General features: G+C 42.9%; 2 protein-coding genes across 4 annotated transcripts; both read right to left on the bottom strand.

Moving 5' to 3' along the window:
- Window positions 1–11105: 11105 nt before the first annotated feature.
- Window positions 11106–72980, bottom strand: LOC132028306 (chondroitin sulfate proteoglycan 4-like). 3 transcript variants are annotated; one of them, XM_059417118.1, is made up of 10 exons: window positions 72629–72980; window positions 60835–60998; window positions 56926–60495; window positions 55056–55526; window positions 50543–50719; window positions 42423–42621; window positions 38888–39019; window positions 29687–29859; window positions 15901–16084; window positions 11106–15235 (listed from the first exon to the last, which is right to left on the bottom strand). In XM_059417118.1, the coding sequence occupies exons 1-10, from the start codon at window positions 72645–72647 to the stop codon at window positions 13188–13190; spliced, it is 7137 nt and encodes a 2378-aa protein (XP_059273101.1). In that variant the 5' UTR covers window positions 72648–72980; the 3' UTR covers window positions 11106–13187. The 3 variants fall into 3 exon arrangements, with proteins under 3 accessions (XP_059273101.1, XP_059273100.1, XP_059273102.1); XM_059417117.1 differs by lacking the exon at window positions 72629–72980 and adding an exon at window positions 71911–72007; XM_059417119.1 differs by lacking the exons at window positions 50543–50719; window positions 72629–72980 and adding an exon at window positions 71911–72007.
- A 59060-nt stretch (window positions 72981–132040) lies between these two features.
- On the bottom strand, window positions 132041–140879 carry ESM1 (endothelial cell specific molecule 1). The gene is made up of 3 exons (XM_059416512.1): window positions 140345–140879; window positions 136932–137084; window positions 132041–133520 (listed from the first exon to the last, which is right to left on the bottom strand). The coding sequence occupies exons 1-3, from the start codon at window positions 140643–140645 to the stop codon at window positions 133423–133425; spliced, it is 552 nt and encodes a 183-aa protein (XP_059272495.1). The 5' UTR covers window positions 140646–140879; the 3' UTR covers window positions 132041–133422.
- Between the last annotated feature and the right edge of the window lie 3300 nt (window positions 140880–144179).

The raw sequence follows: 144179 nt of genomic DNA on the forward strand, positions 1-144179 counted from the left end.
TTAGCAGCCACTGGAGGGAGGGGGTGAGGGCATAGGATGACATGAGAACCCCCTACCCGTGCGTCAGTGACAGTAGCTCTGTTTTATCTGTTTAACAAAATCTTCAGCAGAAACAGCAAAATGTCAGAGAACGGAGATGATGGCCACAGAGTATTGTGTGCTGAGCAGAAAAGCTGGTATGAAGACTGGAAAGGAATGGGAGCGCTGGTGCCATTTTATTAGAAGAACCCGCACTCCTGGAAAAGTAGAAGGAAAGTGCAACGGAAGCATTTTGCATCGCCTGCCCGCCACCTGCCTTCCTTTTAGAATCAACCAGTTCTTAGAGCGCTAGTGTGGAGGGGGCGCAATGGCTGCCACCCCGCCCCATCACCGACCACAGAGAATTGCGCTCAAGCAGATGCCTGGCCCAGGAGAAATGCATCCTTGGCTTGGCTGAGAACACGAGCTTCTTTCTCTGGAGAATTTGAGCCAGGTGACCTCCAGTTGTCATCTCATGATGTTATGCCATAGAGCAACGGTCATGTGGTGCAGGCACAAGGGAGAGGCTTAGGCCTTCTAGAGGCTTTGGCTGGTCGAAGCAGCCGCAGAGAGCATCTTTCTTGGTTTCTCCATGTGGTCCCTTGTCTCAGCTTTTAATAACTGTGCAAACTCTGTCAGGCTGGCACTTTTTCCTTCTGTTGGACTCTAAGTGATTTCCCGGAAATTTACTAACAAATACCCTATTCTTCTGCTTGATTAAGAAATGAATAAATAAATAGATGGAGAAAGGACAAATCTTCCTTACAGAAGAATTCCACATGACATATGAAGATATTTCTCCTTTAGTCAATGAAACTTAAATTCCCTCCTTTTAAGTGTGGGCTGGACCTGGTGACTCCCTTCTAACAAACAGAGTACAGAAAGGAAAAATAGAGCTTTATAGTGAAGAAGCCTTAAAGATACTACCATAATGGCTGATCAAGGGGAATAGCATGAGCGACAGTCATGTAAAGTTCATGTACCCCCTGATATTTACCCCTTAAAGGGAAAAGGCATTTACTTCTGTGGCATTTTTGCTTTAAAATTCATAACTCCTATTAAATAATAAAAAAAAAACAAATCAGATAAGTCCAACCTGAGCGATATTCTACAAAATGATGGACCAGTCTTCTTAGAAAACAAGGAAAGACTAGAAACCCCTCTCACAGATGAGAGGAGACAGAAGAGAGGTGACAACCAAAGGGAAAGTGGCTTCCTGATTTACATCCTGGAAGAGAAAAGAGACATTGGTGGGAAAGCTAGTGAAATCCAAATAAGGTATGTAGCTCAGATAGTAGCATCACACCAACGGTAGTTTCTTACTTTTGATAAATGTACCACGGTTGTATAAGATACTACCACTAAGAGAAGCTGGATGAGTGTATGTGAGGACTCTCTGTACTATCTCTATAACTTTTTTATAAATCTATAATTATTTCAGAAAAAAAAAAACTACTGAGAAGTTCAATGAATCTCCAGGAGCACCAGAGGACCAGTTGTGATGGATACAGATCCAAGAACTGTTGCCAAAACCACAGTGTTTGGCCCAAAGAACTGGACCAACAAAGACTACAGAGCCCATGCTGGGCTGACACTTCAGGCTTCACCACCACTACCACAAAACTGGAAGCTTATGTGTCATTGCTGCCTCTAGAAACTGGATGTCACTTCTGCTACCACCATCTGTCACCAGAATGGAATTGGGACAGCCCCTGCTTCCTCCCATTGCTGGCTATGCTTACACACTAGCTGCAAGGAGATTGGGACTTGAGTATTTGACATTTCAATTCTATCTCTGGAAAGGAGCTCTATTTCATAAAATAGGAGATTTCCCAGACATAAGTATGCTTACTTGATGGAAAGAAAGATAATGTCCATTATGGTGATTGAGGTCATCTAACTGGAGTGGTCAGACAAGGTCCGTTGGAGGAAGTAGAATGTAGATAGGGCAGTGCTGTAGTGAAACCAGATTTGAAATAAAACTAAACAACATTTGGCACTCAGCCCTGTGGCAGAGGTGAGATTCTAATAAACAGAAATGCGTCATTCTCACACAAAAGTTGTGTTGAACAAGCAGTACATAAAGTGTAAGAAGAAAACCACTTTATTTTTGTCTTCTGCTGAACCTTTCAATCAACTTTGTGGGTCCACGTCTACTACGTTTTCAGTCAGGGGTAGGAGATGTCCTCAAGAATTTTATAGTCACTCTTGAGTAATACACACAATTCTAGGGGTCATTTTAAGTCACAAATTATAATTTCAGATTAGCATTAAAATGTCAGCCTTATGTAATAGTCAAAATTTCAAATTTGCTTCTAAGTTGAGCCTTCTTCCCTTCCTCTGGTTTGGGCCTGAAGTCAAGGAAGGAAAGGGTTGCTCTTCCCTCACATCTGTTCTTCTGACTAATCATGTTTCAGTCTCCCTGGGGTTGAAGCCCAGTAATGGTAATAGGTCATGGGAGCAGAAAAGTTTCTACTTATCTGTAAAGTTAGATTTTATAGTCTCTGTTTTTGTGCAAATTTAAAGTGACTTTTCTCATGAGCTTTCACGTGGTTCTTCAGAGATTTTTGGAGATCTCTTATCTGCAACTCCTTGGCAGGGCAAATGCAAATCTTCTCTGGCTGGTCACTTCCTTTTCCCTTTATTTTCTAGAAATCTAGGAGTTCCTCAGCTTCTCTCTACTCAAATCTTATGTTTCTAGGCCACCCTCTTGCATAGGACCTAAGATAACCCCATGCCAGCTTGCTCTCTGGACCCACTGCTAGTCCCCAAGAAACACTCATGTATTTACCCATTGACCTGACAGACTCTGGAAGGCCTGACCTCTATCCTCTCATGGGCACGTCTCCATTGTACCACCATAAAAGCAACCGGTAGTCTCTCTCACATACTTTAGACAATTCTGTTCTCCTCAGATGCAGGGAACATATATTAAGCTCAATGTAGGTCTCTCGAAGCCCTTTTTCCTAAGCTTACGTTGGAAGTTCAGACACTTGGCACCCTTTTCCTGAGGGTAGAAGAAAGGTAAGACTAATGGCCAGGAAAAAAAAAAAAAAAAAGCTCTAAAATTCTTCTCTACCTGTTTCCAATTCCTAACTCTTTTCCACCCAAAATACAAAGGAGGAGTTTGAGTTATCTAGCCTCTTTCTTGTCATTTCTTTTGAAAATATTTCAGCGTGGTAAGCCTTTTGCTTTCAGCTGTGGCATCTCTTCACTTGGTGTTTTAGATGAATCTTCCCTTTTAACATCTTGTGATGCTTGGATATCCATCTTCAAAGCAAAACCAAAACCCAAAAAACTTGTATGATCCCTCTTGTATATTCCCACTTGCTAGAACAACCTGAATTTCAACAATCATCTGGGGGTGTGCTGGGTTAGGGACAGCAGCAGACACAGCCACCTATGGTAGAACAATATATGGTCAACTTCTCCAGTGTATTTCTGGTGGATTCTCTTATCGTAGAGGCCTACTCAAATGCCAGTTATCTTTTCAAATGTGATCTGTGCACTACACCAAAACAAAATTTTTCTGCTTTTTCTTCAGATTCAGATTTCCTTCAAATTCAGATTTTTTTCTTTTTCTTTTTTCTTTTTCTTCAGATTCAAACATTTTAAATGCCTAAATTCATTCTATTTCTATTCCACAGTAAAACCAACCTTTCTAGATAAAACTTGTTTGATTTCCATTCAATATAAATTCTTCTGTTTGAGCTCATGCCCCTGAAGTGAGAAGCTTATAGCAAGAGTACTAACAGAATGCAAAAATCTTCAAAAAATACTAGCAAACTGGGGTGCCTGGGTGGCTCAGTGGGTTAAAGCCTCTGCCTTCGGCTCGGGTCATGGACCCGGGGTCCTGGGATCGAGCCCTGCATCGGGATCTCTGCTTGGTGGGGAGCCTGCTTCCCTCTCTCTCTCTGCCTGCTGCCCTGCCTGCTTGTGATCTCTATCTGTCAAATAAATAAATAAAATCTTAAAAAAAAAAATACTAGCAAACTGAAGGCAGCAATATACAAAAAAGATTATACATCACAACCAAGTGGGATTGGTTAGTTAAATATCTTTTTAAAAAATCAATTAAGGTAATATATCCTGACAGTAGAATAAAGGACAAAACCACATGATCATCTCAATAGATTCAGGAAAAAAATGTGACAAAACTCAACATTCCTTCCTGATAAAAACACTCAACAAACGAGGAGTGGAAGGGAACTTCCTCAGCCTGATAATAAGTATCTACAAAAACCCTACAGTTAGCAATATATCTACCAACAAGAGAGAGAAACTTTCTCCCTAAGATCAAGAACAAGACAAGGAGGTCTACTCTCACCACTCCTATTCAACATTGTACTGGAGATCCTACAAAGGGTAATTAGGAAAGAAAATTAAATAAAAAGCACCTAGTTTAGAAAGGAAATAAAACTATCTTCACTTGCAAATGAAATAATCTTTATATAGAAAATCCTAAGGAATCCACTAAGAAACAATTAAAGTAAAAATACTACAACAGACTTTCGGGTTATAAAATCAATATCCAAAGATCAGTTGTATTTCAGTACACTAGCAATAAACAAAACAAAAATTAAATTAAGAATATAATTCAATTTACAATAGCATCACAAACAATAAAATATTTAGAAACAAATTTAACCAAAGAAGTGTAAGACTTGTACATTGAAAGCCACAAAACATAATTAGGGAAAAAATAAAAATTAAAAAAAAGACCTAAATAAATGGAAAGACGTCCCATATTAATGGATCAGAAGACTCAATCACTCAGCCATAAAAGAAGAATAAAATCTCATCATTTGCAGCTTCATGGATGGATCTAGAGGGTATAATGCTAAGTGGTTTCACCCATAAGTCGAATTTAAGAAAGAAGACAAATGAACAAAGGAAAAAAGAGACAAACCAAAAAATAGACTCTTCTTTTTTTTTTTTTTAAAGATTTTATTTATTTATTTGACTGACAGAGATCACAAGTAGGCAGAGAGGCAGGCAGAGAGAGAGGAGGAAGCAGGCTCCCCACTGAGCAGAGAGCCCTATGTGGGGCTCGATCCCAGGTCCCTGGGACCATGACCTGAGCCAAAGGCAGAGGCTTTAAACTACTGAGCCACCCAGGCACCCCCAAAAATAGACTCTTATATACAGAGACACACTGGTTGTTGACAGAGGGATGGTGGGTAGGGGGATGGGTAAAATAGGTGATGTGGATTAAAGAGTACACTTACCATGATGGGCACTGAGTAATGTATAGAATTGTTGAATCACTGTATGGTACACCTAAAACTAATGTAATACTGTATATTAACTCTACTGGAATTAAAACAAGTAAGTAAATAAATAACTTTTTAAAAAGATACAGTAGTCTCTAAATTTATCTACAGATTCAATGCAATCTCTATCAAAATCTTTCTTGCCTTCCTTGAAGAAACTAACAAGCTGATTCTAAAGTTCATATGGAAATTAAAGGAGCCCAGAACAGCCAAAGCTATCTTGAAAAAGAACAAAGTTGGAGAACTCACTTTCTAATTTCAAAAGTTACTGTGAAGTTACAGTAATCAAACAAAGTGGTAGTGGTATGAACATGTATATTTTATATGTTATATATATGTCATATAGGATATAGACATATATATCACATATATAACATTTAATATAGATGTTATCGATAATGGAATAGAACTGAGAGTATAGAAATAATCTCTCACGGTCAACTCATTTTTGACATGGGAGCAAAGATAATTAAATGGGAGAAAGAACAGACCTTTCAATAAGCAGTGTTGGGACTAATTATCCACATGCAAAGCTTGACCTCTACTTCATACCATAATCACCATATATTAAAATTAACTCAAAATGAATCAAAGACATAATTTTAAGACCTAAAAGTATAAAGTCTTAAAAAAAAAAGAGACCTACATTTTTATCAGTTTGGATTAGGAGATGGTTTCTTAGATACAAGACCAAAAATATAAGAACAAGAAAAAAATAGATAAATTTGACATCACAATTAAAATCCTCTGTGTTTTACAGGACATCATCAAAAAAATAAAATGACAACCCACAAAATTGGAGAAAATTTTTGAGTATCATATATCTGATAAGGATTACTATCCATGATATGTAAATAACTCTTAAAATTCAAGAGAATAAGAACAAATAATCCAACTTTTTTAAATGGACAAAGGATCTCAGTAGACTTTTTAAAAAAAAGATTTTATGTATTTATTTATTCATTTATCAGAGAAAGAGAGCATGCGCATGAACAAGGCAGGGGGCAGAGGCAGAGGAGAAGCAGATTCCCTGCTGAGCAGGGATCTCAATGCGGGACTTGATCCCAATCATGACCTGAGCCAAAGGTAGACACTTAACTGACTGAGCCATCCAGGCATTTCTTTAAAGTAGTTCTACAAATGGCCAAGTACATGATTGCATAGCTCCATGAAAATACTACAAACTATCGAATTGTATACCTTGAATGGATTATTTGGTATGTAAATAATATTTCAGTAAAGCTATTATTAAAACAAATGCTGAGACAGTCTTTACCTTGAGAAACCATGAGCAGTGCTGAAACGAAATGCAGAAGAATGTTTGTAAAATAATACAAAATGCAATAAATCCTGGTCTTGCTACAAGTTGCAGTGAATAAGTTATTGTTTCTCAAACCCAGCACAACCAGCAGAGACACTGCAATGAAAAGTTAGATTTTTAACTAGATGGTGGTTTGGTAAAGCTCTGACTGAATTTGGCTGATTTCAAAACAGAGCCTGGGGTTAGGGTCTGTGGCTACTACAAGACCTGCGGGCTCCCAGCGGCAGGCCGACAGCACTGTCCCACTGGCCTGGGCTGTGTGAGTTGAGGGGTCCCTCAGGGTGCAGGCCCTCAAGATGATAACCCAGAACTAACTGTTCCTAACGGTCCCGCGAGAACCGTGAGGCAGCGGACCCCCAGCCACAGGGTCCATGGTCCCAGGGCACACGACACAAGGAGAACTGTATCTTAGCCTTGTGTCCTAGCCTGGGTTTCCTTAACAGCAAAGGATCCTCTGTGAGCGGGAGCAGGAGTGAGGGCAGGGCTAATACTCGGGGCAGGAAGAGGGCCCAACACCCTTATGATTTGTCTTCCACCTGTGGGACATTCTGAGAAGCCCCACGGAATGCATCTTAGAAGAGTTCACTCCTGAGCTGATAAGAAGACATATTTAATCCCCAGCTCCTCTTCACCACTGGGTAAAGGCTGTCCTGTGGGGAGTTAACCTCCCACTTCTGGGTTGTGCCAGCCCAGGTTCCCACAGGTGTGCTGTGGAGACAGAGGGGCCTGGGAACACCGCGCCTTCACCCAGAGCCCTAAAGATGCCTGGAATTGGCAGAGCTGGAGGAAGAAGCCAAGCGGAGAGAATCTGAAGCGATGCTTGAGACTTGAGAGGTGTCTGATGCAATCATCCGCTAGGCTCTGTGAGGTCTCAGGATTAGCAGGGCCCAGTGAGGCGTGAAACCGTGGGCGCTTTGTTCAAAAATTACTGGAATTTCAAGATGGCTACAGGAGAGCATAAGCCAAGCTCAGAGCCCTCTTGAGCCCCGTGTGGCTTCACTGGTTGCCTATGCCCCTGAAGCTGGCCTTGTTCTGGACTCTTAAACAGCAACTTACCTCTCATCCCCACGCCTCCCCCGCACCCTGCCATGCGTGCGTGCGCACACACACACACACACACACACACACCCAGGGGATGGCCTGTGTGCATCTTCCTAAGGAACACCCCCGCTGAGGAACTGACTTTCCTCTTCCGTGTCTCTGTCTCTCCCTCAGCTCTGGCCACACAACTGTAAGCTCGGCCTCCATGGGGGTTGCTGACTCCGCTGGGGTGTGCTGAGGTTTTTCCAGGCCACAGTCAGATCTGGGCAAAGCAGAGAAGTTTTCATAAAGCTGCTTAGTAGTTTTCCATAAAGTTCTTTATTATAAGATTTTTGTCCTTACTTAAGAAATGAAATTATGGTGATGGCAAATAGCATTTTTTATTTCGGCAAGGTATGATATTATTTTCTTTAAGTGGCAGTCCTTGGCCAATGCTGGACTTCAGAAGAAAATTACTAGCCTGTGAATGCCTGAGAATAATGGGATGGGAGGTGGGAGAAGGGGTCCGGGTTTAAAATCAAAGACCTGGTGGAGGTAGGGATTTGATCGTGTTGGGACAGGAGGGGAACAAACCAGGGTTTTTCACCAACAGTTCAGCACCTCCCATCCCCCACAAGACAAGAGAACCGTCAAGACCCATGAGCTCCAGCCTGGACCTTAGGAATGTTCCTGGTGTGCTCTTTCTTTCATCCAGTTTCTGGCCAACGCTCTGTCCACTGAGGAAGGGGAAAGCACTGCCTGCCCAGTGGGACACGAGCGCTGGGGCAGCTCCTCATCTTAAGAACACATCCCCTATCTTCCACTTACCCACCAAAGTTCCACTATCGGTAACGTGCTGCTTTGGGTAGAATGCGAGCCCTCTGGTTTCTTTAAATGATTGAGTACATCGGTGCTTTAATTTTTATTTCCTAAAGATCTATTTATTTATTTGATACAGAGCATGAGCAGGAAGGGCAGAGGAAGAGGGATGAGCAGACTCCATGCTGAGCACAGAGCCCGATGCAAGGCTTGACTTATGACCGTGAGATCATGACCTGAGTGGAGACCAAGAGTCCAAGGCCTAACAGATCGTGCCACCCAGGTGCCCTGCATTACTTCTTTTAAAATGCACTGAAACTGTACATAAGAAAATGTTTCTGTGGCAGTTAGTATGGTGCCTGGTGTACTGAGAATGTTATACAAAGATGATTATGATCGATGATGATGATGACATTAACATCACTAAATCCTAGCAAAGCCCCAAAAGATAGGTGCTAATATTATCCCCAATTTTTGGCTGAGGAAACTAAAATTCAGAGAGGTTGAATAAGTTACTCAAAGTCACACTGCTTGGAAGTAGAGAGCCAGGATTAAAATAGATGCAAATAGTGTCTCTAGGCCTGCTGGGGCACTTTGAGGGACCGCTGGTGCAAGATTGGGCTGACGGGGACTTTACCGGTCCAGTGAACTCCCCCATTCTCACTGTACCACTGGATGGGCATACTAGCTTAAAAGCACTTCAAGTGAAAACACGAAGCCCTTTCTTAACCTCTATTTCTCTTTGTCCTTCTTTTTCCATACCTTCCTCTCTTGGCACTCCGTGTGTGACTCTGGAAGAACCTACTAGAGGAAACAAACCAGAAAGGTCCTCTCAGGACATCTTGCATCTGTAATATCTAGAAGCAGTATCTGATATTTAGTTTCATATACCCTAGGTGCCTAATAAATGTCCAATCATGAGAAGGCAGCCTCTCTCAGGTATCTGTCAAGCAGTCAGTGGTGTTACTGGAGCGCCCTAGCCAAAGGCTCCATCACTGAGCATGCCCCACAGAGAGCTCTATGCCTACTTTCAACCCTACATCTCTCCCTACACATGGCCATGCTCAAACTCATTACAATGCTTCTGAAAGATGTAGGAAGTATTAGCACAGTCCCACTGTCAAATTCAGGAAATGTCATCTGATATGTACCATCCACCCTCCAAATGTTTCTACTACAGTCCTGGAAATCTGAAAAACCAGTGAGTAAAGGTAGCACCTGTCCCACAGCATCTAATTAATGCAGGACTCCAAGGAAGAGCATGAAGGTGGTGGACCAGGGTCCCTGAAAGATTAGAATTGGTCAATGCCTCCAGATATGGAAAAATGTTAGATGTTGACTCCCAGCCCACCGCAAAGCATACCTTCTTTTAACAAAAATCAGCCATTCTTCTGATATTAACCTTTGACATTCATTTATTAAATCTCCAGTGATTTGTTAAGAGGCAGTGAATTAATTGTGACAAAGACTAGGCAGTTGTAGCTCTGTGTATGGGAGAAACCATTTAAAACTGATTTTCCATTCCCAACACTTTAATTTTCAACACTAAACAAGCATTTGCCAAAACTTTTTATTTCATTTTTTTATTTGAGCCAGCACCAAATGGTAGGCATTTTTTTTTAATTGAATCCATCTGTAAATCAGAAGAATATTCTAGATGCTCTGGAAGAAAACTTTCCAAGCTCTATTAATTACTGAGTCTTGACATCTGGACCTCTCGCTGATATTCTTGCTCTAGCAGGCACACTCACAAACAATGTGCAATATCATTTCAAAGCACCGGTGTCTGTTTCGTTCCAATATGGATACTAATTTTATTTGTTTGAAGTTGCAGAGTTATCAGGAAAAGAGGATGGGAAATCAGAATTTTTGGCCAGGTTGGTAAACCTAACTTCACAGATCTTTTGGTCGAATCAAGCAAGAGGCCAATGTGGTCATAGAGCCAACTCTATCTGGCTCTTCCTCAAAGAACAGGCATTCTCCTTGCCCAGCCAAGAGAGAACACAAAACCCACTAACTGGACGCAAAGCTGTCCCTCAGCTTTCATTTTCTGTGCGCGGGCTCATGCACACACTGCTGTTCTGTTCCTTCTGAGTGCCTGGCTGCCTAGAAAAGCTTGAGAATAATTCTGAGTTGCATCGTGATCACACCAACTTTGGGTTAAGGCTCTCGGTCCTCCTCCTTTCTAAAAGGATTAAATACAAAAACACTTGAAAGGGGTGACATATAATTCAGGAATGCAGAAAGGTAGGGGAGAATCACTTTAGGAAGAAGAGTGGAGAAGTTTTCTTTAGTACCAGCTGTCCATAGCATTTGATCCAGGGCTCTAAGACATGGGTAGTTATTTCTAGGCCTAAATACGGTATGCTTCCTTTTATTCTGTAGATTATGAAGTCCGTTTCCACAAAGATCAGTTAAAATTGGGTTGGGACAGAAAAGCAACCTAGAGAAGCAGAAGAGGGAAAGGATGAGAAAAATTCTCGTGCACATGGAACACATCAGAAGCGTTAGACATCTGGGGACACTTTGACCTCATCTTTACCTTTGTAAATATACTGCCTCACTTTTTTTATTTCCTCCTGATGTGTCCCACCTGTTAATACAAGGTAAAATCTGTTCCTTTGTCAAGGAATATAAAGAAATGAGGCTGCCTGCAAGTTTTTTTTGGTTTTTAATACAACCTCTTTTAAAAACATTTGCCAATTACAGTTTCAACCACATAATGGAATTTTCACTCTTTTATTCTGTTTTTAGGACATAGTTGCTGCTTAGAGTTGGTAATGAGTTTATTAATCTTTCACTGGGTAGACAAGAAGACCCTTCACTGTGGCATTAACCAGGGTTTCTCAACCTGGGGATTTGTCTAAGTTTTGGACCAGAAAATTCTTTGTTGGGGCTGTTCTGTGTAGTGTTGGATTTTGGCAGGACCCTTGTTTTATACCGAGTAGCACCTGTTGTGAGAACGAAAAATGTCTCCAGACTTGCCAACTGCCCCCCTTCCGGGGCAATGCTTCCTTCCACCCTAGAAACACTAGCCACTGGCTTTAAGACAATCATTAAAATATGAAAAGGAGATATTAAAGTAGACACCCCTCTGAAAGGTCAAAGTTCTTATTTCCCAAGTGTTTCATATTTGAGGAGTATTTTAGTAGATCTTATCCACTGCTTAGCCTCCCCTGATTACATGGTGGACTCATCCACTGAAATCTGATGTGGAAGAATCTTCTCCCGCCCCTGGAGAGATGAGTCATGAGAATTCCATTTCCTTTTGCCCATTTCTCAGTTCTGGTCTGAGACATAAAAGGGGGAAAATGTTTGAGAAGTCCTCCTTTTGTAAGATTAAAAATAATAGTAATTATAAATAAGTTCCTCTCTAAAAAAAAAAAAAAAGGTCTTTTTGCCATATCTGTTTTTTTTTCCCCACTAGAATGTCTGTCTTTGAATGTGAATGTACTGCTTGGAACATGAGCAGCCCCTCACAATCACGAGGAACTAAGGGGAAAAAAAAAAAAAAAGAAGAAGAAAGAAAGAAAAAAAATTAAATGCCAACAGCTTGAGGAAGGTAAAGCAGAAAGAACAAAAGAACTTCAGTCCTTGATGATATCTTTGAACCACTGAACCAGCCTTGGAATGTCCACTGTAGGCTGCTTGTTAGTTGAAATAATTCAACACTTTTTTTGCTTAGCCAAAGCAATAGCTGGCAAACTATAATTTGTGGAACTAAGAATAGTTTTTACATTTTTAAAAGGTTGTTAAGAAACAAAGGTTGTTAAAAATAAACAGCGATATGGGGCCCACAAAGTCTAAAATGTTGACGACGGGGCCCTGCACAGATAAAGTTTGCCAATCCCCAATCCAAGCCACTCATAGCTAATGTCTTGTGATTTGTGACCCAAAGCATTCTTAACTAAAACAAGTACTCATATCTTCATTTTACAATTATAGAAACTGAAGCCTGAATCTGCCAATCGTAGGCTCAACCAGACAAGTCAAATACAAATTTGCTATTACTTCGATTCATTGTAAAGTTAAGCCAAATTGAGGCATCACAAAATATTTAACAGACTTTTCTATTTCTTGGGGCTTCAAATCATATTTGTACCACAGGTTTGGTTTTACAAATTAGAATAGATAAAGCCTCTTGATAGAATACAGTATGCTCAGTGAATACCTTCAAAGGGGCGTCAGACTATTCTACTATCTGGAGCACCAAGGCATTTCCTGTCCTAGGAAGTCAAACCTCGAGACCCCAAGGAGGAAAAGACATCACAGAAATACACTAGGAATGAACTCGCTGATTTGATAAATCACCTCTTCTGCTTGCTGAAACAGTTCCTGAATTTCCTTGCTGACTCACTTAGAATGAATCCTTAGTGAAAAATATCCAAAGGCTTCCTCCATTAACTTTAGCACCCAAGTTAATACTGCTGATCCCAGTTGGACCAGCATGTTTGGTAGCACCTTGATAAAGGATTTGAATATTGGCAAAATCTTATACTCAGGGTCAGGTCCCCAAGAAGGCAGACAAAGCTCATTGTGGAGAGCACATCAGAGGAGTGTTGTATGAGTTACAATAAACATTTGCTCCCATCTCACCACGGGGGGCCATAACTGAGCACTGAGTGACTGGCAGGGCTGGGTTTTCCTCAGGTGGTCCATCTAACATTTCTTTGGCCTTGTATCCCAGTCCCTATCCTAGTACAGTAGGTGGTCAGTCAGGAACAAAAGCCCTCAGTCTACACCCAATACTGGTTGTGCTTCAGGGTTGGGTTGGTTTGTCGGCAGAGCTTGACCATATCGGGATCCAGATTCATCCATGTCTCCCAAGGAGCACATTTCTCCACTGGCTCAGTGGCTGGAGAAACCATTTGCTCACTTTGTGGGTCCCTGAAAAGACTGACCGGGGGATTGCTGGAGCTTTTTAGAAGGGGTGTCACTGTGACAGTGGGAACGGTTCTGCTCCTTTCTGGCCTAGGACTTGGGGTTGTAGGTTCCAGATTAGTGTGGGGCTTGATAAGAGGTTTTGTCTTTTCTACCTTCTGGCCCAGCAGCCAGACACACAAGGCCACTGCAGTTACTATCAGCAGGAAGACCACCACAGCCAAGGGTACAATGACCATCAAAGGATAACTGCTCTCCCTGGGCTGGGTGGGTGTTCCAGGACTGGTGTTGGTAGTGTCCAGTGGCCAAATGACCCTGGTTGGAGAGGCCTTGCCATCCAGAGTAGGCTCTTCACCACGGTGTTGTCCCCAGGGATTTGTTTCCTGCTGCCTGGTCTGGGCCAGCTTCCCCAGAGTTTCTGTCTTTGCCGTGGGTCCTGGGGAAACCATAGGCTTTCCCAGAGAGAGATCTGAAGTCACAAGGTTATGGGCAGTGACTAATAAAGAAACATCAGGGGTAAAGGTTTGCAAACATAAGGGGTCAGGTGACACTATGCTGAAGGCGAGATGACCTATTGCTGGCTGTATGTGGTCTGCCCTGAGCAAGAAGGTGAAGGAGTCATTCAGCATATCGATGTCTGTTAGGTTGGCATGTGCATGAAGCATCAACAACCCTTGGTCAATGTCCCTCTGAGAGAACAGAGTAGCATTTTCCATTGCTGTGTCTCGGCCCACTCTTCGTACAAGTCTCCCATGGACAGGGGGTTTGGTCACTTCAAATCTGGGATCACTGTTAGTCCTATTAGCAAGCTCAGTGGCATCAAGGTCCTTTCTTCTCAGCGGATAAACCACCCTGTTGGCGATTGTCAGGTTTGACCTAATCCGCAGTAAAGGCTGCACTTTGATGTTCAGCATTTGTCCCGTCAGGTTGCTTTCTGGTGTAAATAGTGAGAAATACAGCTGGTCCTCTGAGGCCGTGAGATCTGTCATATGGTAACAGAGTCTTCCTGAATGCAGGTCTTCCTGCTCAAAGCTGATGACCACCTGGTTTTCAATGAGCAGATGCCCATGTTGGAGGGGACTTGTCATCTTGTAAGTGATTTGAGGGCTTTTCCCATTGGTCATTGCTGATAAGTGAGTATTGGTGATGGGGACAGTTGTCTGGCCTTGTGGGAGAAGTAGGTCTGTGAGGTTCACAAGGGTGATGGAAATGGGGATGACATCCAGGTGGAAGAGCTTATAAAGTGGGCGGTGTTGGCCATCAGTTACACTAAAGTAAAACACACCCGAAGATGGGCTTCCATCTTGTATAAACCATACCTGAGAGTTATCAATGTCAGCTTGCGTGAAATGGTGAACAGGTATGTCTGGATGGTGAGCCATTGCTAAAATGCCATTATTAGGATTGCGGATGATCATATATCTGATCTCCTCTGGAGGACTGTCTAGATCTTCCACTCTTAGGTTTTCAGGTCCCACAACCAAACTATTCCCCTGCAGAACCTTCAACCGAAGCCCTTTTGTCTTTAATTCTGGTGCCTGGTCATTAACAGGGGAGATAGTGATGTTAAACATCTCTTCAAGGAAGTTGGCCTCTGGTTTGGTGGTAGACTTGCTCTTTTGTTTTGGCCAAACAGCAAAGGTAAAATTATCAACCAGAGATTCAGAGTCATCGTGAAGGTATAGGATTCCAAATTTATTAACTATATACTGAGAGAAGTTGGGTTTTCCTTTGGTAATATTCCTCTCTCCAACCATAATGGTTCCATGGTGAGGAAGAGATGTAACCTGGAACCAGATTTCATAATAAGATCTCTGAGATTTGGGCAGTTTCAACAAGAGGTTGGAAGCATCTAAATTAGATTGATCAATGAGAACTTTGTCTCCCTCCTTGACAGCAGCTCCTGTGAAAATACAAATATAAAGAACAAAGTGGCATTTCACTAGAACTTTCAGATGACACCTGTAAAATCTCTTTCTCTCTCAAATTTCCCAATCCTAGTGGATTATTCTAAACCCCTGTGTTGCTCAAGAACATGAATTAGCACTGTTACTCAAGGTAACAATGCATATAACAAATTGCATTTTAAGTATACATATCCTAACTATTAGGTCAGTATTTCAGGCAAGAGAATTCTAAAATCTTGAGATCCACTTTTAAAATGTTAATTTTCTCACTTATCTACCACTGGACCTTCTCTTGCCGTAGAAACAGGTGCAGCTTTCAATACCCCTTTCCTTTCAGGAACTTGCCCTATTGTTATTTTCATTTTCTATAAATGGTTTCCAATAGTAGGCATGGTAAAGTCCCCATTTGGAGTTACAAATAAAATCCTTTAGAGCTACTTTTCCATCTTCCCCCTAACTACAACTATTAAAGCTTGTGAGAGTAAAAAAAGCCTCAGAGGAAGAGCACACATAAAGAAATCCATTTTTATAACTGTATACATTTTATTTCAAAGGTTGATATCATGCCATTTCCAATTCATAAGGAGAATATTTATTTCTAAATTGTCCCTACTTTAATAATTACAGATAAGCCACGGACCACATCTTTTAGTGGCCTTACCTGTATTTGCAAGCAGACGACTCTGCCGACCAGGCTCAGTAATTTCATATGAAATAGTAATACGAAACTCCTCAGGACCTAGAGCTGCTGGTGGGGAGGACATTGTGAATGTGAAAGAGTCTTCTGCAGTCCAGCCGGTGTTCTCATGGTCCACATGCTGGTATAATATCAGCCGTTCACTGACCTGTGCAGACAGGAAGAAGAATCAGCCCCTGCCTTCCTGGATAATATGAGGACTAACACATATCCCAACTGAAGGAGATACAAGTTTTCTTCAGGGTTTATTCTCATGCTCAAATTAGGCACATATCTATGCAAACACAAGAACACTAACAATACGGTAACCTATTTGTCGGTGTGAAACTCAGTGTTCAGTTGCAAAAATAGTTTATCAGAGAAAGAAAACACATTGCTTTTGAGATATCTAAGGGTATGGTTTGTATATTATAGAAAGCATATAATGAACCTTCATTTGCCACTCTGATAATTTTAAAAACTATCAACTCAGAACCAATCCTATTTTATGTAATACTCCTACCCACATTGTGCTCAGTAGCTTATTTTGAAGCCAACCCCAAACACTGTTTTATCTGTAAATGTTGTAGTAAATATTGACAAAGATGGCTCTTTTAAAAACATAATCACAATACCATCATCACATCTAAATATTATCAACAGTTACTTAATATTATCAAATATTCAACTAGTGTTCAAATATATCTGATGATCTAGTACATGGTTTTTTGTTTGTTTATTTTACACAGTTGGTTCATTTGAGTCAGGATCCTTAGTAAGTCCCCACAACACATTTGTTTGATGCTTTTCATAGGAGTCTCTTAGTCTATAGGTTTACCTTCTCTAATTTTTTTTTCTTATAATTAATTTGTTAAAGAGTTTGGGTCATTTGTCTTACACAGTTTCCTATATTCTAGATTTTGCTGGTTACATCCCAATGGTATTGTTTAACATGTTCTTCTGTCACCTATATTTCCAACACGCTAGTAGTTAAATCTAGAAATGTAGTAAGAATAAGACTTAAGTTTTTGTTAAGACTGTTTTACAGGGTGTACTTTATATTTCTTCTGCATCTCATTACAAGACTGCTTTTTGGACATGTTAGTATTAATAGTTGAATTCAAGTGTTGCCAGGTTGATTTATCTATCTTAAAGTTCCCCACCAGCCTTATCACCTGATAGTTTTATAAAGTCATTGATATGAATGCTTAAGTCCCTTATTTTTGCAGTGGCAAGGCACTGATATTTTTAATCATTCCTTCTTCATTCTTTTCTGGAATTCTTCTATAAAGAAGAACTTTCCCTCATCAGCTATTTGGCTACACTGAGGTACAGCATATGCAGGAAAGACAGGATAAATACTCGATTTTTTCCCTTTATACCAATTTTTAGAAAAATGAGTCCTGTGGCTCCAATATGCAAACATACCCATTGGTTTTTGTTTTGTTTGTTTTGGGATTATTATAAACACATGAGTTTTAATATATGATATATTTCATTCCATTGCAGTTCTTACTCTCCTTGATGTTCAGAGTTTCCCACCTCACTTAGGGTATTTTTCAAGATTTAATCTAAGCCCCTGATGCCTAATGCCTATCAATGTCTTGTCTAGCTCAACTGATGGAGAGGGCCCCACCCAGTGTTTTATTGTCCAGATCTCTTGTGGGTAGTCTTCCCCTAACAACAGTGACTGCAAGTTCTAAATCTCAAACCACAGAAGGGAAGGCTTGAGATAAAATGTGTCACCCTTTCCTTCCTATAGGTCACTAAAATGTCTCACCCTTTCCTTCCTATAGGTCACATCTTTTTCTGACCTGCCTTCTATTATAGTATCTGAACTTATAGGTAGGTTGTTTTCAAGGTGTTTATGTCCACGTCAGAAGGGTCTAGGATAAGTTATCATAAAATTCACAGAGCAGTTGAGTTTATTTCATCAGTCAGTATTTGGAAATACTGTATTAATTAACAGAAGCTTGGTTGTGTATTGTTCTGGCTCAACACTGGTGCAATGGATGCACCTGGAATCAGAGTTCTAGAAAGGCTTTTGGCCTAGTGAGTTTCCACAGAATATGAGCTTCCTGTTTCCAGAGTGTCCAAAAACTGTTAATGAGTTTTTTTTCCTTTCCTATTCAAGAGCAAGGCAAGAAAATGCTGTCATTTGGGGATTTTAAGGGGGGAGAAGAAAGTATTGTTTCTCAACATTTCCTCATCAAGAAGCAAGGTCACTCATGAAGAATTGGTTTCCCCAAAGGTAATTTCTGGTAGTGACCACTGACTTGATCCCTTAGAAGTTTCTGGGGGAAAAATATCAGTTTTATTTAGCAGTTCTACTATTTCTATTCTTAGCTAGAGAGTTATGATAAAATATTCATCCTAAATGTATTGCTCTTCCTAAAAACAAGTGACAGTGCCATGGGTTTCGGACTGGAGAGTGGTTCCTAAAGTTTCCCATTCTGCTTGAAAGAGGCATACTATTATAAGACAAGAGACATCTAGCTTCTTAATATTAAAAGTAACATAGTTTACTGACCAGGAGGAAAAAATTTTCTTGGAAGCAATCTTGTCCTTTGCTTCTTTGGTTTAAGTAAAAATTAACTTCCCCCCAAAATACATAAGTTATTGGAATAATCTAAGGGTCTTGTGATGTCTACAGGATGAAGAATGATAGTCCCAGGGAAAGAATGGTTCTCAAGATGAGAGCAGTTGAGATGAAGGTCAAAAATCTGAGAGAAATTAATTGGAGAGGAGCCCTAACCATAGCTGTGTACTTTGGAAGACTCCTGAAGGAGAGGTCTGCTACCAGTTCTTTTTCCAAAAAGTCATTCCAAAAGTGAGAAATTGTGAATAATGTATTGACTCATTCTATGCTGGAGAGTGAGAGAATCAAATTAGATTCATCCTGAGTGTCTGAGCTTCAAGACTGGACAGCAGGTAATTGAAAGTGCCAGAAGTAAAAGGGAATGAGTGTGGCTATCGAATGTCAACTTGGCAGTCATGCCCTGAAGGAGCTTTGGGGTGAGTAGAGTCTTTAATAGATGACAGAGAGCTTTAAGAATCAGATTCCAGGGGCGCCTTGGTGGCTCAGTCAGTTGAGCATCTGATTCTTGATCTCAGCTCAGGTCTTATTCTCGGGGTTGTGAATTCCAGCCCTGCATTGGGCTCTACCCTGGGCAAGGAGCCTACTTAAAAATAAATAAATAAGAACCAGGTTCTAAGGTGTGGGTGTACGCATGTGTGTGTGTGGTGGCAAGGGCTGGAAAAGGGAGAAGAAGACCAACACTTATAGGGAAAAGTGTAAGGTAAACCTCAAGAGAAGGATCTCAGACAGGATTAGGAATTTTGAATAAAAAGTGGCCTTAGGGTCAACTTCCAACAGCTCTGCATATTTCTGCTGTATTAAATATAGATAGATAAGCCACTTAGCTGAATACCTAGGCTCTGAGATTAAGGAGACAGGAGAGAAGTTTTTATTTCCCACGGATTTAGATTAGCCCAGATATTTTCTCTTTTACAGATGGAGTCTTTCTGGAATGTCATTAGAAATTAAATTTTGTAGAATTCACAACTAGTAAATGCAGAAGGAAAAACAGAATGAGCAAAACCACCATTTGGCAATCACTACAGTAATAAATATTTCACAGGTAAGAATCCAAAAATGATTACTTATACTAGTGAGCTAAGTTGTGCTGAGAAACAGGGTATTTCAATAGTTCCAAAGTAGTTCCTCACAAAATACTTAATTACAGAAAGGGAAATAGTGAGTTCGCCAAGGAGAAACCAGAAGGAGAGGACCTAAGTGGGGGACATCACCAGCGACAGGGCGGAGTGAGCACCGGTGCTTCCTGACGGGAGGCTGGAGAAGAACTTGGCCTCTCTCATGCCATTCCCACCAAAGCGCACAACCTGAATCAGACTGTGAGGAAATGTCCAATGAAACCAAAGTGAGGAACACTCTACAAATAAGTGGCCTGTTCTCCTCAAAAAATGGCCACATCACAGAAGTCAGCATGACTGCAGAATGTTTTCAGATTAAAGCAGACTGAGGACACCTGCGAACTAAATGCTTTGTTTTACACTGTGGATTTTTTCCTTTAGGATATTCTTGGACATTCTTTTTTTTCTAGAGGATATGCTTTGAAACAACTTGTGAAATTTGAATAAGATCTATAGATTATATAATAGCCCTGTATCAATGTTAACTTCATGATTTTGAAATTATACTGTGGTTATATGAGAAAGGCCTAGTTTCAAAGAAATATGAGCTGAGGTATTTAGATTAATCATGCCTGCGACTGACTTTTAAAATGTCAAAAGTGTGTGTGCATGCGTGTGTGCGAGAGAGAGAGAAGAGATATGATAAAGCAGATAGTTAAAAGCTAACATTTGGGCAATAAGGATGAATAGTATACTTTATACTCTTTTGCAATTGTTCTGTAAGTCTGAAATTATCTCAAAATAAAAAAGTTAAAAAAATAATTCTAAAAATGAAATCCCATAGTGTTTTACTATATCAACTTTAGAAAGGGACCAATGGTTTCTTTTCTCTGATGACCAAGTATGTGCAGAATGACCTGAGTAGTCCTTCCATTTGAAATGACAGTATGATAACATCTCCTTGGGTCTCTGAGATCTGTCTTCTGGATTTCACATCCTTGGTTACTACAGAACCACAGAAAAAAGTATTTGTCAGAGGCCAGAGGGATAGATTTGGCTCCAAAAAGGCCAGGGGCCCTACTGACTTTTCTGTGCTGGGTTAAAGTTTACAGCTGAGAGGCTGCTGAGAAGCTCAGAGAGGGTGGGAATTAGGGAACTCCTCTCCATCCCCCCAATCATTGTCCTAGTTGGGAGCAGAGCTGAGATCAGGAGCCAGATCTCCACACTTGAAGATAAGAACCCTTTCTCCTAGAGCACTGTATTGGACACCGCTTGGCTCCAACTGCCTGAATGATTACTCTTCTTCCTCCAAGGAGGAAGAGGACACACATTAATATAAAAATGGAAGCAGAGGAGTGTAGCAGAATTGGAACCACGGGTTGATCAGACCTACATTCAACTTTCAGCTCTGTGACATTTATGCAGGACATTTAATTTCTCAGAGCCTACATTTCTGCATTAAAATATGGAATAACATTTCGCTTGTATATATACACTTAACCTAGTTGATCTTTTGCCATATTGACATTCGAACCCACATGCCCTGAGCCTTTCAAAGTCTTTCAGAAAAATATCTAAGTCCTCATTAGCCAATTCTTTACTAGGACATCAGAGGATTCTGGTTAAGGTGGAAGGTTATACATATTTTTTTTAAAAATAAAGAACCATGGCATGAAAATATGAAGCAATGAGAAATTTCTAAAACATGCCTAATAAAAAAAAACTTTTCTTCATAAAGCAAAGAAATAGTTGGGCTGGAATTTTGGCACATACTGCAGAAACTTACTTCCAGTTTCTTTGTAAATAAGTATTAGCTCATCATCCTATGCTTGACATTTCAATAAATATTTGTTTAATGAATAAGCTACTTAAGAAGTGCTTTACAAAATTTAATTATAAAGTATGTTTATGCAATGAAACAGTAGAAACAAGGCGATCCAAGACATTTCTAACCCATTTATTTAACAAAAACACAAATAGTACCTTTTACTGAGCCCTGCATATGTGCCAGACACTCTGCAAGGCATATTATGTAACTCATTTTATTTAATTTTGTTTTAGGGGCCTTATTATATCCACTGGACAGATTAAAAAAAAAACCTGAGGGTGAGAAAATTTAAATAATTCACTCACAGCCAACAAGTGGGAGAGCCCAGTTTTTAATCTAGTCCCACAGGACTCTAAAAGTCACGTTTTTTTCCCACTGTACTGCTCCTTCACCATTGAAAGCTCAATGAGATTCTAGGCAACTAAGAAATTCTCAAGATATTTGCTCCAATTTTAAGGAGTTTAATAATATAAAAAGTCAGTTGGTAGGGATGGTTAGAGCAGACAGATGCCATTTTGTGGTCTGGCCTGGCTAGGACGTAATCACTATTGGCCAGAACTTGTAAGGATTCAAAGAAAGAGCTCATTTTATATACTGCATTCACTATAAAAGGAAAGCTAAAGAAAACCTGTGTTTTATATTTTCTTTTGTATTATTACCATTGTATATCAGGTACAAACTTTCTTGTAGGACTTTAGAGGAAAGAAGGTGGACTCAGGGGAAAGGAGTTTCTACTTGGATCAGGGCTGAGGGCAATTCCTTTCTGGTCCTGAGGTGATTAGCAGACAACTATTTTCTTCAGGCTAATCTCTTTAAAGATGAAGGCATTTTTATAGTTCCTCATTGTTTGACCACATGATTTTACACAAACCTCAGTGTTCTTCAGATTTTTTTGTGTGGGTGGCCATGATATCGTGTGTGTGTGTGTGTTGGCAAGATATAATTCTTAAGCATTCAAATATTACAAAGGGTCATTATGAGTGTCTTGGATGAACTTGGGGTGAAATGGGAGCTTTGATACAACATCCTTGGTGGAGTCAACCATGACATAGAATCTGACCATTTTTTCCCTCGAATTGTGTGTACATTCTGTAGATCCACAAAAGTACACATGGACAGGACTGAGTGTTAAGAGAATAAAATTGTCAGACCAAAGATGGCCAAAGATGGGCTAGAATGTTCTGGAGCATCTCTTCATTCTGAGGGTCTTTATAAATCCAGTTTCCTATGGTCCTGATAAGAACACAGAACATTAGTCTTTTATACTGCTCTCTCCCATGGTGGGCCTTAAAAGTCAATCTCAGGTTTGAAATTCCCACTGAAGAAGAGAGTAACCAAATTATCTTGGTGTCAGCTGGGAAAGGGGACCGGGAGAAAGGAAGATATGCAGCACGTTCACTTGGTTCTGCACAACACAATGCCTTTGTTAAAGGTCCCAGTCTCTAGACAGGATAACTGTTGTCCAGAAGAAGCAAGGGAAAACAGAACTGGCCAAAAGTCTCTATCGTGGGCAGATTTTCATTGAGAAAGGGGGCTGTAGAAAGCCAAACACTTCAGAAAGGTAAGGTCTCTAAGGTTCCATGTAGGTTAACCAGAAAGTCCTATAAGCTAACACTTGGAAAACCACAAGGTCCCATGCTCCTGAAGGATTAGCTCAGGCAAATGACTCCTCTTTATGTGCCCTTGCTTACTTCTATCAGGGCTGGCACCATCATGTGAGCAGAGAGCAGTCAGGTCTGGAGAGCTCAAGGTTTCCAGAAGAGGTCAGAAGTCTGGAACAGCCCAGCGAGTGGCAGCTTGGAGGGTGCCCAGGTACCATGCTAGAGAAAGTGGAACTGGTTAAGTCCTAGAAGTGATTCTCCTTAACGGGAATGGATAGAAGACCTAAGTTCCTAAGTGGTGCTATCTGGAAGTCTCCAGCTAGAAATAAGCAACTGAAAACCAGGTCCAAATAATTACACTTGATCCTCTCTGACAGAGCCAATCTCCACATAAAAATGCTAGATCAGAAAGCTTTTCAAGGAGCCCAGCAAGATAGCCATTTATAGCCCTACTTGGCAGAAAGGTCCAAATTCACATTTATATAGAAGTGAACATTGATTCTCATGGGCTTTATGCCATTACAAGCAATGGAAACCTTTAATAAAACTACCAGTCGGGATCACAGAAAAGGTGATTCATCAGGAAACACCAGAAGGTAGTATGTGACATCTTGCTTTTTTTATACATGAGTTTGGTTGGCTAAAAATGCCCCCCTTCTCCACAAAATATCAGATCCAAATCCCTTGAACCCGTGAATATTACCTTTTTTTTTTTTTTTTTAAGATTTTATTTATTTATTTGAGAGACAGAAAGTGAGTGAGAAAGCACTAGCAGGGGGAGTGGCAGAGGCTTCCCCAATAGGGAGCCTGATGCGAGCTTGATCCCAGGGATCCTGGAATCATGAGCTGAGCTGAAGGCAGACACTTAACTGACTGAGCCACCCAGGGGCCCCGAATATTACCTTCTTTGGCAAAGACTTGGCAGATGTGATTAAGGATCCTGAGATTGGAAATTCCTCTGGACAACCGAGGTGGGCCCAAACTGTATTCACATACATCCGTACAGAGGGAGAGAGAGGGATATTTGATTCAGAGAAAAGAGAAGATACAAAAGTGAGCAATGGAGGCAGAGACTGGATGACAAAGCCACACACCAAGAAGTGCTGGCAGCTACCAGAAGCTTCAAAAGGCAAGGAAGGAATTCCCCATTAGAGCCTCCAGAGGGAGAACAATCCTGCTGACACCTTGAGTTTAGCCCAGTGAAATGGAGTCTCAACTTCCAGCCTCCAGAACTGTGAGGTCATGCATTTCTGCTGTTTTAAGCCACCAAGTTTATGGCCACAGGAAATTAATACAAGGAGAAAAGAGAAACCACTCTCACTGAAATGGGAATTCATTCTATCTGCTTTTTCAAAGGAAGAGCCAAAGTTCTAAGAAAAAGAAACGTATCTGGTTATTCGAAGCTACTGCGCCTGGACCCAGGAGCCAAATACCAGTTTGAACAGTGAATAGGTGAGCAAGTGACAACTGAATATTGCTACACGTGGAAAATATGCTGGCACATAGTCCAGTGAACTGTGATGGTAAAACCAAAACTGCCAAAATGACACATGGGTGGTAAATGTCCAAAATGACTACTGAGTCTAGTTAGCATGGAGCTTGCTAGTGAAGAGACCCCAAGAAACTGGGGGGGCGAGGGGCAAGAGTGATCAGTAACACAAAGACACTGATCCTTCTCTGTTCTGAAAATGAAAGGCGCCAAGCTTAACGATCCCATTGGGCTCTCCATTAAGTTGCAATAAATTAGTTTCTGTTCTATTGGAAATGTGCTCACAATTTCTCAAAACATCAGTGTTATCTTGTGCAACAAACTCAGACTCTGGGAGAAAAGGTAACTGGACAGAATTCACAATACCACCCATGCATTGTATTATTTTCTAAGTGTGGCCCTGAAAGGCTGTGTTCATTGCATTGCAGTAACATTGACAAAAATGGATGATCTTCTCTCCACAATAGCTCAGAGGTTTAAATGCAATTACTGGCTTTATGGAAAAGAAAAAAGGCCAGACATCAGAAACCTCAAAACCAGAACACTTTGCTTTTTAATGATTCCAAATGATCTAAACATGCACTGGAATGAAAATCACTCAATTAGCCCTCGGCTCTACTTGGAGTGCTTCATAGAATTCAATTCATACTTTTTTGTTCACACATTCTTTGAAATAAACGATAAAGCTCCAAAGCTGTAAAAAGTTTTCATTTCATAAAATTTGATGATTCACCTTCTCTGTGTCTGTGTGTGTTTATTTCTTCAGGGTAGAAGAGAATGTTACTTCATTATCTTGGTAGGTTGACATGGCACGGTTCAAAAAAAAGTGAATTTATCTGGGATAAGAAAATATTTTGAGCTATTAACATTACAAATGTATTCCTACAATTATCCCTACATCCAGAATATGATATTAAGTGTAATGGAGGGTCTAAATTTTTTCACAAGCTATAACTATCCAGAGTCAGTGATTAAAATGGTCATTTTTGTTTATCCATCAAAAAAGCAAGAAAGGGTGTAGGTTTATGTGCAAAATGATTCAATGGCCTTCTCCCCCCAGCTGAGGATGGTAGAGAGCTGGAAACAATTTCGTCCTTTAAAGTAAAGGTGTGAAAGCAAACTCAACCATCAACTGCCTAAAACAATCTCTTAGCAGGTCATTGGCTAACAAATCAGAAAATCTGAAATTAGAAAAACCGGTGAAGAACGCCAAAAGCAATCAAAGCCATTTGATTACATGAACATGGCTGAATAGTTCTGAACTTCTATAATTGAACTTGATTCCTGCCTGAGTCATATCTCTCTGTTCACCAACCAGACTGAAGGCTGATCAAAGCACGAAATACATGCTCAATAAATGTCTTTGGTAAGTCATTTCAGAGAAAAGGTTGTGATTATCTTCATCACCTCCAAAGTCTGTCTCTACCACTTCTTTTATGTCTTAAATGGTTCTGGAGCTGCTGGGGAGTAAATCTGAGCCATCATGAAATGGCTGAGCACCAGCCAGGGTCCTATTCAATAGAGGCCATAAAATTGCAGATTTTAGGCAAAGATTTACATTCTATTTGCACATGAAAAAGGAGAGAGGATCTGGAAATGGGAAAGCCAGGAAGATGAATAATAAGTTTCTTCCTCTTCCCAAGTCACAAATAAAACTGCATTTTTAAAGACACAAGCCTAAACCCAATGGGAATGTCTTCAAATTAATGTCAGTTGTACTGAATTTATTGACTCCATTGCCATTGTATATGGCATATACAATGACACCCCCCCCCCGATATAATGTACTGCTTTAATGTCTTCTCATTTTATTTTGACAACAACCATGTTGTTTTCATATTCAGAAACACACACACATGGAAAGAGTCAGGGTTAGCACTTTGGTTTCTAGTTTTACCATTTCCTCAGTGTACTCTTTCCTCTCCCCACATTACTGACATGTTTTGTGACTACTGAAGTGGAAGAGTAGTCAGGGTATTTCAATGACATTTATTCATAGACATTTAGTCAAACAAATCCTGCCAAACCCACCTCAACTTGGCCACAGCAGCTGCTCTGGGGAGGAGTCCTTCCTCTGGCTCTCCAGGCTCAGGTCACTTGGACCCCGCCCCCAGCCCCGGGGCCTCATTCTGCCTTCCAGCCTCTCCTTTGCTCAAGGTCGAAGTGCTCTGTCCAGGCATGAAGACCTGACCTTGGCTATGCCCCCTGCTCTTATCATCATTCAGAGAAATGTGTTCTAGAACACCAGGGGCTCTTCCCCAAAGGAAAAGGGTAATTAGGTTACGGGGTGACAGGCAAATGTCATTCTCTTCTGATGACCTCATTTCCATTCATTAAATCACTGTAGCACATAAGGATAAGGATGGCAGCCAATTCTGGTGTCCCAGAAAAATTACCTCCCCCTGCGAAACCAGTCTTTTGGCTACTGGGAGAGGCAAGGAGCCTCTCACATTTCCAAGCAGCATTAGCTATCATTTAGTTCAAGTCTGCTGCGTGTGAAGCGGTATGCTAGGCATTCGGTACCCATGATCCATGCTAATCCATACGCAGGCTCCTAGAAGAAAGGACAGCCTGGTAGATGGGAGCATGACCTAGCGTCAGAGGCCCCCGGGGTCGAATCCAGGTTCCTCGGCCCCTGGGCTATAACTGTAGGCCGGTTGCTTAACTTCCCCCATGCTTGAGGACAGCACGTGGGACTGGATGAATGTTCAGAATGGCTTCAGTTATCATCATTACCGTTTTCCTCATTTTACAGATGAGGAAATTGGGGCTTAAGAGATATGTGGTTTGCTCTAACCCACAGAGCTAACCCAGATCTGATTTTAGGGGCCAAGGGACCTGTCCTCTGCCACAAGCAGTTAGCAGAAGATCAAGGAGCAGCAACAGGGCGCTCAATTCCCAAGTGAGGTGTTTGCCTCATGCTCACACACTACAGGCATAGAGAGTGTGTGCCCCTGAGCTGAATTAGATGCTGCTTTACAACACAGGAATTGTCCCGTCTAGGAGTATACTTGCATAAAAGCCTGATACACAGTCTGGTGCCTTGTGTACAAGAAAAGGAGCCTGCCTTTGTCCTCCGAGACAAAAGCACTAGGCTGGGCTGCAGGCACGGTGGGTGTTTAGCTTGGACAGGGAAAGGCCTTGCATGTTGAGAAGAGCCACACACCTGGTCCATTCGAGAAGACTGATCTCCCCTCTCACCACTCCTGACTTGTGGCATGGCCCCGGCTGTGCTTCCAGACCAGCCTGCCCCTGTCTCCACAGAAAAGACCAACAGTTGGGCCGAAGTCTCCTGGTCCCAGACACCCCTTTGCAGGTCCCTTGTAGCCCTGAGTCCTAAACTTACCCTCCCTTGCCCCAGCCAACACCTGCCATTGCAAATACATTTCCTTGACACTTGCCTCTTGGTTCTTAAAGTGGAAGGAATCATGAGAGGAAAAAGAAAACCTTAAAATAATGGGATTTTAATCAATCAAGACTTTTATTACCTGCCCCAGAGCCTTATAACTAGTTTGGGGGTTTTAATTCCTGTTTATAATTGTGTTGTATTATAAAAGTAGTTTGTTTTCATAGGAAAATGTCTGTCAAACAGCATTCAGATTACCAGGCTAGCCCCCTGTGGTAGATTGCTCTGTTGTTCCAATTACTCAGGGCCTCCTCTCTGTGGGTGACTAACGGACCTTCCCCAGGCCACTGACATCGGGTTCGCTCATGTGACTTTCTTTAGTCAATGAGATGTGAGCATAGGTGACACATGGCACATCTGAGCCCAACTTTAAGAGTCATCACGAGGCTCTACCTTCACTTCATTTTCCTCTGCTCTAAACAGCCGCTGCCCAAGAGAGGGGCTGCCCTTTGACCTTGGGTCCTGGAATGAAGGAGAGACAGAGAGCAGACTCACATCCGCCCCACAGACTGTGTATAGTCTCCACTTTGTTACTGTTAGCCACTGAGATTTGGGAGTTGTTTGTTACTACTGCGTAAGTACTGGATGCTGGCTACCATATTCACTACAGCTTGGTTGGACTAAACGCATCTAACAGAGTTTATATTTTCAATGAACACTAGTGGAAACTCGTGCTTGAAACAATCACCATTTGAAAAAGTGGGTTTTGTTTTGTTTTTTAAAGAACTAGGGTTAGGGCCAAGGCATCTTTATAGGGCTGATATCATTCTTGTCATTATTCAAAATGCAAACTGACCCTGGGCAGGCTTTGATGCCTTTGGGAACATTAAGCTCCTTAGAGAATTTAGTTTTTGACCTAATTTATTTTTTCTTCCCCTAGAGCGCATCTGTAAACAAGAGAATTCATACTTCCTCTTTTCGGTGCTACACTCAGAGCTTTTGCTAGCCTCATGATCTGCTCCCTTAAATGCATTGCAGACAATGGCAAAGACAAGGCAGAAGCCAAATTCAATTTTGCTGCAATGCACAGAAGAGAAATGGCTTGGAGGTTAAAGGCGGACATGTGGTTCAGTCTTGCTGTTTCTTCTAAACTTAGCTTTGGAGTAATTATTCCTTAGAATTGTAAAGCCACAGCCAAACCATCAATGAAATCCATGTACACACTGTTTAAGAATGGAAAAAGAAGGCTGAATGGCATCAAGAATTAATTACATTCAAGAAGACCATTTGGGAATGTAGACTTGTAGAAAATAAAATCACATACAAGCAAACATACCTAGTAAGTCACATTCCTAGCATGCAAAAGAAAAAAATATATATATCAAAAGGCTTGAAGACTTATCCATTTAAATAAAAAGGTAAGTGGATGGTGGCGATGGTAAAATGCTGGTGAAGTTTAGAACACATGGTTCTGGATACAGGTTAAACACACACACACGGATTATGTACATATATACATGCTAAATAATGTATATAATTCTACACGTTAAATCTAGATGTACCCAGACATATCCTGAAGAATTTACTCCTGCACCTCTGCTTTGGGTTTCCTTTTAAATCTGTTTTCATGATAAAAGGACTCCTTTTCATTTATTAGACACAGAGTTTGAAGTTGCTTAGAGTTTTCTGAAAACTGTGTGTGCCAAGTGTTTCGTTTGAAAACCAGCACAGCTGAAATGGTCATTGCTTGGGCCAAGGGGTGCATCGGCTGGGCTTCACAGGGTGAAGACAAGCAAGGGGCCACCGTGCAGAGCCTGACAGCCCTGCCCACCTGCGTGGACGCCAGGACTCACCAGATTCTGTGTAAACACAGAAACATCCTCCGTGCTGTTGTCAGAATTGACTCGAACCAGCCTTCCGAGTCTAGGGGAACTTATAACCGTAAATGTTACAGTTCTGTTTCCTGTGCTGTCCGCGTCATTGGTCACAGCTCTCAGGTCACCAGATGAAAGGGGCTTCATGGAACCTAAGTGAAGATGAAAACATGCACTGACGTGTGAAGCATATGAAGGCTGCCAGTTAACGAAATGATCTTTATAGACCCCTGAAAATTCTGGAAAACATGGTTACATGGGGGGACTGGCTAGCATGAAACTGTACCTTGAGGGGCCAGTGATCCCCAAGGCATCTACTGAAGGACGTGATTTGCTCCTGGGGCTGGAGATGAAGGAGGAAAATCAGATGAGATGAGCTCCTCCATCCCGGCCTGCATGGCTTACGGATCTCCAGAGAAAAGAAGCAATGCCAGTGTGTGGGCCCTGGCTCAGAGTGCAGAAAGGGGAGCGGCTGGGTGCCCCCAAAAATGCAGGAGACAGCACCCTCCCCTGGGAGGACAGGGGTGTCCTGGTTGATGGTGGTGGCAGGTGCTCAGTGGAGTATCCATCTGTGGACATCTGGGGAACAAGTCACATCTGGGGGACAAGTCACTCTTGAACAAACATGAGACATCTCCAGAGGACCCCAGACAGGCAGGTTGCAAGGACACTGTGGGGAGGGAAGGGGCTGTGCAAATGCCAAGGGAGGAAGAACTGGGAAGACATGAGTTTGTGTGCTAATGTGACCACATGTGGCAACTCAGAGCTAGAGAGCCTGGGTGACATTCACGTTAGAGCAGTGTTTCTCAAACGGTCTGTGGTGAAGGATCGGTGTTTCCCCTCTCCCCTAATCACACCTCTAGTCTTATAAAATACAATAAAATGCCACAGCAATGTCAGATTGCTATAAACAATTCTAAATACTTTCTATTCTTACCAGCTCACAGATCAGAAGATCCGTGGACCACAGTTTGGAGGCAGAGAGTTGGAGCACATACCCGTTTAGTTTGCATGGGTTTGGGGAATGTCCCCAGCCAGAGAGGGTGGCAGGGAAGAGATTCTCATAGTCCTCCTGGTCCAGAATCTCACCTTATCTCTTCCATGTTAGCCCTGGCTAAGGGCTTTATCATTATGCCTCGCACAGGTCACCCTTGGAGTAGGCACCCGATAAATTGTTTACGAAGTTGAGTCAACCACCCAAGAATGACTAAGCCTCTTGAGTGACATTTGTTTTGGTTTACTTACCAAGCATCGTAGCCTTAGAAATCAAGGGCCACCAGTTATCTTATTTAAACCATATCAGGCTCTTAAAAGTGGGGACTGACTACAGCTAACACAAGGGGAAGCCAGCTGTGGGTAAGATTTTCAGATGTGCAAGCATTGTTCTGAGCCTTCCGTATGGAGGCTCCATTTAAAATGCAACATGGGGCACCTGGGTGGCTCAGTGGGTTAAAGCCTCTGCCTCTGGCTCAGGTCATGATCTCAGGGTCCTGGGATCGAGCCCCGCATCAGGCTCTCTGCTCTCCTCTCTCTCTGCCTGCTTCTCTGCCTACTTGTGATCTCTGTCTGTCAAATAAATAAATAAATAAAATCTTTTAAAAATAAATAAAATAAAATGCCTAGTGACAAACGCAAACATGAACAAGAGGAACTCCATCAGACTTCAAGGTGTCTGCTCAGCAAAGGAAACCATCACCAAAATGGAAAAGCAGCTGATGGAATGGGAGAAGATATCTGCAAGCCACATCACTGCTAAGGGGTTCACATTCGAAATATACAAGGATCTCATCCAATTTGAGAGCAAAAAAAACCAATGAGCACAATTTAAAAATAAGCCAAAGATATGAAGAACTATTTTCCAAGAAGACATAGAAATGGTCAACAGGTACACGAAAAAGGGCTCCAAAAAAAAAAAAAAAGAAAAAAGAAAAAAAAGAAAGAAAGAAAAAAAGAAAAAGGAAAAGGGCTTATCATCCCTCATCATCACAGGAATGGGAATCAAAACCTCAGTGGGGTATCACCTCACACCTGTGAAGATGACCATGATCCAAAAGACAAGAGATGACAAATGCTGATGAGGGATGTGGATAAAAGGGAAGCCTCGTGCACTGCTGGTGGGAATGGAAATTGCTGCAGCCACTATGGAAAACAGTATGGAGGGTCCTCAAAATATTAAAAACAGAACTACCATCCAGTGCAGCAATCCCACTTCTGGGTATATATCCAAAGCAAGCAAAACCATTATCTTGAAGAAAATAATTATATATGTAAGCACATATATAATATGTATTATTTAAGCTTTAAAAAAGAACGAAATTCTTTTTCATTTGTTGTCATTTGCAACAACATGGATGTCTCTGGAGGGCGTTATGCTAAGTGAAACAAGTCAGACAGAGAAAGACAAATACTGAACGGTATCACTTACTTAAAAAAAAAGAAAATTTAAAGAAAACCAAAAACCCCAGCTGAACTCATAGAAACAGAGAGTGGAAAAGTGGTTGCCAGGGAATGGGGGGAATGAGAAGAGGTTAATAACAGGTACAAGCTTGCAGTTATAAAATGAATAATGAATTATATAAAACGAATGAATAGCACTATACTGTATAGTTGAAATTTGCTAAGATAGTAGAACTTAAATGGTCTCTCACACACACAGAAAAGGGAAGTATATAAGTCGATAGCTGTTTTAACTTGATGGGGTAATAATCCTTTCATAATGGATATCAAATCATCATCCTATATACTTTGAAGAGCTTCAAATTTTTTTAGTTATACAAATAAAATGTAAATCTGAAAAATAAAACAATGTGAAACAGAGCAAAATGTCTGAGCCCCTGGGATAGGCACTAGGATCCGGGGGTGAGGCAGGAATGTCTGGTTGTGTCAGCCTCAGGAACATACTTGCGCCCCGGGTCAGGACTGCCTCGGCACAATTTTGGCTGTTACACACAAGTACTCAGGTGATGCTTGCAACTGCCTCCCACAGTTCTCTTACTTCTTTGCTGCTGAAATTTTTGCAGACACTGCCCTCTTCCAGCTTCTGGGGCTGGGGGCCCAGGATCTGAGGTCACCTGGGGAGGCCAAGAGGATTCATTCTGTAGCCTCAGTCAGTGTTACATAAAGTCAAAACTAAGGCTCACTCTTTGTTACCTGCCAACAGAGGCTTTCCTCATCCCATCTGGTGGATCGTGTATTAATGTGTGCAGTCTTTGGACACCCAAACTTCTCTATCTTCAGCTTTTTTCAGACCTTGTTCCCAGTCACTGTGCCTTCTTAATTATCTCCTTGCTATAAAAGACTCTAATTTTCACTAATCCTCCCCGTCCGGAGCTACCTTCAGCAGGTGGGGGATGGGAGGGACTCTTTCTTTAAAACAATATCATTTAATTTGTCTTAGCCTTTTGGGAGAGAGGACCTACCAGAGATGTTCCAGGCCAAGAGCACTTTTTTCCAGCCAGGTTTATCAATCCCTCATTCCCATGTCCAGCTACCTAACCCACAAGGGTTCCTAGGGTTTCACTCCTAGTCAGCAGTCATCTGGGCATGCTCAGTCAGCAAGACTAGCCGGCTCCATGTTGTAATGGCCGGATGAACGTCTTCTAGCATTCAGCCCAGTTCACAGACTTCTAAGGTTCAGCCCAGTTCACAGAAAGCCAAACCTCAAAAGCCAAACCTCATTTCCCCCCCAACCCACCTCATTTTATCCGAGCATTGATAGTTTCATCAGTAATCTCCAGGCAATTAATTTAGGAAGGATTTCTCTCAGGTGCCACCCAACTGAACACTCCATAAAGTAACCATCCTACAAGGAGTGTGGTAATAAAAAGGCTCATAACCATATGTGTTTGTCAAGTCCTCGCTCTATATGCACCTCTTCGAGATTTGAGAAGCCAATCAGCATGTTAAAGACTAAGTCTCGGGGTAAAGAAATCTACCTTATTCTTCTTTGAAATCCAACATTTCTCAAACATACTTATCTCCTCTTGTGTTTGTTTCATGAAAAGCAACCACCTCCATCATGGTCACCAAACCAGAGGGCCTTGCTCATTTCTTCAACAGACATTATCAAGTATCTCGTACGAGACAAGCCGTAAGAAGGAATAGAGATATACTAGGAAGGAGCATGGACAGTCTTGCCATTCCTTTTGGATACTTGATAATCCTAAGAAATACAGATTTGTTTCCTCACTAAGAAGGGATAACAAGTCTCTGAGAGGTTAAATGATTCGCCTAATGGTCAAATGTAGGTCTCACTGACTCCAAAATGAGCATTTTTGTTTTTATTTTTTTTTTAAGATTTTATTTATTTATTTGAGAGAGAAGAGATAGCAACAGAGATAGTGAGGGAGAGCATGAGTCAGAAAGGAGAGGGAGAAGCAGGCTCGCCGCTGAGCAGGGAGCCCCATGTGGGACTTGATCCCAGGACCTGGGATCATGACCTGAACCGAAGGCAGTCCTTAACTGACTGAGCCACCCAGATGCCCCTCAAAATGGGTATTTTTAAAGTTGACACTATATCGTCTACACCGTACAACTTTAAGATCAGTGCTGGAATGATAACTGAGTTAGAAAATGGGATGAATCATTCAACAAACCCAACAGATTCTCCTTTCCACCTTCTGAACATGCTACCATGCCTCTTCCCTAGTCTTCACCTCTGCAGCCATCCTGTGCCCTCTGGTATGCTCCCCTCTTTGTTGCCATTCATTGCAATGCTACTCACTCTGCATGGGCAGCTCAGGAACTACCTTGCCAAGCAGCGCTCCCTGACTATTCCAGTCTATGGGGAATTTCCCTCCTGTGAACACGTACAGCTCACCAAGTCTATTCCACTCACTGGACCCCTAGCATATGTTTTGGATGGTTAGTGTACTCTAGAGGGTAAGTCTCCTATTTCCTCAATTAGTAAGCCTTTCATTTTTTTCCCTTAAGGCTTGACAATCTTTTCTTAGAGCTCTTAATTATCTCCCACTAAGTCTTGCAATATTCAAATCAGTGTTGCAAGATTAACGAACTAAAAGGTTTTACAAATCTCTGCTTTAAACTTGAGCAACACACTGTGATTTCCTTCTGCTTTCTTCTCTCCCTCCATTCCCACAAAGGACAGATGGCCCATCAGTGAGATGTGATTCCCTCTGTAGCGTGCTCGAACCCCAGGGGGATTGAAGGGACACAGTCTGCTATGGATACCCTTCACCAGTCAGCTTATTTTCTAGACCAGTTTGACAAAACTCTCAAGGTCAACCCCTCCTCAACACTCTTTGTAAAAGAGCCAAGCACCGTTTGGATCTGTACAAAAACTGGGTCCCAAGGCCACAACATGTTCTAACATGTCACAACTAAGGGTAAACAAACAAATGCATTTCATGGTAGCATTCAAGGTGAAAACCCGGTTATAAAACTTTCCGGGAAATAAATTTTGCAAGAAGAAATAGAATGTCCGTGCATTCATGTGTGTGTGTGTTTATGTACACACATCTATATGCAAAATAATGAAAATACACATTAAGTAGCCATTTTCTCTCTGTGCACACACAGAGTTCATTTAGAACTGCAATCCTCCTTACTTTAAAATAACGGAGTTACAAAATGACTTTCAAATATGGCAGGGCTCAGAAGCTATGTTAACCTCAAAATATTCACCCGTTAAGTATTCTTATAAGTATTTTGGCTCACTCTACAAAATCCTTACAGGTCTCAAGTCAGGGCCACTTTTTAAGACTAAGTCCACAAGGAAGTCAAAACAGTCTGGCCAAAGTCTGCCGGGCGGCTGGAGAGAATCCAACTGGTACGGGATCAGTGTGAGTGAAAACAAATGTTGACTGATGCCGGGTTGCAAGATTTTCCTACTCCAAGAGAGTGAAACACACAAAATGTCTACGTCATCATTGCTGTTGATTAAATCACTATGCGTATTTTCCTGGTTGTGTATAACCATCCATCAATAAGATCAAGGAGACAAAATAAAAAGCCTCTATGATGACTGCATTCCCTGAGAACGAGTATTCTAAAAATTGAGACGGGCCTGGAACACAGGCACGCCCGGAAAGGAGAGAAGCTGCCGTGATTCCAGCACCAGATTTGGGGTTGGAGTTGGCACTTGCTCTTGGGGCTTATGATTCCTGTTAGTTATATGCTTTGTAACCGCCTGAGCCCCAGGGTTTTCTATCAATTTTGCATCATTCTCAAACAGAGGCGATGCAACTTACTCTTATATACGTTATTTCCTTGAAATCCCTCATACAATCCAGTGCGGTAGGCGCAAATGTAAAACACAGCAGAAGCACAGGGTATGAATAGCATCTGGATGTCCATTCTAGAACAGGAATAGATTTCCTGCTATTATGGTTTTATAAAATCTATTGTTCTATAAAAAGGAATACGATTTCCCTGATATTTCAGAACATATAGGTCAACTAGAGTCCGACAAGAGCAGCCGGACCTGACAGCTGACACCTGCAGTCACAGAGGGAGGGGAGTACAGAGACCCCCACTCCTCTCAGTCAAAGCTCTGCCGAATGGATGATCGAGGCAGAAATCACTCAGAGCCTGCTCCCTGCAGGACCCGCCATGATGGGAGGGGGCAGTCCTCAGGGAGGAGGGGGAGTACGGCATCTGTCATCATCCCCCCACAACTTCACACAGCCGCAGGGACCAACATCCTTGGGCGGCCACTGTAGAAGCCAGCTGAGCAAGGCTCACTTGTGTCCCTAGAGAGAGGAGGGGATGCGGTCATCGGAGCCACAGCCACGCCAGGGACTTCCGAGGCAGAACCGAGTGGGCCTGCACCACTTGGGACATGAAGCTAGGAAAAGCCTCAACGACAACTGGATCCACTGACCCATAAGGTCCATTCCAACTCAAAAATCTGTGACTGCAGTCATCATTCCAACCTCCACTCTGGTGGAGATTTTATCAAACGTAACAGCCACTTAATGGAGGTGCCCATGAAAATCCAACCTCCCTCCCACTGGCCACGAGCCGGGGCTGGAAACAAGTCACAGCCAGGGAAGGGAGGGTAACTCAGAAACCAAGAATAACAGACCACAGGTGCTAGCTTGGGGGAAGCTTGGAGAAAGTTGCCGCTCACTCGGGGCTGGGTCCAAATATTAGACAGAGGGCTAGGAAAATGATGTGTTTTGCATAATTCCACAAAGGTGACAAGGGAATCTGGGCCCCTTTCATATATTTTTCTTGCTGAACTAATGTTCAGTGAAACAGGTGCCAGAAACACAGAACTTCCTAAACTGTAGTGGCTATAACTCTCCTTTAATCTGACACAACCGTCATCAGTTACGAAACCAGACTTGAGCCAGAAGAGATGAAAAGTGTTTCATCTTTTGCAGATTTACTTTGATTTTAGAACACTTTTTTTCTTTTTTCTGGTAGATTACTGCCTTTTTCAGAAGACTGGGGTGTAGTAGTTTGCTTATTTTTAAACACTAAATGGCACCCTCGTTGCCTTGGGAAAAAAATCGATAGACACATCACAGTTATTCCCAGAGAAAAATTATAGAATATAAAAAGATTTTGGAATAGAAAAATCTGTGTTAACGTATCTTTAATTGGATTTTAATAAGATTTCTTTTCATGAGCTCAAGCGCTTCAGGCAACTAAAAATTGCAACATTTCTCCTCAGACACTGTGTTTCTGCTGAAGTTACAGTGATGTTTCTCCAGGTCTACCTTAGAAGGATGTGAGCCTTATGCGCCATTTACCGGTTGCACAGCTGAATGACATCATCTCTCTAAGCCACAAATCCCACCAGCTTCCTGTAAATGTATCACCTACCTCATGTGCGTGTAAGGAGTAAAAGACTAGTACCGTCCGTGCCCAGCCCTGCGGACCTCAATTCTGGCTATACTTCCGAACCACCTGGAACTCAAAAAAATATGATGGCCAGGCCCAACAGCAGGGACTCCCCGTTAAACTGGGGTAAGTTGGGGCCAGGATGCAGCTGTTTTTGGAAGCTTCCTGGTTGAGAACAACTGGGTTAGAACGACCATGGAATAATCATAATGGATAAAGTGATTACCATCTTTCTCCATCTCTGTTTGACTGGTAACACGTATCAAGTACACAAGTGACTGTGTAAGAGTTTTTTGGTTTTTCTTTTTTTTTTTTAAGATTTATTTATTTATTTGACAGAGAGAGAGAGAGATCACAAGCAGGCAGAGAGGCAGGCAGAGAGAGAGGGGAAGCAGACTCCCTGCTGAGCAGAGAGCCCAATTTGGGGCTCTATCCCAGGACCTTGGGATCATGACCTGAGCTGGAGGTAGAGGCTTAACCCATTGAACCACCCAGGCACCCCAGGTTTTTGTTTTTTGTTTTTGTTTTTTACTGTAGTATAAATTTTATCGTTTTTCTATTCAATCTATCTTACTGCATTTTTAAAAAAATAACAAGTTTAAGAGTTTTTTCTTTTTTCATTCCCCCTGCCAGGGGCTAAGTCTTTCCCTATCCCTGCTGCAAGGGCATTCAGCCAGAGGCTCACTTTGATTTTTCCATCTCACTAAGCTGAGATTCTGGGCAAACAGCAATCCAGAGGCTTCAGGCCCCTGAAGCCAGCACTCAGTGAAATCCCTGATGCGCACATGGTTTCTATATTTAGAAAAAGAAAATTCAAGATCTCGATGATCACCACAGAGCCTGGCTCTCCTTGCTTCATCAAGGACCCTAAGGAGAGAGTAGGGGAATGTGGATCATAGGTCTCCCTTCCCATGGCCCTTGGCCAGCGCCAGCACACCCTCTCTGCCTAATGAGGGAGGGGAAAGAGACAGGGGGTGGAGAGAGACAGCCTTGCGTTTGCCATGTGCCTGCAAAGAGAGGAGTCTTTCAGGACCTTTGTAACTGTTCTTGGTATCACTGTAAGGTAAATGATGACACTATTTAACCACGCAGGGAGCGCTTTCTAAATAAACTGAAAACCACTTCACCCCAGATGCTCTCAAGTGAAGATCTTACCTGGAGGGACGCCTGGGTGACTCAGTTGATTAAGTGTCTGCCTTTGGCTCAGAGGCATGATCTCACAGTCCTGGGATCCAGCCCTGTGTCGGGCTCCCTGCTCAGCGGGGAGTCTGCTTCTCCCTCTCCTTCTGCTGCTCCTCCTGCTTCCGTCCTCCCATACGCTCACTCTCTCTCTCCAATAAATAGGTAAAAATTAAGAAAATAAAATCTTACCTGGAAAGATGCTCAGTCCTCGGTTTACTTCTAAGCTAAGGGTCAGGGTTCGAGCGGTGATGCTAAAAATCTGTCGAGGTGCAAAGTTCAAACCATCGGTAACTTGAAAATTAAAGCCTCCTGACATGGGTCCTTCAAAAGAAGAATTACATTCTGGTCACTCTGGGTGTTGGGCAAAAGCGATCCACTTTCACCCTCTCTCCCGCAAAGCAACCCCTATCAACTAGAGAAAGTGTTAATAGAGTCACTGAACTCCCCAAATCAAATACTGCCAAAATGTGATGCTAGAAGAACATTAATAAAGGTCTAAAATCCATACTTACCCGTCCCCCTTGCCCCTTCCCCATGACTTAATAGAAGAAAGTGTGACCTCCAAGAAATTTAAAAAAAAAAAAAATCTTTTTAAACATATTCACCACCTGCATTTTATTATTTTGGAATACATGCATGTCATGTTCATGTGTACACACACACACAAGCAATTTCTAAAATTCTGATATGCCAAAAATCAAAACTAGGGGGAAGAAAATAACACTTAGCCCCTCCCTCCAAATAATTTCTAATTATTCACTGATCTCGAACTAGCTCTTTTCTGCTAAGGTGGTAAAGAGCGGGGAAAGATCCAGGCCGGCTCTTGTTAAACTCCAGCAGGAAGAGAACTGTACCCCCACACTTCTGTCAAAGGGTTAGTGGTATCAATAAAGTTATAAATGAACGTATGCATGTGTGAGAAATTGAGACAGGCCCCCTATCGATCCCATTCCCAGGAGAGCTTTACCAGTCTGACTCACAAAGCACCAGGCGAGCTCCCAATGTAGACAGCCTGATGTTCGCATTCCCATCCCCCTTTGAAAATGTTCAGCCAGCAGTAAATCTGGAGGCCCCCAGGTCTTTGCATCATGTAATGGGTAGAAATGTCCTCTTTGTTGCCCTCAGGGACATGTGGCAAGGAACAAAGAAGGCAGGGTCAGACTCTGCAATTATGTACAAGTACTGCCTTGATAACGCAATTTAATAAAGGGCTGGTCGATGGCTTGACAGCCTCTTGAGTTTCTGAGTCTTCACAAACAAATGCTACAGACTTTTAAAAAATTTCCCAATACACTCAAGAGTCATCGTTTTTAAAAAGAGAGAGAGAGAAAATTGGGAGTCAGCCTAATTTCGAACAGGGGACCCACGATCAAATTTTGTTGGTTTGCTTGCTTTTACTAGAAGTAGCACTCTGAAGTTGCATTTAATGAAATATGAGATGAGGAAGAGAATGCTTTCTGCCCCTCGGCACTTTCCACATTTCACGAATCCAGAAACAATGTGGAAACGGAATCAAAAGGGACCCTATCAAAATACGTACTAGAATAGCATCCTGGGAAAGCCCTAACTTATCACACTGACTATGACCTTAGAGAGCAAAGGAGGGAAACACGAAAGGAGGGGAGACCTGTAGATTTTCTGTTGCGTAACCCCAGATCTTTCCGACAGTACTTTGCAAAGGGCAGCCTTAAAGGACACAGCCTCCCACATCTTGGTTTTATCAACCTTCTTAGGTTGTTATCTGAAAAATGAGTTAGATGAGTGGTAGAGCACTTGGCAAATATAAATGCTAAGAGAGACTAACGAAACCAAAGCCTTTGTTTGGGGCTGATGATGGACAGATGGAGCAGGAGAACCAACTGGTCTCAGCAACAGCCTGGTCTGCTCGGGGCTCCAGCCACTTTGCGGGCCATTACGGCCTCGGTAGTCAGTTAGAGAATGTAATGGATTGATTCTCAAAGAGAGTTACCTTTAACTCGCCTTCCTGCCTTTTTTTTTTTTTTTTTTTTTAGGAGAAATTATTTCCTCTACCAGCCAAAAGTGAACATGGATCTGGTAGTGGACAAATAAATAAATCCAGAGAGCTAATTTTCATTTTAGTCCTACAAATAGCAAGTGCGCTTCTTTAACCTGCCCTGTCCTTCAGTGGGGGCGGCTGGCGGAGAAAGCACAGCTTCAGGATCAGTGCAGCTTACTTCGTTCTGAGCCTCAGTTTCTTCATCTTTAAAATGGGGTCACTACTCCACATGGATCAGAGGACTTGTGCAGAGTAAATGAAATGGGTCTCGTGACTGAGCCACCTGTAGCACCAGGGATAGCCAGAGACTCAAGGATTCCTTTTCCTTGCAAACTGCATTGCTGTAGAAATCTGGAACTTCCCTTGGGGGAGTCTCCAGAGCCATTCTCTCCATTTTGATAATTCTTAAAAAAAAAATAAATAAATAGCCTTACTAGGCCCTCATCTAAAAAGACTTGGATTGTTGGTATCTAATAATCAAAACCACACAAAATTGGAGGAAATTTCCTATTACTTCAGTATCTTTTTAAATGAATCGTATTTTATTAGTCAGCTCATTGGTATACATTTAAAAAATGAGAACATACCTACATGGAAAAGATCACCCAGTTTAGAGACAAGACTTTGGTTCCTATGTGGGGAGATTTAGTATCTCATCACAATAAAATTAACCCCACGGGTTCCCGGGCTACAGGCTTAGAACTACTAGTTGAGAGCATTCACATAGTAAATTATCTTCAGATTATTTGGGGATTCTTTGTACGAGCTGCAAAGATAATCAGGAAATCACTACATCTGAATTTAGAAGATTTTTTAGTCTTTATTTTCTTGAGAACATTTTTCCAAGAAGTTCATAAAAATGGCTGAGCCAGCTCTGACTGGTAACTTTCCCATCATGCTCCCTGGCTCACGGCCCCCGCCCCCATTCCCTCGGCAGCTGGGGGAGTGGGCTCCTTCCCCCCTCCATCCGGTGACAGGGGCAGCCTGGAAACAAAGCCAAACTGGATCACCCCTTCCTCAGATTTACAAAATTACTGATTAACAGACGGAAGAAAAAAAGCCTTTTAATGTCCGGGTCTCTTAGGATTACAGCTATCTTCATTCATTAGTTTATTCATGTGTTTATTTATTTAACAACTATGTTTTGTTAACAACTATGTTTAAGAACACTAAAGTCTCCCTCGCGTCTGGAACACGACCTGGCTCATAAAAGATATTCAATATTATTTCACTTCTTTCAACACATTTTTATTGAGCACCTGCTTGTTCTCCTCACTTTTTGAGGTGCTGAGAACCTTAGAGCAAAGAAAACAAAGATCCTGCTCTTGTACCCTCTGGTATAGAAGACAGACAGCAAACAAACAAACAAAGCAGTCTAAGTTACAGTGGCAGGAAGTCAGGAAGGGATGGAGAGGGACAGAGAAGAGATGCTATTTTAATGGGTGGTCAGGAAAAGGCTCTTGGGAATGTTCTATTTGAGCCTAGACCTTACACGACCATGTGAGTAAGCCAAGTGTGAGTTATAGGTACTCTCTGATGTTTGCTATCATTAGCCTTACTACAACGTGCCACTTAAAAAGAAATTACAGACCCCAGGAAGTCTTTAGATGACTTGTGGTTTTCAGTCGCAACTACTAGGTTTGACTATCATGTTAACCTCTGGTTGAAACACATTTTAGTTTTGCATTACTTTTCTCTATGACATACCTGTGTGTACAAACACTAGCTGGCCCTTGTTGATCTGAGCCTGGGTGAAGTTCTGGATGCTTCGGTCGGGAAAGGACTGGAGAGCCAAATGCCCGTTGCTGGGTGGAGTAACCCAATAGGTGAGGTCCTGCGGGGAGGAGTCCTCGTCTTCCGCACAGAGGACACTCCTGGTAATCTCAGTTACAGAATTTGCCCATACCTTAAAAAGAAGAGAAGCATAGATCTTGCAAAGACCACTTCCGATCATATCACATAAGTAAACCGGATACTATGCTACTCTGGCCTCTTGCACAAAGATTTAGAAACTAAAGCAATTCGTTAGAGCTTTTAAAGCATGAAGGTCCTTTTTTTTTTTTTTTTTTTAAGATCTTATCTATTTATTTGAGAGAAGGAGAGAGCATGAGCAGGGGGAGAAGCAGACTCCCTGCTGAGCAGGGACCCCCCCCCTTCCCCCGCTCAAGCAGGGCTCTATCCCAGGACCCTGGGATCATGACCTGAGCCAAAGGTAGAGGCTCAACCGACTGAGCCACCCAGGCGCCCCTAAAGCATGAAGATTGTAAATTCAAAACAGACACAGAATTAAATACCAGACGAAATTTGGGGCATGCTGTAGTGTTTGTTTAACTTTTGAGGTTTATAAGGTCCCAATAAAAAACAGTATTCATAATTATTTCTTCAAAATTAATTATTTAAAGTGAATATTTATTTATATAAAGTAAAATAACAAGAAAAGCTGGTAGTAACTAAACACCTTTTGCATGCCTGGCATATGCTAAGTATAGAAGCATAGGCTAAGATTCTCCATGGAGTCTCAGATCATTGTAGACCCTACCTCATAAGGTGGATTTTAAGAAGTGGATAATTTCATCAGCTCTTAAATATTGCAATGCCTCCTGTGTGGATAGCTCATCTACAACTATTTCTGAGTAATAATCTCTGTTTTCCAATTACATTTAAAATCTATTTCACTTGCCTAAACATCCTAGTTCCACAATTCATCATTTATTGAGCATCTATTATGTTCTGGTGCCTGTTCTGGATGCCTGCAACCCATCAGTGAACAAAACAGAGTCCTACCCTCACGGAGCCTACATTCCAACAGAAAGGGATGAAGGACTACAGGGAAGAAACAAGAGGCATAATAAAGGAACGAACTATAGTCTGTTAGAGGTTCATGGGCACCATGAAAAAATTTAAAATAAAGCCAAGCAAGGGGCTCAGGAGTGGGCGAATGTTAAATCAGAGGCTCATTTGAGAAAACCTGGAAGGAGGTAAAAGAGGAGCCATGTGTATATCTGGGGAAGAACATGCAGGGAGAGGGAGAAGCCCTAAGGTGGGAGCGGGCCTCATCCACCTGAGGGCAGCAAGAAGGTCAGTATGGCAGGAACAGAGTAAGTGAGAGGAGGAGGCAAGAAGATGCATCAAAAGTGTAACAGAAGGGCAAATCCGGCAGGATCTTGACGGTCACTGTAAGAACTTTGGCTTTTACTTGAGTGCAATGGGGCATCGTCATGGGGCTTTTGGGGAGGAGTAACTTGGTCTTAACAGAACCCTGTGGCTTCTGTGTCAAGAACAGATCATGGAAAGGCAGGAGAAGAAGCAGGGACACTGATTAGGAGGTGACTATAGTAATCCTGGAGAGAGATGAGAGAAGAGAGTGACCCAAAGTTGTTGAGGTGGTAAGGCGTGGTCGAATTCTGGGTGTGTGTTGAAGGGGAAGCCAACAGGGGGGTCTGATGAATCAGATGTGGTGAGGCGTGGAAGAAGGCAAGGGGGCAGAATGGCTTCATGGCGGGGACCTCAACACCTAGAAAGACGGGGTTACCACCAGTTGAAATGAGGAGAGCTGCGGAGGGGGTGGGTTCTTGAAGTAAGATCAGGAGCTCAGTTGTGAACATGTTGAGCTGAAAACAGGTACTTAGACACTAAATCCCATTTGAAAGAAGGAGGCTCTTTCGAGTTTCTATAATCATGCAGTCACATGGCATTTCACGAACACTAAAAATGGGTGGCATTATCACTCACTAAATTTTCACATTTCTATCTGTATTTATAAATGTCTTCCCTATAGAAACACCATGCATATTTTCAAGCTTATGTCATTCTGTGCTCTCTGACTAGAACCTTATCATCTTCTATGCTTGATACCAACCTATTTAAAAATTTAATCCTGAGTGATTTAATAGTTACCTCTCTGATCTAAAAGACTGTTTTCTTTAGTAGTATAGGGAGTTTATGAAATATCTTAATTCTTGCTCACTTATTCCTAATAACTATTTAAACAGAATTTAAAGAAAGGAATATCAGAAATTATATAAGATTCCTAACTTTTCATGTGTGGCACAACATGCCACGTTAGCTATGTAACCTTGCGCACATGTCTTAATTTCCCTGTGCCTTAATTGCTTCATTAGTAAACTAGGAATGATAGAATTATTATATATAATGAGTGATTTAAGATATTAAAGTACTTAGAACAAGCTTCACCTGGCAGATAGTAAGAATTCAATAAATATTAGCTCTATGATATCCCCTCCTCTTCATCAGATTCAGTTCTGAGGATTAATCTAATTTTTTTTAATCATTACTTAAAAGTCATTTGGGGTGTCATGATTATGATTATTGGAACATTCTAGAACATGCACGGTAGGTTTTGTTTAATCCTCTCCATAATTTGGGGTGGGATAGTTCATCTGTTTCATGATGGTTTTGTCGATGGATGTTCCTGTATCTTGGCTTTTGGACTATGGCCACTGAGGATTTTTCAGCCCTAAACTCTAAGGGCATCAATTCTTTAACAGCTACCAGAAATGCTCATCAACCTAATGTTCAAATCATAAGGTTTTGGTCTTCAGTTAATCCATGGAAAGTCTACAGTGTTTATAAAATATATAATCGGACTATTGAACAAAATTCCACGGTCACTAATTCTACTTTTCCACTTTTCATATTTTAAAATCCATCCGAGTATGGTTTTTTCCTTTCTTTAAGAACTCACGCTGATTCGGAAACATACTGCTATGCTTGTCTCGTGACTCTGAGATGCTCATTTTTTCCAACACTGTGCACACAAAAGCTGAATAAAGCATGTTTTCCACGGCAGCTACTCCTCTATGCAACTCTGCTTTTGCCCCTTCTTGCTTCTGGAATATACTATCTTTCAAAACAACTGGAAAACCTGCCACTCAAAACAAGAACTAGTAACTTGAGGTCTTTATTTCCACTCCAACCAGATTTAGTTCAAGTAACAGCCCCACTCTTTGGGTGAGGCTTGACTGAGAGCAAAGTCCTTGGCCATAGCCATTTCAGGTAGATGGGGAGAAGAAAAACAAAGATTGAAACTTGAATGTGGAATTCCAAGTGATCCAAAGTCCAAGAGACATAACAGTTTAAGGAATACATACCTGAAAAAAAATTAGCACCTTAATTGGAACACATTTTTAAAAATTCAACTTTAACTTATAAACGGAAGGTCAATGGGATTGAGAAACCTAATTATAATCCAGGAAAATCCTAATTATGATTCTAATGTTTAAAAAAAACAGAACTTTGTTTTGAGTTTCAGATGAGGAATGTGAAATGTTTATAAAATTACTATCCCACTGTCTGACCCTTCTAAGCCTTCCGTCAAAATCTCGGGCTTTGCTGCCTTAATTCGTCCACGGTCCCTGGCTCTCAACGCTCTTTTTAGTGATGACAAGTGCTTGTCAGAAACAAACAAATGATTCTATTTTTGGTATAAAAGACAACAACAAAACAAAATGTACAGTATTGAAAGCCAAAGTTGAAAAACAGGAAAATGAAGCCCCCTTGTGGACACAAATACATTTGATCAGGTATGCACCAAAATTTCTGGTGATGCTTGAATACAAAAGTACTCAGTAGAATATATTTCAGAGTAAAATGCAAAGGATTCACCAGAGTCGGTCTAATCCCAATGCCTAACTCCAGTTTGTCATGACGGAAATGATTTTCTGTACCACTGAATGACTTTGGAGACCAGCCAGCCACAGGTTCTGTGGCTAAAAGAAATGTTTAAAGTAGGTCAGGAGAAGCAAGTGTTAGGTTATGCTGGGACAGAATGGTTAATGTTCAGATTTCTGCCTTTAAACTCCTATCCAGAGTCTGAGATGCTATCAGCTGGTCTGCCCACTAGGCTCCTACTTCCTTTTCCCAGGTAGACTACAGAGAACCCTTCTTGCCCCTTGCTCCAAGCTCTGATGACAAGTAAGGAGTGTGGGTAGTCATATAGGATAATCTGAAGGTCTTGAGAATGTTCTGTTTGAAAAGTCAAAGACAGCATAAAACCCCACAACTATGGTGGTTAATTTTGTGTCAAGTTGACTAAGCTGCAGGGTACCCAGATATTTGGTTAAACATTATTCTGGGTATTTCCAGGAGAATGTTTTTGGATGAGATTAACATTTAAAATATTTTATTTACTTATCTATTTTTTATTTTTTTTAAAGATTTTATTTATTTATCAGACAGACAGAGATCACAGTAGGCAGAGAAGCAGGCAGAGAGAAGGAGGAAGCAGGCTCCTGGCTGAGCAGAGAGCCCGATGCGGGGCTTGATCCCAGGGTCCTGGGATCATGACCTGAGATGAAGGCAGAGGCTTTAACCCACTGAGCCACCAGTGCCCCTGAGATTAACATTTAAATCAGTTGATGGAGTAAAGCAGAATCACTCTCCCTTACGTGAGTGAGGCTCATACAATCAGTTGAAGACTTAAGTAGAATAACAAAACGCAAAAACTGATCCTTCTGTGAGTAAAGAGAATTCTTTTCTGTCTGACTGCCTGGGACATCAGCTCTTCTTGTTGACCTTCATATGGGAACCCAGCCCTTGGCTCTCCTGGGTCTCTAGCCTGCTGACAAAGCCTACAGATCTTGGAACGTGCCCAGCTCCATAATCATGTAAGCCAGTTCCTCGTAATAAATCCAGATATATGTATTTTTACATACATATGCACTAATCCACAACTCAGTCATGGTTTTGCTGTCAAGGAAGAGGAGGCTCAGAGAAATTTTGCTGAAGTTGAGCAATTTATAAACCTTGAACTCTGTTTTTGAACTTTAACCCAGAACTTTTAAGGCAGAGAATGCGATTCTTACCAGATAAATAAGTGAATAACTCAGAGAGAGCCAGAGTCAAATGACCACATCCATTGAAACTGGGAAGTTGTACTCTTCCTGGACCAGATCTAGGTTTTCCAGGGAAGAAGATAAGAATAAAGGAAATGGCCCTTGCCTCCAGCGACTCTTCCCTTTTTCTTGAGAGAAACGCTCTGGAATCAAGGATGGGGGCAGGGGTGGGAGCAAACTGCCTGAGCAAGCTCAAGGTTCTTGGCAGAGACTGTATTTCCTTAATTTAAAGTGAAGACGGAGACAAAGGCTAGCATATACACATTCTTCCTCTCACAATTTAATGTTCTGAAGATCTTAAATTGACAGGAATATTTCAATATAATAAAGCTATTATTAAGTTGATGGTGCCTCTTATAATGAACGGCAACTCTTAAAACGAACGGTACCTCAGAACGGAAAGCCAAACCCACAACAGGGCTTCAGTTCCTTTCCAGGAGGAAGCCCAAGAATTCACTGCTTTATTCCTTGGTCTCCCTCACCTGCAGCGGGCTCCTGCTTTTCTCCCATTATCGGTCTACATTTTAGGTCTGTCCCCTGGATCTTTCTCATCCTGCAGTTTTGCACCACAGGGCAAAGTACCCAAATCCTCGGCTGAGGTTCCTGGGTGAACACGTAGGTGTTCGGTACAACTGCTGTGGACCTACTCCCTGAATTCCACGTGAGCGGGAGCAAGAAGCCCTGCAGCTTTGGGGCTTTTTTCTTCCTAATGAAGACAGCCCTTGACCACGTGGATGCACTGAGAGAGCTCGAGGCAATCACAGGTAGCAGGCAAAGTGGCAGAGCATGGTCGTGAGACAGCCAGACTTTCCACTCCTTCCCCTAGCGCCGCGCTGGTCCTCAGTCCTCCCATGAGGAAGAGGACATCAGTAACAGCAGGTGCTCTGTAGGATTGTGAAAATGACACCACTTCCGGAAGATGTCCAGTACTGTACTCCGTAAGCACATAATAAATGTAAACTTTTATAACTATAATATAAAATAACTATAATAATATAACTTTTATAACTATAATATAAAATAATATAAAAATATAAACTTTTATAACTGTGCTTAATAATCCTGGACACCTACGATCCCTCCCTCGAGCCAACAATGCAGCGCTTAGATCGCTTTGCTAAGCATGAGTTCAGGAGATGGAAACACCCCAAGAATCTGTGAGAACAGAGGAAGGCCTACAAATGGGACCAGCTAGAACGTCCAATTCCCAGGACTGTGGAGTAAACGCAGGATAAAGTGACACGTTCTGAAGGTATCATTGCCCTTAGTTTTTCACTCAACACATAGAGGCCAAAAAATGAGCCGAGCCATAAAATAACATAAAGCACTAAAAATTCCATTCCTAAATCCAATTATATTGAGCAAATAAAAACAGATTTTTAAAAACCCCAGCCTCTTTCCATGTTTAACAACATAACATTTTCTAGGGAAGTTAGCCCCTGGTAAGCTCTATTCCTATCCACCATCTGACTACCCAATTTCCTCTGGACTTCTAAAGAATCTATTATTAGCTAGTGACCCTCATGAGTGGTGTAAACAAGGCTGAAGTTGTCAAAAACTTTGTGTGTGGAAAGATTTGTTTTTAACCAATTTCAAAGTGAACACCTTCAGATTCCTGTGTCTGGGCATACCCGATGAATGTGTCCCCTAGAGGCTGAAATGTGTGAAGGGTCAAGGATTCTTCCAGAAATGCAGCTCTCCTAAAGAAAGAAAGAGCCAAGGCAAAAGCCTGGTTTCTGAAACATGGGCCAGTATTGGTGGGAAACTGAGAGTTTATACTTTCATTTACACATCCAATCAGCAAGTATTTCTTGTTTATTATGTGTCAGTCATTGCTGGAGAGAGCCTGAAAAGGGGCTTGGACAAGTCACTGGGCTCGTGTGCTGCCACTCTGTCCTCCGCCTGTCATTTAGCTCTTAGGCAATTTCCTCATCTGTCCAAAGAAGGAAATGGTAACACATCTCTCAGTGAGCTATAAGCCCTTAGAGTGATACCTGGCACGTAATAATGGCTAGCAATTATTTTGTGAGCATTTGCTATTATAATAGCTACAACTCTTCTCCAAGCCAGAACAAATTCATGCCCAAGTCTTTAGAAGAAGGGACAGTAAGAAGGAGTGGTTTAAGACCAAGACAATCTACTGGGTGAAAGCTTTGGGATACTTGAGTGTAAACTGACACAAATGGGTTCACCAGCATTGACATCGGTATGCTGGTGTGGGAGAAAATGGTGCCATAAGAGCCAGAGGAACCCCTACGCATCAAGCCCTCTGTGTGGCCAATAGAAGCCATGACATTGCTTCAGGGCCCCAGATCAGGACAGGAGCCAAATGGTGGACATCATGTGATTGCCAAAACATGTTTATCTGTGAATGCCTAAGAAGCACCCCCAGGGGATTCTCAGAAAAAGTGAAGGGTGACGGAAGTTCCCAGAAACAGCAAAATACCCTCACATGACTGTACAGTGGTTTTTTAAAAATCCTGATACTGCTATAAGCCTTGGAGTTTTTCAGTAATAATGCTACCATTTATTGAGTCCCAACCACATGTTAGGAAGTGTGGGAGAGTTTTACATCATTTTCTCTCTTACTCCTCACAACTCTGCTTCTATTTCCCACCACCTCAATGACAGCACACTGAAGGACTAAATAAATTGCCCAAGGTCACACTTCCAATACAGGGAGGTGATTCTCACCTTCCCAAACTAACTAGAAAAGGCTGTACTTCGGGAAATACAGTGCAAATGACACCCACTCAAGAGAGACAACACGCCAGTAACTCATTGGGATTCCTCATCTCCCAACGGTTACCCAACAGAATGTCCCCATAAGAACTGCCATTTATTTAAAACCAGTAGGAATGTGTTATTCATACATACAGAGTCATATTATTTAACATTAGAAACAATACGAAAGAAAATCAAATGGGTAGCCCCAATGTTATTATGATAAATCAAAAAGCACGGAGCACCTACCTGAAGGATTCTGTTGGCTGTTATTACCGGAGCCTCATCATTTACTGATTCCACAGTCACAAAAAGAGTTTGGGGCAAGCTCTGTTTTCCAAGTTCTGAGCTATTTGCCAAGACGGTGAAATCATCAAGAAGCTCCTCACTACCATCATGCATGTAGTAAATCAATTCATTTTCCACCTATAACCACCACCAACAGAAATCGCCAACTTACTGAAATGTGATTTTTAAAAATACGAAAATATAAAAATATGAATCAATTACTATAATCCCAATTTTTATGTCTCTCTACAACACAGGAGCATGGGTTCATCCTAGGAGGTCTGATTCTGAGTGTAAATTATGTTGGGAGGGCTAGTTTTCATGACATGATGCCAGGTCCTAGGAAAAAGGTGAAAGAGAGATGGAACAATGCAGCAGACGGTGTAGGAAAGAGAGCACTGGACTGCTAATCAGGAGACCAGAGTCAAAGGCTATTTCTAACACAGAAATATGCTCTAGGTAAGTGATCCAATCCAGCTGTCCTTTCCATGGAACAGCACCCACTAAAATTCAGACTCTATGTGGTTCCTTACAGTGACTAATTTGGAGTTGTGGATTACTTTGCTAGACAATTCAGAATGCTAGGTTTAGGCTCCAAAACTCCTACCCTTCTACCCATTTGTTAGATTTCGTTGTTTGGAGATACCTGGAGTAGAACAACTATTAAGTTACCCCAGACTTCTCTTTTCTGAACTAAGCATGCCTTATTCCTTTAACTGTTCTTTGTATGAGAGACTATACATGTAATCTCCTAGTTCTGTTCCTCCTTCAGAACACACTCATTTTTTGGGTGCCTGTCTTAGCAGATGTGGACCATAACTAGCTATCGAGCTAGCTATATAACTAGCTATCTTCTGTGAACAGAATATAGGGAAATATATCAAAATCAAATTTCTATCAAGGCAGATTTTCCTTACTGTAATAACACAAATGAAAACATTCACTTTTATCCCTGTTAGATTTCATTTTCTAATTTTCATTCTGAAATGGTTATCAAATGAATTAATTACTCCTCTTGGATTTGTAATAACCACAAATTTGATCAGAATGCCTCTCATGTCTTCAAGGCTCCGATGGAAAATACTGAAGAACACAGGATCATAATTAGAGATGAAGAAAATTTCAAAGCTAGAAGGAAAGTTGGCTTCAGTGAGTCTGTGACTCAAACACAAAATGGCAGAGAACTTCCAAAGCCCAACAGGAGTAGCTGAACTTCTGAATAAGTCTCTGGGGTTGTGTTTGTTTTGATAAAATACTGCCAGAAATTTTAACAGTTCAACTTTGCCCGTTCCTATGGTGCACTTCCTTTGAGCAAATACTTTTGATCTCTCGGAGGTGCTTCTGACAAGAGTTGAAAAGTTCAGGAAGAGTCTCAAGGGAAAGTTTTGGTCATTTGTCTACAGGTGCTATGAGAATTTCTTTGGAGTTCTGTGGGCAGAGGAGTTCCAGACCGCAGGCCTGACCACAAGTTCTGAAACACGCTGTTTTAAGCTACTTGAAAACAAACACATAAGATGGCATTGATCAGAATGTGAGAGAATTTGGACTTAAAACGCTTTAGGAACCTAGGATTTAAGACAGATTGCCTCCTCAGTATCTTTCCTGGAGAAATAGAGCATTTCTTCAAAGGAGTGGCACGCCCCCAAGTTATATGCCATTTAATATGTATTAATGTAAAAGTAAAGAGAAGATTTGGTCGGGGGTCGCTTATTTCTCAACTTCCAACACTAGAAAAATATATGCTGACCTGAAATTAAAAGATATCATAAACTTGTAGAAAATCTTGGAAGACTGAATAGTGTTTGGTTCCCTCTCACCAGTCATGTTCAGGGCAGTGTGGTGCCTCTGCTCACTTTCTCCCTCTCTCCTTGCTCCCCATCCCCCCCACCCCCCGCCCCGGGGTTAAAGTGAAGTAGAAGGCCCTCCCATGCTGGACCTCCCTAACCTCATTCTCAGCTGTCTCCCCTCCCCCACCTGTGGTCCAGCCCCACTAAACCCCTGGCTGCTCCCCACCCAGCTGTTCACTCGTTCTTCCCTCTGCCTAAATACCCTCCCTCTGAGTCCACCTGGCTCAACCACCCATCCCCTCCTCCAGGCGTCTGCTCAGATGCTGCCTTGTCAACGGGACCTCCCCTGACCACTTGATCTGAAACCAAACATACACAACACTGAAGGCTCTAGCATTTCCCAGCTCCGTTTCCTGCTTTCTTTTTCTCCATAACACTAATCTTCACTCAAGATGCCTTCCATTCCACTTAATTAATTTTTCTATTGTCTCTCTCTGCCTCCTTCTTTCTCCTACCAGGGCATTACAGCATGGAGTGATGCTGGGTTTGTTCACCCTGTATCCCCACTACCTAAAACTGGCGTGCCTGACACATAACAGACACTCAGAAACGATCTGCTGAATGAATGAAGAGCTAACATGGCCACGTGCTCTTCCAAGCCACTAAACACTATAGCCACCAACTGTTAAGGGTTGGTGGTGCTTTACATGAGAACCATGATGTTGCAAAGCCTGGCGACCTTAGAGTCATACAGGAAGAGAAAGCATGAAGGGGTCATCTGGAAGAGCCTGGACCTTGACTGTGAACAAGGCTACACAATACCATAGATCCTAGAGGGAACACACATACTTAACATAGAGATTTCAACCAACTATTCTAAACACACACTTCTCACAAAGCACAATCCCTAATGAACTGGCCAAGACAGGACTCAAATTTAGTGCTTGGTCTCTCACTTAGCATCCCTGAGGTAAACGGTAGTAAATTCAACTTGCACCAGAGCGAGTGGTCATTTTGGATGGTTTGTCCCGCCTTTGTGAAGGAAGACATGATGAAGAGATACCCACAGGAATTCACTAAAGGATCACCGTCCCCGGATCCCCATCAGAGAAGCACTGATTTCCAAGGTTATTTCCAGCCTTCAGGATTCTCTGCTTCTTCCCACGGCTCCCTAATGCCTCCTGGTTCAGTCTAACCCTCCTGACGTGTAATTCAAGACTTTCCCCAGTCTGGCCTCAGTTCTCTCTGCTGCTCCTGAGCCCACCTGCAAGTCTTGTGGGCTATTTCCCGGCCTCCACAACCCACTCACTTTAATGCCTCCATATCCTTTGCCATGCTGTTGCCTTTGCTCATGTTGCTCTTTTGTTGTTGCTCCCTGTTTCTCCTCTGTTACCTCCCTGCTCTTTCCTTCTTTCCTCAAGTCTTGCTTAAGCGTTATTCCCTCTGTGAAGTCTTCCCTATTCTCTTCAATTAGAGTCAGATGCACTTCCTTAGCGCCACTGTGAGAAGGCCGTGCGAGGCCTCAGACGGCCCCTTGGAGTTAGAGCAAAGCTTGTGTGCCTATTGCCCCCATCCCCCAGCATCTCCTGCGGGCAAGGAGTATGGCTCCTTACTATGCTCCTTGCACAGCAACTTGAACAGAAGGGTTTAGCAAATCTGTTCAAGTCCGTTGATAAGATGAAATCCTTAGAAGCAAAATAAAGCAGCCCACATGGGTTTACAGCTAACCGGACAAAGGTACCTGGAGATGCCAGGTCGGTGTTCATGGCTTCCAACCTGAGGAACGCACATTCCCAGGAGCTTACACAGGAAATGGTGGCAAGCTACTTTCAACCTTGAGAAAGTAATGGACATCATTCTTTTATTCATGATAAGAAAGCCAAGTGTCACACTAATACCAACCTAGCCCAAAGCAAAGAAACAGGACAGCAGCCCTGAGTTGAGCAGTTATTTTACACTGAACGCCAGGCTGGAAGTTGCATCCTGCTGCTTGACTGTGGGGACTGGGCCATTCAGCCATTGTTCACTGCGCTTACATAGGGCATGGCACAGAGTACGCACTCTGTCAGCATCTGTTAACTGAATAATGGAATGAGTAGATGAGTAGACCCACTTACGACTAAAGTGCGTCTGCGTTAACTATCCAGGTGTAACACTTCGAGCGGGCCTGACAGTGTGGACCTCCTCCAGCAATGGGCAGCCAGGGTGGCACAAGCTAGAAACGTGTTGACTTAGTAATCAAAGTGGGAGAACCTAAAGATGTTTCACCTAAAGAAGATAAAGTCCAAGGGAACTTGATAACTTTTTCTTTCAAATATTTAAGAGATTTCAGGAAAGGAGGTATGACTTGTGCTGTGAGCTATCAGAGTCAGGACTTAGAGAAGTGTCTAAGCAGCAGACTTCAGGACTAAATGAGTTTGAAAGAACTTTCTAACAATTGAAATATTTTTAAACCGGAAGTGCCCATTGCATGAAGTAATGAGTTTTCCACCACTGAATACACTGAAGCAATGGCTAGATAACCTTTTTATGGGGTTACCATGGAAGGGGCTTCTAGCATCTGCTAGGAGGTTAAACTAGATATTCTTTCAAGTCTCCTCACTCCTGAGAGTCCATTAATCTAAATAATGAATAGCATTTTTTTCTCTTATCCCACATGCCCAAATGTATTAACTGAGAATTATTACCTGTTTCCTGGTAAACTTCATTAGCTGTACTCTTGGAAAATCAGAATTTTCAACATAACCATGTTTTGGTGGTTTGAGTAGAACAAATTCACAATCAACTCCCTCAAAATATTTGTTTGGGATTTTGAGATGGTCTTCCAGAAGTGCTTTGGAACCTCCTTCTCGGACTGTGAAATTTTGTACCTCCAGAGGAATCCGCTTAGGGACGATATCCACTAAGATTTCAATTCCATTCACAGCTTGTAAATCATTCACCACATCGAGCAAAAAACGGTCGTGTTGTTGGTCAGGAGCTGTCTGCACATAAAGAATAGCCCCATCATCAATTTCCTGTTGTGTAAAAATCAGAGAGGACTTTGCATCGGCACCGAAGCTGCCTTCTTCTGGTAAAGATTTCTGGAGGTATCCATGCATCGGTGGAACACTGACAATGAACGTTGTCTCGGAAGTAATATTATCTTCGTGGACAGTCTGAAGTTCATATATGCGATACACAGACACAGAAAGGAAAACAGGTCAGTACTCACAAGAGTCAAGATCCTTGATGAACCAAATGGTTCTCTGTTAATGCCAAAAAATGTCTTAAATTACTACCAGGGTTGATACAGAGTTTAAGCCTGGGTCTGTTCTGGTGACCATGTCAATATTTGCATTTAGCTGTGGTTGCAAAGAAAAGTTATGGTCTACAACACTTGACTCACTACTAGTGCATTAACAAGGCGTCATTCACAGCAGCAAGACACCCAGGACTCAGCCAGCTGACTTAAAAGAAATAAAATGGTGTAAGGACAAGGAATAAAAGATGGTTGAAGAAGCAGAAGTTGAATCACTTAAATTGAAAGACTTTAGAGGAATTTCTTCTCTCCCCTTTTAGTTAGCTCAGCATTTTTGATATATATTTAATTTATTGATTCAGCAAAACCCATCTCAAAGCTGTCATTTGTAACTGATTTAGAGTCACTGAACTACACACGCCCCCTTGTGGTAAAACATAAACTCTCCAAGAGCCTAAAAAAGGACTGAGAAATGCTGGGGAGGCCCGAATTTCCTTAAGCTAACTCATTCAGTAAATGCTTCTGATTTGAGTTCACTTCCTCTTGATGTTATTGGCTGCATTTAGCAAACAAGTAAACTCCTTTACTGTCCCGAGGGTAGATTCACAACAGCCTGTATTTGTGGCCAGCTGTCATAAATCACAGTTTACAAACCCTGTACAGGATTACCCTAAAACAAACACTCTCTCCTAACTCTCATCAGCAGGGCTTTGCTTGCTGGAAGTTTTTAAGTAGGAGCCCCAGGAAACCAGGTAGTTTCTGATGTAAGGTCTCACCCTTGGCATTCCCATTGTCTGTGCCAGTTTTATCCATCCATTTCAGGAAACAAAATGAGGCTAATTCATAACTAAGGAAATTAACTGTGTAAGATAGCATCCTCTACTGTTTTAGGAATCCTTTTCATGTTTAAGCTGCTCTAAATTTATATACCCTACTTCATCACATCACAAATGTAATCCTGACTAAATGAAATATTTGTAATGAAATAAAAATGAAAAAAAAAGTAAAGCTCTCTTAATTTACAATAATATGTACATCACTTCCTAATTTCCAGTTCATCCTACACTAAACAAACATACATATTGTGTGCTGGTGTGCACTTGGCCTTAACATAAGGCTTGGTCACTTATACTCCAACTATAGCACTATCAGTAGTATCAGAATCATGAAACCTTCCAGCTTTTCCTTTCAATGGCATTTACATTTGGAAAAAAAAAGTCATTCTGAATACCAGGGAGAAATCAACACAAAAATAGCTCTTAGAAGCAGATTACTCTGGGAGAATAAGAATGCTCAGTGGTAGGACAGTTACCTACCTGGAGTCTTCCTCTATTCAGTTTTACTGGTTTTCCTTCTTCAACTATAAGGGTCTTGATGAGCGAAACTTGGGCGCGATGTTGGTGTCTTTCTGAGTACACTTGTACATAGACGCCCACATCTATATGTATCTCCTTAACTTTCACTGTCAGGTTGAACACATCAGAGTTGCCGCTGCCATCATGCCTATAAATCACATGTCCCCGCTTCAAGTCATGCTGGGAAAATGAGCGGGACACTGACTGGTTGACTAGCACTCCACCATGCTTTGGGGGCTGTAGCACGTGGAATTCGATCTCGTGGTCTGTTCGGACATCTTGGTTTGTGGTGACACTGAGGTTGGATGCTGTGAGGCTGCTGTCCTCTCCTCTTTGTACAATCAGCCCCGTGTTATTGGCTACCTGGATGTAGGGGTCTGACACACTGACCTCAAGAAGGGATGATGTATAATGGACACCATCTGTCACGAACAGCACAAAGCGGGCAGAGTCTGCACCCCGATGTCTGAAAAGCACTCGCCCTTCCCGCAGGTCATCTTGCCTGAACTGGTAGAGTTTCTGAGTGACATCATTGGCTCTCACCAGGTCCCCGTTTGGGATGCCCCTTCGGGTGTAGAGCAACTGGCCATCATCAAAATCTGAGTCGGGATCATGGTAACAGAGATCTGCCAAGGTCAGTAGGCGCTGGCCATTCCTTACAACACAAAAGACCTTATCTACCACACGTACTGGTTTCTCATCATTTTTTAACTCTACAGAAATGCCAACTTTGATTTCTGTAGATAAACGTTCTGCGTCAAGATGCCTGACCACTCCCTCTCGGCCTGGTCCTGAGGCGGAGGCCACAAGGAGGAATTCATCATGTTGGGTCTCAGAGTCATCGTGGACATACATCAGCCGCTCCCCCACTATGTCTCGATCAGTGAACGTAGTGATATTATCACGACTTCCCAGAGGGTCTGAAAAGTTGACCAGTTTCAGCTCCCCATGTTGAGGACTCTTGGTGATTATATATCGGAAGGTCTGATTGTCCGGTGTTTGAGCGAATAATTCCGATTTCGTAATTAATTTCCCTTCTCCTTCTTTTACAGATAACCCTCTGTTAGTTACAATAATGAGGGTCCTGTCTGCTTCAAAGTTTATTCTGAAAGTATAATCTTTGGATTCTATGTGCTTTGCAACAATCAAGAACCTGAAGATATCTTCTGTGTCTTCCCTAGGCCTCTCCCGTGGCTCATAACTTATCTTAGAGTCTGCAATGTCTTGCTGGCTGAAGACGGAGTTTGTTTTTAGAACTTTATTGCCAACTAGCAATTTTCCTTTCTTAGGTGGTGTCAGTAACTTAAAACGCAGTTCTTTCTGAGTTACACTCATACCCTCTGTCACAGCCTGCAAGTGATCAGAGTTCAGTACTTGTCTGCTCAGCTTACTGACCTCGAGAGGAACATTTTTCAGAAGTACAAACTTTAGCCAGTGTACGGTAATGGGAAATACCAGCTCTTCACTGACTTTGCCTTCTATGTTCACTTTAAATTTAAAGTGATCTGTAACATTTTCTGGCTGTAGTTCTTGAAATGTGCTATGGTACCGGACCCGACCCCGATCAATGGAACGTTGAGAAAAGGTACTAACTTGTTTCCATTCACCCCTTGACCCCTGCTGCTGAATGTGACCAAATTGGGGTGGATGAGTGATAGCATAGCGGGTCTCCATCTCGTGGGGTTCACCGTTAACCTCCACTGACAAGTTACTCCGTGTAATCAGAACCGCGCCCCCCTGCTGGACGACTACCCCAGTTCTAACAGCCACTTCAAAGTCCCAAGGAATAGCCATGACCCGTAACACTACGGTATTGCTAACCAGCTCTCCATCGCTTGCTCTCAGAAGGATTCGGGAGTTCCGATGACCTCTGTGCACATAGAAAATGTTGCCATCTCTTAAATCCCCATGCGTAAAACTATTAATGGCTTTCCCAGGACCATTGGTGTTTTCTAAAAACCCAGAGTCTGAATTGAAGTTGCCAAGAACTGAGAAACTAAGACTCAAGGAATCTGTGTCAGGGTCTGACACGTCTATTACATTTGGAGTCAGTTGTTTCTTAGAATTCTCAAAGAGGAGGAGCAAGTTTCCTTCAGGGAGTTTAAGGACTGGGGCATCATTTACTGGGAGGACAGTAATGTTAAACACATATGGAACATGTCCTCGCAGATACAATGGCATTTCCTTCCTACTCGTGGATGAGATTGAAAATGTAAAAAAATCCCTAGGTTCTTCTGAGCCATCATGGACATACCAAATTTTCCCTTGCCCCAAATCTAACATAGTGAAAGCCTCCTCCATTCCCTGTGCAGGCGAAACATCAATTTGAAGGAACCCATGCAGGGGCATTTCCTCTATTTTAAATAGTATTTGAGAAGGATGGATGCCCACATCTTCGGATGCTACAACCACATTCATGTGCCTTTGTTCCAGTAAGGCTCGCCCACCCTCTTGGACCTCCAGGTTATTCAGACTTAAGAAATAGCTACTCGCCTGGTGAAGAAAAGGCTTGCGTGCCTTGGGGACGGTAGTGGAAAGGGGAACTTCTGAACGAAGCAGGTTTTCTGCTGTCGTTATGAAAGGGTTTTCATTATCACTACTCTGCAATTTACACCCGGCGGCTACATCTTTAGACACAAGGGCATTCTTTAATGCTCTCTTTACGGAGTTGGCTTCCAAGCCTCTTAAGCACCCTTTGAAAGAGACTCCTCGAGCAGATTTCCTAGGCACAGAGACAAGTTCTAACTTCTTAACTTCTTCTCCCTTACGGTTATCAAGACCTCCCACGAAGAGAGGACCTTCAGATACAAATGGTTTGCTTTGCAAGGGCAGCAACGCCCTCACCCCTTGCTCATCCACCATCAGGTCCAGATACTGTCCTGTGAGTCTGAGTTGAATAATGTGCCACCTGTTGTCACTAACTACGCTTAAAGAAGAGAGCTGGGTGTTACTTTTGCTCCTTCCTACATGAGCTTTCAACAGACCATGAACTATTTCCAAAGCAACAAAATTTCCTTGTCTACCTGGCTGAAACAAAAGCAAAGCTTGTTGACTACCAGTCTGCAAAGCAAATTCCAACAGCCCTTCCCCACGCACCCTCCATTCTGGGAAGGTGACGTAGGATCTGGAGCTAAAGAAATTGATGGCCTCATCCTCTCCTGCAAAAAATTCATCACTGCATCCTAGTGACACCTCATACACCTTCTTAAAACCAGGGTAAGGCCTGAGGGATGTGAGGATCTCCCTCTGGTTAAATATCACACCCTCCATACATCCACGGAAACCGGGAAGCTCTCCATCCAGGTAAGGGAGGTCAAGTTCACCATGGCCTGCTATGTAGATTCCATGTTGAAAGTGCAAACTGTGCGTCCCATGAGTGATTTGGCCAGTTGTCTCATAGTGTTTGTCGATAACCAGAGAGATAGTGTTTTTAACATAGTATAGTTCCACGAAATGCCAATTCAAGTCATCCACACGACGCCTTTGCTCAGAAAGGAGCACTTGTTCACCTGCACCCAAATTCACCCTCACCTGAAAGAGAAAGAATCATAATTAATCAGTCTCATCTCGTAGTATCTTACTGAGAAAACAGGGCCATCCACAGAGAGAGAGAGAGAGAGAGAAACTTGGACTTGAAACCACTTTCCACAGGTATGGACTACACGATGAGGTTTAAAATTTTCAGAGTCAGACTATGTCAGGCATGCTGGTGAAATCAGAGGCTATCCCAATTTTTCTAATGGTACACATTTTTATTCTAGTAAAATAACAGGAATAAAATGGATAGATATTTTGTTCTCTTTCTCTCTCATGGTTTTTCCTCCAGTAATTGAAAACTCACACATTTTTAAAGATTTAAGAAAATCTTACCCGTAAGTTTCCTGATAGAAGCTCTATTATACAGTACTCATTTTTCCCAGCTGCAAGGAAAAGTAATCCCTGCGGTTTACTGGTTTGAAATTTTAATTGAAGAGATAACTCAGGCAAAACTTCGATGATGTTGAGCTCCACATAGCTTTCACCATAAAAAGATGCTAGGGGAAAAATTCAATAAGGAGTATAAATGAGTAAATTCATTACACAATGACAATTCCACTTTAGAGTGTCTTCTCCCTTCAGGGACTGACCTTGTTGAGGAAAGCGGCCCTGCCCAAAGCCATGGCCAGTTCCTGGGGTAGCCCACAGTTCCAATGTGGGGGTACAAAGGTTCAGTGTTCTCTTGCCCCAACTCAAAAAAGCCCTGATGGGTCAGTCTCTCTTCAGAACTCCCAAGAAGGGTGGTCAAGCCTTCTGTTGAAACTGAATTGCAAGTCTACTTCTCCATGTACCCAATCCCGCTTCCTTCCCTGTCACAGGAATAATCCCACACCAGTGGTGGTGAACTGGTGTAAGAGGAGAAGGGACCACATTATTCAGCTATAAAAGATCAAGCCATGAAAGATACAGGGCAAATAGTAGCTATGAAGACTATGAAATTGGCTGTCTATTGCTAAATTTGAATAAAGCTTGGAAAAAAGAGAAGGAAAAGGTAGGAGAGATCTGCTGATAATTAAGTGTGAAAGCAAGAGGGCTTCCATGGTAGCATATAGAGTCCCCCTTTCCTACAGCAGGAGACCAGCGGAAGGTAAGCTCCAACAAAGCTAAGATCCTGGCTGGGAAAGAACAGAACCTTGATATAAGGAAATGGAGGCATCTGGGTTGACGTATTCAAATACCTTGGGTCCCTGGTTCTCTCTGGACCCTCTTAGCCTACAGAAGTGGCCTATTTCCCTATTAAAATTGGCGTGCCCTTGGCTGGAAAAGGATGCAGAGGCTTCTCCCCACAAGCAGCACTTGACCTCTGAAGATACACCCCCATCTCTCCTCCTGGCCACTCGATCAAAAACAAAGGTTAAGTCACAACATGACCTGTGTGGGGACATGTTGGGCTTGATAGGGGTGGAAAAGGACTAGACCCTAACGTAGCTGTAGGACCTCTTCAGGTGTATTCTACACCTGGTAGCTTCCAGAACACACATGCGACTGAGGGTGCTGATCACGGGGGCACATCGTGAAGCTGGATAAGGAAGAATTTAGATTTGGGGGAATTCTCCAAAGGTACTGGATGTAACACCCTGGCAAAGACTACCAGAAACGGTGTGAACTCACTGCTAAAGTGGCTCCTAGATGCATAGAAAATGCGAAACATTTTCTGTCTCACACTGTGAGCGACACGACAGAATTACCATGACAGATGGATGAGAGAGATGAAAATGGTACTTCCGGGATGGAGCATAAATAAGACCAGAAGGCACAATGAACGCACAAGATGGCAGCCCAGAGCTCCATCATCACCCTTCTCGCGCCAGCACCTTTCCTCTGCTCACGCATATGGCTGCATGGGCGAATCCATGGTGCCAGCTGATGGAGAAACAGAACACCTGAGCACGGTTCACGGATGAATCAGCATCATCCAACGGGAGTCTGATGAGAACAGCCGCCAACTGCACCATAGCTCCCCTTAGCGGTGACCATGAAAAACAGCAGCAAGAAAAAATGCTCCAAGTGGATAGAACTTTGGGTAGAATATCTAAATATCTAATCATCCACTTGACACACAGAGAGAAGTGGACTGAGGTTCAGATTAAAAAAAAAAAAAAAAAAACCACACTGATCGAGAGTGGCAAATGGCCTGAACAGATCGTCAAGAGCTCAGGATGCAAAAGACGGAAAAAGTAGGAACAAGGAGGTCTGGGATTGACACGGATCACCTCTGCCCCCCCATAGGTTGGCACAGCAGGAGGCCATGGTGCCAGGGAGGGAGACCCAGTAGTCTGGGATCCCTTTTACTGAGGCTTTCCTAGCTACTTCTACTGCTGAATGCCCAACAGGCCTCCAACAGAGTCCAACACCCATCCCCAGTATGTTACTGTTCCTTGAAGAGAGACCAACTGTCCACTCGGTGTTGAGCTGACTTCAGTGAAACCCTTTCTTTTTTAGACTGGCCAGTGATTCATTTCAAAAAATAAAATATCCACATATTCAGGGTATCTATGTGCCTTTCTTGCCTCAGATAGCACCATTACATGAAGAGCTCATGGAGTGTTTAATCTACTAACAGGGGAAGCCAAATAACATCACATCAATCAAAGACATGTCCTTTACTCCAAGGAAGATGTGGTAACGGGCCCAAGACCATAGGATCCACTGGTCCCATCATCTATTACACGGCTGAGGCTGAGGCCCCGAAAGAGCGCTGGAACAATCTGATGAAGGTACAGCTGAATCACCAGCGCAGAAGTAAGACTCTAGTGAAGTGAGGGTCTGTCCTCCAAGACTTGAAGTGAAAGATATTTACATGGTCTTTAAAGATCTTTAAACACCTCCTGCTATATCTCCAGGAGATATAATATATGGGTCTGAGAACAAATGTCGGTCCCTAAGAACAGTCCTGGATAAGGCTCCTGCGTGATTATCTCCATCTCAGATTCTGCTTCCCGAGGAACCCAGTCTTCAATGTCTGCTTCTCTGTTCCTACAACACTCTGCGTATTCCTTTATTCCAGCATTCACCATGTTGTACTGAAATTCCTTGCTTATTCATCGATCTTCTGGAATAGTCTATGAGTTTCCTGTGATCAGGGGCCATCTCTCTGTTTATCTTCGCCTCTCTAATACCTAGCACAGTGCCTGGCCACAGGTGGCATAGCAGATTCTGTTGATAGCTCACTGAGATCCCTTTTAACAAGCTGGTATAACCTCCTCCCGCTGTTTCACTGTGTTATCCAGAAATTTCAGTGAAATTACACCCCCTGCCCTAAAGGGGGACCTATAGCCAATGACTGACTGAAACAGATGCATAAAATATGTAGAGCTCTGTGCTGCCATTCATATCCTAGAGCTCTCTCTGGGATCAGGCCAAGATTAGGTGAGCTAAACCCAGATCTTTGCTTGGTTTCTTCTCCTGCCCAATCCTGCTTCCTTCCTTCCAGCTCTCTCCTGGCCATCTCACTCAGCATTTTACTTTCACAAGAATCCCTGCCTGTGCAGCTCTCTTTTGGGAACCCAATCTAAGATAGGTAGCAAGCAAGCATTTCATGAACGAAACTACACTAACCTAAGAGACCCTTATTTTATAGTTGAGTAAACTCGGGTCTAGAAAAGCTTAGGGACTTATGTAGAGTCAACAGGTAGTTCAAAACAGAGCTAAGATCCAAACCCTGCATTCCCCACCTCAAATCCCCTGTTTTCACCAAGATAGAAGCTGATACAGAGATGACTATGATCTCTACAAACTTTCTCAGGTAGGTATAAAGACACTTTTCTGGTTAAAAAACAGCCATCAATAATTAAATTCAAGAAAACAAGAATGCAGCAATGAAGTAAAGATGAAACAAGCATTTATAAGCCCACTAGCTCTCCTACCTAGTGTATGTGGTCCTGGCCTCCTGGTTACTGAATCCCCTCACTCTGATTTTTGACCGACTTAGAGGCTGTATTGTTAAGCTCTCAAAACCAGGAAATGTTTTCTAAATAATAAAATCTACTGCTGAGAATGACTAAGTAATATTATATTTTCCCACAGTTCACCTTCCTGGCACTAAATCAATTCCAGGATCAGCTGGTGGCTAGAAATTTCCATTGCCTCAGGGGAAAATCAAGGAAGCAGGTTTAAAACTTCCGGTCTGACAGCCTGAAGCCAGTTGCTCCGAATGGATCTCAAATTTTATGGCTTCTAGTAAGTGCCTCAAAATAACAATAAGAAAGCAATAGAAACACAAGAAAAACTGGGTTCCAGAAGAAGAAAAGTGATCTTCACCTACAGAAAAGGAAAAGGTGTGACTTTAGAATTATATGGGTAGGGCAAGTCAAGGTGAACAAAAATCAGAACAACTTCCTGGTTTTATGTGCTTATGTAAAAGGTGACAGGGCTGAATGGAAGCCAAAGTTTGGCAATAAGGTGGGTAAAAGACTTTCCAGGGAAAAGTAAACATTTCTATTTCTCTATCATTTCTCCTGGGGTGTGGGGTGGGGAGGAGGAGTAGGTATTTGATTCATTTTTTTACCTTAGAAATAGTTACCATTCCCCCCCCCAAAACTACAATTTCCTGTTTTTGTTTGTTGGATTCCAGTTTTGCTTCTTTGGGAAGCAAAGCAGCTTTGGGAATACTCTGGTTTACTATTTCTTGAGCACCTACTGTGTGCCAAGTACTATCGGGAGTTGGAGGCAGGAAGTTACTGAGACTAAGGGGGTTTGCGGGCTCTCCGAAGAGAAAGCTGCTCGGAAGGAAGAGTATATCCAATCCAGGCGATATTAATTGGGCAGTTGGTACAACAGCAGCTTGTTTGGGGCCCCGCTGCGGTAAGAAGGAAGGAGTCCTGTGCCTAGGAAGTGTCTCTCCCTAACAGATTAAGTGGCCCATCCAACACGTACTTCCGCTGTCCACAAATACAGCAAATAAACCACAAACATGGGGACTGAAAGGTGAATGACATAGACTGCCAATCAAGCAATTAGAGTGCCTGGGAAATGGAGAGCACAGCAGAGGCTCTCGGCCTAGCCCAGGAGGTGGATGGACTGAGGTGTTTCCAGCAGCAAGACAATGGCTTCCAGAAATACCTAGCGAGGGACAGATGTGAGCAAGAGGAGATAAATGAGGGGAGAGAAAGAGAAAGAGACCAGGGACTTTAAAGATCCAAAGGTCCAGTCTGGCTGAGCACTGTGTGTGTGTTGGGGGGGGGGGGGGGGCGGGGGGGGACGGCCTGGGGGGGTGCTGCAAAGGGGGGGGGGGGCGGCGTGGGGGCAAATGGTGGGACTACTAAAGGCCTTCCCTGAACTGTCAGTTTAAACTGGTGACACCTTTCAAGACCCTTATAAGCTCTAGTTACCTTCTTGATTTGCTTCCTGGGTTATTACCATCTCCAATCCCACACCATCCCAAACAGAATGTGAGGTTTTGAGGGCAGAAGGCTTGGCTAGTCTTCGTCACTGCTCAGTCCAAGGTGCCTGTAGGAGTGTCCAGCACACCGGAGGCACACCATAATGGCAACTTTGGAAGCCAAGGGAAGGGTTCAAACTCAGCTCAAAGAAAGCCATAAAAGGATCAAATAGGGAAATGCCATGCCCAGATTGCAATTTAGAGGACTCTGGCTGAAGTGCAGAAAATGGGCTCAAAGGCATGGTAGGGAGTAGGGAAGCAGGCAGGGGGAGAGGCAGGCGGGTTCAAGAGATATTTTAAAAGCTGGACTGTCTAGGAGGGAAGGGAAGAGGTCAGGGGGCAATCTAGATGATTTTCCGAATTTCTGGCTGGGTATCCACCTACCGAGAGAGAAGTTCCGGTTTTGTTTTTCTTTGTTTTGTTGGCACATATATGATGAGAAATTTTCAGTTACTTGGGGAGTAAACGGCTGACTGACCAACCGGATTCCCCACTGGCAGGGACCCACGAATGGGGTGGGGTTGCCTTACAAACCATCTAAGAAGGTTGTAGCTTATTCTGCACACAGCAGGGAAGATCACGGTTTTTAGTGGGGAGGAGACACATCAGTTCTGGATTTTAGAAAGATCGACCTGGTGAGTGTGTGAGGGCAAAGTCAGAGTGAGCTAGAAACTAATCAGGAAAGTATTCCCAAAAAAGAGATTTCAGAACTGTCTGCTTTCCCTGAAAACTAGAGCTGCCTTTTCATAATAATCCCATCATGGACAATTTTATACTGTACCTTTTTATGTATTGCCTGTCTTCCAAACATATTCTAAAGATGATATATCATAAGTGTAGAAGCTTACTTTGAAAATTAAAATACAAAACCACAAAAACAAACTTCTCTACTAAAGCGTCTGCGTTATACAAAGTCCTAAGCTGAGGTGCTCAAGGAGGGTCAACGTTATAAAGCAGCTCTTCCTCACACTGACCCTGAGAGGCGAGTCACTGTGCTTGGAACGAAAAGCCACACTTTCACCTCACAAATCTTCTCTGAGGAACGTCTACAGTGTTTTACTGTGGCACTGACATTGCATGCTTTATCAAACCAAGGCCGAATATTTATCAAGTGATATCTAACCATCCAGAACATTCTGAGAAAGAAGAAAACTTCCAACTATGAAATAACATTTACCATAAACATTACCATAAACATTTACCACAGACATTACCATAAACATTTACCACGCCTGAGAGGCCCAACCTCCTCAGTTCTCATTAAAAACAAACCCCAACAAGGGACATCCTCAGAGTCTCTCCCACAAAACTCAGGTCCACGAATACAGAAGTCAAGCAACAGAGTCAGTGAACCAAGAGTTATTGGCTCCATGGCCGTAGGATGAGCAGTTGCTTAGTTGGCTTAGGGGGTGACAGGGACCTCTGGCACCACATTTCTCGGCCAAATATGCTGCTGGCCCTGTAGGAAGGTGGGGAAGGAGGGGCTAGCAGGCCGTGTGGGCCACTGGGAAGATGCAAATCTTGGGTCTGCAGGTGGGGCCAGAGCAATCTGGGGCCCTGGAATTCTTCTTGTAGAACGGGACTCACCACATTCTCACTCCTTGCTCCTTCCCCAAACATGAATCTCCATGCCAATTGCTCAGGTTGCAAAGAGAAGCCAGCCCATGCCCTGCCCTGAGCTCCTCTCAGGGCGGCATTCTCTGCCTCACACCTGCAGATCGGGGTCCTGCACCACTCCAGGGGGAGCTATTCCTGTAGGCTCCATAGCTGCCCCTATCGAGGCTGGAATGAAGAAGCAGGGAGGCACTCCTGACCCCTAGCTAGGTGCTGGTTGAGCTGACAGCGCCCTCTTTAGTGACAGGGCCCACATCCTAGCTTAGAAGCCCTGCATATGGCCCTCCCGCACAGCTGTGTTTGCTCCCCGGCTCCCCAGTTCCTATTGCTACTGCAACAAGTTACCCCAAATGTAATGCCTTAATAGGACAACGATCTATTGCTTTACCGTTCTGGGGACTAGTTAGCCCTAAGTTAGCTTAGGTCTCACTGAGCTAAAATCAAGGTGTCTGCAGGGCTGCATTTTTTTTCCCCCTGGTAGTTGGTGGGGAGAAATCTGTCCCTGGCCTTTTGCAACTTCTAGAAGACTGCCACATTTCTTGGCTGGTGCCTCCGCCAGCAGTCACATCATTCCAGCCTCTGCTTCCAACGTATCATCTTCTCCCTCTTACAATGCTCTGTGTTTGCTTACGGCCCACACGGATAAGCCAAGATAACCCCTCATCTCAAAATCCTTAATTGGATCACAGCTGGGAAGTCTCTTTTGCCACGTAAGGCAACATATTCTCTGTTCTGGGCATTAAGAGTGAACTTGCTGGGGAGCTGCTGTTCTGCCTTCCACAGCCCCCAGGTACATTGGGTCGTTCGTTCAGGGGCTCGGATTTATTGGTCACCTGTCATTTCTAGGTATTAGACTATGTGCCAGGAATACGGAGGGGAATAAAGCAGAAGCACTGGGAAAGGCCCCAGATGTAGAAGTTATGAGTTTTGTTTGTGTTTTGTATGGACCATGCAGTTCTATTTTTTAAAAAATATTAAATGACGGTATTTTAAATAAAAGAGATTATAATCGGGGCACCTGGGTGGTTCAGTGGGTTAAGCCTCTGCTTTCAGCCCTGGTCATGATCTCAGGGTCTTGGGATTGAGTCCCAAATTGGGCTCTCTACTCAGCGGGGAGCCTGCTTCCCTCTCTCTGCCTGCCTCTCTGCTTACTTGTGATCTCTCTCTGTCAAATAAATAAATAAAATCTTTTAAAAAAATCTTAAAAAAAAAAAGAGAGATTATAATCGAACACCTGAATTTTTGGGCTTCCCTGCATGCACTGGCGGGGTACCTGTCCATTCCCACAGTGGGGGCGGGGAGGGTATTGGGGGTGAGTGGGGCTGGGGCCACCATGCTGGGTCCCTTCCTGCCGCACCAGCTGATGCTTGGCTCACAGCGACACACTGGTCATGGTGAGCATTTGGGTCCGGACACCACAGCCTTAAGCAGAAATGGCAAAGTGGAAAAAAAAAAAAAGAGAGAAGAAAAGAAATGGCAAAGTGGGGTGCCAAGATATTCATTGTGGAACCTGAAGAAAATATTATAAATTCACAGCTTGCCTTAATCTAAAAAAAAAAAAAAAAAAAAGACTCTAGAATAATAAGAATTCTTTATTCAGTTCTAATTTACAGACTGATGGCTGTCCTGCCTCAGTTGTCCAGGTGAGACCAGGCATGTGTTTCACCTGCTGGGTACCAAGTCTCCCTGAGGGTGCAGTGGGAACTCTACAGGACAGAAAGATGGGCACTGATGCCTCTCTTTCCCATTCACTGACACACCACACACGGTCTGCCTGGACAACTGAGCTTACAGTTGTGTTATGTCACTGTAACTACACAAATCCTCACTTACAGGATCAGTTGCTTTTTAAAATTCCCGCAGATAAGCTAGAGATTAAAAATAGAAACAATTCGAGGACCAGTAAAGGCAAAAGGAACTGGAAGGGCTGGCCTTTCATCAGCGCGGGCCCAAAGTCAAAGCAGTCATATTCTAATGAGATCTGATAAGAAGGTCGTCAAAAATTGTTGAACTATTGACAACATGAGTCTAGGGCTGAGTAGGTGTTGTACCTTGAGAAAGTAGTTAGTGATAGCAGGATTGATATTTGATTTGCAAATAGGGATATGCTGAGAACCAACACTAAGGCTATTCTTACTGAGACAGTATCTGTTTACCAGACAAAGTGGCTTCCCGCTATGGCAAGACTCTCCAAGCTGAGGACACAATCAGTCCCTCAAGGACTGAGAACAGAGTTCACCTACGTTTGACAATTAGATTTCTTCAAAGCAACAGGCTGAATCATCCAAAGAAGTCAGAAAGAAACCTAAAATCAGATCCCACATCTAGCTACTCAAGAAGATGTTCTTCAAAGTGCCCCAAAACAACTTTTGATGAGACCACAGTGTCCAGTATTTGGGCTGCCATTAGAGCCATGGGTGAGGAAATACGTTAAAAATATAAGAATCCTCCCTTACCTATGATTTCAGTTACCCATGGTCAGTCATGGTCCGGAAGCGGATGATCCTCCTTCTGACATATCTTCAGAAGGTCAATGGCAGCCGAAAGCTACGTTACAAAGCCTACACCATTCACGTGGTTCATCTCATCACACAGACATCTCACAGCACCATGTGAAGGGTGAATGCAGTATAATAAGATATCTTGAGAGAATGAGACCACGTTCATGTAACTTTTAATATAGTCTATTTTTACAATTATTCTCTTACTATGCCTAATTTACAAATTAGACTTTATCACAGGTATATATTATAGAAAAAAACAGTACATGTAAGGGTTCAGTACCACACATAATTTCAACATCCACTGAGGGGCCTGGAAAGTATCTCCTGTGGGTAAAGGGGAACTACTGTATATGCTATGGAATTCCGCAAACGTTTCCTATCTGCATTCTGTACCCCTCCATGGGTGTCTAATCCGTTGGCTCTTAGCCTCATACCCAAGGTAATCGCGCAGATGATGAGGAAAGAGGGTAATGAGTAGAAAAGGAGGGAAATGAACATTACTGAGCAGTTGTCTGGCAGTAAGAAAGTCTTACACAGTGTTTTACTCGAGCCTCTCTGAAGAAGTCAAGTATTTCAATTGCACAGATGCAAAATTAAGACCTAGAGAAGGAAAACTAAGATTTCCCAAAGCCAGTCTGAGAACACAAGATTGCACCCAGGTTGAAGCCCTAGCCCATCTGACTCCAAAATTATGGACTTGACCATCACCCTACATTGACCACTGGTTCAATCAAACCGTTCCCTCGCTCCCAGATCTCCCTTTCTGCAACTGGAACCTTGCCTCTCAAAGCCACATCAAAGCCTCAGACTGCAGCCCCAGGCCTCCAGTACTGGGTGCAATCCACCCTTAGGGCCAAGCAGGAATCAGGGAAGGGATAGGAAAATGGGAGAAGGAGCTTGGAATGGCCCCCACACAGGGCAGGGCCTGGGAGAGGGAGTGCTGCAGTCAGACCCCAAGCAACTGGGTTAAGAGTGAAGGGTCCAGAGTACAAATGCCATCCTGGCTGGAACTCGACTCCCAAGCTCCTCGTGAAATTATGAGGTGGTGTAGGCAGCAATGGCACTATTTGTCTGTTCTATGCCTAAAATGTAAATAAGCATGCAGATTTTAATCCGAATCCTACAAAGAGATACAAGGCCTTTGATTTATAATGTTTTATCTTTAAAAAGTCTCAGAGGAAGTCTTTCATTGAAATACACTAAACTACAAGGAGCCAAGGAGGGCGAGAAGGCCCAAGTGCACGACTGGTTGTGTAAAAAGTCCCAATAATTAGTAATCCTTCACTCCTGGAAAGCGCCATGGAAATGCAAAGCATTTCCAGTGACTGAGGTCCAGCAAATGCAGGTGAACTTGTGGAGATACTTCTAGAACAAGAGGCCAGGCCAGCAACCAAAGAATTTCGGGACGAGTTTAAGGCCCCACAGGCCGGCAGGTCCCCGCAGCCGAGCACCTCCCACTGGCCCGGGCCAGGCGCAGAGCTGCACAGGCTCAGAAGGGAGGGCGGCAGGATTCGTTCGCTCTGCTGGGAGTGCACCCCGGCGTCCAGTTCCGAAACCCGCGGTCCGCGGCGAGGGCCCTGCGAAGCTCGGGAGGGGCCCCCACCCCGGGCCCTCACCCCGGGCCCCCACCCCGGGACTCCCCTGGGCTCCCCGGAACTGGCGGGGCGGGCCTCGCGCGGGTGTGTGGGGTGGGGGTGGCTGGAAGTTTCCCGCGGCGGCGCCCACACCCCCGCGCAGGGCCGAACAGTCTCCTCCCCGCCGCCCAGCCCAGGAACGTCCGGCCGCGGAGCTCGGGTCGGGGTCGCCGCGCGGCTTCCCGGGGCCGCCTGGAGTCCCGAGAGGGCCCCCACCCTCCGCTGGCAGGCGCGGCGCGGCCGGGGAGGGGACGGGGAAGGGAAGTTGGGCGCGTACCTCCGAGCGCCCCGCGCGCCCCGCAGAGCCCCAGGCAGGCGGCGAGCAGGACGAGGCGGCAGGCCCCGAGCCACCCCATCCCGCCACGGCGGCCCCGCGCCCGCGCTCGCACCCGGGCGGCGGCCCAGCTACCTGCGCCCGCCCCTCTCCGCCCCGCAGCCCGACCAGGGGGCGCCGCCTCCAGCCAGCGCGGGGGGCTGGGCCGGGGCGGAGAGAGCCATTTGCGACCTGCAGCTGTTGCGCGCCACCAGCGCCCGCCCGGGCCGGGCCTTCTTCTCCCAGGCGGGCGAAACCGGGCCGGGGCGGTGGGGGGACCGGCGCCCAACATGGCGCCGAGCGCAAAGGGTACGTGGCCCCCGCTTGACCGGGCGACAGGTGCGGTGAAGTGACATGGGCCAGCAGGAGGTGGTGACAAAGAGAGGCTGGGGAAGGACTAATGGAGGAGGTGGGCTAGTTCCCCAGACCCGGCTGAGGGCGGAGGGTTTGTTCTGCCCTTTGCGGTATGTCCAGTGTATACCCTGCGCGTTGGCACCGGCAAATATGTGTTGGATGAACGACTCGGAGTGGGCGGTGATAAGATAACATAGTCATTGCTTATCAAATGTGAACCTCGTTTGTATTTAAAGGACGGTCCCCCAAGGTTTTTTTATTGGATGTTTTGGAGCCTCTGTCAGAGGAATTAATCAAGGCCCAAAGGGTCGTGTGTGCAAAAACTCACCTTGTGGTTTGGGCCACATGTTCACAGGGAGAGCCTCCACCCAGGTATGAGGTTTCTGGTAAAATGGACAGGACCACGATCTGACAAGAACAGGATTTGACCAATAAGAGCCAAGGGCCTTCTAGATCAACTTCTCTTTGCCATGAGTTTCCGGGGCTCTGTTCTGTGCAGCGCTGGGGTTTGACAGAATGCTAACAAAAGGGCTGCAGGGGCAGTCAATGCCAGTGACGGTGTATTCCTGATAAAATTAAGGATGATTTCATATCCCCTTCCTTTCCTTTTTTAGTTCTGCAGTAAAGTGGGGTTTTGGGGGGTGTGTGTGTGTGTGTGTGTTTAAGCTCAGAATCCAATTTTGACCTTTTTGTCAGCAGACAATCTGTGATTTGTTTTACTTGGGAGCAGAGGTGTTTGGCCTCCTGAGCACCTCCCTTACCCCTTTCTTCTGGCAACCTAGCCCTGCATCTCTAGGGGAACTGCTTCCTACTTCTTGCCCCTTTTCTGCCCCCCCCCCCCCACTTCTGGCTGACTGTCCTACCAAAGCATTGGAGGTAACATAAGTCTGCCTGGGGCTGAGAGGTCAGTTCAGCTCCGACTGCACCAGGCATGCAGAATTTCCCCTGGCAGCCTCAGGGATGCACATAAATTTAAAATATGGGCGATGCCACACCAGATTCCCCAGAAAGGCCCCGGTGTGCACCAAGGAGGTTTTATTCAAATGTCACCTCTGGTTAAGAACACAGGCCTGGTTCTTTAAGAGATCTGTGTGCAGATCCCAGCTTGGGTACTAGAGACGCTGGTATGTGACCTTGGGCAAATCTCTCATTTGTCTTAACTTTGACACAACTTTGTTCGCGTGATTTAGCTAGCTCATAAGGAGTGATCGTTGAGCATGACCCCTGGTACAAGGTAAGGAATCTCTGGGCACTCTCATCGTACCTGGGAGCCCAGCCTAGTCTATGGGGCTTCTCTGGCTGGTTTCTGAGCATCCTTGGAGAGACACACAGTCCTAAAAATGAATCATCTTTGATCTGTCCTTCGGGTTGGAGGACTCTTATTTTCCTTCCATGAGCTTAGCCATATATACTGCTAAAGACTACTCATGTTATCCACAGAACAATTCTGATACCAGTGCTAATGTGTAGGCTTCCCCTCCCCCTACTACCAAGCAATACTCTGACACCAGCTGGGTACCACTGGACCCAGTTCTGGCACTATCTTTATGAGATTCCAGATTAAGGACTCAGTTACACAGGATCGCCCTCCACTTCAGATGCTAATCACAGGTCCAGACTGCTATGAGGCCTTCTGACTGAGTGGTTATAGATCAGAGGCTCCCAATGCTCCCCTACTGGGGATCAATTAATTTGCTAGAGTGGCTCACAGGCCTCGGGAAACCAGTTTACATATTAGATACTGGTTTATTATGTTGGGCAGCAGGAATTTGCGTTCCCTCAAAGGCCCTTGTAACTGGACTAAGAACCAAATAGACATGAGATAGATTAACAGATATATTAACAGATAGATTAAATTCAAGTTTAATAGTTGTACATATGGGGAGTCCACAGAGACATGGAAATTCCAAAGACAGACAAAATGAAGTAGATATGTCATTCTGAACTAAGGAGAAGGTGGTAGAGATCTGGGATTTCAGAGGAAAGGAGACAGGTGCTCTTGTACCCCTGTACCCCCGCTACCCAGAGAGAACTTGAAAAATATCAACTTGTGGGAATCAACTTGAACTTGAAACTGGGTTTAGGAATCCCAGGTGAAGACTCAGGTGAAGAGCAAGGTCAAAAACAAAGGAGCTTCTGTCCTGGTGGAGTTTGGGGGCCGCCCAGTGGTGCATGGAATCCTTCCAGTTCACCAGCCTAGAAACTCTCTTAACCCCTCCTTTTGGGTTTTCATGGAGGCGGCCATTAGTGATGGGACTCAACCTTTAGCCCCTCTCCCCTCCTTGGAGGTCTGGGGATGGGACTGAATGTTCCTACCTTCTAATCACAAAATTGGTTTCCTTGGCAACCAGCCACAACCTTTAGTTTACCTGAGGCTTTCCAAAAGTCACCTCATTAACATAACAAGAGGGCCTTTTTTGTTTTTTAAAGATATTCTCTTCACTTAGGAGTTCCCAAGGGTTTTAGCAAAAATTAAGCAAAAACTTAAGCAAAAAATTAAGACAAAATATTAATTTCTTATTATAAATCACAAATCACACCATGTTAGTAATTTCTGGCTTTACCTCACTGCCCATAGTAGTTCTGATTTTTTTGAGGTTGAAGAGTCCTAGACCCCGTGGGTGGGAGTCCCTGTAGCTTTGGCTCTAGATGTGGGACAAATCGCATACCTTATAGCAGCATCACTGTCTTCCCCTATAAATTGAAAGGATTGGGTTAAATGATCTGTAAAGTCCCTCCTGGCTCAAAATTCTATGATTCTCATTTGTCGTCATTGGCATCAGGACAGCCCTGCCTGATTTAAATAGAGCTCTTTTAATTAGTGCACAGAGAAACTTGAAATATTTGAACTTCTTTATTCAAACCCAGGCAATGATTGCTAATAAATGTGCAGCTTTTAATTTAGAAAAATCGCTCAAAGTGTCAGGATGAGACTAGGAGCTATCTTCCTGTAGAGTGCCACTTGTCCCTCTTCTTTAAATTCGTTGTAATCACTTACACGCTTCAAACATTGCGTGTGGTCTCCCGTCAATTTCCACAGCAGCTAAGACAGCTCTAAAATAATGAGAAATTAAGACGCTCGGTGGTTAGGAAAAGCCCAGTTGTAAATATGGTGACGCTAGGGATGTTTCTTTACAGTGTCTGGTGGGGAAATCTACGGGCATGAGGGTCACACTCAAATGTAGTTGCCGTGGCCGGCACTCAGCGGTTAAGCTTCAGCAACAAGAATTATTCTATTTGGGTTTTAATCTGAATACTGGTTTGCTCAGAAATAAACATATAAAGAACAGAGGATGAATATAGAGAAATGAAGGGATAAGAGTAGAGAGACGAGCACCGGTTCAGTGTTCACTGAACTCTGTCTCCCGAATGCGAAAGGCAAAGGAAGATGAATTCAAGCGTCTACTGTCAAGGACGGACGTGGCAAGGTAGAGAGAGGTGTAAGAAACATACAGCAGTAGTTTTAACAAAGGTTAATTAGGGCCTGGGCCAGGCTACTGGGCCCGAGATCCTCTTCTCTGAAACTTTCCATGGCGCATATACTTCTGATGACATGACTGTTTGAGCGGTCACCTCTGATTTAGCCAACTCCACACCCTCTGACCCCACAGAATTGAGCAGGGGTGAGTTCCTGATCTGAAGGGCAAACAAGAATGTCAAAGGTGATACCCTCTCAAAGCTTTCAAACAAGAGGAACTAAGAATACAATGAATTTGTGGCAGTTACGGGGCCAAGGGGTCACGTGGAGATAGCGCCTTAGTGGGCATCAACCAAAGACCCACGTCACTGAACTCATGGAAGAACAGAGGCTATGAGCCCAGAGAGAAAGCCACCTGCGTCTGTCTCAGTGTTTGCAAGAGGAGATTGGTCCCTTGTCCCAGGGAAAACCTGATTATGAGGGACAGTCAGAGCCTCAGGCAATCGCCGTTAGTGGTTTCTCATTCCCATAAAACCCAGATAGGCCTCCTGAATTTTGTTTCCATGAAATTCTTCTGAGCTCTTCTGCTAAATCCACACTTTGCCGGAGCTAGTATACAACTCTAGCTTCACAAATCCAGGTGTGCATGAATGATTATCTTTCTATATTTTTCCCAAACTCAGCTTGCTTTCAGTTTTGACTTCCCAGTTTGCTGTGGTGTATCTCAGTCAACTGAGGTTTTTGCTCCTGCGTCTCCCTCCCTGAGTTGTGTGGAAGTTCCGTGGGACTTAGGTATAGGGCCAAGACATCAGGGGAGACTGAGAGAAGAGGCATGGTGGTTCGCTGAGACATTCCTCACCCCATGTGGCCTTTGGATGTCAGTCTATACAGGCTTTATAGAGACAGTCTCAATCCCCCATGAATAGCTCTGTCAGAAACTTTTCTGTTTCTCCCAAGCTACTCTGAATATTGTCAGCCAATCTGGGGCAGGACTCTTTGTGAGGCTGGGTAAGGCCTTGGCTGCCAAGACTCACCACAGATATTTTCTCTCCTGGTGTCTTACTGTCTTCTTGAAGCCCATAAAACTCCATGTAGGGATTGCACTGCTTCCATGGGGCCCTGCCTTCCTTTAGGATCCACCAATGTCACCATTCTGGCTGCTTCCCCTGATTATCCTATCCCCCAAGGCAGGAAACCCTATTCCTCTCAGTCTGCTGGGTGTTGAGAGGAGCATTATATAGACCAAGATGGAGTTCAGCCACTCAGGAGAATTAGATATGAAATCATGCATGTGATTATTGAAAAATAAAGTTAGCGTTCTTATAAATCTGAGATGCAGATGGGGACTTGTATCTGCCATATTCAGGAGCCCATCCAGGAGTACTGAGAACTCTCATGGAACCCAACCTACTCCCAGATTAGTTTGAAGGTGATTAATTTGCAGCAGTTTCTTTGAGGCAATGGTTGTGAGCTCAGCGGCGTTGATAATCGGAAATGAGGTGAACTCTGAGAAGTCACTGCTAACTTTAGAAACACCAGTCTTCAAAAGATCATCTCTGGATACTTGAAATCTCTTGGGAAGTCAACAGAAAGAAAGAAGAAAGGGCAAATGCAACCTTGTGTGAGTTTGCCACAGAGATTAAATTCTCTGAGTTCTAGAAAGCTGCCTGAGGAAAGTGAGTGTGTCTGTCAAGGATTCTGAATTTCTCAAAGAGCAGAACCACCAAGCAGGGGGAGCAGAGGGATTCCAGCCAAACCCACTACCTGCAACAGTGAAGAGGTTCTTCTTACCTTGCAAAACCCACACAGCTAAGGCCATACTCATATACCACAGTGGCCTGGAGCCCATGCAGAGTCTCTCATCCAGGCCAGTGGAGTGTCGGCCCAGCCTAAAGTGACTGTTTCAAGATAGATGTTCTGAGTAGAAAAGGGGAAATTTCTCCAAGTGGGAAAAGGCAAAAGGTTTTTGCTCTTCCTTGGTTGTAGAAAGATAAACACTTGATGGGAGTTTCTACGTCAGAGGAGAACCCACAGCTAATAATGTGGAAGCCGAGGCATGTTTGCGGATGGTTGGCGGGGAGAAGCTTGAAAATTGGGGGACTGGAGCTGGGCCAGTCTGTCAGGAACCTAGGCCCATTCAGCCTTTTTCCGTGGGAGGTCAAGAACCCCCAAACCCAAGTTTACATACTAACTGTAAGGGGGGGGTACAATACAACTGAGCAGCAGTTGAGTAACAGCCCCATGATTTGTGGAGGTGTCTTTTCATGTAGGTTCTATAACCTCTGACTGGGTGAGTGGTAAGAGGTTCAAATCCCAGGTCGAGCGCTCAGTAGGGCAAGCTATTGAACCTACACACCTCTGCTTTAGCATCTGAAAAATGGAAATGGTGAAATGAGACCATCTACATAACATGCTTGGTCCCGGATAGGAGGCAGCATTTTGGACTGCTAACTATACCTGCCCTTAAGGAAAGTGAGCTCTCCCTTCCTTGAAAGATTCTGTTCAAAGACGTGCAAAGACCAAGGGCAAAAGGAAACAGGTGGGTGTGGAAGGAGGCAGGGATTTGTTTCATTGAAAAAAAATTACTCCCCTGTACTAGTTTGCTTTCCAGGAGCAGAACCCCACTAAAGAGACTTTACATAGAACAAAAGGCCATAGATGATGGACATGAGGGGGACAGGGCCATTTTTGGGGTTTGAGCTAGACTTTGACAAATGGGTGGAAATGTCATGAGAACCCAAGACGAGGGGACCCAAAGGCCTTCAGAACTGTTTTTCTAGAGTGTGAGGATAGAAGTCAGTTGACCACGGGTTAATAAAGCAATGAGGGTTGTCCCAGAAGCAAGTCAGTGTGAAGAATTTCACTTCAAAAATCTCCATGTGTTACCTGCCTATCCTTGTCTGTTTTCCTGTCAGTACCAATGAAGTGATGGGAAAAATATTTGAAATCACATGACTGTGCACCATGATTGCCGGGTAGGGGGTGTCCCCCCACAGTCTGCATTTTGAAACCTATATTAAAAAGAACGAGAAGGTTGGGTTAGCTGGTCTTGGAGGTGTCTGCCAGCTCGGACATTCCATGCTGCCTTGAACAAATGGACTTTTACAGAGGCTTTTCAGCAACACAGAGCACACAAAGCCGGCTCTTGTCTGTGGCCACAATGGCATTCTTGTAACCTTCCCACGAGCGGTGAATCCTCTTCTTCCAACTACACCATTTTCTGCTTCTCATTCAGAACCAAGCCTCCACCAAGCCACGGACTTTGATGTGAAGTCACCCACTGAGTGACAGGGGGTCCCTGTGGCCAGCTCCAAGTGGGAAACTCTCCCCACAAACCCACCCACAGGGCTGGTGTAGAGTCAGGCCCCGTGCGAAAGCCCTGCGTTGAGTCCCCAAGCTCCAGGGTAGTTTATGGCCACTTAATATGTTCACAGGAGGCGTGTGGACTCCTCAGCAACTGGGAAACCAGAGTGTCACCACCACCCACTGACCAGCCCCAGGGACTCAGACCCAATACCGACAGGCACCAGGCCTCATTAGGGAAGACACATTTCTGCTGAACTTGCATTTCTAATACAAAGCTGTGTTCTGGTAACCCTAGTTAAGGAAACATAAGAAACCACGAGCAACTATTTGGGGCTATCTGAGGACAAAAAAAATGATTTTTAAATTGTTGAACTCTGCTTTCCAAAGACTATTGCCTGCTGTATTTGGCCTCCCCCTTATGGAAGTTATACATGTGACTGAGTCCTACCTCCAACCGCAGCTGGTGAGCCTGGAAATATGAACATGACCTAAGGGGACCCCTTGGCCACGAGGATCCTGCAGATCCAGAGCCCTGAGTATTAAGTCTCTTCCAGGCAGAAATAAAGAGCCTCACCCACTTTTTCATAGCCCCTTCTCAGCTCACCTGCCTAGGATCCTGTGTGTCTTCCTCTGGGATTAGTTGATCCTAACTGTACTGGTGACAATGACTTTGGAGGAGACCACACGTGAGCAACCTGAGAGAGACGCCAAGAGACCGGGGGTTTCTAGTCGTACGGGGGTTGAGGAACTCCTGAATGTTTATTACAAATGCTCAACCGTGCTAAAGCCATCCAAAAAGAAAAAAAAAAATGTCAAGTGAGATGAAAATGAACACCGTCCAGTGGTCTAGCCACTTAGATAAAGCTAATTTTGATGAGCATAGCTCGAATAACTCAGTGGGAGACAGAAATTATAGTGCCCTTAGTGGGTGGAACACAACGAAGGGACATCATGTGTGCCTCGTGCTTCAAGTGTTTGGATGGAAGAGGAGGAACGAAGTTAGAAGAGGAACGAAGGGAACATAATATCAGGAAAGGGATTTGTAGAATTAGAGCTTGCTTTTAGATGGGGAAGAAGGAGAGATGGACGATCCCAGGAGAGGGGATGCTAGAAGCAGGCCCCAGAAGAAGCAGGAGGAAATGGGGTCCAGACACAAGTTCACACTGATCTGGAACTGGAAGAGAGAAGGGGAGGATGAACGTGAGCATCTGGCAAGGTATAGGTCAGAGCCCTGAGAACTGAGCTTGATGGCTTCAGTTTTCTCTGTGAAATGGGATGCAGGGTGTCTGCTATGTGTGGATGGGCTCCCCCTGGGTCAGAAGGACTTAGAATAATCCTTGGTGTGATCCTTCTTCTCTCTCCTTTTGGTGTAAGTTGGGGCTGAGGACCCAGAGGGAGCTCCTCCAGGACCAGCCAAGAGGCTTCCTCGATTCATGCAAATCAAACTCGAGCCAGAAATCATGAAGACAGAGTACACGGAACAGCTTGAGTGGCAGAGAATAGTACACAGGCTATCTGGGAGATGCTCGGAAAGGAAAGGAGAATGAGTCTCTTCACTGCTTGGGGGCTAGAAGTTTATATTGGAAAGGGGTCCAGGGTGTGTGTTCCTTTAGGAATCCAGGGTCGAGTCTGATCAGAGGTGAGGGACAGGTGCACAGTAGGTTTTATGTTATAAATCACTGAAGGTGGGGGTCACTGATGCCAGTGTCAGCTGGGGTTTGTTCAAGGCGAATGTTCTGGAACATGATAAGGATCCAGCCCTTAGATGTTATCTGGTGTTTGAGGCCTCGGAGACACTCAGAAAATGATTCACTTTCTTGCTTCCTCCTTTGCATAGGAACATAATGGTTTTTACTCAGATGCAAGGAAAAATATAGAACATGAGTAAATATGGTCTAGCAGGAAATAGCAGAGATGGACCCCCCCCCTTTTTTTTAAAGATTTTATTTATTTATTTGACAGAGAGCAGCATAGCCAGAGAGGGAACACAAGCGGGGGGTGGGGGCAGGAGAGGGAGAAGCAGGCCTCCTCCTGAGCAGGGGGCCTGATGTGGGGCTCAATATGGGGCTCAATCCCAGGACCCTGGGATCATGACCTGAGCTGGTTTAACAACTGAGACCTACAGGTGCCCAAGGGGGAGCCTTTCTAAGATGGAGTCCCTTCAGGTTCCTTATCTTCCTTTTGTTACATAAAATTGTTTATATGTACATTGACATTACTCCTGGTATATCCAAGATAGGCCTGGTTTAGGTCTGTGGTCATGGTATAATTACATATAGTAATAATTCAATCTCTATAGTGTCCCAGTTACATCAATAAACTATATATATTTGAGAGAGAGAGACTGGTCTTTCTTCACTCTGCACAACTGTGTTCTTTCCTTCCATGGTACAAACTCCTGCCTCAGATGCAGAGGAAGTCAAGTATAATACCAACCCAGTGTTGGCACTGTTTTAGGTGGAGTAGAAGGCTAAGTTTTCATGACATCTGAACTTCTGACGGTTGGGTGGCGTGGAGACAAGGACATCTATCAATGCTGCTTCTGTAACCTATGCGTAAGGAGACAAGAAACGTTTATGATTTTAGAGATTTCTCAGGACAAAAGCCAACATCCTTACAAAGGCCTACAAGGCCCATATGACCTGTGATTACCTCCAACCCCCCACCGTTCCCTCTTGTTTACTCCTCTGTGGAAAAGAAGATGGCCTCAGAATTTATGTGAGGACAACACTGCGGGATGGACGGAGGGAAGTGGCTAGAAGTTCAGCAAACTCCACAGCCCAGATCCTTAACACATCAACGTTACAGACTTCATTTCATAGCCTAAGACAGACCCCAACCACCACCGCCTGAGAGTGCCAGAGGAGCGCTGTGGGATTTCTGTGATACACAGATGGAGGTCGAGGGAACTTGGCAAAGGCACGGGAGGGGAAATCTAGGGATCGCCAGAGGATGGGGAATAAGGTAGCCCTAAATTAGCAAACATCAAAAGCTCACATGGAAAGAGTGGCAGTTGCGTGCCTTTTCAAGAGATTACCATGCTTCCTAGCCAAACAACAGCAACCTGTCATTTTACTACACTTTATCTCCTTTCTATAAGTAGCAATTTGTGAAACCTAAAGCTCTAGGGAACAATAAGACACCAGATATGTCTGGGGTAGGGTGAGAAGGAAAAGTTGACTCCACACTAGACAATCACCCTAACTGCGGACATTCCCCCCTCAGGGGCTTGATGCTCCCAGTTTCCTCTGCCCGGATTATGTCTGCGGGTCTGTGCTGACACATCCTTCGATGGGTCACCTTTGGAAAATAACTCCTTATCCCACTTAACCTGCTTAACTTTCCCCCATGGCGTCTATCACTGAACCTGGTATTTATTGTCTGCTTTCCTGTGTTATGATGTGGACTCCAGGAGGGAGGGACATGCTTTGGTCATTGCAGCAGCCTCAGGATCTAGAGCCATGGGTTTTTAATGATAATATGTTGAAGGAATGAGTAAATAAACGAATGAGTAGGTTATTAAGAATATTAATGCCGTGTCTTCATGGAATTTTGTAAGTCCTCATGATCCAATTGAGGAGAGGTTCTAAGAGAATAAGTGATTCTTGATTCTCACAATATGAGTAGGTGAGTGGTCTCTTTACCACTCAGGAAAATGTACTGGGCAAGAAAACTATGCTCAGTTTCTGAAATCAAGGATATAAAAAATATTAATATTTAAAAACAAAAACCAGGCGGAGGAGGCATTATTGTCAAACCCATGTTTCAGATTGGCCTTGAGATGTGGAACAGCATTTGCTCAAAATCATCTAGCCGATGAGTCTTAATCCTAGGATTCAGTCTTCTGACTGAGTATAGAAACTGAATCCAGTTTCTATAGCTGAACACATGTCCCTTCCTACAACAGAGAAAGAAAACTCTTTCTGGTCACCTCTCACCTGGTCTCTCATCCCAGCTCCCCAATATCTGTTTGCATCATGGTCACCTGTCACCACATCCAATGGCGTGTCTCTGTTCTCATAATATCCTACCTTTGGTAGCATTCAAGTTGACTCTTCCCTCCTTGAAGCATTTAGTGTTCCTGGCTTTCATCCCGCATAGCCTTCTTGGCAGGCTCCTGGTGCTCCAAGCAGCAATCTCTGCCTGCCGCCAAACCCCGGAGCTCAGCTATTCCTCCTCCTTTCTTCTCCAACTGCAAACCCTTCCCCACCCCCTGGTTTGAGGGAGTACATGGAAATGACTCCCAAATTCGTATCTCTAGTTCTGAAGATACCCCTGGGTTTTAGCCCTACTCGCGTTGCCAAAAGCCTTGTTATGGACTGAATGTTTGTGCTACCCACTCCCCATCCATGCGTTGAAATCCTACTCCTCCATATGATGGTAAGAGAAGGTGCGACTTTTGGGAGGTGATTAGGTCATGAGAGTGGAGCCCTTATGGTGGGATTAGTGCCCTTATGCAAGAGACCTGAGAGCTTGTCTTCCTGTCTCTGCTCTTGGCCACGTGAGGCTAGAAGATGGCTGTCTGTAAACCAGAAAGCGAGCCCTCACCCGGGTCCAGATCTACTGACGCCTTGATCTTGGACTTCCCAGCCTCCAGAGCTGTGAGAAATACATGTGTATCCTGTAGGCCACCCAGTCTATGGTATTTTGTGACAATAGCCCGGGGCTGCACAAGGAGAGCTTACTCGCCTCCCCTCTCAGAGGTCAAATAGACATCTCAAAATTAATGTGACAAAAATAGAACCCTTTGTTTCTGGCCCCCAGCCTGGTCCTCCCTCATCTCTGTATCTAAAACCACATGGACCCAGTGGTTCAAGTTCAACCTTAAGAATCAACTTTCAGGGGCGCCTGGGTGGCTCAGTGGGTTAAAGCCTCTGCCTTCGGCTTGGGTTGTGGTCCCGGGGTCCTGGGATCAAGCCCCACATCGGGCTCTCTGCTCAGTGGGGAGCATGCTTCCTCCTCTCTCTCTGCCTGCTTCTCTGCCTACTTATAATCTCTGTCTGTCAAATAAATAAATAAAATCTTAAAAAAAAAAAGAATCAACTTTTATTCATCTCTTCTTCTTACATCCCAAGTTCTGCATCTCTCCTTCTAAACATGACCTGAATCGGCCTGCCTCACTCCATCTCTGCTGCTGCTCCATGCTCATCACCATCATCTCTGTGGCCTAGCCCCAGGGGCTGGAACAGTGGCTGCCACATAGCAGGTACTCAATCAATATTTGATGAAGGAATGAATTCGAAGGTTTGTTTTTGTTTTTTTTCAACTAGGAGTTGCCAGTTTGGTGATTTCGTGGGTGGATACTAGAGAACCAGGAATTCCTTCTGCAGCAGAAATTAGAGACCCTGGAAAAAACTTAGACATCAATGAGGTGTACCTACCATTACCCCAAAATGCTAGCCCTGCCCTTGCTCCCCTGGGACCTTTCTGTTGCTTTGCAATCTTCATGACATCTCATAATGAGAATCTATGCTGGAGATAAGACCTGGGGTTTCTCACAGGGAAATAAAAATCAGTCTTGGCTTCTTCAAGGACTGTTCTCCCAGAGCAATTGGGAGTGAGACCTTAAAATGATGGAAGAAAATTAAAGCACATAGGCGCCAGTGGGGATTTTCTTCTGTTTCCTCGAAGAGTTAGCTCTAGAGACTCAGGGCGGTGGGTGGTGATTCCTTTAGCCAAAATTAGATTCCCGGTGAGCCCATCAGCACAAGCCACCCAGAGGTCCCTTTTAGGTCCCACAGTTGCCAGAACAGTTGCTGAAACTGAGAAGGGGCATTCCAAGTGACACCATCATGATTTATCTGCATTTCTCTGCATTCCCTCTAGCCTCTAACCCTTCCCTCTCTCCTTCCTATTTAGGAATCAGGCAATAGCTTCTGTTATTCTCTCACAAGAGAGAAAGACACATATCTAGAGGGAAATGAGATGAAAGAAACTATGGGATGAGTGAGGACTTTCCCTGTCTGCTAGCAGGAGGATTGGGACCCAAAGTTGAGCCTCTCTAAAACGAAGGCCCTTGGGCGCCATGACACCCTGGCTCCCATACCCGCAGCCCTGAGCCAGGCACTTTGCTAGAATATTCATGGACACCGGCAGGGGCTTGGAAGATGTCACCTGAAGAAGTGGTATCCAGGAAACAGCTGTGACTCCATCACAGTGTGTGTTTTGGGGGACCACTGCTTGGTGCTTCATTGAACCTTGTAGGATCAGAGAGATCCTCCTGGTGGTGACTCACCCCACTACTCACGTCACAAAACATGGGGAATCCCCGTGTCCCTCCTCCTCATGAAACCTGGTTTCCCGACAGAGACTTTCGAACGAGAAGTCTTGCTCAGCTCTTCACAGCCATTGATGGGCTGCTGACACTGTTGCAAACCGGCGGTCTACATTTGTTTGACCATCAGCAAACGTCCAGTTCTTTTTTGGTAGATATTGGACGCTCACCTTTTGGTGGTTCGAAGTCAGGGAGGCCAGGGTTGGAAGACCCCATCTACACCATAACCCACTACAGGGTGGTGGAACCAGAGGGATACATTCCCCCCAACTCATAATTTAGTCCCACAGTCTGTGGAGGGGAGAAGAGGCCCATCTGTCCTGGTCACACAATTGCGTTCACAGGAATGAGTGGGCACCCATCTTCGTAGTCAAGCCCAGTGATCACATCCTCCTTCTGGCTAGCAGAAGTAGGTCCAAAGGGATTTTTAGATCTGGAAACCAATTATTAAAACCCTGGGCTTTGCAGAATTTTAAACACCATTCATTCAAGGACAGTGAGTCTTAAAAAGAATCCAAATCAAACTCTATCTCACACCATGAAACTTAATACTTATAATTATCTGACATCCCTTAGGCTACTTAACATGCTTTTTAAGGTTTTATTTCAGTAAGAGTCCTTTAAGTGCCCTGAAATTGACTCCTGGGGTTTAGATTTCTGTTTAGCATTCTGCGTGACTAACCCTGTGATTTTCAAAAAATTATTAATCACCTCTAGAAAGAAGCTTGGAGTGAAACTTTACATAAAAATTATAGTTTAGGGGCGCCTGGGTGGCTCAGTTGGTTAAGTGTCTGCTTTCGACTCAGCTCATGATCCTAGGGTCCTGGGATCCAGTCCCACGTCCGTCTCCCTGCTCAGCAGGGAGTCTGCTCCTCCCTCCTCCTCTACCCCTCTCCCCTGCTTGTGCTGTTGCTGGCTCTCTCTCTCTCTCTCAAATGAAAAAATAAAAAATCTTTTAAAAAATCATGGTTTGTACAAAGGATTTTAAAGTAAGTTAATCTAAAGACAATATAACATTATCTCTGCTCCTACTTGCCAGGAGTAAGCCCTAGTGCTACCCCACTCATGGGTAGCCGTCCTCTTCCTTCCAGTGTAAAGCAACCAGCCATCAGTTTCTCCATTTCTATTTCTCGCTCACTCATAATACTTCCTCCCCCTTCCCTTCTCTGTCTCCGTCTCTCTCTCTCTCTCTCTCTCTCACACACACACACACACAGCACACATGCAGACCTTCAACTTCACTTCTCTGCCTGAGTGGGAAGGAACAGAGGAAATTAGGCAACAGTGTGCACTTTCGCCGACCTCTGTTTCCCTGGCTCAGCAAAACTCACGATTTAGTTCATTTACTCTCCACGGGGCATTTTCCAGAAACCATAGGGAACATGAATGCTAGGCGCATGACTGGAAGAAAAACCTATTTGTGTGAGTGTGGGGTTTCAAAGCCTACAAAAGCTGTGGTGTGAATGGCACATGAGTGATCCCCGCTGCACCCAGTATGGACTCTGTGATTGAAGGGAAGTGGCTTCCTGGTAACACACTCACCTGCTAGGGCCCCAGGATAAAGGCTCAGAACTTTACTCCCTCCCCAGTCACATGCCCTCCCCAGCAAGCTGCTGTGTGGGGGTCACCTGTCCCTCTCTGTCATGCCACACGGCAAACCTTACTTAGCACCCGCCATCCAGCCCCCGCCATGAGCTCTGTTGAGTCCTGATGATTGGAATGCCCACATCGTTATTATATACCACACAGTTAGATCTAATATTTTAGAGAGCCTCATGGTATCTTGCACGGGGCAAGTCCTTCACTATTATTTGTGTCCATTTTCTCTGTCGTTTACTCATTCACTTATTCAATGATTTTTAGACTCCGGATGGAATATTCAAAAGTGACTCCAAAGGGGTGATTTCAAGGTAGATTAGTTCTTCCGTGTTGAGCTCTGTTCTCTGGGACCATGTATTTCAGGTATGTAGAAAAGGCATGCAAGTCAGATCATGGAGACAAGAAGAGTTTGAAGGGAAGCTGGTTCAGGCTGTAAACTAGCCTACCTCTCTTCCCAACATGTCTCTTGGATCGATAAGAAAAAAAAATTACTAATAATAACAACAACAAAAATTAGTATTTGAGAGTGTTTGCTTCTTGCTGGATGCTGCTATGAGTGCTTTTACTCATTTAACCCACATTACAACTTTAAAAGATAAATACTATTAATATCCCTGTTTTATAAATCTCATGGGGCCTGGGACTCTGCTGTTAGGGATTCATTTAAACCACATCCTCCTTCCGGCAATTCCCTCAATTTCAACGCACACGCTCCTCAGTGTGACAATGTGATGGAGTTCTTCAGATGAAGGACAAAGCTTCGTGTAAATTACTTTCCAAAATGCCTCCCCTCCTAGAAGTGTGCACTTCTTGCCAGAGCTGGAGGAGGGCTCTGAAGAGGAAGCACAGGCAGGTGCAGAGACAGGGAGTGGGATAAACACCTCCACCACATCAGTCTGGGAGGCCCGGCCCTGGGGTTTAACCGGGCATTGACCGCCCATGTGGACCAGAACAACTTCTGTGTCTTTTTAATGCATGGACCCCACACTAAACAAGAGTTTGGGGAAAGGGAATCTGAGCCTTAGAACAATGGCCTGCCATGCCTAGACCCGGCATTCAATCCACTTTTGGTTGTCAGGTGAGGGTGATTTTGCCCCCCAGGCCACATTTTGCAACGTCTGGGGAAATTTTTTGTGGTGACTTGTGGGAGAGGAGCCGGGGTGGACCAGTATTTCGTGGTTAGAGGCCAGATATGCTGCTACGCATGTGACACTTGCTCAGGACAGCCCCCTCACCACAGAGATGATCTGCTCCAAAACAGAAACAGTGCTGATGTCGATAAACCCTGTGAATCCATTCGGAGCTGCACTACTGCACTCCTATGGTGGGGGGGGGGACGCCCCGCTGGGAAGTGATTAATCCTCAGCCCAAGTCCCAGGGGCGCCCTCTAGTGGCCATTGCGAATCTCTGGTGCCTAAATCCAATGGGTGCCTCCAGGTCTCCATTCTTCATGGAATTGCTGCAAGGGTGTGTCCTATCCCTGACAGGTACTGTCCCCTCCCCCACGCACACGAATTTACCTGACAGCATGCAGCATGAGGCTTCTTTCCTCAGGAGAACTCTCCTCTAATCTCCCAGTCCGTTAACTTTATGGAAACAGCTTTGTGTGACAAGACAGGTACAAAGGTTTCCTTAACTGAAGTGGGAGCACGAAAACCAGGGAACTCTTTCTCGTTTGTGCCAACTAAATCGAACAAGTCGGTGCGGGGCCTTGTACTCCCCAACGCAGCAGAGAGGAATCTTCGTTGCTCTCCTAGAATTATTAATGAGCTTAGCAACAACAGCATCCTCCTTCTGGTGCCCATGAAACCAGCAAACCTCCTTACTTGTGCGTACATCTCTGTGACACCCTCTTGACATTGATCCTCCATCCTCAAAACAATAAAGGGGCATTATTGGTGCTTTTCTTTATTATTTCTGTAATTTTTAAGCTCTTAGATAATTGCTTTGATCCTTATGTGAAGTTTGCATAAAATGCCAAAATTATTGGGAAAATGTAAGCCTGAGACTCATTCTAGGTCCTTTTCTGACTGAGTCGAGTGAAGCTATGTGCTCTCCTAGTCCCCAGACCATGTCCACATAAGTCAAGCTAGGCTTCTGCTAACTTCGTCTGATCAAACCACCCAGCCTGCTAGAATTGATAGGGGTAGGTGTGGAGGGGGGTGTGCCATGCTTCCCAGCCTCTAGAGAGCTGATCCTTTCAAGTGACTAATAAAATACCCATGCAACAGCGATCGAACTATGTGGCCGCAGCCCTGGGCTTCCCAGGTCTCATATTAGCCACCTCACCCCTCCTGTGCTGGGAGTTGTGAAGAGGTCTGGTGAATGGTTTGCCAACCTGTGGAAAGCTCGGAATCCACCAACTTAGAATGCTTCAAAGATTTTACTTTCAAAGGCAGCCTTGAACAATAATGACCCAAGTGGTTCTTTCATCCCACGCATAACTTGACCATGGACACTTTAGAAGAAACCAAAGAATGAAGTGCTGAATACCAGCTTGTAAAGTATAAATCATTATGGCTTCTTGAGACTGTATATGTAGGAGGAAGAAGTGTTCATGATGCTTAGTTTCAAAGCACTTATTTTTTTTTTCAAGGTAAAATATGTTACTCAAACATCAACTCAACATGAATCTCTACTTACAAGAGAAAATTCACCCTTCCATGAGAAGGTTTGGAGACCTGGTCAACCATGATCTGCAGCATCCGCGAACGCGTCTTTTTTAAAGTTTTGTCTTGGCGGCAACAGGTAGTGAGGAATAGCTCGAGTGCTCCAGGCAACAAAAGCTAATACGGGAGAATTCGGATAGTCATCTTCAAAGTTAATAAACCTAACCGATAGCTTCGATCACTAGAAAAATAATCTCTCCAATTCCCAAGCAACAAAATTTCTGCAAGGTTAGATTTAGGATCCTGAAACGGGATGTGCCACTTGAGGGCGCCATCGGGTTTTAAGAAAACTGCTCTGTTGAAGTGTGGAGTTCTATGAAATAGGACTGAGTTTAGGTCTCACTTCTAGGAAACGGAAGGGAAACTAATCTAGTCTCTTTAGACTCAAACAGCATCAACCAAGATTCAGCTGACAAGTTCTAAATTCCCTTTTTACAAAGCTGCCTTTATCCAGCCAAATGAAATAAAAAAGGATACTGTGTTAAAAGATGCCCTGTGTATTTTTGTAGAAGAGACAGTTGCTTAAGATCAACATTCCAATGGCAAGTGAGAATAATAGTGGGAACAAATTGCATAATACGAGCCTTCTGACTTTAAACTGGAAATCAAAACTGTTCGGTTTCCATGGGGAAAACTTTGCTTTACTTGGGGGTTTGAAAACTCCCAGAGAGAAGAAAAGCTGCTACATGATCTCAGCTTCCTTATCAGGCTTTAGCTGCCTGACACAGGTTCTGTTGCAGCGGGGACCAGCAGGAGAAGAGAGAGAAGGCTGGCATTCCTAAAGAAGGTGCTGTAGAGACCTCCTGTGGGAGAGAGTATGTGAAGGCTCTAAAGTGTTCGAGTTCAAGAAAGTGTATCAGTGTTCACGCAGAATTTTCAGAATGAGATATCCTGTAGGGGAGTCGACCATTAGAGAGAGTTAAAGAGAACAGAACAGAGGGGATTGATCCCAGTTTGAAGTTCCTGTCCCTGCCTTCTACCTCGCCCAGTCTGGCCAATTTTTGGTACTCAGTGTGAGGTCCATGCTCTCCATGGAGCTGTCTTTTATTTTTACGAATGATCATTTTGTTTCTTAAATTTTCTTCTGCCATTATTTTGTTCTAATTGTTTCATATATGAAACCAGCCTTCCCCCACAGGACTGTAAGAACCCTGAAAGCAAGAAACAAATACTCTATCTTTGGAATTCCTTTGGCCCAGCCCAGCAACATGTCAGGCACATAATCAAAGTTTCAAATTTACTGAGTCGTCTAAAGAGAAATAAGAAGATGAGAAACGTTTCCTACCACTTGCTTGTCTTTAAAGGAAAGGAAGGTGATTACTATTAGTGAAAAAGCTTGAGAATGTCAAAGACTTGAACAGAAATATGGATTCAAGTTTAAAAAACACACTCATAGGGACACCTGGGTGGCTCGGTGGGTTCATCCTCTGCCTTCAGCTCAGGTCATGATCCCAGGGTCCTGGGATCAAGCCCCGCATCAGGCTCTCTGCTTAGCAGGGAGCCTGCTTCCTTCTCTCTCTGCCTGCCTCTCTGCCTACTTGTGATCTCTCTCTGTCACACAAAAATAGACTAAAAATGGATGAAGGACCTCAATGTGTGAAAGGAATCCATCAAAATCCTTGAGGAGAACACAGGCAGCAATCTCTTCGACCTCAGCTGCAGCAACATCTTCCTAGGAACAACGCCAAAGGCAAGGGAAGCAAGGGCAAAAATGAACTATTGGGATTTCATCAAGATCAAAAGCTTTTGCACAGCAAAGGAAACAGTTAACAAAATCAAAAGACAACTGACAGAATGGGAGAAGATATTTGCAAACGACATATCAGATAAAGGACTAGTGTCCAGAATCTATAAAGAACTTAGCAAACTCAACACCCAAAGAAGAAATAATCCAATCAAGAAATGGGCAGAGGACATGAACAGACATTTCTGCAAAGAAGACATCCAGATGGCCAACAGACACGTGAAAAAGTGCTCCATATCACTCGGCATCAGGGAAATACAAATCAAAACCACAATGAGACACCACCTCACACCAGTCAGAATGGCTAAAATCAACAAGTCAGGAAATGACAGATGCTGGCGAGGATGCGGAGAAAGGGGAACCCTCCTACACTGTTGGTGGGAATGCAAGCTGGTGCAGCCACTCTGGAAAACATCATGGAGGTTCCTCAAAATGTTGAAAATAGAACTGCCCTATGACCCAGCAATTGCACTATTGGGTATTTACCCTAAAGATACAAACGTAGTGATCCAAAGGGCACGTGCACCCAAATGTTTATAGCAGCAATGTCCACAATAGCCAAACTATGGAAAGAACCTAGATGTCCATCAACAGATGAATGGATCAAGAAGATGTGGTATATATACACAATGGAATACTATGCAGCCATCAAAAGAAATGAAATCTTGCCATTTGCGACAACATGGATGGAACTAGAGCGTATCATGCTTAGCGAAATAAGTCAAACAGAGAAAGACAACTATCATATGATCTCCCTGATATGAGGAAGTGGTGATGCAACATGGGGGCTTAAGTGGGTACGAGAAGAATCAATGAAGCAAGATGGGATTGGGAGGGAGACAAACCATAAGTGACTCTTAATCTCACAAAACAAACTGAGGGTTGCTGGGGGGAGGGGGTTTGGGAGAAGGGGGTGGGATTATGGACATTGGGGAGGGTATGTGCTTTGGAGAGTGCTGTGAAGTGTGTAAACATGGTGATTCACAGACCTCTACCCCTGGGGATAAAAATATATGTTTATAAAAAATTAAAAATTTAAAATTAAAAAAAAAATAAAAAAAAATAAAAAAATTAAAAAAAAACAACACACTCATAGTGGACGTTTGTCCTTCTTAATGTCTGCCTAGTTTGCCTAGTCTCCCATCCTCTGTATTTATGAGTCCATGTTTTTTTGTTTGTTTTTTTAGATTCTACATATAAGTGAAATCTTACAGTATTTGTCTTTTTCTAACTGACTTCTTTCATTTCGCACAAAACCTTCTAGGTCCCCTCATGTTGTTTCAAATGGCAAAATTTCTTTCATTTTTATGGTTGAGTAATATTCCACTGTGTATGTGTGTGTGTACACTGTGTACCATAAATAAGTCACAAAGATGAAAAATACAGCAGAGGAAATATAGTCGATAATATTATAATAATTTATACGGTGACAGACGATGACTATACTTATCCTGGGGACACTGAGTACTGTACAGAATTGTCAAATCCCCATGCCGTGTATCTGAGACTAATATAACATTGTATGTCAACTATATTCCAATAATAAATATTAAAACATGTACACACACATATTAAATTTTCTACCCTTGAGGCTGCTTCTTCTTCTTCTTTTTTTTTTTTTTTGAGGTAAATGATCCTATAACCATGCAACAATGCAAGAGCTGTGTTTTAGGAAAATGAATCTAATAATATTGTAAATATTAATCAGAAGGAGGAAAAACTAGCATCTAATACTCATTATTATTTATCAAATGCTGACTGTGTGCAAGCCTCTTTATTATCTTTAAGCTCCAAGAATCTTTCTTGGAGAGAATTAAGCAACTCATCAAAGGCCTGGAGCAAAGGCGTGGTAGAACTGAGATTCAAGCTCTGAGTATGCGATCCAAAGGTTATGATCCCTTTCCTACGCTGAGGCCTGTCTTTCTGGGATAACGGGCCAAGCCAGCACTCAGCCTGGGCTGGGGGGAAATGGTGATGAGATGTGGCCGCAGCCCTCCTCTGCCAGCTCAGCCTTCGTGGGTGGCGTGAGCACCGGCCCGTCCCTGGTTCTATCAGGGGTCTGGGCTCCAAGCCTTGCGGGGGTTGCTGTGTGACCAGCTGGAGGCCTCCCATCTCACTGTGGTCTCATCTCAGCACTGGCCAGCCATCTGGAGAGCGGGGATCGCATCCAACTTCTCCTGGCACTTCCAGTAGGGCCTTGCCCATCACTGGCACTCAGCACGTGCGGAATTGAACCTTCCAGAGGGAGACAGGAAAGTCCTACCTCCAGTTATGGCAGTAGGGCTGGAAGGGAAGCGTGGATTCCACTGCCAATACCAAAAACATCTAGAATTAGCAGCAAGTACATGTGAGAGTTAGGAAGGCTTTCACGTGATTCTAAGAGTCTACATCCAGGAAAAAAAAACCTCCTCAGAGGAGAGGTGGTTAGAGTGGGCAGGGGTTGGGCATGACACACTTGGAGCGTTATACCGACATCCCAGACGGAGTCCTCTGGTCCTAGCTCAAAGTTGTGAGACCGGCAGCTGGGAGACCAATCAACTGGGAATGTGTATTCGGAAGTTGTTCTGCCGATCCTGGTGGCCGTGACCTAACCATCATCCAAACTTTTGCTGCTTTTCATTTCCTCTCACGCCACACTACTTGCCCAGAGGCACCATTGCTTTTCGTCCTGATTATCGTGGATGCGTCTTTCCTGGTTGCTGTGTTTGCACTCCCGGCTCACCCCTGACCTGTGCTCCACACAGCAGGCGACGGGATCCTTCTAGAATGGCATTCAGTTTGCTCCTCAGCTAAAGCCTGGCCATGCCCACGTGAGTCCTCACAGAAGCCTGCTTGGCCCCACCTGATGGGCAGCAGCCCCTTCGGCATCCTCAGACCTCACCGTCCATCAGCCCCTGCTCCGCTGTCCCACCTCTAGCAGCACCAGCCTCCCGCCCGCCCCACGGGTCCCACCCGCACCCTGGGCATCTGCCCGTGCCTGCTTCTCCTGCTGGAAGCCTTCCCTGCTGCTCATCCCTGGGATTCATCCCCTTCCCTACTGGAGGACTCTGCTCAAACGTCATTTTCTCCTTAAAGCCTCCTGTAACCCCTCACTTTCCAGTGACAGTAACCCCATCCCAACCGACTCTCCTGGCCCTGTATTTTTTTTTCCCCTCCCCAGGGCTTATCACCCTCTGCCATTCTGCATATTTTCTCTGATTACTAAATTTCTGTTAATTGTTCATTGTCCATATTCTGACACTAGAGGCTGTGTGTGTGTTTCAGGAAGCATTAAGAACACTGCCTGACGCGTGGTGAGCAGTAAGTGAATGTTAGTGGAAGGCATGTTGAATTATTGGTGCAGACTAATAGTTTTAGCTGAGAGATTGCCAAGGGCAAGCACATAGAGGAGAAGCGACTTGGTTTTGTTTTGGTCTTTCTCTTTTCAAGTTTTCGTTTAAATTCCAGACAGTTTTAGGAGACGGCATGAGAGACGGGGACTTTGAACCAAACTTGGGCACAGAGCACCCAGGTTGGTGGTCACCCAGAGTCTTACTGCTGAACTGGGACATAAGCCTCTCGTCTGAGTCCTGGATCACCTATTGGTCAAGACACCAAGCAGCTTCATCTCTCAGAGACTGGAAAGCCCACTAAGGGTGAAGGGGGGGGGCAGTCTCAACCGTGGGCGACGGTTATCAATGGTCATCGCACATCAGGACACTGGGGCACGGAATCGCTGCTGACAATCTGACATCACATGTCAGATCCTGGATGCCCAGGAGAAAAAAATAGAGGATAATTTTTTGGTCTGTGGCAGTGGCAGTTACTTTAAAATAAGGCAGGAATCAAATGGATCTCCAGATGTGAACTGTCATCAGAACACGAGATAATTTGTTGAAACACAGCAGTAGTTTTTCTAAATTGTCCCCTGGAAGCATGGAAAGATCAGTATACTTTCTCCAGGAGCTTTAACTGCCACCAGAGATGTCTAAAAGACCCTGGGTTTTGTATCACCTGATGATGCGGTGACCATCCCGTTTCCCCTAGCTTTCCCTTATAAGTCTTCTGTTATTTGCCTGGAACTTTGACTGCACAGTCAAGGGGGTCATGTGTCTTGAATCAGGAAACATGGTCTATTGTCTTCTGTCCAAACCCACAAGATTATTTCTGAAGACATCAGCCCATCATAAGTCCCTGGAAAATCGGTTCAGTGAATCAAAGCTGTGTGGTTAATTGCCCGTGGCCCTCCAGACACAGCTGGCAGGCCCAGGGTTCAGCCAAGCAGCAAGACTCCATGGCAAATATCTGCTGATTAGCTCCGCAGCCAGGCAGGAAATTGGAAAGCCAAAGGGCATAACCAGATCTGTGGAAAATAACTGCCTGCTCATCAGTGAATCTAGATATGAGAAGACCTCAGAGAGCATCATTACAAAAATGGCAAACCTCTGCAGTTGTCAGCAGCGATTCCGTGCCCCAGTGTCCTGACGTGCAATGACACTGATACAATCGTCATCATCGCCACCATCGTCAACAGCCTCAGGAGCAGAACGTAACTGTTAAGTTCCCACCGTCTGTTCAGTGCTACTTGGACCATCCAGCAAGCATTTCGTCCAGGGGCCTCATCATTTAGATGTTCACTGAATAATCCAGAATTGTTGCCCAAGGCTGACGCCACCTTTCACAGAGGCCAGCTGCCACTGGGCTGATGGCTTTTCTCGTAGTTGTTGTTTTAACCTTTCTGATATCATGACTCATGCTCTCATCAGACACAAGCGACATTGGATTCCCTGCCTGGGAAGAATAATGAGCTAAACTATCTGAATAGTATTTTCATGAGTATGAACCCATTTGTTCCTCACAAAAACTCCGAGGGGCAGGTGTTATTATTTTTTTTTAATAATTTTCAAGTGATAAAATGGAATCTCAGGTAGGAAATGTGGCCTATTGATTCATAGTCTTGGATAAGTGGTAGAGTCCATGTTTGAGGACTCCAGGAGAAAAGAAAATTCCAGAGACCTCTAACCTTTCCAGAGGAGAGCCTTAGCAGTTCACAAAGAAAAAGAGAGAGCATGAACCTTCACTTGGAAAGATATTGCTGACACCTCTGTGTATGTGTGTGTGTGTGTGTGTGTAAAAGGAATGAGAGAGATAGAAAGACAGAAAGAGAATGACAATGAATCCACTCGTGCTGATTCAAGAAGACTGAGGTCAGGAAACAACATGCATTTCAGTACTGAGGTTGAAGAACAGGTTGCTCATAGGGTCGCTGTGGACAGAGCCCACGGGGCCCCTCCTGATAGGCAAACCAGGGAGCCCGAGGAGTTGAGACAATCAGAATAGAACCTACATCTGGAAGGGAGAGAGTTCAGTCTAGTTGACTACCTTAAATTTAAGAAGCCACAAGTGGCTACTGAACTAGAAAGAAGGGACCAGCCATACAATCATTTCAAGTTCCTGAATGGGCCTTGATTCTGGAAGGAGAGAGAACAAGGAGTATCTGGAAATGGCTGCACAGTGCAGCAAACCTGTGTGAGACTATGTGACAACAGACCCCGCTCTGTGACACTGTGTGACAACAGACCCCGCTCTGTGACACTGTGTGACAGCAGACCCCACTCTGTGACACTGTGTGACAGCAGACCCCACTCTGAAGAGTCGTGCCCCACTCTTTTCTTACCTGAGTGATGGTCTCTGTTGCTCTTGCTGCTCCTGCTTGGCCCTCCCCTGTCCCTTCACCTCCCTTTGCCCTTGAACTTGGCTTGATTCTACTCCCCATCCAGTACCAACCTAGACTGGACTTCCTCACAGAAACCTTCCCACTTTTTGCTCCCCGTGCCTTCTAAGACACCATTTTTATAATTTCTTCTTAGGTTCCCTTGTGGAATCTGTGCCCCATCAGAGCAGAGAATCTGCCCCTCATGTCTAGTAATGAGCCTCCAGCTCCTAGGAGAGAATCTGGTACAAAGAAGGGGCTCAGTCAGTACTTTTTAAATGGAATTGAGTGAAGATTTTGGATTCATGTTAGTGGACTCAGCAAATGCTGTGATCCAATGATGAGATGATGCCATTTCAGAGGAGAAACATGGACGGAGGCTATTGTCCTTGAGGCTTCATCTTTGAAAGTACTACTTTCCTTCTGTAACTTTTTCTTGTGTTGGTTAACTTTCCAGTGTCATCATCTTCTGGAATTCATGTCAAGAACATAGAACAGATTGATTTCCCTTCAGGGGCTACTAAGGGATTCTCCATGTTTCAGGAAGATCTATTGCTTTGGAACAAACCACCTCAGCACTCACTGGCTAAAACAACAATTATTTATTCTTTCTCACAATCCTTGAGTCAGATACTGAGTTAGGACTTGCTTGGGCTGCTCAGCTCCACAGGGCATTGGCTAGTGTCACTGACTCAGCTGCCTCTAGGAGGCAGTCAGGCTGGGCTTCATGGCCCAAGAGGGCTTCACTTACAGGTATGAGACATGTGACCATGTCCAATGTCGGAAGACCTCCATGCTCCTTCATGTGGCTTCTTTCCCCACAATCACTTCTCCGATGGCAATCAAGACTACTTCTTTACAGCATGGCATCTGGGTTCCCGAGGGAAAGTAAAAGACACTGAGTTCTTGAAAGGTGGGTCTAGAATTGACTTCTTTAGCTCATTCTATTGGCCAAACTAAGTTACAAGGCTGACTCATACTCCAATGGAAGGGAAATAGACCTCATCTCTTGGTGGATGGAGCAGCAGGTATGAACAGAGAAACAAGGAAGAGACTGCTTCCCTAAGTGGAGACTCTCTGCTATACTTCCTATTGTCACGCAGCTTTAAGACCTTCCCCTAAAGCAAACTTCTCCTTTCCTCATCCCCCAATTTAAGGCCCAATCTGAGCATATTAACTTTCTTTGGTGTTTTAAGTCTATTTGCCTTCATATATCTTAAAGGAAAATCTGATCCTCAAAACATAAACAAAAAACCAAATCTGTGTCAGATGCCCAGATTCTTGACTAACTTGTAGATACACCTGTTTGCTGAAAGTCTCCTGATACTATGTGGAAATGAAATGACATTGATCAGCTGCATTCAGACTCAGAAAAAAAGAGAGAGATGACAAAGTTGAATCTGACTTAGGGGCTGTATTCTATGCCCAAGTCATTTTGTATTTGCAACCTGTTTGTGCTACTGAGTTAATGAGACTCTTTATAGAGACTTATGAACACTGAGTAATAGGCCCAAAGATCAAACACTGTGGCCACCCCAAACACCAAGCCAATGAGCACCACAATCGGTGGCAACAGAACGTGGTGCCTCGTGCCCCCTGATGTCAGCTCCCTGAAGAATGCTACTTGCAGTGTCGCCTCCAGTAAATCATTTCCTGAGGATGACTTCAAATCACGGATTGCGAAAAGGGTTGTATCACCCAGTGAATTATCAAGCTGCTCAGGCCAGCCCGTGCCTCTACCTACCCCCTCTCTGGTAGTGTCCATACCACTCAGGGTACCTTGGAAAGCTCCTAAGTTCCGAGTTCAAGACTCATCATTGTTGTTTGCTAATTGTGAGGTCTGGGGCTAGGTGAGTCTCTATGTCCTCTATGACTTCCTTGCAGGACTAAAGCAAGGATCAAATGAGAAAATAGATATAAAAAGTAATTAGCAAACCTCAAAAAATTTCTACTGCTGGTATTTCTTTTAATGACAGCCTCTCCTAGCATATAGACATTCTTAGCCACAGTCATCGATGACCCAGGGGACTAATGTGTAAGTGCTTCCTCTCCTAGTCACTGTTCTAACTCTACATATGAACTCTTTTGCTCCTCACAGTAATGCAAAATGTATTAATTATTATTCCCATTTGACATATGACTAAATAGAAGCATGGGAAGGGTAAGTAGCCCATCCAGAGTATTCCAGGCAGAAAATGATAGAGCCTGGATTTGAATTCTGACAGTCTGGCTTGATAATTCATACTCAACCACTAAGTCACACCATTTCATCATCTTAGAAACCATAATTGGTCCAGGAATGGGGCCCTTGGTCAGTGATAATTAGAGCTGTTTTGGCACTGATGTGTGGACAGAGAGAGAAGGAAGGTTTCTTTCTGCTGGAATCAGGACAGCCTGGAGGCAGAGACAACTATTTTCACTGACTCACAGAAAAAACCCTCTGCAGAATGGAGATCTCATACAGGGTATATTGGTCAGGGAACCTCCTCATTATAACAAACAATCCAAGTAAGTTTATTTTGAGCTCTCCCAATGGTCTAACACTAATCATCTCGAGTGAGCAGCTCACCTCCAAGGAACAATTTGCGACCCATTTTCTATCGTTTTGGTACTGAAAAAATTAGATGGCTTTCTGTTGTAGCATGTCATTGGGTCCTTCTGGACTTAGTTCAAAAGTGTGATTGAATAAAAGACAAAGGAATATGTGTGGGTAGAGAATTTAACAGCCAGACTCAGAGTTCTCCACTATCTTATCCCAAAAACAGATGTCTAAAGAAATATCTAAGGTCAAAGAGAGAGAAATTAACAGTTGGGTCTTCCCTTTCTTTATATCTCCTGTCCAGACTCTCCTTGCTCTCAAATTTGAGCCACTGCCTCCTAGCAGTGGATTGCTAATGGAAGCAGGTATGGGGTAGGCATTGCTACCTTAGAGGATTAGATGCAGGATTCTGGCACAAAGGCATACAGATGTCTGGAAACAGAGGCACACAAATAATTTTACTACTTTTGTTTCATGTTAACAAGCTGAGTTGGACATGCTTTGTAGCCAAAGGCTGAGGTGCTCATTAACATGGTGAATAAGATCTAGCCCCTGCCCACTAAGTGCATGAAGTAGATGCTGTATATAAATGCTTAAATGTGACCAGTCTACAGTAGATGTCTGGGTAAAATGCTTGAGAAACCAGGAGGTGAGGAGATTAGTAAAAGCCTCGCAGTGTTGCTCCCAATAAGCCTTTATGCATCTGTGAAGGAAATCCATGGACAAGAAAGCTTTGGGATAAGCTCCTCGATGTCACACCATTCCAGAACTGAAGAAGGCTTAATACCGAGGATCCGACAACACTGGCACTTAGCTCAGATAATACAAAGAATCTAATATCCCTCTGCTGCATCATTAATATCAAACTGTTTCTTGAGGAAAAGTACAGATCAGAGTCAATACTCACTGACTCCTGAGCTTCCCTGAAAGCCAAACTCTTCTGGGACCCTTTCGTTTTTTCTTTTCTTTTCTTCTCCTTTCTTCTTCTTCTTCTTCTTTTTTTTTTTTTCCTTTCTTTCTTTCTTTCGTTTTTTAAAAATTCTCCTCTGTCTCATATCCCTGAAACGGACTATTTCTTTCTTTTTACCTGTGATTCAGGGCTGTTTCATTTCTATGCTATTTTGTGCTATTTCCTTTGTTATTGTCTTTGGCTGAAGCTTATCTACCTTCTATAATTTCCCGAACTTTAGACTTCCCCTCCTGGGTGACTTATTCAACTCAAAATGGCACAGTTATTTCATGAGCAACTCATCTTATTAATTGCCATGGAAGCTTGGGGTCAAGTTTGAAGTACTGGTTGTATAAAATGAAACATCAGTCTCTATGCATGTGTGACTCACTCATCTGACGACTTAGTCAGGACCGACAGGCTCCGTCCCCTTCCCTCTGGCTTTCCTCCACCCTTCCATGTGGAAAGGGCACCAGGGGTGTTTCAGGGCAGGTGACGGCACAACTAGTCATCACCCTGGGATGGTTTTGCCAGTGAAAGTAGGCACTGACAAATCATTAACAAGCATTAACTGACACACAACGGGCATAAACTGGGACCGTTGAGGCAAGCCAATAAGTAAGATCATCCAATTATTAAGGTTCCTAAGGCATTCTTTTGGTGACCTTCGCCTTGGGTAGAGAAAATATTTTCCCTTTTCTGCACAGTTAGGGCTTTCCAGACAAAGGAAACTAATACCCGAGTTAAAGGACAGACTTTGGAAATGAAATGGTCTTAGATCTGAAGCCATAGGCTCCCACTCATAGGGTAATAAAACTTAACCTCCCCAGGAGGAAAAGGCTTGCATTCCAGGGAAGGGACTTTCCCCTTTCTCTTCCCGAGATAGTTGGTTTACATTCGAAAGACTGACACTGACAGGAAAGCAAAGGGGCTTTTCTCCCTCTTGCAAAAGGAGGGTTTCAATGGATTTTTTTTTTTTTTTTTTTTTTTTTTTTCTGGCTATGGGTCAGACTTTCTTGGTTCTCTGTGTGTATCACAAATTTTGTTGAAACTGGGGACATTTTCAAATAATGTCATGTGCCAGTGCTGGCAATCAGACCCACCCCTTTTCTCGGTCGTCCCCCATTTGTTGCTGCCCGTTATAGTGGTTTATTCAGTGACTCTTCTGCACTAATTCTGTAAAATACAGATTCTTTGTCATGTGTTATCACTGAAGTCGCTATTCAGCTTTATAATCAGCTAATGATCAGACAGAGATTTTCTTAAGTGCCGGGAACTAATGAATCTTGCAGTCTTTGCCATGGGGCGCTGCGTGCATGCTGGGCCGTGACTTCAACGTTCAGTTTACAGCTCTGCCTTAATCTTTGCTTCCCACAGACACAGAGCATCGAAGTCAACCAGAAGTGACAGCTTGGGGTCTCCAATTATCACTCATGGGCAAGCACAAAGCCCTATGTCTGCCCATGGTCATCTAGGTTTTCAGGAATGTGTGGGGGCATTTCAGTTTATCTACGGATGCTTCGTTCTTTGGCATTTCCTTTCAAGCTTTTGTTTATTGTGTGTCCTGATTCTTACCTATCATTGCAGGGCAGCTGTGAGATAGCTGTACTTGCCTACAAATGTGGTCAACAAATGATCCTGGAGAAAGGTTTTTACCTTTGGGGTGGCTCTCAGGTCAGATCAGGTAAAGGAAGTCTTCTGGTTGGGGTAGCCAAGGGTGCCACCCGATGAAATCAAACAGTGGCAGTTCTTTGAGAATGAGGCTTGGAAGGACTCAGTCTTTCTTCGGTTCTTTCTGGTACTATGAATGCCGGCTGTGACTCTCAAGACTACCCCTGAGCTGGGGAACAGGACATGAAAATAGGGTATATTAAAAATGCCACAAACCTCAGTTTTCTTACTGAGCTTTGGTCATTTTTTCTTCTCTCAAAGAGTTGTCTATATTTATCCACAAGAGAGTAGATGTCTCAGAAATCAGAGTCTTGAGGCAAAGGCTTATGTGTCACTACAGTATTAAGGAATGTAAGCCCAGGGGCAGTAGTAAGGGACAGGGGACACTCACAGGGAAGAAAGAAGAGCCAATGCACAGTATGTGTCACCGAATTAGCTGCTATTAAGTGACACCAATGAGCAATACCACTGGATCATTTGATAAGCCTTATAACATCACAGAACAGTTGATCCAAGGGAGGAAATATAGGTATTGGCTCTCCTATTCCATTTGCCAAAAATTCCTTTTTCCTCTAGGTTGTGATTGCACCATTACTAAGCAAAGTTCAAGAACATTCCACGCTTAGTAGCCACAGGGAATCTCCATAGCAGAAGACTATGAAGACTGCAACAAGCACGAGGAAAGATCCCATCAGTGTACCGGATGAAAGATGCTTCCGGCCCTCACAGGGCGGCTCCCAGCCCTTCCAGAGCTGACTACTGGTTAGAAGCTGGAACAAGAGACAGTTAAGGAAGAGGGCTTATGAGATGGTGTATAAGGAGGGCTTGGCAGAGTGGATAAAGACGATAGTGATACAAGTCATGAAGATATCGATCCAAATCTGTCAACTCTAGGAGCCGTAAGAAAAACATTAAGCTGAGTACTTTGTGGGATTCAGAGAAGGAAGTGGGAAGGCAAATTGGGAAGGAGAGGGGTCAGGGAAATTTTCATGACTGAGGAAACATTGGAGTCCAACTCAGAGTGATGGCGGGGTGTGGCAAGGAAGTGGAGTTTGTGAGCTGAGGGAAGCAGAGCCGCATTCTAGCAAGGACAAAGGTGATGGGGATTTAGTGCAGAAAAGCCCCTTAGCTAAGTTCTCCAAGAAGCAGATCACTGGCAAGGATTTGAATATAATGGTTAATTTGGGAGGTGACACAAGAAGTTCTGTAGAAAAGAGGGGAAGTGAGAGAGGGAAGGGACAGAAGCCAGTTCAGGTGTGTCCCATGAGCAGGTCACCTCGGTCACTCCCGAGACCCTCGCAAGACTGCGTCCTTCAGAGAGCTCCCCACACAGGCTCGCTCGCTGGAGGGTGAAGAAGTTGGGGCATTCTGCAGGTGCTTTCCTTGTTACTGCTTGTGGGCAGCTCTAGCCGCATCGCCTCTTCGGTTTTCTGCCAGCTCTCTCTGCAGGCTGCTCAGGCTTCTGGTGGGAGAATCCTTCCAGCAGAACCACTATGAGTTCAGTAGAGACTCACTGATAGCTAAGGGAATGATGAGTGTCGTGGGGATATTAGCTGAGCACTGACAGCATTTGCTCAAAAATGAGGACTTAACTTGGAGAACAAGGAATTAACCCATTGGGCAGGAACTGGAGCGTGTTTAGAGCCAGGGACACAAGGGCCCTCTCAAGCTTAGTAGGTTATGTAAATAAGTGACATGTGTGGGTAGGGGACCGGGGCACCCTGAGGTGACCTGAAAGCAATAGCTGCTACTAAGATCTAGCTGACGGTGACCCTGCAGAGATGGGAGCCCAGTGTCATCGAATCTTTCCATGTTTCAGGAGATGCTGGAGATCGACCTCTCCGTGTGTGTGTGAAATGCCTCAGCATCTAAATGTGAGCAACTAATTAGTCATTTAAGGCAAGTGATAATTCAATCAGTAATGGAAATTGGTAATAATTAACAATCTTAGTCAGCAATTTAAATTAGGAATGAAGACAGACTGAACAAATCTGCAGACTGACTGAAGAGCCCGCAGCCTCGTCGTAACCTCTCAGGTGATGGTAACAGACATAATGGGAAACCTAACACGGTTGGGCTGGGGTCCTATCATGAAGAAACTTGATTTCTTGGCTTAGAAACTGTGCTGAGACTGGTTTGCACTAAAAAACAAACAAACAAAACAAAACAAAACCAAAAAAAGCCAGCTAGTACTTCGGAGCTGGAAAGCAGAGAGATACGAGTTCTGCTAGATAAAGGTTGATCTGTTGATGGAGTAGAGAGTAGGTGAGAAGGGTCTTCTCAAATTTTCTTAGAGGATCTTCAACTGGAGTGAAGCTTGGTTGCCCATAGCAGTAATTCTCTCTTTAATATAACTTTTGAGGACTTTTCTCTCTTCACTGTCTGACCTCCTCTTTTCCCTCCTCCCACCTTCCTGTAATCACTCCCCAGAAAAACTGCCTGCATCAGAGTCTTTATGTAAATGTCTGCCTTGGGGGGAATCCCCAAAGAGATATTACCTATTCTATCTTTCAACAAGTCATTGTATTTTTAAGCTGCCCTTTTTAGATGACACTTGAGTGATTACAGATGCCCCTTTTAGAGAAATAAAAAAAAAAAAATCCCTTGTTATAAAAGAGGCACAGTAGAGTTGGTGATTTGGGGCACAGTTCTAGTCCACAGTGGAGACATTTTAAGGCACAGAGCATCTATAAATACCCCAAACACCCGTGTAAACTCTTATGCACAGGCTTTTGTCCCGTGTGAAGAAGAAAGTATGCTCTCCCATTTTTACAACATCACTGGGGACACATGGAGAGCCCATGCCTAAATAAGCTGCTTCATTCACTAGGGAAAGACATAAGCGACTTTTTCTCCACGGGGATCAATTTGAACTGCAAATGATGAATGTGGTAAAAGCTGAGGGAAGTCAGAATTGGCACTACCGGATACAACCACTGATTGATGAGCTGCTGTGAACCCAAATGGTCAAGCAGCATTCAAAATAGGTCTACAAGCCCTATAATTCAATTTAAGTGGAAAAACTTTTAAAAGCCCAAACCATCTTACAGTTTTCACTGCATTCACATAAAGAAAAGTTGAGTTTAATGTGGAAATAAACTATATCTACATTTAAAAATCATTATGCTCAGAGGAGAGAGAATGGTATGATAATAGAGTACTGGCAAGGGCAACTTTTCTCTGTATAAATTTATATTCCTACATTTTCCATTGGCTCATGTCCTTCTGGATTTCCTATAACCCATCAATTCTTTAACATGTTGATTTATATTTATTTTTTGAGTAGCTACTGTATTAAAGATATAATGCCGTGTCCACAGAGATCACTTGTGGACAGTTCTGGTCTTCCTTGAGCTTAGAGTCTAATAGGAGAGTGAGGTAACACAAAGGATTAGATTTTCAAATCAAACTCACATGAATCAGGCATCTTACCGAATATCAAGCTTTAGGAATAAGGCAAGGATACAAGCACTCACGAAGCACAGACAGGCAGAGGGAGGTCGGGATTATCCCATGTGACTCCCCAGGTCCTTCCTCCCACACTCGATGTGTGCTTTCTGGACAGTGTAGATAAAGTCTCTAAATGACAGTCATGGATCAGCTTACATAGCAGGGAGCATTTCATAACCAAGAAAACTATTGCTTATAAGACCCTCTCCAGGGAACAATGCTTCATGATCCATAAATTCCAGCTATGTTTCCCTAAACAAATCAAAGACATCCTGTTAAGAGCAATCCACAGAAAAAGTCTCCTCCTAGAAAATACAATTAGTCTATTTCCTAGAGGTTTAGTTATTGTGTTGACAAAGAGATTCAACAAGGTCACCTGCCTTCTTTTCTTTCCCTTAAGGGTCATTCTCCACCCCTCCCCCCAAGTAATGGCCAAAGAAAAATGGATCATGAGCCAGTTGCTTCAACTTCTTCTACTTCCTCAACCCAAACATCTACAAGACTCAACAGAAATCAGTTACTGTTATAAGATGTCAGGTGACTGGCATCGAATCAGAGGATGGCAGAGCATAGAAAATTCTACTATCTGGGACAGTTCATCATGTACACGTTCTATTATCTGAAATCATGGTTCCAACCTATGACCAACACACCCAGGGATCCTAGAGACCACTTGTGTCCATTCTTTGAAGACTGAACCAACCAAACAAAGATATGAAAGATGGTGATAAAGTAAGATCATCACTGTGTGAAATACTCAGTCTAGTACCTGGAGCTAATGAAGAGGAGGTATTATTAATATAAGTGGCAGGGCTAGAATTAGATCACTGTTTGCCTGGCATCAGTTCAAGTCCCTTTCCACTATGAGGTCCATATCAAAGCCATAGTTCCATCTTTCTCTCATGGAATACACAAGCACAGGGGAGAGTGGGCTTTTCTCTGTGTATCACTCTCTTGATCCCAAGACACCATCCCTGCCATATACTCCATACCACTCAATACCTCTTTTACATAAGTGTCAGAACCATTGTTGTGAGGGCTTCTGGCTGGGGGAGTCATTCCTTGACTGTTTCTGAATAGAAACTGAGATGCAGAGGAAATGGAAGAAGTGGAGACAGAGGGGGATTTGCTTCCCAGACATCTCCTCCCAGGGGTGCACTATGTTCAGATGGGGACAAAAAGCAAATGCAATGTTAAAGACCAAAGAATTTAGACTACAATTTTTTACTGTAAAATGACCCATCAGTCATTTGTACTGATGAAATGCTTATTCCCTGAGCTTAAACAGCCAAGAGACCATACAAAGGAGATAGTCCTCTAACAATGGTGTTCTCATTCTGAGCTGACAATCGGAATCATCTGCTAGGTCTGAAAAATACCAGTGCGCCACCTCCACTCCAGATTCACTAAATCTAAGTTACTTGGATTGGAACCCTGGACTCCGTATTTTTAAAGCATTCAAATGACTCCAATGTGTAGTCTAACAGCCTAAGATTAAAACTAGAAAACTGAGTAATAATTTCACAGACTCAATACCATTATTGAACATAAAAAACACAGTTTAGATCTATATTAACTTCCTCTTGCTGCTGTAACAGATTATCACAAATTTAGTGGCTTCAAACAACACAAATTTATTGTCTTACAGTTTTGGAGATCAAAAGTCCAAAATGGGTCTTCCTGAATCAAAATCAAGGGGTAGGCAGGGCTGCATTTCCTCTGGCAGCCCTAAGGGAGAATCTTTCTTTTCCAGCATCTGGAAACCACCTGAATTCCTCAGCTATGGTCCCTTCCTCCACCTTCAAAACCAGCATCTGCAAAATCTCTCATTCTCTCTGCTTTCACAGTCACATTTTCTTCTCAAATGCTTCTCAGGACTCTTGTATTACCTATCCTGATAATCCAGAATAATCTCTCCATCTCAAGAGGTTTTTTTTTTTTAGATTTTATTTATTTCTTTGAGAGAGAGAATGAGAGAGAGAGAGAGAGAGAGAGAGAGAGAGAGAGAGAGAACCAGCAGGGGGAACTGCAGAGGGAGAGGGAGAAGTCCGCTCCCCACTGAGCAGAGAGCCCCATGGGGGGTCCATCCCAGGACTCTGGGATCATGACCTGAGCTGAAGGCAGACACTTAATCCACTGAGCCACCCAGGCGCCCCCATCTCATGGTCTTTAATTTAATCTCATCTGCAAAGTCTATCCTTCCTCTAAAGTAATATATTCACACATTCCTGAGATCAGCATGTGGATATCTTTGGTGGTTTTTATTTTGCCCACTGCAAAATCTTTTAAGAATGGAGAAATGGTAGCAGGGGACATCACAGTGAAGTCACCTTTGGCTGAATAGTTGGGTAAATTTTTAAAAATTGCTTCGACTCCGAGAATGATACTGGCAGTCCTACCCTATCACCCAAGCAAAACAGAGAGATTTCAGGTGTGGATTCTGTGCTGATTCTCACTGCTTGCTGGCTCTTTCCCTTCTTGCCACCGCCCAAGCTCCCCAGTAAAACTTTAGGTTTCTCTTCAGGCTGCTAGACAAATGCCTTCATGTTTTTTATAGTAAGTAGATTCTGAAAAAAATTGGAAAATTATGGGTCTCCCATCTTTGTTGAGAAAAACATCATTTATCATAAAAAGAGAGGAACACAGTCAAGCAGTTGCAGTATCGCCCCTCACTTCTTTCCTTAGCTGGGACACACATGCACTTGTGGGGACACACTTACAAGTGGAATTGCCCTCTGTTGCAAATCCTTTCAAAGAAGGAGGGAGAATCTGTGGTCATTCTCTCTCTTACCATCTATGAGAATAAAACCCTGCAAACAGACAGGTACCATGATGCAGAAACCTTTTCAGAAATCCTCCGGGGTGGATATCCCATTTTTGTCCACCATTTCTAATCACCCCGGGAATGATTCTTCCTCTTAAGGTCCCACCTTGCACTGCTTGCAATTGCAAAAGAGATACTTTGATAGATTACAAATTGTTTTCAGTAGCTGACCTAGACATAACATCACCACTTCCTGATTATATTGATATGTGTTTCTATTATTTGCTTATTTGCGCCTCCAGAAACAATTCTTTTTTGTTGTTTTACTGTAAACAGCATTGCAAGGTCTCTGTATTAAATCATAATTATTTACCCATGCAGTTCATGCACCTTTGTCCCTGGGGAATCTGGTGACGTGAATTTACAGGAACATCAGGGAATTTCTCACCAACAGTTTCCTGTTATTGATATGCTTTTGTTTAGTTGCGATCTTTTTTTTTTTTTTTTTTCTCATTCGGTTTCTCAAGGGAAAAATAAATAGGCACGTGACCATGATCACAGTCGTGGGATATCATCTGGGAACCTCACGAATGTGTTTTCATCAGGGGCTGGACACTTTGGCAAGGCCAACGCTGTGGAATTGTAGAGACAGACAATTGGTTATCATTCATTTGTTCCCTCAGCTTTCCCACGTGCTGCTGATAGCTATCTCAGTGAATGTGTATTGCCTCATGCAGGAGAACTTCCATAGTCTAGAAAGATCCCGTGCTAAAATAGAAAACAATTCAAAAGACTTATCAGTGAGAAATAACCGAGTTTTCTGAGTTCTGAAACACAGAAATCCAAATTGTCACCTGCCCAGTAACAGTATAGTTTCATCAATATAGATTAGAACTCTCATGAGCCAAAATATTTGTGCCGATTAATGTGGAAAACCCATATTACTTAATTACTGCATTGAGAATTTACAAAACTTGGAATGATCAGATATGTACAAAAGTTTTCTTATCATCACTTAACTACCTATTTATCATGATTTTCAGGACCATTTTAATTGAAAGGCAAGAATCTTTATCATGAAAAACATTCAGGGAAACACAGCTGTTTTTATAAATCCTCTTTTCTATATCAATATGCCTACAAAACAGGAGCTGAAGACTGACATCAGCAAACCCTTTCCAGAACTGTACTGTCCAATACTGTGGCCACTAGCCACTTGTGGCTACTTAAATTTAAGGTAGTCAAAATTAAATAACAGTAAAAATTGAGTTTCTTCGTCACACTAGCCATGTTTCAGCTACTCAATAGCCTCATGCAGCTAGAGGCTCTCTTCTAGAAAACATACATTATTGAACATTTCTCTCATGGGGCAATAAGGTTCCGAGATGGGATTCAACTGGCATTAAAATCCAATAACTAGAAAGTTAGTACCTTTTGAGATGAACATATACTATTGGAAGCTGCAGCTAAGCTTCAAACTTAGGTTTGAACCCTTTCCACTTTTATATTTCCTGTGACTGAAGTGGTCTTTTTTTTTTTTTTTTTAAGATTTTATTTATTCATTTGACAGTGAGAAACACAGTGAGAGAGAGAACACAAGCATGGGGAGTGTGAGAGGGAGAAGCAGGCTTCCTGCTGAACAGGGAGCCCTATGCATGACTCGATCCCAGGACCCCGGGGACACGACCTGAGCCAAAGGCAGCCTCTTAACCCACTGAGCCACCCAGGTGCCCCTGAAGTGGTCTTTAAAAAAAAAATTTTTTTTTTACTTATTTATTTGACAGACAGAAATCACAAGTAGGCAGAGAGGCAGGCCGAGAGAGAGGAAGAGAAGCAGGCCCCCTGCTGAGCAGAGAGCTTGATGCAGGACTCGATCCGCAGACCCTGGGATCACGACCTGAGTCAAAGGCAGCTGCCTAACCCACTGAGCCACCCAGGTGCCCCCTGAAGTGGCCTTTTAAACTCAACATCTCTACATTTCTTGGGCGCTCTCAGTTTTTCTTCATTTTGGAAGCAAGTTAATAAGGGATATAGATCTGGTAAACCTGAAAAATGAATCAGGAATATTATAAAAGGATTGCAAAGCAGTATTGTGTCCTGGGGTGCAAGTGCTTACTGTGGTGAGCTGCCCAGCTGCCGGCTGCTTCTTCATTCCCCCACCCCAGCTCACCTTTGAGCGACAAACTTAAGTGCACAGCTAGGTGGACATCAAAGCCTGTAAATACAGAAGTCAGTTGTTGGAAAATTACCTTTGTGATCTGTTTGCATTTCACACGGAGCCCTTTCCCTCTTGGGTCTCTCAAAGTTTATTGCCCATCTCCCCACTCCCAGGTTCCCCTCCAACCTGTTGATTCCTTACATATGCTAAAGAGAAAAATGAGGGAAAAGCCTCCAGTTCAGATTTTCAGTCCTTGTGCTTTCTGATCTTGAGATTTATGACCTTGGGCAAATGACATCTCCTTTCCGAGCCACAAATCCCCCTTCTGCAAAATGAGGGCTGGTCTACAGGTTGCTGTGAAGGCTGCATGGGGTGACAAGTGTGATGATGGCATATGAGCATAGAGCAGACGATTGCAAGGGGCTGTAGTCGCTAGTTAGTTCTTGTATCTCTGGCCTAATGTGAGGTTCTGAAGGCCATAGCATCTAGAAGTCACATGGAAAGAAAACTGAGCCACTGATTTTCTCAATATATAGAAAGCCCCAGGAAGGACATGTCAACTCATTGTCAACTCTAAGACAAATTTGACCAACATTTTTCACCTTGTTCTAGACGTATGTGAATCAACGCTCAACATTAAAATGCTTGTCCAAGGCCCCACAGGTCTTGGCTGGTAAGGGTTGCTGGACATCGTACACTGAAGTTCCTTATTAGAAACTAATGTAATCTAATTTATATGATCTTATTTAACTAGCCTAATCTGGGTATTATTTTCAAAACTATTCAGTAAGAAGTAACATAAACATAAGCATCACAGAATAAACAAAATCACTGTGTAATGAGAAAGAAAGGAGGGGAAGCATCTCTCCTAATAGAGCATTGATTATTCATACACAGTTGATTCTGTTTTCCCACTGAAACTTCACTAGAAGATTTTTCTCCAAGCAAAGCGATAAATAACTTTTGTTCTATCCCTTTGGTACATAGTCATCTCAGATTTGATTCTAAAGAGAAGGATTTCCTTGTTGATGAAAGAATGATTGATTTTTAAGTTCATGAAATGGAATTCTTGCCAGGATGACCCCAGCCAAGGCATTTTTATGCAACAAATCTCTGATTGGGCTTCCAGCACACCCCTGCTGTTTCCCCCCACTGCCTGGGGATTTACACAGACAGGGGGATCTTAAATGTCATTACAGAGCCAAGTTCTCTGTTGGACAACACAGAGCATTCCTCTGCAGTTTCAACAGTTTCTCTTTCCGGCATAATATGTGTCATTTGTAGGTAATTAACCTTGTTGTTCCTTGGTTTCTTCATGTGTAAATTGCCTGCTCATCCCACTTAACCTGCTAGCCCAGAACTTGGCACATGGAAGCTATGTACCAATCTAAGCCAGTCTCCTCTTCCCTCTGGAATTTGCAGTCAATTCCATTTAACAAGCACTTACTGAATGCACAAGACCCAGACGCAGCAGTAAACAAAATGGTCTCTGCTCTCGTGCCTCTCACTCTCCAGCAGGGGTCGTAAAACAAGCCCGAGAATAATAATACAAGGGAAGACAGGACAAGTACCTAAGAGGGGGACAAGCAACCTTCTAAGGAGACACAGAGGAAGGAGAAAACAATGTGACAGCGTGGTAGACTTCCCTGAAGATTTCAGGTTTGTTGGCAGGGGACGGACAGCACATTTATAACAAAGCAGTACAAACGGTTACACATTAAATCAGAGATGTGGCTGTCCAGGACATGTCCCCAGCTCACCCAGCAGCGAGTTTGGGCTTTAAGCCCCTTCATCTTGCCTGGTCTCAGCCTCTCTCCATCTTATTGGCCTTCTTTCTCCTCTGTTCTTTCATCTCCACAGCCCTACCTGGTCTAAAAAAATGGAATATTGTTGTCATGGCTTAGATCAACTCACTACATCTCCATTTCCAAAATGGAAGGTAGCAGGCTTCTGGGATGGTTAGAGAAGCAGCCCAGAGTCACCAAGCTGAAACTGAATGACCCTCTCTCTCCTCCCCCTGCCCAGAAAAATAAATTCCTTTCCTTCTTGCAGAAGAAGGAGCTCATTCTCCCCTAAAGTTATCACATCGCTTCCAGGCGATGGGGGATGCTGCCTTTTTTTTTTTTTTTTTTCTTTTGCACTGCTTTATTCTTCCTTAAGGGAAATTTTGGTGTCAGATGTTAGAATAGTAATATTTTCTACAGCCACCAGTCCTATTTATGACTTATCACACTTTCATCCTTGTCAGGCTTCCTTTAGGGCTAGCAGGGGGCAGGCAGTCAGCTAGTGTGGGCAATCAGTGTGCTCTAGTCAGGAACTAGAGAGAGAAGCTAGAGTATACTGGAAAGGTCACAAAGCCTTACATGCCTACCACTTACCCCATCTCATTTAGGGAAAGAAGCTCTAAATGGCATTTTTTTTTTTTTTTGCCCCAATTCTGTAATTTTTACCACTGCCCCTGAGTGAAACCAAGCCAGCTACTGTCATGTTGATAGGGCTGAGGTGAACAGAGCTCAGTGCCTGAGCCAAAGGAAGGGCTAGGGTGAATGGGCCGGACAGAAGAAAGCCAGTCTCCTGGGGGAATGTGTGCAAATCCTGCCTAATGAAGGCCCTTCATGCTGAATGGTGGCACATTATCCCAGTTAAAGCTTTTTGGGGGGCAATCAAATGCTAGAATCAGCCAGGAGCAAGTGAATGTTCTGAAATGTTCTAATTTCGGCAAAATCTCTCCACACTACTGGCTTTCCTTTCCTACTCCTGACCTGAATCTTCCATCCTCCTCCCAAACTGCTTTTCGGTTTACTTCCAGGGTGTGCATCAGTGTGGGCTCTCATTATTCAAACCAGGTCTAGGGGTAAAAACTGGGTGGGTAACCTAATGATCTAAGCCATCAAAGTGGCATTTGCTGGCATTTGCTGCATAGAGTGTTTGAGGATACCTTGTCTGGCACTCAAAGTGTTCTACTGGGTTTTGACAAGCTTCATGAAAGCTTCTATGCCCTTAACCCTCTATCCATGCTAAGTAACTCTCAGTGGCTTCCGGTTTCTCCTAGAACTTGGATGCCAATGGGGATAAGCAGGACCAAAAATGTCAGGGAGTTTACCCCAGGGGTCTTCTCCCTTCACTAAGGGGAGCCAGGAGCTGAGGCACACATGCTCCTCCCTATTACCTCACAGGAGTACTACTCTGAGGTCCTTTTCCTAAAGTTTCTAATAAGGCCCACAGATGGGGGACCAAGAGCCCCAGACTGATCAGCTTGATAACACATTCTAATAATGCCTTTCCCTGCTCCCCTGTTCTCTTCTCTTCGCTTCTCTCCCACTCCCTGTGAGTACTTAAAAATACATGCAAGACTTTATCACCAGCTCTGTTTTTGGGGAAAGATGTCTATCATAAGGCAAAACACTGCCCAATAACTTTTGTTTTTGGTATAAGAATTTTGTCTTCCTAATATTAAGATTTCATATGGGGGTGCCTGGGTGGCTCCAGGTCATTATCCCAGGGTCCTGAGATTGAGCCCCGCATTGGGCTTCCTACTCGGTGGGGAGCTTGCTTCTCCCTCTCCCTCTGCCTGCCACTCGGCCTACCCATGATCTCTCTGTGTGTGTGTCAAATAAATAAGTGAAATCTTTAAAAACAGAAGAGATCTCATATAGATGGTGTTCTTCCCAGTGAGTGGATGCACGGTGGTCCACTGATGGAGACTCAGAACCCAACATGGCTGCTGCCAACTTAGCTCTCAAAATCTCAGTCACTAGGCAACGGCCTATCAGAAGCTGAGTCATTCAAAGACAATATGAGCAAATGACATCTTCATTATTGCAGGGTGTGATGTAGGGTATGGCCTGTATGGCTTTTTGGTAAATCCAAGAACTCATTCTTTTATATTTGAAACCATCATTGGTGATATGGGGTTTCACAGAAGTATTTTCATTTTTGTATTTAAGTTTTAAAATAATCCTAAAATATATGCATATGCAAGCATTACTTTCTAGATTTGCCTTAAATACATTTTTACCACTTCTTTTTTGTTAATCTTTTGATTTCACTTTAGGTCAGAGTATGACTTTTGAAAACAAATAGATTTTAGCTTTTTGTTATCCAATCTAATAACTTCTATTTTCTTAATGTATGGGCAGGGAATCCACTTACACTTCTTAAACTTTCTCATATATTTGAATTTATTTCTTCCTTTATTGTTTAAACTTTATTCTACTCATAAATTCAACAGAAGACAGAAACAATAAAAAAAGATTGTAAAGTTTCCTTATTTGTTCCTTTTTTCCTTCTTGAGCTTTGAAGTTATTATTTTTATTTTTTGTGGTTACTCTTGAGTATGTATGATTTTTGGATGACTTGAATTTTTCTTGCTCAGTTTAATAATTCTACCCTGAACAGATGAAAGATCTGAATTCTTTCAATGTTATCTATTATTGTAATATTGTCAAAATTCAGTTTTACCTGTTTTGAACACATGCACACACACACAATGATCGTTTTCCTGTCAGTTTTTAACTCAATTTACCAACTTAAAAAAATTTATTTCTCTATTCACAGTTGTGTCTTTAATTCTGTGTATATTCGTTGGCAATTTTCCTTCTGTTGAGGTAGATATAGGAACAATTTTTTCACTAAAGACCTGTGGATGGTAAAGTCCTTTTGTACTTGTACATCAGAAAATGCCATTATTTTGCCCTTAACCTTGAGTGACAGTTTATCTGGATATAAAAGTCTTGTTGCTAGTCATTTTCCCTAAAACAACAAAGATATTATTCCAGTTTCTAGTGGCATCTATTGTTGCCAATAGGAAATCACTGCCAGACCAATGACCCTTCCAGACCAAACGTTACTCTTTTTTAAGTAATCTCTCTCTTTTCACTCAGGAAACTCTAGATTTTTTTTTTTTTTTTTTTTTTTGGTCTTTATTCCTAAATTCTACAGTTCCACTAACATGTAGCTCAGTGTATATATATTTATTTTTATTTTTATCCTCTGGGGTAAAATATATTTTATATTCCCAGGATTTCTAACTGACTTTTTTTTAAACCCTCTATTCTTAATACATTTCTTTCCATTCTCTTTGCATGTGTGTATGAATTTCTGTGTAAAAACTTAAATGTATATTTAGGAGCTCAGGCCTTATAAAATTAATTTCCTTTTCAGAAAATTCATGCTCCAATTGCTTGTTTTTATTGGCTTTCTTTGCATGTATATCGGAATTCTGGTGTGGAGGCATATTTTTGAGTGGAAAGTTTTAGGATTTTGTTCTTGTGGGATTTTTCTCTCTCTCTGGCTTCCTTCTCCATGCTCACATCCCTATCTAGTAGTTTTGTAGTTGACTCCATCAGATGCCACTGGTCCTGCACGTAACCTAACAGACCAGGGAGTTTCTGAAGGGATGGTTGTTGCAGAAACTAGAGATTCATCCATCTATGGGCATCTTGGCCCATAGAACTACATTGGCAGGTTTTCCTCAGTTTGAAGCCTCCTTAAATCAGCTCTGGCAAAGGTTTTAACCTCCCTCCACCATCTGCGAAAGCCTACATGGTCCCATGATTTCAAGTGAGTCTGAGTCCTCCTTGGCTGCCTTTTAAAATGCTTCCTTGTCCCCACCATCCTTGCAAAAATGAAAACCTCATTTCTGATGCAGATACAGCTCAGCAGGCTCGTGGCTTTAGCCATTCTCACCGCATTCTAGCATCTTCCATTTCATGAGGATTGTCCATGAGGGCATTTATCTTGTTTTTAATCTGGATGCATCTTTTTTACTTTTTCAATATCTGTGATTCATGACTCAAACATGAACTATTGAGACACTTTGACAGAAATTGATCAATACTTTTATATTCAAGGACAAAAGAAAAGTATATTTGCTTTTTTTTTTAATAATACATCCCTTTTAAATCATAGCTCTAGTGGTGAAAAAAAAAAACAAAATGGGAACTCATTTTAAGTTGTAAAAGATAACTTTGTAATTTAAAATTTTCAATGTGTTTTCTTCTGTTAAGAGGAGAAGTTAAGTCTTTGTTATTTCTGGAGACATTTTAAAAATGTTGGTGGCAATGTGGTTTTATAGTAATTTTGGTTCTTGACTAGTAAGTCATAAATATATTCCATTTTCAAAAAAAACCCAAACATTTAACATAAAATAAAAGATTGCCCTGGCAACACAGTCTGTATGAACTAAATTCCAGGCTGAACATAGTAAGTATAAAGCTAATGACTACTTTGGAGAGCTACAGAAATATATATCAGGATTTTCCATTTAAACTGTAGGGTAGGAAATTCAAAATATGTCTATGGATCTTTTGGCTAAACTTTTTCAAATGCACTCATTCTTTTAGCAAACACTCCATTTGAAAAATAAAAATAAAATGTACTCAAAAGCAATGTGAGTCTTTAGTTATCTTAATATTGGATCCCAAACATATTTAAAATTTTTATTATTTATTTATTTGCTTATTTTTACCTTACTAACTTTCACATTTATACAAAGTGCTAAAACAAGCAACAAACTCTAAACCTAACAGCAGAATTTGGAGCCAATAGCACTCATTTCCTTTTTCATGAAGGATTTTATTCTTCCCCTGGATTACTGCTTTCTTCACTCTTACTGGCTCTCCATCTCCATTCTGGAATCTTGCTAAAGAAGACTGTACTAGTTTGCCCAGATTCAATATAATTTAACATGGGCTGGCGATGATTAACTAGAGTGTTGGTAACCGGTAAATCTGTGATCCTAAAGCATCCCCAACCCATACCTCTTCAAGGTCACTTTACCCCCTGCTGTTCCTCCTGTTTAGGTTTGTTCCTCAGTGGGTCTGCTAGCCCAGGACCCCGTTTCCACAGAGATGATGAAATAATAGTGTGGAAAGGCCCATATGCACATTTCTGGCTTTCTAGTAAATGGATCCCTTCCAGCAACCACAATTTCTATAGAAGGAAGGTATCTACCATGAATCACTGCATGCTTTTAGATCTGCCATTTCACTCCCCACTGGGGAGTCTGGAATATCGCTCTCTGCCCATCTCCTTGTCTAGTGTTGGAATCCATATGGTATCACATCTAGAAGAGCTTTGAGGACTGGGAATTCTCTACCCATGTATGGATACCACTTGTATTCATCCAAATCTGGATGTGAGGTCATCCCACAACATAATAAACAGCCTGACAGGTCAAATTTCCTGCACACAGTACTTACCATTCTCATGGTTTCCTTACTGGACTACATCTACCTTGAAAAAGTTAAGAGCACACTTCTCCACCTGTCGTTCTGTATCTGTTCCACTGGTATACACATACAGAACTGAGATCATCATTATGCAACTGTGCACAGAGTTGTGCTCAGCTTCGACCTTGTTTCAGGAGAAAATCAACTCCCTATATATAGCATTAAAGACCTTGTGCTATCTGTGTGGAGCCTGCCTTGGCAGCTTCATCTTAAATTTCTCCAACCCCTAGATACATTAGTCACAGAATTACTTAAAATTCCTTCTATGTGCCATGATCTCACACACCTCCAGGCCTTTGCATATGCTGTTCTCTCTGTTCTTGACCTACATTGTTCCTCACCAAACCGCTATAAATCTCAGTTTATGTTTCCCTGAGGCCCTGGTCAACCAAGACACAACTTACTTCAGAGCTTAGCCCAATATATTGCCCTCTCTCAAATAGTCTGCTCTTCTCCTGAACTGTGAACTGCTTTTGTAGATCCAGGATCTGGTTTATGGAAAGCAGCTACTATATTTATTGAATGAATAAATCAGTGAAAACACATCTTGTGAAAGACCAGGGTTGATTAGTAGGGCCTGGTTCATTCATTCATTTATTCACTCATTCACTCATCCATTCATCGATTCATTCATAACTAAGCACTTGATTGCCCCTCTAACATATGTGAAATGTTGGACAAGCCTTATCAAGGCTACAAACTGACCTTCACCTGTCTACGAGGAGCTTACATTCTGTTCAGGGTAGTGACACGTACAAATAACAATTCAAGGCAAATCTTCAAACCTAACTCATTGTCTCAAGTCCTACTTACAAAGGAGCTTTTTTTCTATTTTTACTATGTGGTCACTTTGGCTGTTCCATCTAGAGTTTCTTTTACTTGGCCTAAAATTAAATTTAATCAGTCCTGATGGAATTGTCTTTTCTCTGGTTCCTGTCTATTGTTTGCCAAGAGCCCATGGGTAGAGTGGTGAGCTACCACAATACCCAAGAGATGCCACACAACACAAAAAAATGTTTTTCGATTGTGCCTAAACAGCAAGCAGCAGTGATTCCTCAGCCATTTTCCTGCCACCTGAGGAGTTGCCTTTAAATCTGAAGAGTGATTTCCGTTTTGCATTTTTCTTCTTCATATTAATAAAATCTCAAGGACCTGAGCCTTGAAGAACTACCTATGGAATTTCCTTTTAGTTTTTTTCCTCAAATTCAAGACAGTTTATTTCACTTCCTCCTTGATTTTTTTCCCCCAGAAATATTTTTATCTTTTTTATAGTTTATCTGAACTTAGGGAACAGGCCTGGTGATATAGAGTTTGGGTTGGCAAAAGACACTTTTCAGTGGTTTAATGAAAATTGCAGAAGATTACCAACTAGGCAAATGAATTATAAAGGTGGTTCTCCCAGCTGATGAATTATAGAAAGGCGCTTCCTTCAGGAAGAAGAGTTTCAGAGAAGGTTCCATAGGGCAAATGATCACAAAAGGGCAGGTGCATCTTGATGAGCAAACATGGGCTGTGTGGAAACCCCCACTAACCCTCTAGGCTGAGTCCTTGTCCCAGGTTGAATTCCATGTAAAGCCAGCTCTGAAACGGAGATGGATGTGCAGGTGGTCTGTTAGGGAGTACTCTTGGAGCAACACCAGTGGAAGGGAAGGGAAAGGAAGGGAAGGGAAGGGTAGGGAAGGGAAGGGAAGGGAAGAGAAGAGAAGGGGAGGAAGGGAATGGAAGAGAAGGGAAGGGAAATGAAGGAAAGGGAAGGGAAAGGAAGGGAAGGGTAGGGAAGGGAAGGGAAGGGAACAAGATAGGATATATGGAAAACTGAGCTGTCACAGAGTCTCCATGGAAACTTCAGGGAACCCTGCTAAAAGATTTGAAGCTGGAATACCATTAAGAGAGATACCAAGTAGGGCAAGGGGACTAGGCCTATAGACAGCCATGTAGATTCAGACAGCCCCTCAAAAAGACTCTCTTCAGCAGAGGCAATGCAGGAAGCTGACAGCTGAGGGCCTCTGCCTGCTGGCAGCACTCCTAGCAAATGGGCTGTGGGTCCTCCATTCCCGAGGGAATCTCTGGACAGCACTGCAATTCCCACCACAGACTGGCACAGCTGTATTTATCCTTCCTAGCTGTGGATGGCCCTCTGCATTGCCTCGCAATGCTCTCCACATTAGCTCTTCTGTTGCTTCCCAGAGCCATGATGATCTCTGCAGATTTGTCAGGACCACACAGTCAGACCTGATATCCTCCTGGATACCGAGGAGAATGGGAGACAATGAGGCAAACTCAAGATTTAACATTCTACTTTGCCATTGTGTCTGTCCTTTAGATGGCATGACCCAGGTATCAAGAGTCCATGGAGGGGGCGGTCTTTCTTGTACAGTGAAGAGATGTGTGGAATACAAGACAGTCTTTCTTGTACAGTGAAGAGATGTGTGGAATACAAGACAGCTCTTCTTCCATCATTGCCACTCTTATTGCCACTATTAGCACCAACAAGCTCTACCTTTGATCCCTGAACACTTGTTAACAAGGAACGTAAACTGGGTATGTGAATTCAGCTTTTTCCAGGAGTGGCAAGTTGGTTTTCATCTTACCAATTAAGGGTTGAAGTTGGGTTCAACCTTGGTTGAACTCTCTTAAGAGAGACTTTGGGTCCCACATGATGCTTGGCATTAAGGGTTTATACTGAGAGGGTAAAGGTCATGGAAAAAAAACCTGATCACATCTGCTATCTCCTGACTAAATGAAAGGGTTGGAGTTCTAGGACCTTCTTTCCTCACCTGTCACTGCTCTTAGCCAACCACAGACAACACTTGTAAAATATAAGTTAAGGAAAAATGCACAAGAAGAAGAACTTTGCTATACATAATTTTCCATGATAAAGCAAGCTGTCTTTAAACATTTAACAAATATTTATTGAGTCCCTATTAGATGCCAAGCACTATGTACTTCCTAGAGGTAAGTAGTGATCAAAAACGATGAGATGAAATGTCTGTCTTCATGGAGCTTATAATCTCACGAAAAGACCTGGTAGGTGCCTAATTGATAGCTAATTGCTGACATAACTACTGCCTGCAGAGCTACTGGCTGGTATCAGACAGGAACTTAGCCAAGTCAAGGAACCCAGGGACTGTTTCCAAAAAGTGGATGGTTGCATTAAAATTTGAAGAATGACTAAGAGTTAACGCAGCAGAGGATGGGAGTCTGGGACATTATAAGCAAGAGAAAAAGATGCATTAAAGCCAGTGTGATTAGAGAGAGCTGAATAAACATAGTCACAAATAACTTAGATCTCTAACCCCAAGCCTAAAAATGTATGATTACTGGAGTTTCAGGCACTTTGCTAGACCAGGAGAAATTTGAGGACAGGTGACTGTTCTGGTGTCTTCAAATTGTGTTATACGGACAGCCAATTATCCAGTATGCTCATGGATTTACCCACATACACCCGTCTTTCCTGGACTCAGTCTTCTCATTCTCGATCACCTCAAGCAATGAGATGAATCGCAACAGCCCCAAGGATTGAAGTCTAATTCAAGACTTTTAGGATAGAATAACAGAAAGAGGTCTCAGAGGTCAATCAGTGAAACCCCACATTTCACAGATGAGACTGTGGCCTTTTAAAGAAAAGGTAAGCTGTGACCAAGCAGAATTTTTCTCTCACAAATTTGTACTAATATATCTAAAGATTGGCCTATAGAGTGTTGGAACTCTAAAACTTAAAAAAAAAGTTTATGTAGGGCTAGGGTAGAAATTACTGCCCAAACATGGAAATGCCTTGTGTGAATCAAATAATGGAGGAGTCAAACCAGAGCCAGAATGCCTGAATTTGAGACCCAGCTCTGCCCATACCAACTGTGTGATCCTGGGCAAGCTACTCTACTTTGCTATGCCTCAGTGTACTCAAATGGAAAATGGATATAAAGGTAGTACCCACCTCATGGGTTGTTGTGCAGATTACACAAATTAATACATGAAAAGGTCTTAGAACATGCCTTATGCAGAATAAACACACAACAAGTGTTAGCCACTACTGGTATTATCGTATGATTATTAATATTGTGGTTAACCAGAAGAAGACAATTGACAGAAGACTGGACAAGGCATAAAGAGTCGAACAAGATTAGGAACAAAGTCACAAGAATTGTGACTACAGGAGAGAGAGGAGCATTCTCTACTCCAGATTCCTTCTCAATTCTCAAAGGACCGGCCTCCTTTATAAGATTTCTATATCCTCAAAGTAACACTCCGCCCTTTTTAATGTGAGCTCTTTTGCTTGGATTTCTGTTTCTTGTAATCAAACAAGCCTAGACAAAAACATAGACTTTGCAGAGCGTGGTGCAGGCCAGACCAGTTGGCCCTTCCCTGTCCAACGCCATCTACTGCCCCCAGGATATCTCATTTATGTGTGCTCTCTCTGCAGAAACCCATCTTACTTCTCGAAATGCAACACAAATGCAAACGCCTCTCACGGGAGTCACCAGCATCGTCTCGATTGTATAGACTTCTACAGGAACTAACCAGGAAGCCCTGGTCCAGCCATGTGTGGGAGTTCAAGAGGGAATCCTTCTCATTTCCACCTTTGAAGAACAGGTCTATCATTTCCTTTCTTGGGATCAGGCAGCCAGGATTGCCATGCGAATCCAAAGTGTTTCTAGCACTCTCTTGGCGAAGTTCTATTCATAGAAAACCTTGGCCTGGCTCCAGGTCTGTGTCACATTGTTTGTGTGGAATGAGGATGTGCTCTGCTTTTTCAGAATAACAAGCCCATGTTTTTGAGTCATTACAGGAAAAACTTTTCCCACAGTGCGATGAGTGGAGTTCATTTCATCGCAGCCAAGGTGTGTCATTCCAAAAGACACAGAAAATGTCCTCAAAGAAGAAACCTCAGAGCCACTCACATTCTAGCCCCCTTGTCTATCAAGAGAGAGCTGAACAGGGCATCTGAGAAGGTTTCTCCCAGTGCCCTCGGATGCTTTCTTCCCGGGACCACTGGCTCCCTCTCTCCCTTTTCTCTTTACTTAAAAACACCATGAGGGCAGCACTCCGGGGCAAGAAAACACATTGGAAGAGGCGACAACATCTGGTCCAGCTTTTCCCATCTGAGTGTTTACCCTCTGAGCTGTCAAAATTCACATTTATCCTGAATTTCATAATTTCAGAATGACAGACCTGACGTGCAGGCACGGGCTCTTTCACCACCACCAGCCCAAGAAGGAAGTATATAAATCTGGCAATAATCTCCCCATCTATTAAAATCTCCTCAACTCTGAAAACAGAGTATTAATTTTGCTAGAATAGGAATAAATAAACATGGTTCATGAGGCAAATTGACATGTAACATTATACCAGTGCCCTGTGCATCACTTAATGATTTAATATTTGCATACGTGGGGCTATGATCACCACAGTAGCTTTAATTAACTTCCGTCACCACATCTAGTTACAAACTTATTTTTCTTGTTATGAGAACTTTTAAAATCTATTCTCTTAGCAACTTTTGAAGATGCAGTCCAGCATTATTAACTAAAGTTGTCGTGCTATGTGTTTATCCCTATGACTTATTTACTTATAACTGCAATTTTATACATTTAAACCACCTTCATCTTTTATATTTATTATATAAATATAATATATATAATATACTTCTGTATATTATATTTATACATCCATTATACCTTTTGCCCACTTCCCACCTCCACTTCTGGTATCCACCTATCTGTTCTCTGTATCTATGAGTTCGTTTTTTGTTTTTGTTTTGTTTTTTAAATTCCACATATAAGTGAGCTCATTTAGTATTTATCTTACTCTGTCTGACTTATTTCACATAGCATAACATCTTTAAGATCCATCCATGTCATCCATGTTGTTATAAATGGCAAAATTTTCTTTTTTTAATGACTGAATAACATTCGTGTGTGTGTGTGTGCGCGCGCGTGCGTGTGTGTGTGTACCACAATTTCTTAATCTATTCATCCATCCAGGAACATGTACGTTGTTTCCATGTCTTGGTTACTGTAAATAATGCTGCAGAGTACATAGGGGTCCACATATCTTTTTGAGTTAGTTTTTCATTTGATTTGGATAAATGCCCAGAAATGGAATTGTTGGGTCCATACATCCTTTATTGTCTGCAAATAGTTGCACAAATAAAAGAAGGTGATATTGAACAGAGGAGATACTTTACAATGAGTGACCTAGTGATCATCTCACTGGGGGGTGGACACTACTAATCACTATGTTGCTGCAGTTGCGTTGTAGCTGTCTTGACTTGGCACTCGCTGGCCAGGCTGCACTCCACCTGCAAAAACTAGGTGTACTAGTCCCTCTGATGATAGTCTTGGCCTTTATTGTCATGTTATTGTGTCATGGCCACCATGCAGACTCAGAGCTGGAGAGGGCCCTTTCCATAGCCTTGGAATCAAGAGGGTGGTCACCACCCTGAGCACATTTCCTAAGAGTGGTAGTTTTCAAGGTCTTTCATAGGTGTTACGTAGATCTAATTGTTGTCAAGACAACAAGAAAAGATGGTCAAGGAAGCAGCATGGAAATGCCCATCAAACCATCACTGATCATCTTTTTGAACATTTACTTTGTCCTAATTTCAGATTAATGGAAAAAGTGAAGAAGAGAAAAATTCCCACGTACCCTTCATCCAGATTCCCCAAATGTGCATGTTCCCTCTCTGTCAATATATGTACATGTCTGTTTTTCCTGTTGAACATAAATTGCAGCCATTTGGGTAAGATTGAAAGGAAGAAGGTTTTTAAAAGTAATACTTCAATTGTGTGAACCTGGTGATCCACAGACCTGTACCCCTGGGGATAAAAATATATGTTTATAAAAAATTAAAAATTAAAAAAAATTTTTAAAAAGTAATACTTCAAGACAAAGAACAAAAAGTCATTGATGTTAAATAACTGGATTTTTAAGAAGATCATTTTGCCTTAAAGAGATTGGGAGTAAAATGTTTCTGTATTTGATATCAAATAAAGTCATTCAAGGAAAAAAAATCATTTTTTTTTTTTTGAGCAGTAATCATTGCTCAGACTATGATATAGGTCAAGAGAGTCTTCAAACTGTGATGATTTCCTGCCGACACTCTAGCCCTTGCCCCCTTCCTGGACCCATCCGTACCTGGCCATGTCTCTGCTCCATGCATCAAGAAGCTCCAACCAATCTGCAGAAACCCTTGAGTAAGGTGTCCACATTCAGGGCTTCTCCCCAAAGGGCCAATGACACATATGACCTCCAGGGGGCCCCCTACTTCCTAAATCCCCAAGACCATGGAGTGAGTTTCTTGGTTCTCTAAGGTATTCCTTGCCCAAATTTTACTCCTACTTGTTTCTTGTTTTCTTATGCAACTTGTTTTCCTCCAGAATGGCTCTGCCCAAATTGAGCAACATCTTACTGTCCAGACCGGGCTCTGAACAGCTTTGGCTACATCCAAAAGTGAAATCCCACTACAAAGGAAGAATGTTTGTCACAGTGGAGCTATTCATTAAAATGGGCCATAAGGTCAACATAGCATCCTAAAAAAGAAGTTTCAGAGAGGCTTGGAGTGATCAGGAAGCACTGGGATATGAGTAAATTGAACAGCACCCCAGTGTGATGCCTATTTGCTCCCCAACTGTCCTGTATCCTCCAAACCAATGGATTCAGCAGGTGTGGTGTTGTCCCATTTTGCAAGGTACCCCCATCCTACAAATACATTACATGTATGTTGAAGTTGGCTGAACCAGTTTTCCCACTGTTTTGTTTGGTGTTGCTTGCAATCAAAGAACCACAAGTTACAACACATGATTGAACTGGGCACCTGTGCGTTTCACTACTGTCTGTCCCATCTGCACAGGGCTCTTTAAAGATAGGGACCATACCTTCTCATCTGCTCACACTGCTTCCTTTGACCTGAGCAGAGTGAATGTTCCCCCACAGGTAAAAGGTGAAAGAGCCCTGTGGTACACTTACTGGACCTTCTTCTCATTTTGTAAACTGAATTTTGCTTCTGTATAATCTAACAAAAATTCCTCTAGTTTTCGAGGCCACGAAACAATTTCAGGAAAATGGTATTAAAAAATCCACTGATCTCCGTTCTCAGATGCCTCCACAGCTCTGATTCATTAAATAACTAGAGAGTCAACCAAGATCCTGGGTTTCCAAGGTTGTTTTCAAACCGAGAACTCGGCTGCTGCCAAGACTAGCAGGGGTTTCTGAGCTGGTCGACATTCCTTGAGTTTCCTTTGAGAGGTGAAAAAAAAGGCAGCTTAAAATGCATTATATATGAAAGAAAGGTATGAACTAGTTGAAGGGAAACTACAAAGGAAGCGGGCCAGGTCCCAAAATAAAAGGCAGGAATAGAAAACTAAAAATAACACACAGGGAAGTGTGCCACATCTGTAGGGCTCCCTTGCATTCTCCTGGAGCATTGTACCTTTTTTTTTTTTTTTTTTTTTTTCAGGAGCATGCTAATAATTGTTTGGAGATTTAAATAGAACACTATTATTTGTTCTTTAAAAATAGTCACTTCTTTTGTAGAATTGTGAGAGAGTTTCAGATGATATTAATCGAATTTCACTGATTAGTTATGTACCTTTTATGGACATCTTCAAGCGTGTTAAGGAGTCCGTTTTCTTCAATCTCTGTCCATCCTTAATGGAGCACTTAAAGTATTTGAAATATTTGTCTTGTTGCAATTAATAGACATTTGAAATACAAACAAAAAATAAAGTTGTCTGATATGACAATACTTTAAATTATCTGCCATTTATTGGAAATCTTCGTACATGCCAGACACAATGAAAGGTTATAATGGCATACATAGAACATGAGCTAAGGTCCTCACAACTTTGCCCCCAAGCCATGACTCACATTTTGCAGAGGACACTCAGGGGGAGCATGTAGAAATAACAAACCCAAGTCAATAATAAGTGAATATTGCAATGAGTTAATCCTGCCTCCCTCTGACTCAAAAACTCTAGGGTCCTTCCACACCACTTTAGATAATCAAAAACACTTTTCAAATAAACTAACTATACGTAGTTAACACAGAGCCATTAATAAGATTTCATTGCTCACTTTCTCACTTTTGCTTGTTTTTAAAGACTTACAATTGAATTTATATTTAAGCTCTGAAAGTGCACAGTACACACTGCATGACTAAGATAGGTGCCTTCCTCCTGGTTATAAGGTATGTCTTCTACCATTCAGTTAGCTGTTAGGTTAGTATGACAGTTACATTTTTCCCTTAAGAGAAATATGTTATGATAGATTTGAAGAAAATGAAGCCTCTTGTTTCATTTATTCTTCTCCTACCCACTTAAGCCCCCATGTTGCATCACCACTTCCTCATATCAGGGAGATCATATGATAGTTGTCTTTCTCTGCTTGACTTATTTCGCTAAGCATGATATGCTCTAGTTCCATCCATGTTGTCGCAAATGGCAAGATTTCATTTCTTTTGATGGCTGCATAGTATTCCATTGTGTATATATACCACATCTTCGTGATCCATTCATCTGTTGATGGACATCTAGGTTCTTTCCATAGTTTGGCTATTGTGGACATTGCTGCTATAAACATTCGGGTGCACATGCCCCTTTGGATCACTACGTTTTTATCTTTAGGGTAAATTGGGAGGGAGACAAACCATAAGTGACTCTTAATCTCACAAAACAAACTGAGGGTTGCTGGGGGGAGGGGGGTTGGGAGAAGGGGGTGGGATTATGGACATTGGGGACGGTATGTGCTTTGGTGAGTGCTGTGAAGTATGTGAAGTATGTAAACCTGGTGATTCACAGACCTGTACCCCTGGGGATAAAAATATATGTTTATAAAAAAATAAAAAATTAAAAAATAAAAATGAAGCCTCCTACCGGGGAAATGCCCGTGGAGACGTCGTTTACAGTGTTTGTTCAATAATCACTTCCAAGTTGTAAATTCCTGTTTTCTCCAGACACAACAAAAACAGGAAATATTTACCAACTTCACAGGTGTCAGGAAATACTTTAAAAACCCTGGTGGCCTAACCACCCGCTTAAGCAGATAGCATTTCTGTGTGTAGGTGCAGAAGGTATATTGTAATGTGAAATGTGTTATGATCCGAGACTTTCATCAATACTTCCTAAGGATTCACTGGCTTTGCTTTTGTTGGGCCAGACTTTTTTTTTTCCCCCAGAAGAGAAGTATCATGTGCTAATGTGCTTTGTAGCCTTCCTAGGATTTACAAGAAAAGTACGGTTCTCTACATTTACGTGGTTTGAAATCCTATTTCTATAGCTAACCAAGTGCCAAGATGACCAAGTACCACTTGAAATGACTGAACTAAGGGATCATGCCCTTTAGCCACCATGTAGGCAATAAACCACGAGTTAATTTTCACTTGCTTGAATTTGCTGCAATTTCCATTTCCAAAAGTGGAGAGAGCTTTATTCTTTTTCCCAATTATAAAACTAAGGGCAAAGATTTCGGAATATAGCTAAAAATACAAAGAATCAGGTAAGCATCCCCATTAATATCTCTATTTATATCCATTTATATGTTTTTTGCACAAACATGAGATTATTCCTATGGCATCATATGATGCTTTTTGACACCTAACATACAGTAGAAGTGCTCTTAAGTGGCCTCCCCTTTATCATCTCACCGAGATCACCATGAGTCCCCCTGCTCTCCCAATGCCATTCAACTATGGCTATGTCCATGGTGTACGGTGAAGGATGCAGGCACAGGGGCATGAGGGAGGCACCTTCATGCTTGAATTTCTACCAGTTGACATCAAAGCTCAGAGTCGTTGGTTCTTAAACCTGTTTGTGCCAGTTATCACTGTTGCAACAGTGATATAGCAACAGTAATAACTGGCACAAACAGGTTTAAGAACCAAAGACTCCAAGCTTTGATGTCAACTGGTAGAAATTACACACACACACACACACACACACACACACACACTACTATGTGGTAGGTAAACAAGAGATACATATATATGACTATGTGGTAAGTAAACAAGAGATTTGAATGTTTTCACTTAAAAATATTGGATGGCTAAAAGTGATATGGTGATAAGTAGTTTTCACCACCATACGCAAGATTTTATCACCAAATTTATTTGGGTTTAGGTATTTTCATCTGTGAAAGAAAAGGTTTAGACTAGAATTCTTTGGGCCCCTCCCCTCAACTCCAATATTTTGGCTTTCTTTGTACTACTGTATTTCTGGAGGGCTTGAAAATGCATAAACATTGTGAGAACTATGTCTCAAGAATCTATATAAATAGAATGGTATAACCTGGATTAATGCGAACACATCAGACTCTATCATTGCTTCAGAATGGTTTCTCCCTAATCTTGAGAAAAGAGAAAGAAACAAATACTCTCCTGGTATCTAGGTGCTCTTCTCTTTAGTTGCAAACTAACTGCCCTTCTGTCCTTCCCAGATGACCTTCTAGAAAAGTGCTTGCCTGCCATGCAGTTTTAGTACACTTCATTCAGGCTTCCATCCTGACCTCTCCATGGACACGGCTCTCTTATGGTCACCAGGGACCTCCTGAGGACTCTTTAGATCTGCCTGATCTCTTCGGGACACATAGCACCCCCGGTCACTCTTCTGGAATGTCTTTCTTCTGATGAGACCACACACCCCTTGACTGGTTCCTAATTCTACCTCCAGCCTCCTTTGATGTTTTTCTATTTGTCCCTGACAACTCCCCATGGTTTAAAGTTTCTCTGACATTTTTCAACACTCGCAGTAGCTTAAATAGTGAAATATCTTTAAACAACAAAAGTAAGTTGAATGAATCAACTGGTTAGGAAGTATCAACTGGTTAGGAAGCAGTGCATTCTTTTCACAAAGTCGGCAATGACTGGTTTTGATCACTCCTTAGTTTATCTCCTTTCTAGGCAAGTCTAGATCTCCCTTTACCAGTGATCCTCCAAGTGCAGTCCCTGAACCAGCAGCGTCTGTATCGCCAGGGAACTTGTTAAAAAGGAAGATTCTTGGGCCTCATCTCAGACATATCAAATCAGCAATTTTTATTTTAACAAGGCCTCCAGAAAATTCTAATGCATAGTAAACTTAGAGAATTGCTGGTCTGTGACATGTACCCTTTTAAAGCCAGGCCTTCGTTCAACGATAAACACCAACTATAGATGATCAGAAGTAATCGATTTTCCTTCCAAATATCTATGTGATGTTGAATTATATCTACTGATCCTTTACTCTGAGGGACCTCAGGATAAAGGAAAATAATAAAATATGAGATGGAAACAACAGTCCTCTCCAGTTGCCTTTCACAGAAAATGACAACTCAATATGGCTACCACTAAAATTACCTTACAATTTTGTTACCACAGGTAATGTTCCTATTGCCTGATGGAGAAGCACTCCCTGTTTCTGGGAACCCTATTTGTCAGATACACTGATTGTCACATATGTCCCCACAATTTTCTATCTCCTCAGTTCCTGACAGGCAGGATAATAGCCATTGGGGAGATGGTAGCTGGCAGGTGAAAGGGATGGGAGGCCTTCTGCTCCACTTGCTCTGCTGGAGATAGGCCTGTCACCTGCTTCATTCATTCATTCATTCATTCATTCATTCATTCCTTTCTTCATTCGTTCCTCCAGACATCCACTCACTCACCCATCTTTCTTCCCAAACGTCCTTCTATCCATCTATCTACCAAACCACACTTTCATTCATCCATCCATCCATCCATCCATCTTTCCATCCATCCATCCATCCATCATCCATCTATTAATCCATTCATTCCAGAAATATTTATTGTGTGGAATATGTGCCAGCTTGGTTTCTCTTCAATATCAAATGAGGTCGAGTCTCACTGGAGACCACTGACATAGGGCATTTTCTTTTACTTCTCCAGTGTTTCCTGGGATGTCTATACTGGTACAGGAAAAAAACTCTCAGAACTCCCCTTCATATTTATTTTTTATCTCTTAAAAATTTCCACTTTGAGTATATATTTCATAACAAACAGTGCATTGATCCTATGATATGCATATAGTTTAAAATAGCATGCTCAAAAATATTGCAATCAAAAAGTGCAAAATTCAAAGATTTTCAATTAGTTGCTCTGAAGAATAGAGCCAGAAGGCTACAGAGCAATGTGGGATAGACAGGGACTAGTGTTTGGAGTGAAAGGCACAAAGAGGTCCCAGTACCAGGAAGCTGGATAGCTAGAAAACATACCTGCACCTGAGAGCAGATGAGCCCACCTTTGTTCCATTGTATTGCCCATGGTCTCTCCTATTGCAGAGTGTGAGAAGATGCAAGTTCTGGCATGGTCCCCTTTTGTTCCACGATCTACCCTTCCCCAAGGGATATTTGGGCTGTGACCTGTGCTTCAGGCCAAGTCGGGGGATCTTTAAGTAACCTCACTCTCTGATAGCATGTCCTGAACCTCACAGCACACTGGTAAAGTAATTTTTTAAATTACTTTAATCAATTTAAATGATATTATTAACTTAATTAATTTAAAGTGATTAATTTGATTTGATTTGATTAAATCATTTCTTTAATTTAATAATAATTTGAGTATCTTCTGTTGATATAACTTTTTATCTTATTCACATCCAGTTTCTTCCATCTTAAAAAAAGGAAAAAGATTAACTCGGGCAAATTGATGTTTTTGCTAGTATAGACAATGTTTTTTAGCGTTGTGTCGATTCATTTAAATGTTTTCCTAATTTGCCCATCACAAGGCTGAATGAACCCCTCCTATTGCTGGATACGATACTCTTAAGCTACAAAGCTAAATGCTACTCTATTCTTTTTTTCCCCTAAGATTTTATTTATTTATTTGAGAGAGAGAGAGAGAGAGAGAGAGCACGCCAGAGCGGGGAGGATTGGAGGGATAAGCAGACTCCGGGATTGTGACTTGAACCGAAGTCAGGTGCTTAACCGACTGAGCCACCCAGGCTCCCTGCTCTATTCTTTTATATGCGCACTGAAATGTTCATCTTTGCCTATGTCTTCTAAAGAATAAGCACCTTCAGACCCTAATGGAAGACTTCTTTTGTTTTTGCCTCTATAGGATGGGATATTATGTGAGGACCTGCTTTTCAAGAAGCTGTAAGGCACAAGAAGATCAAAAATGTGAGGCAAAGAAATAAATATTATAGCCTCAAGTTTTGACAGAGAATGCTTATCTGTAGCAGCAAAGTCAGTTGAGAAGCCTCCCTTTAATATGCATACAAGAGTTCTGATTCATTGGGTGAATCTTTTAAATAATTTAATGATTTAACAAAGTTATGAATGGACTCGAAGCAGCTGTCTTATTTTTTATTGAACAATCATAAACTTTGCCTTTTAAAACATATCCTAACAGCTTACTCAGCTTACATTCAAAGACCCTCCCACACACACATTCACAACTCTGTTGGCAAACTCTGAGAATAAAATATAGGTAAATAGTAAAATAATTCTTAAATAATCTTCACTCCAAATAAAATACTTCCGCAAATATTTCCTAACAAAATCTAGTACAACAGTCCTATTTGTGCTAAGGTCCTCCCAAGTGTACACATAATTCCACTTATCAACCAACTTTAAAGGAAAGGAAAATAAGAAAATGAACAATATTTTAAAGTGGACATTTCCTACCGAAAACTGACTCTTTTCCAAACCTCCTAAAAAAGCATTTTCTATTTTAAATCTGAAACTCATCTAAGTCACTGCACTTTTAAATAAATTTCTTCAGTTGCTCATTTTCTGAGATTTTATAAATCCATAATGACTATTTCTAGGTTTCTTTTATGCTTATTACTATTAATATTGCTATAATTATTAATAATAAATTTACCATACCTCAGGTGTTTGGACACTTTTACCCATTTTAACAGAGAGTATTTCATTCATCTTCTCAAGGTGATTAAGTATGGGTATGGAGGGTGACTCAGACTAACATAATTGTTTACAAAAGCCTTCACACCTCCTCCAAGTGGGCAAAATACTTCCTAGCTCTCTCAGTCTGGGGTGACATTCTTTAAAACCATTTATGAGAGTGTACATTTGCCCTCTGCCTCAGAATCATCCCTCAGATAAGGTAAGCTGGGCACGACAAGTAGCAACCCTTTGAAACCTGCCTCAACTCAAGGCTGCTCCTCAACCTCCCACAAGATTCAAACATCCCACTTCCTTCAGGGATTGTTTTGTGTTGACTTTTCCAAAGTAAATAAGAAGCACAACTAAATTCTATTGATGTTACCACAAGGAAGACCTAATTATCATACTTTTCCACCCTGAACCCCCTTCTCTCACTCCTAACTCTCCCTCCGTCTTGTATCCCAACATCAGTGTATATCCGAGTCACAGACTCACTCTGCTCTTCAGCTTTGGCTAGCTCTCTCTTTGGCTGACCTGCACTCACATTAAGATTATCTAAATGGCATTTTCAGTTCTTCGGTATTACTATAAACACATATTTAACAAATCTATATGCATTCAAATATTTAACAAATATCTAAAAGTGTTCAGTCATATGCGTTTTTATGGGTTGTTAGTAGCCTACATTTTTTTTTCCTGGACCCACACACATGGCCTCCCAAGATCACACGTCCATATGCTATAATCTAGACAGTTCCTAAAATGTTGGCTGTGTGTTGAATGATCATTAAAATAAGGGTCTTCTCTCAGAAATCCCACCCAGGATCAGCGAGGATTTAACCATTTCATTACAGGAGAGCGGGCATTCTCTTTTACGAGTTCTTCTCTCACAGCGTTGCCGTCTCCAGATGCCATGTCATGCTCTGAAATTAGAAGGAATACAAATCATGTCCAGATGTTTATAACTCTAAGACAAAGAACAGTTTTATCTTACTTTTGTATTACAAGGGATGTACAATAAAGGCCTTAATAGATTCAAAGAGTCTGTGCTCACTGTATCCGCCCACTCTCTGTAAATCGGCGTGTCCCATTCACATCAGCACCCCTGAATGATTTCTCTTCATATACCTATCATCACTGGACATTATCTTATACATGCATTTGTCGTTTTTTTGTTTTGTTTTGTTTTATTTTTTGTTTTGTTTTTTTTTATGTATTATCTCACCCCACCACTAGAATATCATCTCCGAGAAGGCAGGGCTTTGCTTTATTCACAGCTACTGTGCCTGAAACATAGTAGGTGCTTAATAAATACTTATGGAATGAGCAAATATAACAATAGATCTCTAAGTAAGATTTTATACTATCTGGTATATAAGAGGGCTTAACTTATTGTGTGGCCCCAGAAAGCAGATGCAGATCAAAGGACAGAACTTTTCTAAAGATAGCTTTTGTTCTGCATAAAAGTTTATAATATTTAGAATTTTCCAAAGTGAAATTTATCTGCTTCTGAGAGTAGCAAGGTGTGTTTGCTTCAACAGTGCACGTCTTAATATGGAATGCTGTAAGGTCATTGCACCTCGGCAGAGGAATGTGTGCAAAGTAATCAAATATTCCAGATCTTACAGTCCCCAACTCCCTTTAAAAAAAATTGCCTTGCAAATTCCCAGACTTAGAAAATTGGAAATCTCACAACAACAAGAACAACAACAACAAATGGAAATAGGAAGGCAGGAAACCCACTTGCCAAGAATATAGTAGCCAATGGGAAGAAAGCTAGAGAAGATAAGCTCCTGGAATTAGGGTATGGAAGCGACCTCAAGAAGTCCCTGTGCAGATGGACCTTGGAACCACTGACAAAGGCTTTGTAAACAGATCTGTGCAGAGGTGATATGAAGTCTATTGCAAGACTGAGCCCCCAAGCCTCCTCCTACAAACAGTGGCACATGCGCCCTGGCAAGTCCAACAGACGCGATGCACCACTGAGCAGAGGAGCTCCAGTGCAGCCTTTCTGTGAAAACTTTAGGACATTCTGCTCTCCAGCCTGAACCTAAAGTTTACCAAGATCACATTAGTAATCATCTTTTGCCGCCCCTTTAGCTAATAAAAGCAAACACCTTAGGTCAGAAAATGTTTTTCCTATGAATTTCTATTAAGAATCTTGATATGTAATTTGGGCATAGAAATATTTTTTTGGTGTAACCTGTAATGTAACTTCCACCCAGCAAAATATCTGTGTCCGAAGCATCTATATAGTAGTCAAGAGATCTGTCAAATGTGCATGCAAATGACAGAGGCTGACAGGCTCAAGGGAAAGAGACTGCACCAAAGTCCAGTGGAGAAGAAGATGTGTGGCTGAGTGTGCAGTGGGAGGGACGGGTGTTCCTTTCCTGAAGATAATTCCAAAGCTGTTCTCATAGGCCTTCCAAACATTCATCCTAAACACCAGATTCACAAGGGAATCAATTCTTTCTCCGTGGGAAAGGTTTAGGTGCCACCATAAATGAACGAAGAGGAATACAAAAGTGGTTCTCCAAAGTGCTCTGTAGCCTGCAGTTTTTTTTAAAAAAAGATTTTATTTATTTATTTGACAGAGAGAGATCACAAGTAGGCAGAGAGGCAGGCAGAGAGAGAGGGGGAAGCAGGCCCCCTGCTGAGCAGAGAGCCCAATGAAAGACTCGATCCCAGGATCCTGAGATCATGACCTGAGCTGAAGGCAGTGGCTTTAACCCACTGAGCCACCCAGACACCCCTGTAGCCTGCAAGTTTTAAAAAAGCAAGATGAGACAAAAAAAGATGCAAGTGTTTGACACAGTTAGCTGTACTAAGACAATAGGTTTCAAACCTGTACTGAATTAATCAAATCATTCAAAAAAATGTGTAGGTCTTGGAAAGTAGATTGATGGTTACCAGGGGCTGGGGAATGGATTATGAGGAATGGGAGCAACTGCTTAATGGACAGTGGGGTTTTATTTTGAGGTGGTGAGAATGTTCTAGAACTGGACCAAAGGGCCAGCTATGCAACATTGTTAATGTACTAACTACCACTGAAATGTTCACTTCAAAATCATTAATTTTCTGTTATATAAATATTACCTCAATATGAAATTTTGTTTTAGGACTTAAAAAGCAAACTTTTTCCATTTTGCTTTTCAAGGACTATAGGACAGTCATAAGTACTTAAAATATTAATGATAATCTTAATTTCCAGATCAAAATTTCATAAAGATACCTTCCTAACAGCTTTTAAAGGTGGGGTAGGGTGGTCCTTTTAAATTGATGTTTAAGGGCATAACCACACTTCAACATAAAAATTCACTTAAAAATACAGTATTTCCTCTTTTAAAGTACTTAATTATATCCATGTGTAAGGAGGAGGTAAAGCTGGGAATCAGTACATTTGCCAAATATTTCAAATCTTAGTTAACTTGAAGCGCAAAGCACCAGAAAGAATAGCTAAATAAAACGGACTTGGATTGTCAACTATTTGTATGTAAGGAGGGAGAAAACTGTATAGTTTGTTGGTACTGCAGTTTCCATGGCTACATGTTGTTTTAAATGAGCTACTTTCAATTTAATGAAGCTTTACCATACTGTATATGGTAACATTTATTGCACGAGATAACCATTTATTGCATAAGATAACCAAATATGTCAATAGCACCCTCTGATATGTTGTATTTCTCACATTTTAACAACCTGGATCCAAAATACACATTGCATGAACAAGCATCATGTGACCATTACTACAATTTCATTCAAAGGCTTTGAGATAATTCCCAAATTTCAATCACAGTTACTGTCTCTCATCCTCTCCAACATCCATAAAAATGCATGCTTGGAAATATTCCATTTAAATACTCCCATTTTGTTAAAAGAAAAAAAAAGAAGAAGAAATGCTCTATAATTTCTATCTTGGCTCTTAAACCTTATCCAATAAATTCCTGAGTATATGTTTTTCTACATGAACTTGAGAGAGAAGTAGCTTTGTCTAGTTTGTATATAAAACAGATCACTGAAGAATTTGAAGAACTTTATATATCTGGGTTATTTTCTTATTACAGGTATTTTGATAATCAATCATATTTATTCTTCATAAAACAGGGTAAACTTTATGGAAAAATGAAATCTTTAAAATCTTTTAAATCTTTAAAAACACACACACACACACACCAGCAACAACAACCAAACTCAACCACCACCCTTTCTCCCTGGGGAAATTTTTAAAAAAATCATTCAAACCCATGCTCTAAGCTTGTCATCTATATTTCTTGAGTTATTCAAACTGAAAATGAGTTTAATTTTCCAGTATTTATACTGAAATTAATTCTTACCTGTGTGAGAAACAAATCTCCTGTTGGAAGACTTGGCTACCGAATATTGGAAGAAGGGAAATTTCAGACACTTGCCGGTCACTCTGTCACATATGCCTGACTGACAGTTGCAGGTCTCCCGGCATTCCATCCCGAAGGTGCCATAGGGGCAGTCTGAGGACAAAGGGAAGGTTTAGAGAGGGAGCCACTCTTTGAGGACAAGCCTGCTGTCTCACAGCCCTTGTGCGCACGGCCTCCAGATTCTGAACAAACCTCACGAATTTTGACCATCAGGCAAAATCCAATTCTTGAAAAAAAACACCGAAGTTTTGGGAGTTGGTATTTAAAGTCACAAATCACACACTAAGATCAGATCATGGACACCTCAACTGCCGTGTCCTGTCGTGAAGTTCAGTTAAAGGCAGCTACGCATAACCAACATCCTTGAACCAGACAATTCTGTTCACTTTCTCCTTAGATACCAATAGACAGGTGTGTTCTCATAATTTCCTTAGATGACTCCTGTGACAGCTGAGTGAAGTGGGCAATGGAACAGACACATGCATCAGCTTTTCAAAGAGTTTAAAGGATGTGATGCTGCCTTCAAATCCACTGTCTTCACAAACAACGTAATATTTTGGATGATAGGAAAGGGCTCCACCCACCCTAGCCAGGGACCGAGAAGGGTGTCATGGCAGCTCTCCATGAAGTGATCCCTCCTCAGTCCACTCTTTCTCTGTTGAAATGGCAGCACAATTTACCCAACTCCCCCAGATGTTAAGAGGATTTACTAGGAGAGCCTCTGCAGATCTAAGATGCAACATACTAAGAAAAACAAGAGAGCTGAGAATTTACCTGTATACCTCCCCAAATCTGGAAGCATTTCAAACTTCAGTATGTTCATACTCAGACTTAACATGCGATACTGAGAAGACGACGAACCCATTTACTACAAATGCAGGGTCTTAAGACATAAGCAATATCTCTATAGATGACCCAGTCTTCCTCCCCCCCTTCCCTGATGACCCAGTCTTTAACAACCAAGTAGAATAGATGCAGAATATTTATTCTCTGGGCATGAGAACATTCTTGTAAGTAGTGAAGCAACTGAGCCCTGCCCAATCAAATATCCCACATAATGACCAAGGTAGATGTTAATAAAATTTATTTTTAGAAGAGATTTAGAAGTCTTCTCACTGTAACTCTTCAGATTACAGAGGAATCTGTTTTTTTTTTTTTTTTTCAATAAGACTTTATGTATCTGATAGATAGCGAGACAGCCCAAGCATGAGGGAGAGGGAGAAGCAGACTCCCCGCCCAGCAGGGATCCTGATGTGGGGCTCAATCCCAAGACTCTGGGAACATGACCTGAGCTGCAGGCAGACGCCCAACCAACTGAGCCATCCAGGGGCCCCGAGGAGTCTAGTTTTAAACATTAGCTTCTCTGTTGGGAAGAACCATCCTTAAAAAGGATCCTAAAAGCCTCTTGCAGAAAAGCACACAGGATTGGGATTTGACTGTGTTTCTAGGTGATTTCGAACACTAACACATGAGCCAAAGTCTCAGTCGCGCTTCTACTGAAACCCCCAGTGTGTTGAATAGCACTGGCTGGATAGCAGGTGTTCAGTAAAAATGTGTTTGGCTGGCTGGCTGTTAACCCGGCAGCATAATGCCAAACATCTGAATATTCAGAGAGCATCTGGAGGTGCAGCTAAAGTATACAGTTTTCCTATGAATGTTCTGTGAAACAGCTGAAGGAGGGAGTCTGCCCACAGCAAAACTCAACATCCCTAAGTAGAGTTGGGGAGGTTCACACAGGGTCACTATGTCCAGCAGAGAGAAAAATGTTCGAAATTAGACTCACTTGCAGTCTGAAGCTGCCAGGAAGAACATTTTAAAATACATTTAAAAAATCTATTCCATTAACAGCTACCTCACTCATTCAGTAGAATGTGCGACTGCTAAAGATCCCAGATGCCTTGCAATGTTTCTTTCCCCAGAGGTGACATTGCATTTACAATCACATTTACAGAGGCGATTTTTATGCCAAGAGAGAAAGCAATCCACTGCGTCTACTTGCTATATCATAGTATGATTGTGTTAACCGCTTCCTCCCTAATTTCCTTCTGTGAAATCCTGTGATTTACAGAAAATACAGATTCTGGTCAGCCTAAACGTTTGTGAATGTTCACCAAAAAATGCTTCATCAATATTCTGTCTTTCGTTGGTTATAAACAAAAATAAACGGGACAAAAAACAAGATTCTCCTAATAGTCCAATAATTTATTTTCTAAATTCAGTATACATTGTAGATTAAAAGGTAAATTAATTTATAACATATTTATCTAAAAGGTGGGTGAATTAATGAGACTGTCTCGATGGTGAATGGTTATGATTTGTGAAGGAAAACAACTGTATTGAATACATAAAACATAAGAATGAAATAAAAAAGAAAATATAAGAAATAAATTTCCCAGTCCCTTTAATCGTTTTAAAGGCTTCTTTTTATTATAGAACTGATGAATGGGGCTATAGCATATGTGTTTCATCTTGATAATGGCTTTTAATGATGAGATCATGAGGTATCCGTTTATAGAGTATCTTAAAACCACGATTCTTTTGATTCTAAACATTTTAAACTACAGTCACTAAGTCTGAAATAAATTGTGTAACTGTGTAACTACATTGTTTAGTATTATTTCAACCTGATGACAATCTTCTTTAAGTATGTAAACTCTCATTCTTTACAGACTTCCATTTTTATTTTTCTTTACTGTTATTTTTACTTGTCTTAAACCATCTGCTGTTTTTCTAGATGACCAAACACCTTTATAAAGTGGAATGGGTTTGTTTTATACTTCAGGGTACCCTCTTTTAAAGAATGTGAGTCATTCTGTTAGATGACTTAAGCCCACCCTATTTCACAAAATGCATTAGCGCTCATCAGAAATATTTGATCTTGAGAGATGCCCTCCAACCCGTGGACCCTTTCAAGATCAAAGAATCCCTAAGCCCACGGCTAGACACCCCTGAAAGGTTATCTAGGGCAGACCTCTGTAATCACTGTGTTGCAGAAAATAAAGAATCTTAACCATCCAAACAGATTACCCATCGAGTTCCTAAAGTTTTCCAGAAAGGGAGGTCCCCCAATTTTTCATTGCAACTTTTTTTCTTAAATCTCCTCCACATAAGGAGTGAAATGCCCTGTTGCTTTCTGTGCCTTGCTGCACCCTGGGTTCAGCCGCTGTTTTGCAGAGTTCCTCCTCTCTCCCTCTCCCTGTCACAATACCTGTGAGGGGCCCCCTTCCTAAGCCACCTGCATTTTCCCTCTTGTCCTTGGCAGCAAAGCCTCCGCACTTCCCAGGCAGGCTGAAAGCCCTCAGTGTGCCCCCCCTCCCCTGGGGGGCGGGGAGAAGCGAGAGGTCACCCTTTACCTTTGCAGATACCGAACTCGTCACCAAAGTCATCCTCCTCACTGTAAAACTGACACCTGAGCCCCGGGCCGCACTTGACGCCGTCCATGGCCGACACCGTGCGGTAGCAGGTCTCGCCCAGCCCCGCGGCGCACACCCGGCAGCAACCGCAGTCGTCCAGCACTGTCCTCTTGCAGCGCAGGCTGCTTTTGCACGCGGCGCTGTCGCAGCGCTCGGGGCAGTCCACCGCATACTTGGTGCTCCAGGCCGCCGCCAGGTGCGCAGGGACCAGGAGCGTGGCCAGCAGCAGGAGGCTCTTCATGTTCCCCGAAGGCTCTGGCTTGCCTGCCCGCGGGCGGGGTGGTCTTTGCTGGCGGGAAGCAGCTGTCCAAAGTGGTAGCTGAGCCTCTGCCTACACGTTTATGAGTTTTATACACTGGGTTGCCCGCATGCTTCCCCGTCATCAATTTCCTCAACCCAGCAGCAGCGCTGTCCTCTTGCCAGGCTCTCTTGTTTTAGTTTATGAAATCCAGGATGAAGGCTGGATTAACACGCCGCTGCCATCCAGGAATTGAAAAGCCCAAGCTGATGTCATCTGTTATGTTTAGATGGTTGTTTTGCATGAGCCCTGAAAAACTCGCTCACATCCGTCTCAAGGGCTCAAGGACGTCTGTGAGGGGGGAATAGAGAAGGTTGCATACCCTCCTTCAGGACAGGAATTGTTCTGACACCGCATATCACTCGGGCTGTGGCTTTGTCTCAGAGCCTCTGTCCTGGGAGGAAAATGATATCGACGTGAATCATCAGGACGAAAGAAGCTCCTTTAAACAAAATAAATAAACATTTGGTATTTCCCCTCAATAAATAGCTGTGAGATCATTTGGAAGAAGAAAGGGTTATATTGTGCCTTTTCAATACTTAGAAGAAAGAAAATATTTTGAAAGGGATTTTTTTTAAGGACCCCTCTCTTCCTTCCTCCCACCCCTCCCCTCAAATGTTATCTCTAAAACAATTTGTAGCCCATGTATCTGAGTTTATCATGGTTGAAGCTGTATTTCTAGAAGACGTGCAAGAGAATTTTCTTTAATATCAATATGAAACCCACAGAAGAGGTGAGATGTTGCTGGCACTGTTTGTGGGTAACTCAGTTCTGGAAAAACTTATCAGCTGGACTTCTTCTGACCCAAAACTCCCTGGGGAGAGGGTTCATCCATCACCGAGTCTGCCTGTCCAATGACCGAGCCCCTCCGGAGCTCTTCCCCTCACTCCTGGCATCTACCAGAGCCCTCACTAAAAACCACCAAGCAAGGCAGCCAGCCCAAGGAAACAAGTGAGCCAGCAGGGAAATCAGAACATGGCCCAGAGAGGCAAGTCACAGGGAAGGGAAAACATTACCCATCGGGAAACAGGGTCTTCAAGCTATGGAGGATCACAGCGTCTATGTCCCACTGGGGAAGACAGAGCAGTCTTCTTACAGTATCAGCTGGACCAGTGCCTCATGGAATAAGGATCATGGGCCAGAAAGAGCAAGATGAAAAAGAGGAGAGAGCAAAACTCTTACACCAGCTGTGTGTTGGGTCCCCAGTCCCGTCCCTCACTTGTCAAATAAAAATCAATATAAACCCACTGTCATCTAGCAACTACTCAACCCATGAAGTTGATGGATGACTCTTGGTCTGTCACAAATTAGCTCTGGACAAGTCACAGGACCTCTCTCAGCCTTCATGTCCTCTTCTGAGAATTGCCAGTGTTAGGCTAGTTGACCTCTCAAATTCTTAACCCCACTCCAAAATGAGGCTAAGGCCGTTGGGTGGGACTTGATGATGAGCCTTCAAAAACAATTTTACGAAAATGGAAGGAACAGAATCTGGAGTCCAGGAAACTTAGGCGGTGGGAAGTCAAGGTAAGAGTCTTGCTTCCAATTTCCTGAATTTTTCCATGCAATCCAATTGGAAATATTCTGTCTGCCACTCTCCAGAAGCAAACATGTGCTTAGTAAGTGCTCACCCTGCTTTGTTGTTTTCATTAGTGGGTATCACCGTTGAGGACACACTGGGTGCCATCACCATTCAGAAGTATTTCACGTGTATTGATTCACTTGTTTCTCACCACAGTCTCATGAAGAAGATACTATTTTCATGCCTATTTTATGAATGAGGAAACTGAGTCAGAATGAGTTAAAGTAATTATCTCAGGTCCCCATAATGTCCAGGATGGAACTTGAGCCAAGTCACTCTACTGTCAAAGCCACACGCTCCATTGCCTATTACCACACAGTGGTGCTTCTATGGCTAATGGTTCTGATGACTCTATTTACGAGTCAGGCTGACCTTGGAAAAGGTTACTGGATACCACTTTGTGAGGAAGGAGTGATTAATTGGAATAATGATTAATAATGATATCTAACTATTGCAGAAATCTTTGTGCCAGACACCATGCAGAGTACTTTACATGGATTACCATATTTAATTTTCCAAACAACCTCAAAAGGAAGGTACTATTCTTATCCCCACTTTAGAAGTGAGAAGTCTAAGACCTTGAGGGGTTAAGTAACTTGTCCAAGGACACAAAGTTAGCAGATGGGGAAGCCCGGACTCAAGTCCTAAAACATATTCTTCCTGGAAACTGGAATAAGGATGGCAAAATCAAACATACACAGATACCAGTCTGGTGGCCCAAGTGGGTAAAGTAATAAGGTAAACCAGATGGAGATGGGACTGGGCAGGAGTTGCTCATCTTAGAGCACATGCCTCCACTAAGGGAGTGGCTTTTCCTAGGAGAGGCTGGTTGCTGTCCTTCAGGAATGTGAGCCCACTGGGCCCAATCTTCCATTTTTTTTAAAGAGAAGGTAGAATCCAGACTTTCAAATGTAATACCCCAATTTTTAAATGTTGGCTTGTGCTTCATTCAAATTATAAAACATTATATGCACCCTTATTTCTTACAGGCAGGATCCAGTCTGTACATCACTTTGGTCTTGCTATAAATTTTGGATTCTGCAGTACTGGATTCGAATCACTACTCTGTCACTTCCTACCTAAGAGGCTGGGAAACCTAGTTTAACACCTCTAAACCTCCATTTTGTCATTGTGTAGAGTGGAACTAGCACCCTCTTCATAGGCCCATTGTGATGATTGGTAAGAAGGGATGGAAAGTGTCTCTCATTGTACGCATTCATGAAATGATGGCTATTCTTCATTTTTAAAAGATCATCCTCATAAAGTTGACAGTGAGTAAGGAGAAATAATAAAAAGCATAAGGACCTTCTGATCTTTTATAGGAATTTAAGGAAGAAACAATAAAACCCTTGGAGATCAACATCATGAGTGGTGGGGGAAGAAGGAGAAGAGGAACTCATGGACAAGCATCTTCTGCATTTCCAAAAATGGATAATGATTTCGAAAAGGACAAGTGAAGACAGAGAAGATGTAAGTTGAAGGTACCAAGTCCACAATAATAGTAAGCCAAAACACGTGCCCAGAAGAGTGGAAGAAATATGCTCAACAGAGTTCTTCAGTGGTGGAAGTATCTCAACACATAGTTCCTAACGACTTATTCTTCGGGAACGTTCCATTCCTTCCAAGACCCAACAAAAACTGTTTGTCCCAGAACGATCCCTATGGGATTTGTATCTAGCTGTATTTCTGTCTTTCTCAACCAGGAACCCAGCTCAACCACTCTTAATGAGGGAAGTTAGCAATGGCCACACAGGGTTAGGAAATTGGAGCATGAGTAAACAAAAACTCTGCAACTAGAATCTGCAACAAAACAAATTAAGGTAAAGGCAAAGCTGTTGGTGATGACGGCCTGAGGCCACCTTAGTTGGCTTGCTTTTGTCCTGCAGCTGTCAAATCTC

This window comes from Mustela nigripes, chromosome 12 (assembly GCF_022355385.1).
Source record: "Mustela nigripes isolate SB6536 chromosome 12, MUSNIG.SB6536, whole genome shotgun sequence".
NCBI classification, from domain to species: Eukaryota; Metazoa; Chordata; class Mammalia; order Carnivora; family Mustelidae; genus Mustela; species Mustela nigripes.

What these genes read in the sequence shown, in the direction of transcription:
- LOC132028306 (XM_059417117.1), bottom strand. Translation starts at nt 71,989, where the DNA reads ATGGGGTGGCTCGGGGCCTGCCGCCTCGTCCTGCTCGCCGCCTGCCTG. An exon ending in TGAATAGAGGAAGACTCCAG is followed by an intron (nt 55,527 to 56,925) that starts GTAGGTAACTGT and finishes TATGAACTTCAG; the next exon opens with ACTGTCCACGAAGATAATAT. An exon ending in AGGACTGAGCATCTTTCCAG is followed by an intron (nt 29,860 to 38,887) that starts GTAAGATTTTAT and finishes ATCTTCACTTAG; the next exon opens with GTTCCATGAAGCCCCTTTCA.
- ESM1 (XM_059416512.1), bottom strand. Translation starts at nt 140,645, where the DNA reads ATGAAGAGCCTCCTGCTGCTGGCCACGCTCCTGGTCCCTGCGCACCTG. An exon ending in CGAGTTCGGTATCTGCAAAG is followed by an intron (nt 137,085 to 140,344) that starts GTAAAGGGTGAC and finishes CTTTGTCCTCAG; the next exon opens with ACTGCCCCTATGGCACCTTC. An exon ending in GAGATTTGTTTCTCACACAG is followed by an intron (nt 133,521 to 136,931) that starts GTAAGAATTAAT and finishes TTCTAATTTCAG; the next exon opens with AGCATGACATGGCATCTGGA.